Raw genomic sequence first — 144,179 nt, forward strand, 5'->3', positions numbered from 1 at the left:
GGATCAGCTATTAGGGCCCCAGGGTCCTGTGAAGTTGTTGGGTGAGATTTCTTATTCCCTGGGTGCCCCGAAGCTGTGTGGATGCCACTGCCACCATGTTTGTGTGCACCGGCTGCCGGCGCCATTTTGTTGTAGCCTGTGGCCGGCCAGAGTGAAGAAAGCCCAGAGTTTTTGCGGCTGTACCCGGTCTTTCTTTCCTACCCAGACCAATTTTCAGCTTTCAGTCACTCTTTGAATGACAATTGCGCGGTCATGCTACAGTGTACCCAAATGAGATTTTTATCATTTTTTTCACATGGATAGAGCTTTCTTTTGGGGGTATTTAATTGGTGCTAAGTTTTTTATTTTTTGCTAACTAAAACGAAAAACCGAATTTTTAAAAAAAAAAAAACAAAACTTCATAGTTTGTTATAAAAATTTTGAAAACAGGTAATTTTTCTCCACTGATGTGTGCTGATGAGGCTGCACTGATGGGCACTCTGATGGTTGGCACTGATGGGCACTGGTAGGTAGCACTGATCTGTGGCACTGATTTAGACACTGATGGGCATTGATTGGCAGCACTGGTGGACATTGGTAGGTGGTACAGATAGGTGGCACAGTGGGCACTGGCAGCTGACACTGATGGGCACAGAAAATGCAGCCGTGGCTTTCTGTGTGAGGGACCGATGTCCCTCTGACAGAAGCCGGTGATCGGCTTTTTTTTCCCCTCAAGCTGATAGCGTGAGGAAAAAAATATATAACCATTACCGAGCTTCTGTTTACATCACGTGGTAAGGGGTCGGGATCAACCCCTTACTTGGATCTGTGATCAGCTGAGTCTCACAGACTCGTGACTCGTGACTGACTTGATCACAGAGCGTGACTCGCAGGGAAGAGCAGACATCGCTTCCTCGGGAGAACGTCCATGGACGCCCTCCAAGCAATTAAGGCCCGCGCTGTAGCAGTCTTTCGGCTATAGCGCGGGCGGCAAGTAGTTCAAGTAAAAAGCAGCAAGCAGAAAAAGGGATGGCACAAAGAAAAAAAAGTAGCACTGATTCCTGCCCCAAATTACCTCTAGAAGGGTTTCTCCACCTTGTTTGTGCATTTTAGCAGCCTAAGATGTGGGACTGCACCAGGGAGAGACAACATAGGGCGGATGCCAACTTAATCAGTTGGTAAAGAACTTGAAGTCCACAGTCTACTACAAAAGGCACCCAGAGTAGTGGATGTTCGGGTTTGTAAAGATGGCTTCCAGGAGGAAATGCACCAATCCTGAACCGGAATTGTGTCACTGGCACATCCGGAACATGCACCATCTTGCAACACCCTAAACAAAGCACACCCGGAGGTGCATTGTTCAGGTGCCATCTTGGAACCTTGGAAGAAAGGCACACTGGAAACATTTCACAGGGCATTTCTGAAAGAGACCAGGCCGCTATTATGGGCCACCTAACCATACCTCCCAACTTTTGAACTTCAGAATGAGAGACACTTGAGGGAGGAAGCGGCGTGCTATGCGCACCGTGGCAAAAGTGAATGTGGCTAAATTAACCGTGGAAGGGGCTTAACAGGCATGGTTAAATGATACTCAGGTTTCCTTGTACCTATAAAATATGCTTTGATTGCTGTGCCACAAGCAAGTGTCCCAGGGACACATAGAAAACCCCAGCACAGTCATTTAAGAAAAAAAGCTTCCATTACAAATGGTTTTGCATAAACTATTAAAGTGTGCGTTACACAAAGTGTGGAAGGATTTAGGAATTCATTACGCACAGAGTGCAGGGTTCAAGAATACGTTTCGTATAGAGTGTAGGGTTCTGGAATGCGTTATTTACAGGAACGTGGGTTCTGGAGTGTACTACGTACAGGGTTCAGGAGAGTGCTAGGCACAGAGTGCAGGGTTCTGGAGTGCATTACGTACAGAGTGCCGGGTTCAGGAGTGTGATATGCACAGGCAGCAGGTTTTTTAGAGTTTTTTATGTACATAGTGTAGAGCTTAGGAAAGCACTAGGGACAGACCGCAGGTTTCTGGACTGTCTTTTGCACAAGGAGCAGGGTTCTGGAGTGTGTTACGCACAAAGTGCACAGTTCAGGACAGTCCTAGATACAGAATTCAGGGTTCTGGAGTGCGTTATGCGCAGGGTGCAGTAGAGTGCTAGGTACAGAGCGCAGGATTCTGGAATGCGTCATTTACAGGAAGGTGGGTTCTAGAGTGTACTACATACAAAGTGCAGGGTGGAGGAGAGTGCAGGGTTCTGGAGTGCACTATGTACAGGAAGGTGGGTTCTGGAGTGCATTTGGTACAGAAAGGTAGGTTCTGGAGTGCGTATGTACAGGAAGGTGGGTTGTGGAGTGCATTATGTACAGGAAGGCTGAAAAAAAACCTGGGTTTGTGAATCGACAATTGATCCTGACCCTTGGCAACTTTTTCCTGACCAGCAATGTATAAATGCAGACTGTTTCTCTATGCACTGGTTGCTTGACAAAGGAGGCAGGTATGGGTAGCAGTCCCACCCATCCCAGATATCACAGGTTGGATATGACAGCTGCACTTTTATCGTAGCTGCACACCGGGTGCTCTACTTAAATGCCACTCACTAGGTAGCCATGACCTCTTTAACAGAAAAGAAGGTCAATAATCGCCTGAATGATGAGTCTCCTTTAAGATCTTCAAACACCTGTCAGGGATCCTAAGGCCCCTTTCACACTTGTGCAACTGTGCAACTTCTCCTGCAACTTGGGACTGCAAAGTTGCATTATAAGTCGTACTCCATGATTTCCAATGAATACCATTCATATCTATGTGACTTCAAGTCGCAGTCACTTCAAAGTAGTCCCTGCACTACTTTGGGCTGACTTTGAGGTGACTTGAGGTCCCTAGACCTCAACATTACACAGGCATTGCATCAAGTCGCGGCAAAATCGCCTTTCAGGTTGCACAAGTGTGAAAGGGGCCTAAGCGACACTCCTCCACTGCTATGTCACTATAAATCAGAAAAAAGTAACTGATATAGTGCGATACCATCTATTATACACAAGTTAAAAACCAATTAGAAGCTGCTTACCTAATGTAGTGCCATCCCTGGCACTGGATATGTTCGCATGAGCTGGTAATAGGAATGCCGCTGCTCCACTCAAGCTCTGGAGCTGGCGTGCATTCCACTCACCGATTACCGGAAACTAGAAGTGATATACGTCTCATCATGTGACGTCATCAGAAAGCCCCCTCACCTTAGTACTATACAGTTTTTAGTGTTTTTTCACCCTTGGGGAGCAGCTTTACATTTTGATTTTGGTTTACTGTGTTAATTTTTATTAAGTGGCGCAAGGTTTATTTTATTAATAATTTTTGCACTGCCCCTGCTAGGAAGTTTGTGATGATCTTTAGGTTGGCCGCTAGTCCAAAATGGAGCTCCCTGAGCTGCCAATGGAACACCCCTTCCTGGGTTACTATCGCAAATCTCAGGAATTCCTGGGGCTCTGAGTGGATCAGAACATGTAAATGGGCAGCCTTGAGATCCAGTGTAGTCATAAATACTTCTTTCAGCAGTTTTTTGCACACTAAGTAAAAACTCTCCATGGAAGGCCTTTTATACTCTAGGAATCTGTTTAAATTCCTAATATCTATTATGGGGCAGTATTTCCCTGAGGGTTTGCGGACTACAAAGACATGGGAGTAGAAGCCTTGGTATAGTTGACTTTTTGGTACAGGTACTACCACCTATTGTTCCACCAGCTCCTGGGTCCCCTCTAGGAAGGCTTTCTTTTTTACGGCATCCTTGGGAGGATACATTAGCAGGGGCTTGGATGAGAATTCTAGGCAGTAGCCTTCTTGAATGAGCTGACAAATGTATGAGCTGTCTGATATTCCCTCCCATTAGGAGATGAATCAAATCAATACAGCCGGCCCCCTACCCTGATCCTGGCATCCTGTAGTATCTTTGGCACTTGTACCTAGAGAGATGAACAGCAAATTATTACTTTGCCTCCCTCTACCTTTAGCCCACTTCTTACAGTGTTCCATTTTCACTCTTTACTGGTTTTTCCCTGAGGGGCCACAAAAAACTTTTTATATTTTTCCTTCTTGGGCTTGATTGGGCTTCTTCCCTTTCTCAGAGTATCCAGGCCTGGGCCAAACAGCAAGGACCCTTCAAAAGGAAGAGCTCGCAGTTTAGCTTTGGACTTGTGGTCCCCTTCCCATGCTTTATCCCAAATAGCCCTCTTGGCCGAGATAATAAGTGTGCCTGTTTTGGCTGAGGCTTTGACTGATACAATTGTAGCGGCCGCCAGGTAAGCCAATACTTCTTGGGATTTGGCCCCCTGTGACAGATGTTTGGTAAGCCTCTCTATCCAGAAATCTTCATTCCTGGCAATGCAGGTTGCTGCTAGTGCTGGGGCCATGGTATTGGCCTCCTGTGCCTTTCTTAACAAGGACTCTGACTTGCAGCCCATTACATCCTTAAAACTCCCTGTATCCTCAAAGGAGAGATCAGACCTCTTAGCAACCTGAGAAAAGGCAGCATCCAACTTAAGACCTTCAGGAATTTTTCCACGTCCTCCACCTTAAGTCTGGGTTCACACTGCCAGTGCTCTACAGTGCCACATCAGTGCTCCATTTGTGTGAAAAAAAAGGATACAAATTTCATATGGGTACAGTGTTGCATGACCACGCAATTGTCATTCAAAATGTGACAGCACTGAAAATTGGCCCAGTTAGGAAGGGGGGTATAAGTGCCCAGTGGGCAAGTGGTAAAGCTGGCATAAAGATTCCATCTATTTCCTCTGGTAAGGTGTATTTTAAATTTTGCCACCCAGTTCTGAGAATACCTGCTTTATATTTGTTACATGTTCCCATTCACATAGCTTAACTTATAAAAAAAAATATTTAAAATTGCTGTTTACGTTTTTACTTAAAACCCTTCATAGCTTTCCCTTTCTATGTAATTTTGAAGATGGGGTTGTGGAGTTAGTTTTCCATAATTACCTAGTATACTGTGCTGGCAGATCTCATTATCAGTTGTTAACCAGATTTTAGCACTGTCTGTCCTAACAAATGGTTAAAGACGGCAAGGCTTGGGTGGCACATTATACATTAAAGTGGTTCTAAAGCCTAAACATTGTTTACATTAATGCATTCCCTGTATTAAGATAAAAAATGTTTAGATAACAGCATTACCCCCTGCCCCCCCCCCCCCCAATACTTATCTGAGCCCTCACTCAATCCAGCACAGTGCCCGTCTGTAGCAACTCTCTCCTTTTTCTGCGCTCTCAAAGGCTTTACTGAGGCAGTGGGAGCCATTGACTCTCAATGTCAGTCAAATCTGGGGACAAGGGGGTGGGGTGTCTGTGTCTATGAGCCTGAGGGTGGGCCACAATAGTAAGTGGCTTCCTATGGTGGCATAACAAGAAGAGGCGCAGCCATTCTGTGCACTTCTTGGCACGGAGCCAGTAACTAAATCATGTTGATTATTTAAAAACAATTTTTTGACTTTACAATCACATTCCCTCTGTTAAACAACTAGAAAGGTAAGTATATATATATATATATATATATATATATATATATATATATATATATATATATATATATATATATATATATATATAATTTTTTTTTTTTAGGTATGCTGAGTGAATAAGAACACATAGAAAACACAGTGGCGGGTTCTAAAATGTGACCGCAAAGGTGTAAATACACTGTAAGTAGCCTGTCCACATCTGTCTTCTAGGACTGGCCTTTTTTCTTTATTCCTATTGTATGATTCCATTTGACCTTCACTGCTGGAGGTAATCAGATCTGTAAATACCCACTTATGAAAAGTAACAGCATGTACCCTTCTTTAGTTACAAGCCTACGGCTCTTGTTCTTTCTCAGGACATCGATTAAGGCTGCCTACATTTCATCCAAACCTCCACCCTCATTTGCAGACATTCATACACACTTTGAAGCTGCTGAAGGTTGGAACTTTGATGCCCTAATTTCCTCCTTTGAATCACCAGCTTTGCATGCAGAGTCATGAACACAGTCTGAAGCAGTGGCGGCCCATGCATTGTGGGCACACAGTCTCTGCCCCCCCCCCCATCCATGCGCCTGGCCCCTTTCAGGGCGCTGGACGCATGGATTCCTATGGGGGTGGTAGATTTTGAAGCACCTGATTAGACCAGGGGCTCTAATAAGCTTCAAAATAGGGTGGGCTCCGGGTGCAGAGAGTGCGCCCTGATCCCACCTAATTGTGAGACAATAGCAAATTAATTTTCGCTATTTTCACACTAACCTTCCCCTCCGCCAATCAGGAGCCAGGGCGTCAGACCTGTTTCCTGATTGGTCAAAGCACCAGGCCAAGTACTGGGGGGGGTGTTTGAGCAAAAAACGCACGTGCGCGGGGGGGTTGGTTAAGAGTCGGTGGGCACAAGTGGCTGCATTTGACGGACCCAAATGAATGCATTTGATGGGCACAAGTGGCTGTATATACTGGGCACAAGTGACTGCGCATGATGGGCACAAGTGGCTGCGCATGATGGCCACAAGTGGCTGCATTTGATGGCCACAAGTGGCTGCATTTGATGGCCACAAGTGGCTGCATTTGATGGGCACAAGTGGCAATATTTAGTGGGCACAGTGGCTGCACATGGTGGGCACAGTGGGTGCACATGGTGGGCACAGTGGCTGCACATGCTGGGCATAGGGGCTGCATTTGATGGAACAGTGTCTGTATTTGCTGGGCACAGTGGCTGCAATTGATGGGCGAACTGGCTGAATTTGATAGGCACAGTGAGGCTGCAATTGATGTTTTTTTAAAAGAATTTTTCAGTTTGTTTGCGCCCCCCCAAAAATTTTGAGCACCAGCCGCCACTGGTCTGAAGTCACTAAAAGCTTGTCCTTCAATAACTCTGTTTACATCTCTGCCCTCTTTATCAATTTAGATTCAGTATAGAGTGCCCTAAAGAAAATACGAAATGAACATGGGCACTGCCATCATCTCTTCCTTAAAGAATAAGTTCACCTTTCATTACATGTTAGGCTGGGTTCACACTATTGCGAATTGGATGGGGGTACCCCCCATCCAGTTCGCATAGCAGGAGACTGTGACCGGCTCTCTATGGAGGCGGTTCACACATCTATGCAGCAGCTCCTGTGTGAATTGCATCTTTTGGTCTGTTTCATGTCCGAATTCAGCCCAAAATTTGGGCTGAAGTCGGACCTGAAATGGTGAATGGAGATGCACCGGACTGCTGCTGTGAGCCACTGCATTCTCCAGTGTAAACACAGCCTTACACCCATATTCAGGGTGTAACATGTAATGCGTGCACTGGGCCCTGTGCCCCCCCCCATCTGACATCTTCTCCCCGTGTCTCCTGCCACAATTCAAAAAAGATGCTCATTCACAGTGTTCTCTGAATGAGAAACTACAACTACTGGCAGCCTTTGCGGGTGTTGGGTTGTAGTACTTGATGAACTACCACGGCACTGTTGAGCGCTGTGGTAGTTCATTGAAAGTCCCTGTCAGTGTGTAACTGAATGTTTGTACGAGGTACTAGCACACAGTTTACGCAAAGAGTCTGCAAGAGCCCTGCTGAATCTGCTGAGTTTGAAGGCAAAACAATCCAAGGTCTCATCAACCCATGCTCCTTTCTGAGGAAAAGCATACCTAGTACATTCCCTTGAGTCTGGAAGCCATGGACCATCTTTAGCCCAAGTGGGAAGAATGCCTCCTGCACCTTACTTTCTCTATACACTCCCATTAAACTATTGCAGTCCACATTCTCTGTACTTTTAAAAATAATGTAAACCTGGACAAGCCTCTATATGTAGTGCTAAGGGAAAGTTTTAAATCGGGTTCTATGGAGGTCTAATGACTGCTGATATACAACAACGTAATAGTATTCATGAACGTCTGTTAGCTTGAACATGTTTTGCCATTCTCCTCTGACCTTTCAGGCTAACAATGTGTTTTAGCCCATTGCTTTGATGTTTTTCTTAACGCAAAATTTTCAACTTTTCACTGGTGTATATAAATACTTTCTGTGTCTTTGGCATGTGCTTTTTGCACAAAAACATACTTCGATAGCCATGTTCATGTATTCTGCTATGTTTTCCAACACAGCCAAATACTTAGGCAAATGAAAATCCTTTGTTTTTGGTGGGACCTGGTCACACTAGGGCTTTATGTACACTAGCTTTTTTTTTTTTTGTTTTTTTGGGGGTTTTTTTTGCCGAAGCTCCTAAATGCAACTCCATAAAAGTCTATGTGTCAAAGTACACATAGGCTTTTAGCAGAGTTTAGGAATTGCCATGGTTAGGCTGGGATTTTTGCCACAAATTGCATTTTCCCACAGCTGCAGTAAATGTAGGCAGGGTGTACATGAAATGTAAAAAGAAAAAGAATTGCACTAGGTGCTCAAAAAAGTGAAAAATTAATTAATAAAGAAAATTATTAATAAGAAGTGTCCGTGAGGGAGGTCCTGCTGCTGAACACTATAACCCCAATACGAGGGCACAAGAAACAGATGTAAAAAGAACAGTGCAGCGCTGGACAAATGTTATAAGTGGAAAATTATGATGAAATTATGATAAAAATATCAATAAATAAATTAAGCAATCAATGATGAATAACGCCTAATGGTGTTAATTCATGAAAAAAACGAATCCATAAGTGATGAAAACAAATATAGTGAATGCAGAAACAAGAAATAAAAGTTCTGAATTATGATGTGATTAAAGTCCAAAAGTTGTAAATGCAGAGTTCTGGATCAGTAATTCACCGCCAGTGCTGCCCACCACCTGGTGATAATGTAATGAAGGCTTACCAGGGAGCCAGCAACCGCCCTTACTCAGGGGGGTCAAAACAGGCTTAGTAGAGGGAGAAGTAGCGATGAACTTCGAGGGATGTCCTTTAAAAGAAATCTTGCCAATCCACTTCCTGAGCAGCTACTCAGCAACAGAGCACCAATTCTGAGGATGTGGCCCCAAAGGTGCTTCCTGTATGGTGATCAATGTTCATTCCCCGACAGACCAAAAGGAGATGAGCCACATAACCAAAAAAAGAAGGGGGGACCCCAGTAGTGCAGATAACCAATACTGCATTTATTCAAGTAAAAAACAAAAGATAAAAACAGGTTTTACATAAAAAACCAGCAGGGATATCATATAGACTCCTCCGCCGTTTAAAAGGAAATCGCGCATGCACAATGCGTGCTAGCTTTGTGACCCTACGGCCGTTTCGTCACAACTGACGTCATCTCCTGATGACGTCAGTTGTGACGAAACGGCCATAGGGTCACAACGCTAGCAATGACAGTTAATGTTTTATTCTAGTGGTGGAGAAAGGCTTAAATAGGGCAGCACAGTGGTTAAGTGGTTAGCATTCCTGCCTAGCAGCGGGTCATGGGTTCGAATCACAACCAGGACACTACCTGCCTGGAGTTTGCATGTTCTCCCTGTGCCTGTGTGGGTTTCCTCCAGGTAGTCTGGTTTCCTTCCACACTCCAAAGACATGCTGATAGGTTAATTGGTTCCTGTCAAAATTGGCCCTAGTCTGTGTATGTATGCTAGTTAGGGACCTTAGATTTATAAGTTCCTTGTGGGCAGGGACTGATGTGAATGTGCAATATATATGTGAAGCGCTGTGTAAATTGACAGTGTTATATAAGTACCTGTAATACAATAAATAAATCATTAAAAACTTAGAGGTTTGATGCTGTGCCTAAAAAAGCAAGCAGAGGACAAGGAACCAATGCCTATTATTGCCTGTGTTCTCCCTGTGTCTGGCTTTGCTTTCAAATTTCAATCCAATTCTCATGAGATTAGTTGTCTGAGGCAGCAGAGCAATAGATCCTACACAGCAGATACAGTATAAACCTATGAGGCTGTGACTTCAAGACCCAGGAGAGAAACATGCCAGGAGGTACACTGCTATTTTTCAGTAGGAATTCAGTACAAAGTATAAAACTGTCAGGCTGGTTTCACATATATGTGGTGCGGTGTGTGATTCAGGTAGGAATCGCACCACATTCCTATTTAAATGCAATGTCTGTGCATCTGTACCTTATTTTTTTTCCCGCACTGGAATCGGATCGCATAGCTGTTCACACCTATGGGATCTGATTCTGTCAATTATACTGCATTTTGCAAACCATTTTAGGGTGTTGGTAACTTAACATTGACACCCCCTGTGGTTCACATGAATGCCGTGCGATTTCAATGCGGTGCAGGAAACTCACAGGATTTGCTGCATTTCCCGCACCGCATATATGTTTTCCTATAAAATAGCAAATCTTTACATTTTTTTAAAATAAGATCTACTTTAACCTTTTCAAAACTAAAAAAAAAATAAAATGGCTTTAACAGCCTACATTTTATGTCTTCCTTTCCTACCTGCACATCTTTTATGGATTAACATTTTAGGAAAATGCATCCTGGAGGAAGTAAATTCTTCTGTTACAGGACTAGGTTTCTAACCAGGCACTATGGGGTTGATTTACTAAACACAGAGTACAAAATCTGGTGCGGCTCTGCATAGAAACCAATCAGCTTCCAGTTTTTTTTTTTTGCCAAAGTTTAATTGAACAAGCTGATGTTAGAAGATGATTGGCTATCATGCACAGTTGCACCAGATTTTGCACTCTTTAGATTTAGGCCTTGTTCACACTGATGCGACAATCGCTCTGACTTTGGAGCACTTGTCGCATCAGAAGTTAGACCCCGTTCTTTGCAATGGAACTGTTCTAATTGGTGTGACTTGAGTCGCTCCGACTTAGAAAAAGGTTCCTGCACTACTTTTGGTCCAACTTCGGTACGACTTGCATTGACTTCTGTTAAAGAAGTTGCATGCAAGTCGTGCTGAAGTCGCACAACTTTAAAGTGGGGTGCAGTGTGAACCCGGGCTAAGTAAATCACATGCACTGTGCCGAGAATGACTAGTGTGTGGAGGTTCTGGAATTCCTACCTCCAATCTTACACATTTTTTTTCATACATTTGGACCTGTGTAACCTTTACCCTGCGGCTCATAGGGTAGCTATCCAGTCACCTTTTATATTCTGCAGCAAAAAATTATGCCTAATATAATATAAACCACTCATTACTAGGAAAGTTATTCTTTTATAGTCCGTTTACGTGTAGCATCTACAGCATGTGGCTTAGGCACATGTGTTTGTGTATACATTTAATATGTTACAGACTAACAGCAAATAAATGAATATCCAAATATTCTTAAATTACTTAATTCAGTAAGCGGATAAACCATTTTATCTGAAAGCACAGCTGCTTGAGTTGCTGTAGCTCCATGAGTTTTCCTGACAGGGTCTTTTCTTTGCAACTTACGGAAATTAAAAAAAAGAGGGAGCTTTTCAAGTTCTACTTATATTAAAAAAAACAGTGCCAGAAGCCATTCATGATATCTTTCTCTTGCAGGCTGTGACTTTTTTTGTCACAAAATTATAAAGTACTATATATTTGGTCAAAAAGTGAACGAACGGCTACATTTGACATCCCTTTCTATTTGGTCTGCTCAATTTTGCTTCAGTATTACAATAAACTAAAACAATATATTTATTGTTAAAAAAACATAACTTTTTCCACTACATAAATAAAGTTATTGCAAATGATAAATATTTATTTAATAAATCGTTGCCTAAAAAGATCAGATACATATTGCTGCCTCTTAGATTGTACTGTCTGTCTCCTAATATTATGCTTGCCTCGTTTACATATATTTTTACTGGACACTAATGCCCCGTACACACGATGGGACATTGATCGGACATTCCGATAACAAAATCCATGGATTTTTTCCGACGGATGTTGGCTCAAACTTGTCTTGCATACACACGGTCACACAAAGTTGTCGGAAAATCCGATCGCTCTGAACGCGGTGACGTAAAACACGTACGTCAGGACTATAAACGGGGCAGTAGACAATAGCTTTCATCTCTTCATTTATTCTGAGCATGCGTGGCACTTTGTGTGTCGGATTTGTGTACACACAATCGGAAGTTCCGACAACGGATTTTGTTGTCGGAAAATTTTATAGCCTGCTCTCAAACTTTGTGTGTCGGAAAATCCGATGGAAAATGTGTGATGGGGCCTACACACGGTCAGAATTTTCGACAACAAGGTCCTATCACACATTTTCCGTCGGAAAATCCGACCGTGTGTACGGGGCATAAGGATGTAGAAGAAAAAGACTGCATAGATTTTAAAATAGAGTTGGGCTAATGGTTCAACCTGAGCATGAGTTCGGGCCAAACATTGGCTGTTCGCCCCGTTCGGGGGAACACCCAAATTTGCAGGGTGTTTGGAGGGTGTCCCCCCCCCCAAAAGCCCTGCAATGCACTGCGTGCTGCATAGTGCATTCTGCACCCTGATTGGGCAAAGCTTTGCCCAATCAGGGCGCAGTAAATGCTGGTTGTTAAGGAGTGGGGCTGGGAAGCCGGCTGTGACATTCTTAACAACTGATGAGTCATCAGCTGTCAATGGGCTTCCCCGCTGACAGCTGAATAAAAAAAAAAACATTTGCTGGTTAAAAAAAAAAATTGTAAAAAAACACAGCGTGGGGTCCCCCTTTGAATTTTAAGGGGAACCCCATGTCAAAATTAAAAAGAAAAAAAAAACAGTGTGGGGTCCCTCCTAAAATCTATACCAGACCCTTATCCGAGCATGCAGCCTGGCAGGTCAGGAAAGGGTGGGGACTAGCAAGCGACCAACCCCCCCCCCCCCCACTTGTACCATACCAAGCCACATGCCCTCAAGCTTGTGTCCTGCACCACACACACCGAGGTTCCTTCCTCCAACCTTTACATCACTACAGGACTCAGCTGCAAAGTAGGGGTCAGGTGATGGAACCACAGCTTACGATGTGGAAATCAGGCATCCAACATTCCCGAAAGTGTCAAATGGTGCAGAGGTAGAAGACCTGGGCTGAGGTAGAATACATGATACTACCTCTTCTACAGTGAAGTTTTGACTGCATTGTTTTAGAATATGACAAGGTCACTTTATCCTTTATTTTGTATATGATCCCTGAAAAAATAAACCAAATAAATGAAAAAAAAAAGTAATTTAATGGACATGGTCTCCTATTTATGCGCCTTTAAAACTCTTCTACACAATTCTTTTAAGGCTGACCTAAGACTGTCTACAGTAGGGGTAGGCAACCTCGGCCCTCCAGCTGTGGTGAAACTACAAATCCCATCATGCCTCTGCCTCTAGGAGTCATGCCTGTGATGGTCAGGGTCTTGCAATGTCTCTTGGGACTTGTAGTTTCAAAACAGCTGGAGGGCCGAGGTTGCCTACCCCTGGTCTACAGTATATTTTATATGATATTGGACTTTTTTTCATTCATGCACATTGAACTCTGATTTCCTTTGTGCTGCTACATTACCAAAAAACACAAACAATTCATATTTGACATAGAACATATTATCATAAACAATCTTTCAATGCAAAAATATACCGTACTTAATCAGAAAACAAAGTTAACCACTTGAGCCCCGGACCATTATGCTGCCTAAGGACCAGAGGTCTTTTTCCAATTTGGCACTGCGTCGCTTTAACTGCTAATTGCGCGGTCATGCAATGCTGTACCCAAACGAAATTTGCGTCCTTTTCTTCCCACAAATAGAGCTTTCTTTTGATGGTATTTGATCACCTCTGCAGTTTTTATTTTTTGCGCTATAAACGGAAAAAGACCGAAAATTTTGAAAAAAAAATGATATTTTCTACTATTTGTTATAAAAAAAATCCAATAAACTAAATTTTAGTCATACATTTAGGCCAAAATGTATTCGGCCACATGTCTTTGGTAAAAAAAATGTCAATAAGCGTATATTTATTGGTTTGCGCAAAAGTTATAGCGTCTACAAACTAGGGTACATTTTCTGTAATTTACACAGCTTTTAGTTTATGACTGCCTATGTCGTTTCTTGAGGTGCTAAAATGGCAGGGCAGTACAAAACCCCCCCAAATGACCCCATTTTGGAAAGTAGACACCCCAAGGAAATTGCTGAGAGGCATGTTGAACCCACTGAATATTTATTTTTTTTGTCCCAAGTGATTGAATAATGACAAAAAAAAAAAATATTTACAAAAAGTTGTCACTAAATGATATATTACTCACACAGGCCATGGGCATATGTGGAATTGCACCCCAAAATACATTCAGCTGCTTCTCCTGAGTATAGGGATACTACATGTGTGGGATCAGATATTGATCCGTTCAGATACTATACCACTAAGGGAGGCGTATGCTGTGTGCGTAGGTGTTAGCGGTACTGGCGCTAATCTGACGCTGCCTGGGGCGACGCATATCACCGCCGGGCGATCAGGGGGCTAAACCTTTATTCGGTAATAAACGGCGGGTGCCCTGACACTATAAAAAATAAACAAACTAACCAGCGTCACCCATAACAGTTATACGGTGATCAGTGGTGAAAGGGTTAACTAGGGGGCCATCAAGGGGTTAAAACATTTATTCGGTAGTATATGGGGGTCCCTGATGCTATAAAACGCTGACGGCGAACCTAAATATTTAGGTCCCTAACTAGCGTCACCAGCGACACTAATACAGCGATCAGAAAAATGATCGCTTAGCGACACTGGTGACAGGGGGTGATCAAGGGGTTAAAACTTTATTAGGGGGGGTTAGGGGGGTATCCTAGACCTAAAGGGGGGTAATACTAACTGTCCCAACACTGTAACTGTCACAAACTGACACCAATGCAGTAATCAGAAAAAGAAAAAAAAAAAAAACTGCTGGTGTCAGTTTGTGACAGGGGCGGGGGGGTGATTGGGGGGGGATCGGGGGGCGATCGGGGGGGGGATCGGGGTGTTTAGTGTGCCTGGCATGTTCTACTGTGTTGTGTAGTGTTGGTGCACTCACATACCTGTCTTCTCTCCTCGGGCCGGAACGGAAATTACCGAGCCGAGGAGAGATGACATCATTTCCTTTGCTGCTGTTTAGCATACAGCAGCAAAGGAATGATGTGATTGGCCGGCGGCGATCGCGGGGGGGGGCCACGAACGGATGGCCTCCCCCTCACCTCCGATCGCCGTGGGACAAAAGACGACCGCCTCGGGCACCGGGGTGGGGTCCGATCGGACCCCCCACCCGCGGAAGGCAAATCGCGTATATGTACGTGATTTTGCCTGTCCGTGCCACCTTGCCGACGTACATCGGCGTGAGGCGGTCGTCAAGTGGTTAGGGGACTTCATAAGAGCTTGTATGCAAATACTATCAAAAAGATATTAATATTAAATTGCATGCACACTGGTAAGTTGGATCACCATAAAACATTGAAATTAAAGGCTGTTAAACTATATATTCATATATAGTAATATACTGATAACTGTTGTTTATTCCAAAAAGGTAAGAATTAAAGTGTATGTTACTCTAAGTATTTGTTTTTTCTATGTGTGTTCACATTTTTATTGTATAAATCATAGTCTCTATCATTTTCATGCACTTCTTCCATCTGAAGTACCTGGTGGATCCTGCCAGTCACCTTTCTTCCGTGTTCTAAACTGACCACTTAAATACAGAAGATGATCTGTGTTTGTGTAGTCATTTTGTAACCTTTGGCTGGCCATTCAGGGGTACAGGACACTGTGCAGACACACAGCATGCCTGTATTAGATAGTTTGCTCAGCCACTACACCTCCCAACCAGTCACAGCCTGCCTCTTGAACATGTCCCCTGCTCAAGCACAACCTGAAACTCACCTCAGGCTGAACAGGCAATGGAATACAGGCTGTGACAATTTGGGGTAATTAGGTTCAAGTAGTGCATGCAGTTTTCCAGAAACGTGCCACTCCAGACTGCGTTTTTAGGGCATGACAGCACACTTTTATTTAAAGGTAACGAAAAAGTTCAAACAGTAATCTTCCCTCGCAGGGGGGTTCCACCATCACTGTATAAACAAACTATAGCCGCCTGGCTTACTCACTGTCAGCTTTGTGCTGTTTTGGTCGCGGGCCACATCTGCCTGCTACAGACGTGCACACACAGGCTGCCACCTGCAGCCTTAGACTCTGAGACCCCCTGTCTCTTCCTGTTGGAGCCGTCTCCTACTGGGACCCTCCCGACCTCCCAGGCCAGACTTTCTGTCTGCCGGGCAGAGCTGTCTCCAAGTCTGAGCCCTGAGCTCTCTTCTGGAGGGGAATATAAACCTATCCCACAGCTGTGCAATTTGGCAAGCCTACCAAAATCAGGCATACACTGCTCATATGCACCTGTGACATGGGGTCACATCTCTACAGGCCATACTGTATGTCTGCACAGTGTCCTGTAATCCCACTATCAGAAAGAAGGGATGCATGGTCACATGACAGAACTTTGAGAGAACGTTGAAAGTAAGAATAATGATTTCTGAAACTTAGCAAAAGCAGTTATGGTACCTGCAACTTTATAGCTGTAAAGTGTCTATAAATTGTATGTTCACAATTACTGTAAGCGGTAGAGGTTGATCTCAATTGGGCTTTCTCTAATCCCCCCCTTGCCAGCCTCCTTCCAATGTGTTATAAGCCTGTCTGTGGCTGTTTCTTTTGTTTTTGTGGTAGTGCCACTCTGATCAGAGAAGCCTTTTACATTCCAAGAAGGTCCATTGCAGTTCAAACATACCTGTAAATGAATTCTGAATGATGAAGGAAGCGTCTCAGACTGATGCCAACCAAAGCCCAAAAGTCCATCGACATAGGCCCTAAGAGGCATGCTGTAAAGATTAGGACTTGTATACAAAAGCAATACTGTCTCTGGGTGGATAATCTGAATCACTGATGTGACCTTGTCACCAAAGGGCGACTTGCATACAAGAGCATACCAATAAAAGAAGAAGCAATATATATACATTTCTGTCAGTCTGTTGTTTGAAATGCCAGACATTCACTGATCCTTTATATTAGGTAGTTGCGCTCACCCTTATACTGTATAAAATATCCACCAATTTTTTCAAATCAAAATTGTGCCATGAGTATTAAAAAATGCATATATATCATCTATTACTATCTAATACAGTGCTCCTATCTGTCTAGATCCAATAAAACAAAAAATTTAAATTCAAAAAACAGAAAAACATTTGCAAAATTGTGTGTTCTACAAGTCCTATGAATTGTGTTCTTTATATATTTATCTACCGTGCTGAATCAATTGTGCATCCAAAACAATCGTGGTACGTGATTCACCACCACCATCCAATTTAAACGCCTACCAGAAAGCAGAAACAAAAACACCTGTTTTTAACAGCCAGTATATCACGTTTCCACCAGAGACAGAGTTAGTTCCTTAAGTTTCTTTAGTGTGGCTTCTTGTGTACTCATAGAAAACAAAATGGCCATCATTGCGCAAAATTCCACATTTATTTTGGTTTTTAAAAGGTTTAAAATTTACACTCACATGTATATGTGCCTTGAACCGGCACTGAGTCTGTCCAGTGTCCCTGTAATGGCCACTCTGTGTTTGGGGAACCCTGCACACAGGACACGCTGGTTCCCTGCACACAGAGCATCCTTACTGCTGTGTAGCAGTGAAGCGGAGATGTTTCTACGTAAGGGCCACTGAAAAGGTAAGCATGTTTACCAAAAAATTAAAAATGGGAATCCCACTGGTAAAAAAAGAGTAGTGCTCACCCTATCAGTAAGGGGGGGGGGGGGGGGGGGGGGGTGTTGTCTAGGGATAACTACTGATGAACATAAAAAATAAACAAATAGACACTGCACACCAATATGAGTTAACTACAAATTTATTGAGCAGTAGGCTCAGATAATACAAGCATAATCACCCAAACTATCCCCATGGATCCTAACAACCACCTTACTCCCCCAAAGGACCTCTCCCAGACTAGGACCTAGGACCACCCTTACAGTCCCAGAGCAGAGCTGAGCCCACCCGCCCCTAAACAAAAACCTTCCCCCACACACCAAAGGACCCTAAACAACCCCACCAAAACTCAGAGGTAGCACTCATAAATACCAAGTGCTCTGCTCCACCTTAAAGCCACAGTGGGTGAATGAGGCACCTGCACTAGGTGGGACAGACATGCATACCTACCCAAATGAGGCTATCAACATGTAGCACATACCCACTAAACCAGTCAGTCCCAAGGGTCAGCCAATGGCAGGAAAGGTAACCCTACGGCTGCAAGAGAAACTCAGATTTCAAAAAAACGGTATCCAGCTACTATGTTGATAACATCAGGTGTATATAAGAGCCTTGCATATGACAGTCATTGGACTATAACTGATAAGATGATCCATGATGGTATGTGTGAGAGACCATATATTCAGCATTTGTATCAGCATTGAAGCATTACTGGGGAGCCTGCTGATAACAAAGAATGGAGGGCTGACAGAGGAAAGTGATACAGCAGGGAGATTCCCAACAAAAACCTGGTAACCTCAACCTGTCAATAGTACCATCAGGGAACACTTAATTCCACGTCTGGATGTCATAAGTACTCACGGTCCTCCATTAATGCTCCCCTGCTGGTGAGTAACAAACACATGGTGTGTGCTGTGCACTGATCGTGTCCTGATGAAGTTTTGGAGATGCAGACGCAGGGATTCTTGCATCCACATTGAATGTGCGGATGGGGGAATGGGCACAGATTTATTTTGTTTTTTTCCTTCAATTTGCTGGCTGAACCCACAAAAACTGTACAATGTGTGGTCAGCTTTCGAATGACAATGGGATGCTTCATTATAACAGTGGCTCTCTCTTTGTCATCTGGCAGGATGGTTATGCTTGGATCCTTTATAAATTATATAAGAACCTTCTTTTTTGGGGTAAAGCTGGAAGGAGATTTTTTGCATGTACAGGAAAACATCAGAGTAGCAGTCTATTGCTTGAAGCTTGATAAAAATTAGGTGATACAACCAGGGCTGGCCCAAGACATTGTTTGCTGACTGGGCCCAAGAATTAAATGCTGCCCCCCCCCCCCCCCAAAAAAAAAAATCACACCCACCAAAAGTCCCCGACATCCATTATTGTATAGCATGCTAATTAAAACTAAAATCAAATTTATCAGGAAGTCAGATTTACAGGACCTTGTCTGTCTATATGCAAAATTATATGACATACCTTTATGTTCAATTCCAAGGGGCCGGCTAGGGCAGTATAGGGGTGGGCTAGGGTAGTATTTAGACAGGCTAGGGTAGTATATGACAGTGGTATCAGTGGCAGTGCTGGGGGGATGGGACCAGTGGCAGTGCTGGGGAAGGTGTGATCAGTGGCAGTGCTGGGGGGATGGGACCAGTGGCAGTGCTGGGGAGGGTGTGATCAGTGGCAGTGCTGGGGAGGGATGGGATCAGTGGCAGTGCTGGGGAGGGTGTGATCAGTGGCAGTGCTGGGGAAGGTGTGATCAGTGGCAGTGCTGGGGAAGGTGTGATCAGTGGCAGTGCTGGGGGGATGGGATCAGTGGCAGTGCTGGGGAAGGTGTGATCAGTGGCAGTGCTGGGGGGATGGGACCAGTGGCAGTGCTGGGGAAGGTGTGATCAGTGGCAGTGCTGGGGGGATGGGACCAGTGGCAGTGCTGGGGAGGGTGTGATCAGTGGCAGTGCTGGGGAGGGATGGGATCAGTGACAGTGCTGGGGAAGGTGTGATCAGTGGCAGTGCTGGGGGGATGGGACCAGTGGCAGTGCTGGGGAAGGTGTGATCAGTGGCAGTGCTGGGGGGAAGGGACCAGTGGCAGTGCTGGGGAGGGTGTGATCAGTGGCAGTGCTGGGGAGGGTGTAATCAGTGGTAGTGCTGAGAAGATTGGTTTACAGGAAGTGGTACTCACTTGGTCTCTGGCTGAATGGTGTCTTTCAGCAGTGACACGTATGCCGAAATCAGGTGATGGGGTCTCCTCCAGCCCCTCCCACTTCAGTCCTCACAAGTCAACTGACCTCTAGTCTCCAACCCCTGGCCATTCTGTGAACTGAATGGGCGGTGTGGAGAGGCTGAGTGGGTGGCCGTGGGCTTCTGGGACAGCCCAGATGCTTTGTGCCCCATATGCAGCCTGGAGGCCCGCTCACTGGGATGCACCATCTGCCCGCCTGGATGGGAGGAGACACGGAGCTTCTCACGTCCAGTGGTCTTTCCTTCTGATGTCCCTGACCCACACAGCCAGCCAATGAGGAGGGGGCACCTCCGGCGCCCCTGACTGATGTGTACTAATAGCAACGACCCTGCACACTAAACTGCTGGAAAGAAATGTGGGCGTCAATTTACCGCCCCTTTCAAGATTCCACCTGGGACCAATGGACCCAGCAGGACCAATGGTGCGGCCGGCCCTGGATGCACCAAGCTCCTGGAATTCAGGTGTACATGATGCAGGGCATCAGGATCTTCTTTGACACCATATATAAAAAAGAGGAGAGACTGGGGAAGCATTGTGTACAAAACTTTACCACTGTGACTGCAAAGCTGTGAATGGCATAGTAATGTATCGCCATTGTGCCACCAATAAATTGAGAGGGGGTGTTGACAAGTGCTTTGTTTCCAAATATATCAGGAGGAGCTAAGGACCAAGCGTTTAAATACTGATGTATCTTGGTGATATTGCCATGTACAATGTCATATTAACAATCAATCACTGTCAACGATCCTGAGGTCTAATACTCAACTTAAAAAAAATAACATGGAATCCTTTACAAAAACAAGAATCCGACTGCATGCCATTATATAGCAGAAATGTCATTCTAGTTTACTGATTCTTTGATGTGGTGGCTACATTACTTTTCTTTTCTATTCTTTTTTGCCTTTATTTTCAGCAATTCTCTAACTAGTAAGTTTGTTATTTTTCAACTTTTTTCAACAGACCAAGCTGTCCAGCAAAACTGTAAGGAAGAGGGTTGAAATAAACTATTTAAAACTATCAGGGGTGCTTACAATGGTCAGCTTTTATTTATTTATGTAAAACCTTTATCCAAAAAAGGAAAAAAGACGCTGTTTCTGTAACTACTTAAAAGGGGTTAGCTGGGGTTCAGCTTTTACTTGTTACTCACTAATGTAAGGGCCATATAAATCTACTATTCCATCTAACAATACCTTATCCAGACACTCCTGCCATTGAAGGGTGTCTGTGTTGCTCCTCTATTAATATAGCAGCCACCCTAGGACAGGAAGTGTTTTGCTCTCCAGATCACTAAGTCAAAAAAAATAAGGAAAGCCTAAAAACAGAAAAATAATGCAGACACCACATGGAGGATTGGCAATCTACAATATTTAACATTTTTGTTTTGGGGTTTAGATACACATTAAAGTGGAAGTTAACGTCCATGCATAACTTTTACCTATAGGTAAGCCTATAACAAGGCTTACATATATGTAATGTAAATATCTCCTAAATGTGCACCATTTAGGAGATATTTACTGTACATACAGCCAGTGACATCACTGGAGCATGCGCTCTGAAGAAGCGGTCACCCGTGCGTTTTTTTCAGAGTTCCCTGCCTGACATCATCGCGGCTTCGGCCAGTCACAGAGCTGGAGTCCACGAACCCGGAAGCAAGATGAGTGAAAATGGAGGCGGCTTCCAGATCTAACATCTCGGCGCAGGAGGGCTTCATTTTAAGGTAAGTCTAACATGATGTGCTAGTATGCGATGCATATGCCTTTTACCTTGCAGTGTGAAAAAAAGGAATCATTATCATCTAGAAAATTAAGTACATTAATGAAGGTTATTTATTACACATTATGGAACTTACTGATCTACTGGTAAAATCTGGCAATAAATCTTAAGTTGTTTATCATCAACATGTTTATTATCAACATTTTTCTCTGCAAAAGTACTCCTTTCATAAATTTGTCTATAATATTAAAATGAGCAGAAAAATAAATTAGTGACTGTGTGATTTAAAGCACTTTTGATTAGCTGAGCAGCACAAAAAATATAAAACTACTGAGATAAAACTTTTATTATATGAAACCAAATGACATTAATTACAAAATCCTCAAAGACTGCGGTGTGTAATTTGATTTAGATGAACATTGTATTATTCACTTCTTCTAAAGCACTGCTCCACATTGTTTGGTAATTTGCTATCTTTTTTTTTTCCATAAAATTTGCTATCTTACCATTATGCAATTACATTAATCTTTTTTTTTTTTATACTACAGCTTCAAAAACGGAAGAAAGGTGCATGATCTTTTACTAACAAGTAAATATAAAGCATTATTATAAAGATAGTATGTACTTTCAGAAATATATATATTTTTTAAAAAGTTTTATTGTCTATTGTATAGTATTTCACCCATTTCATTTATTGTCCTGTATGCAGATATAAAATACACCGACCTAGCAGCCCATTTTCAAATAGATATTCACTAAAACTTAAACAATTCAATGGTTATGCTAACTTGGTATGCTAACTTGTGCGATAGGTCATTAAAATATATTTGTTTTTTATTATTGGCAATAAATGTTCTCCTTGTTATAACAGGACAGACTACACAGGTAAGATTTTTATATTGCATGGCTAGCTTCTGTAACAGGCCCACAGTCTTACCTATTTCCCAGGGTTGAGAGCAGTTCCAGTTTGATTATAGTTGTGTAACAGTTGGGTAACACTAGTTTGGTATCCATCTTCCTGAAGAGCTATCTGACATACTGTGATTTTCTTCAAAGATATGTTCAGCATGTCTACTCCCTGCCAAGCTGCAGCATCTCAGCAAAGACTTGAATAAGGATCCAGTTTGCTCTACCTTTGTCACTCCAGACTGATTGAGAAGTCATCTATTCCCAGTAAAATCAGAAATTCTACAGTCAAACCAGCATGGGGAGAGAATAATTTTTTGTTAAAATGTGGAGGAGTCACCAACAAGAAGAGCTTTCTAGTTTTCCTAAAAAATTCTCTTTAATACAATAGACCACAGTACCGTGTATCAAACCAAGGGGCGCACACAGTCAGTGTCACTTCCTACAGCAAATTTTATTAAGCAAACAACACATCTTGTTTGCTTTCACTTAAAGGGCCCCTTGTCTAACATGTTTAACCCTTCCAGGCTTAGTTATAGATATACAGTATCTCACAAATGTGAGTACACCCCTTACATTTTTGTAAACATTTTATTATATCTTTTCATGTGTCAAGATTCAAGAAATGACCCTTTGCTACAATGTAAAGTAGTGAGTGTACAGCTTGTATAACAGTGTAAATTTGCTGTCCCCTCAAAATAACTCAACACACAGCCATTAATGTCTAAACCGCTGGCAACAAAAGTGATTACACCCCTAAGTCAAAATGTCCACATTGGGCCCAAAGTGTCAATATTTTGTGTGGCCACCACTATTTTCCAGTACTGCCTTAACCCTCTTGGGCATAGAGTTCACCAGAGCTTCACAGGTTTCCACTGAAGTCCTCTGCCACTACTCCATGACAACATCACAGAGCTGGTGGATGTTAGAGACCTTGCACTCCTCCACCTTCTGTTTCAGGATGCCCCACAGATGCTCAATAGGGTTTTGGTCTGGAGACATGCTTGGCCAGTCCATCACCTTTACCTTAAGCTTCTTTAGCAAGGCAGTGGTCAGCTTGGAGGTATATTTGGGGTCGTTATCATGTTTGACACATGCTTGACACCATCTGAACCTAAGTTTATCTTGGTCTCATCAGACCACAGAATATAGTTCCAGTAATCCATGTTCTTAATTTGCTTGTCTTCAGCAAACTGTTTGCTGGCTTTCTTGTGCATCATCTTTAGAAGAGGCTTCCTTCTGGGATGACAGCCATGCAGATGAATTTAATGCAGTGTGCGTTGTATGGTCTGAGCACTGACAGGCTGACCCCACACCCCTTCAACCTCTGCAGCAATGCTGGCAGCACTCATACGTCTATTTTACAGAGACAACCTCTGGACAACCTCTGGATATGACGCTGAGAACGTGCACTCAACTGCCTTGGTCGACCATGATGAGGCCTGTTCTGAGTGGAACCTGTCCTGTTAAACTGCTGTATGGTCTTGGCCACGGTGCTGCAGCTCAGCTTCAGGGTCTTGGCAATCTTCTTATAGTCTAGGCCATCTTTATGTAAAGCAACAATTTTTTTTTCAGATCCTTAGAGAGTTCTTTGCCATGAGGTTGCCATGTGAATGAGCTGATCACATTGTCCTCTATACAATGTAGGAGACAGGCCGACTCCTATTGGAGCTCCTGCTATTGTGAGAAAATGTCCTGTGGTTGTACTTATGATAATTAACTCTGTTACTGTGGGAAGCTCGGTGACCACAAGTCTGGGCAAAAGGTCATGTCTCAGTCACCTAGGCTGTATAAAGGATTAGTTAACTAGCTCATGTTAATTAGGTTACAGTTGTATTGTTAGAGGAGGTTCCAACGGCATATAAAGTCTTGTAATTTTGATTCTAAATAAAATAGTCCATGTTAGCAGTGAAACAAGTGTCGCCTTGTTTTGTGCTTATGAGCAGTTGGAATATCTGATATCTGAGTCCAGACTGGGAGGAAGTGGTATACTGATGGAAACACTCAAGTGGAGTGTGGGATGTTCCGTGACATTGGTGGCAAGCAGCAGGACGCTTCCTGCAGTCTGGGACATCCAAACTTCCACCTGGATCCAAGGTCCGGATAGCAGGAGAGGAGAGGTACAGATACCAGCCGCCATGAAGGAGGAATTCAGAAGGAGGTTGCGAGAGATGCAGATACAGCACAGAGGACCAGTATCAGAGCAGGTCCTGTTGGGATGGTGTGATTCGATTCGCTGCAAACTCTGGAAAGAAGCGCTAGCCCGTGAGCAGCGACACCAGGGAAAATTTCTCCCCTCCATCCAGGAAAGGTACTGGTCGCAGTACGGATTGCGGGTGCGGTTTTTGGGAGAAAAACTGCACAAGGAGCAGACAGCTAAATTGAGCAGGCTGGTCTGGGCAGAGATGAAGCTGGATGAGAGCTACAGAGCCTTCCGGTGGCATGTATCCCAAGCATGTCCCTGGATAGCGGATGACAGCCCAACGGAAGGCTTAAGCTACGGCGGCTTGGGACTGTTTTATGTGAAGCTGACAGGGGACTCTAACTTTGGGAGTGATTTGGAGTGGCGGGTGGACGAAATCATGGATTTCAGAGAAGGGCTACTGAACATCTCAGAAGTGCACTGGGCACTGGAAGATATAGAGTTTCTGGCCGTTCAGGAATGGGAGCTGGAGATCGCCTACAGACGGCTGCTAGACATTGCTCAGTGCCAGGGCTGGGCTCCCTTTGCCTGGGACTATCAGGAATTACCAGTTGACAACTCTGAAATCCTGGCTGAAGAGTCAGCAATGTGGCAGAATAATAGTGTGCTTTGCCAACCTTCCCCAGCAGCTATGGAGGCGGAGGTCTTATGGTGAATGCAGCAAGTGCTGACTGACCTTGATGATCCTGTTTCTGCATGGGATGATCTTGAATGGAGGAATGTGCCTGTCCAGCAGCATGCCAGAGAATTGGCAGTGGAAAATCTGGAGATTGCCATCCCCAAAGCTGAAGTGCTGACAACAGGGCAGAGCTCTGCTAACCTCTGTCCAGCACTGATAGCATCTTCTGGGTTCCATGGACAGGAGATGGTGAACCTCTATCCCCAGACACAAGTTATAGAGGTAGGGGATTTAATAGACATTTCTGCTGAGGAAGAACAACCTGATGAGCCTCCAGCAGAAGAGCTGGTATTGGGGCCAAGCTTCACTGTGCTCTGTCCAGCACCAACAGTAGGATCTGTGGAGTTAAAAGGAACTTCCCCAGTTGAAGCACTGGCAACCGGGCAGAGTGCTACCAACCTCTGCCCAGCACCGGCAACAACTACAGAGTTCCAGGGAGGCGGGGCACTGGCCCTTCTCCCTGGAGTCCTTTCTGCCGCTGGAGAGAAGACAGGGTGACTGAGCTCACTCCGTCATGCTGTTGGGGATCTGGGCCAACTGCCCAGCATCCCTGGGGTATACAGGTGGAGACTGAAGCCCCACCCACCTTCACAGAAAATCCATCCTCTGTTAGTTGAGGGCAGAGTCCAGCAGTACTCGGCCCTGTTGCCAGCCCTAGGGCTGAGTACTGCTGGACTCTGCCCTCAACTAACAGAGAATGGATTTTCTGTGAAGGTGGATGGGGCTTCAGTCTCCACCTGTATACCCCAGGGATGCTGGGCAGTCGGCCCAGATCCCCAACAGCATGACGGAGTGAGCTCAGTCACCCTGTCTTCTCTCCAGCGGCAGAAAGGACTCCAGGGAGAAGGGCCAGTCCAGGCCTCTCCCCAGCGGCAGGTATGTTCTCTGAGAGAGGCAGAGGTTGGTTGGGTGAGTAATGCTTTGTTTGGAACAATTTGTTTGGGGAACTGTGTGGGTACAGGCATTAGAGGACTGGAACTACTGACTAACTTCGGAGTCAACCCGTCTGGGGTCTCCTCCTGTGTTAGTCTTCTGCCGAAAGGGGAGAGATGTGACGGGAGGGCCCGTGGAACTCAGAATCCCTTGGAAAGTAGGGGAAGTCCTTGTTTCAGTTCCCCATGCACCTCTTATGTCTAAGTCACCCTGTGCTATCCTGGCACAGGGTGAGTGAGAAAATATATCTTGGACTACTTAAAATGGGACAGTAATATTTGTCCACAATATCTCCCAGGATGTATGTAGAGACTATTCTTGGTTTGATTGATTCTGAACTCAACATGTTAATTGAATAAGCTGATCACATTGTCCTCTATACAATGTAGGAGACGGGCCGACTCCTATTGGAGCTCCTGCTATTGTGAGAAAATGTCCTGTGGTTGTACTTATGATAATTAACTCTGTTACTGTGTGAAGCTCGGTGACCACAAGTCTGGGCAAAAGGTCATGTCTCAGTCACCTAGTTGTATTGTTAGAGGAGGTTCCAACAGCATATAAAGTCTTGTAATTTTGATTCTAAATAAAATAGTCCATGTTAGCAGTGAAACAAGTGTCACCTTGTTTTGTGCTTATGAGTGGTTGGAATATCTGATATCTGAGTCCAGACTGGGAGGAAGTGGTATACTGATGGAAACACTCAAGTGGAGTGTGGGACGTTCCGTGACATATAATAAGAGAAAACTTAAAGGCATACAGTTTATGCTGTACCCTCTCTTTAGCATACCCAGCTAAGCTAACATTGGAGGTATCTGGGTAGTTTATCTCCCTATGTATTACCATGCACACTTGGACAGTTGGAAAATATATGTTCCTGCAGGAAAAACCTTTGTCCAGTGAGACTATGATTTAAAAAGCCCCTTTTCCAGTTATGCATTCATTAATAATGGTTGAATTCATTTTTATTTTCAAATTCTCCTAGGATAAATATATAAATTCTATATATCAGCACTAAACGTCTACAGCAGTACTAATGAAGAGGGGAGAGCCAGCCAACCAGGGCTCCGTTGTAGTTCTATTGATATATAGGGTGTGGCAGGGTGAGGCCATGCCACAATGTGAATTGGTAGTCTAGGCCAGGATTTGCAGAGAGCGGGCACACTTATGGTGCAGGTATGTTCTGGGTTTATAGTAGAATCAGAATTCAGAGCTCCACCCTACTGGGAGTCAGTGTGTGTGCACGGAAGAAGAGAGGTGCACGTCTACACCGTACTGTCCAGGATAGGACCTGCGTGGGCAACTGATGTCTTTTGTTGAACATTTTCTTTGATGTTTTAAATATAGGGTGGGCAGAAAAAGCCCTGAAAAAAGTTACTGAAGTGGTCTGGACTCATTGTTATGCACTATCATTGAGTTAAACAACCCTCAAATTGTCACAAGGGCTAATAAGCATTGAGGAGGGGGCACAAGGATGACATCATTGGTGTGCTTGCGCCTTCATTTTCAGCAGTTTGAAAAGGGAAAGGTGACTAAAGAAGCAGAACTTCAGTAGCCATTTTTTCTATTGCCCTGCATCAGGTGGGTAAATAGCATTATCACATTTTCAGAGGGGGAGGGTTATTGAACTATGCACATACTGTAACTGAGATCATATTTTTAACAGATGGATTACTTCTTATAGCATTGATTGTATAGTAACATAGTCCAAGTTATGTATTATCTTGTGTCATTAACACTTACATGCTTACAGTAGCATTTAACAATTAGTATGAGATATTCCACATTTGATTTGTAAGACCGTTACACTGCAGAATCAGACAAATTCAATTAAACTAATTATTTAAATGCAAAAATTAAATTGCAAATTATACTTTCATCCTCAAGAGAGTTGATGACATTACAATTGCTAGAAGGGATTGAATGTGACCTAGATATGTCTATTCTGAAACATGCTTTTGATTCTACGTGGAATTTAATTGAAGAAAGGGCAGTGTACAAAATGTGTTAGCATTCAACTTATGCAGCAGAGACCAATGTAAAATAAAAACATTACATTAACTCACTCTATTCTTTAGATTGTTTGTTAATAATATAGTGGAGATTTAGTTATAAATGTGCGCCTCTATCAAGCTATAATTCGACAGCAATACCAGACTTTCATCATTACAGTTTTTATTGCCAGATATCACAGATGCATATTCTTACATATGACTCAATTGATTAGGCGCTGTGTTGACTGTAATTCTTGGTTTTATCTGGTTCCTATTTTGAGATCATTTCATTTTAGCTTCCCCAAAGTGCCCCCCCCCCCCCACAACCCCCTAAATATAGATCATGTCTGTTTAGCTTCCCCTCTTCCTGTTAACACCACTGGTCTTAAGCTGGCCATACATGGATCGAAACTCAACAGTTGATCTACCAATACCCTGCAACGCTGATTTATGTATTCTGTTGGCAGGGAAGTCCCTCCGGTGTTAGAGTACAATGACTCAGTGGGGAGCATCCCCCCATCCATATCGAGTGTGAGGATGGGAGAATCAAGTTAGTATTTCATTCAACCTACTGGTTGAATGAAAAAAACGATCTTATCTATATATGCCTCCATAGAGATGCAAATCTTCACTTCAGGCACTAGATGGTGCTGTGCAAAATGCAAAGCTATATGGTATGATCTGCAGCAGGGAAAAACACCATAGGGATGTTGGGATCCTGAAAGTCATCTTCCCAGAGAGAAGCCAAGACTTAATTGCTGACACCAAATTATTATGGTTATCAGGTTAAGGGGGGATTTATTTGAATATTAGAAGATACCAATATGTTGTAGTAAACAATATTTGCATATATTTACAACATAATGTATATTTAGAGGTATTGTCACCATTTAGAAGTGCTGACATTTGCTTTCTTATCACAAAAACAGAAATATTACACCTACTGATGGTGAGATATTTTTTTTCTTGATTGTGACTCAGAATGCCTCCAAAACCTGGTCTGCCTCTTCTCCCCCTCCTTTAGGTTTTTGACGCTTTTTTTGGGGGGGGGGGTTGACAGGTACCCACTCCCAAACCTAGTTGGATCGCCGCGGTGATCCGAGCAAAATTACAGCCCCCTCATTCTCCCGCAGCCTTCTGTGATAAGTCATAGGTCCCAGAAAGCTGCGGGACCATTCATGAAGTGCAACACGGCCAGTGCATGCACAATGGGAAGCCAGCTGTGAAGCCGTAAGCAGTCACAGCTGGCTTCCCAAAGTAAACATGCTGGCTCCTGGACTCGAAGACGGCCAAAGAGCTGGCTCAGGTGAGGACTGCACTGGATCCCTGGTAAGTGTCCATTTATTAAAAGTCAGCAACGTGAGTATTTGTAGCTGCTGACTTAATTTTGTCTCTCTAAGGTGAAGAACTGCTTTAAAGGGTCAAATAAGGACATAAGAATGGTTTTACCTAAACTGACCTAATGCTAGAGAAATGTCATTACGAACTGACCAAATGCGCTTTTTTTAATTCTTTATATGTCATTTCTTAATTAAATGTTAGATACAGTTGGATTTTACCTGCACATATCGAAAAACCCCAAAAATGTAAACTAGTGACAGTTACTCTTTATGGAGTGATCTTGGGCCTATTAGACCCTAGATGTCTCCTCTTCCCTTAAAAAGCATTTGATCACACCACGATCAGTGTGATCACATGCTTTCCCTATTTCCCTATTACATCCAGGGAAACTGGAAGTGATGAATGCTCATCTCTTCCAGTTTCCTATAACAAAGAAGTGATCTGAGCCATTTTGGTCTCTGATTATCTCTATGGTCAGGCAGCGGAAGAGCCAGCTGGTCACTTGGGTCTCCTGGTGGGATGGGATGTCCCCTCCTGCTTGTAAAAACAGTTTAGGAAAAACCGTTTGCTATACAATACCAGGTTGAGGCAGCTGTAGGCCTCAACCCAGTAAAACCACGTAAAGTCCAGCGATGTACCCGTACGTCGCTAGAGCTGAAGTGGATATATTTTCAGTTACTGTATATCTGACCCTCAGTGATCCTTTTGGGCACCATGTTCAATACACTTGATTGAATTTTCATAAAATTTTCTTGGTGAACAAAGGTTTTTCATCAATCCTCCCCGATTGATTGGGTTTGGGACTGGCATGTAGAGTATGGTGACCCATATACATGGGTAGTTTGTATTCACATACTGGGGTCAGTGCACACAAGAGCCATTTAGCCCTCCAAAATGTCTTTAGAGTGTGGGAAGAGACCGGAGTACAAAGGGGAAATACTATCATTAAGTACTTCTTACCATATTTATGATCATGTACTATATGAATAGTGTACCTATGTTTGGTATTGTTATACCAATAAGTTGGGCCTATAGTTTGTGCCAGTTTAGATGTAGAATAGTATAGAGTTCAGGTGGCAGATGGGTAATGTAACCGTAACAATACTTCTGAGTTTCTTAGTTTTCTGAGTTTCTGAGTCATTAGGCCACTAGAGATCATTGATTTACCTTATCAGAAATCTCTAATAAGCTATATGGGCACTTCTTAATTATGAAATGTTGGACGGACAGTTTGAGTAACACCTGCCTTAATGTCAACCATAAGCAAGTTGGAGGAGGAGACAAACACTCTTGACATCAGCAACCATCTATAAAGACTTTACCCCTTATCAGCAGCTGAACTGTTTGTGCAAGTTCCATCTGCCTCGATGGTCAAGTACCTGCACATCTATGACTTGTGAATTGCAATAGTCCGGAGGATAAAATTGACTTATCTGCTGTCCATAAACGGATATAGGGGACTTTCATAAGCTTCTATGCTTCTGAACTCTTGAAAGGGAAAGTTTGGTGTTCATGTCTGCTCCTATGCTTCTGAACTCCTAAAAAGGAAAGTTTGATGTTCATATTTTGTTAGTCCAACATGTGTTTTTTTATATTTTTTTTATTTTGGATACATAGTTAAATGAGATTTTCTGTACATGTAAATCAAACAGGCAAAGTAGGTAGATACACTTTATATGGATAAGACAGGTTATGCCCTATTTCCCATTTTGAGATAAATTTAACTGGGGGTGGAATAATGTAAAACATTAATTACTGTTTTGTTTGCTATAACTAGGTGCTTTCCCTCCACCGTTGATGTTGCCTTTACGTACAGTTGAAGGTATTACTTTATGATATTTGTGAGCCAGGACTGGGGTGGTGGGGAACTTTTTTTTTTTATTATTGTGGCTCACTAATGTATAAGAATGCCTCCAAAACCTGGTTAAGGGGTCATAAAAGGATATAAAAATGGTTTTAGCATAATGCTATAGGAATGTCAGACCAAATGACCAAATCCTTTCAGGAATGTGTGCTATCTTCCTTGAAGGATAATAATTTCACTTTCCAAAGGGTTTACGATTGGGTTGTTACTTACCCACTAGTTCTGTATATAACACAGCAAAGATTGGAATAAACTAGTCTCGTACTGGGGCAAGTACATGCCTGGTTTGATCGTCGTGCCAGGCTGTAAAGACGAGGGACTCCTTGGCAAAAGGCAACTATAACTAAGTATTCTTGTTACATTTTCTAATATTATTACATTTGTTATCTTTATTCTTTATCTGTCATTTCTTAATTATATGTTATATACAGTTTGATTTTACCTGCAAGTAAATAGATTGAAGGAATGGGACTTTGAAGGTACAACTTATAGGAAACGACATGCATTTTAATGTAAAAATATACAAATCATTTATTTAGAAAAACAGTATAAAAATGAGGAGTACAGTAACAGTCACAGCCATAGGTGTACACACATTTCCTATCCCTGACAAATGAGAGTACTGTAATCACATACAGGGTAATCCCACGTCCAAAAATTTCAATATATTTCACCGGGATGGCTTCATCAGGAAAGAGGACGAGGGTATTTAATTAATAAATATAAAGAAGCATGATATGCTCAACCTTAGGTGTGTAGAGAAAAGAAAAAGAAAACAAAAACAAAAATTAATATATCACACTACAATAGATTGATATGGTAAATCTTGCACAAGCATGGCCACACACCGCTCACAGAGCAAAAGAATCACACCCACCCATAACCACCCACCCCCATCCCAAAAAAAAAAAAAGGCACAAACACCCCAAAAGCACAAACTCCCTACCTCATGGATGAGTCTTGGAGTGAATGCAATTGGGAGAATTCCGTATGGCCCCAAAGACCTGCATCCAAAACCAGTCCAGACCATGCCAGATCACCCGTAGGGAGGGATGTGGTTTAGACTACCATATAAAGATATATAGCAATACCTGCAATATATGTATCTATCTGAGTGTTAGGAAGACAGGCTGTCTCTCTGCCTTGTACCTTGATGGAATTCAAACAATGCTCTTTATTTTTTTCTTTTGCCTTGCTTTATATATAGATCCCTGCCAGCCACCCCTCCCTTTTGGGGTTTGACTTTTTGCTTCTCTGTTACTTTCCTACTCCCATGCATCTTTTTGTTTTGGCGTTTAAGGGAGGTTGGATGTGTCCTCCACACAATAGTAAGACACACTGAGTTTGGGATTTTCTTCATTCCATAGTATTTAACATATGTTGACATGTATCTTTAGAATTTTTCAGATGGGTGTGTCCATTGAACACACGCTAATGCCTTCCTCTGTGATTCCCCATCTGCATGAGCTCCCAGCATAGATATTTATATATCAACAAACTAATAGGATCCTGGGGAGTACAGTTCATTTATCAGTTTCTGTTATGGATTTGTGCTCTCTCCTTCCTCAAATGATACAATTTCATTTTAATACACAATATATATTGCAGGTATTGCTATATATCTTTATATGGTAGTCTAAACCACAAAAACCACATCCCTCCCTACGGGTGATCTGGCATGGTCTGGACTGGTTTTGGATGCAGGTCTTTGGGGCCATACAGAATTCTCCCAGCTGCATTTACTCCAAGACTCATCTATGAGGTAGGGAGTTTGTGCTTTTGGGGTGTTTGTGCCTTTTTTTTTTTTTTTTTGGGATGGGGGTGGGTGGTTATGTGTGGGTGTGATTCTTTTGGCTGTGAGCGGTGTGTGGCCATGCTTGTGCAAGATATACCATACCAATCTATTGTAGTGTGATATATTAATTTTTGTTTTTGTTTTCTTTTTCTTTTCTCTACTCACCTAAGGTTGAGCATATCATGCTTTTTTATATTTATTAATTAAATACCCTCGTCCTCTTTCCCGATGAAGCCGTCCCGGCGAAACATGTTGAAATTTTTGGACGTGGGATTACCCTGTATGTGATTACAGTACTCTCATTTGTCAGTGATAGGAAATGTGTGTACACCTATGACTGTGACTGTTACTGTACTCCTCATTTTTATACTGTTTTTCTAAATAAATTATTTGTATATTTTTATATTAAAATTTGTGTCGTTTCCTATACGTTGTACCTTCAAAGTCCCATTCCTTCAATTTATTTGCTTCATCAATTTCAGGGATGTTGGTACCATTTTGTTTTGGGTTTATTTTGAGCTGTCTTCTATCCATACTTTTGACTTTACCTGCAAGTGTTTGTGTGATCTCTCTTTCCATATCTCGAAAAACCATGAAAACATAAACTGTAACATAATCTTGTAACTGATAAAACACCTACTAAGTCATAATAAATCACCACAGTACTTGGTCATGTAAGTTTTATATTATTGTGGATGTAAACCCAATTCATGAAATTTGAGCTGGGCACATCTATCTGCAGTGTTTTGTTATCTCTCTTCAAAGCACTTAGTCTCATAGCTCTGTCCTGCCCCTTCCTCTGTTATCTGCCTGATAACTTTTGACAAGCTCTCCAAGGCCCAGAGATACTGTAGAAGTGTGTGTCAAAGGAGGTTGCTATAAATAGATTAGCAGCCAGCGAAACAATTCACAGGCACGCTCTGCATGTGTGGGGAGGGAGGTGTGTGCCTTTCCTCCAATCAGATTTCTCACAATGTCTAGCAATGATCTCCTCCTACACCTGAATAAGGAAGTGAAAAATCTAACAGGACATGCATGTAAGACTTGTATAGGGAGATTTGTTTTCATCTCTGTCTGTCATTTGAGGCTGTTCACTTCACTGGGTATATGTGAGGGTTTACATCCACTTTAAAGTGATCCTTGCTATTTCTTATGCTTCAAAATTAACTTTTGGTTAACTGCAATGCCAGTGAACAGAAAGTCGGCATTGATGCAATGGCATCATCCCTCCTTTCCTCATTGCATGAAAAGATTTTTTTTATTGCTCATGGCTGTTCAGTGGCATTTATAAAGGAGGAGCTAGCACACTGTGTAGGGAAGCAATGAATCAGAGGTTCTGATCTCCATATGTAGAGAGCAAAATGTCTTTCTATAAAAATGTTATAGAAGGAATTTGTAATAATAAAAAAATCTTACAACACTGGCTTTTCTATTGTGAGCTATAAATTGTAATGTGCGGAAAAATATTTTTATACAAAAAAGCTTTAAACCATACATGAATGTAATGTTAAAAAATATCTGCTGAAGTTTTCCAGACTATTCACAAAAAACATTAAAATTATACAACTTTAGCCTTTGAAAAGCCTACAATTCTTCAGCTACAATTCAAAGTCATAATCATAGCACAATGTTACAGTGTTCATTGTGACCTGTCGAAAAAGGAATGAGACCTTTTCCTACATAGTATTTTACTTTGGTATTATTAATAGGCAACACGACTATAAAAGCATAAAAATCATAATAATTGTACATCACATTATGTGAGTGTTATATTTTCTTTTTTTAAAGAGATTGTCCTAATTCTAAATTTTAAAATCTTTCTGTGAAAATGTGAGCTTGTGGTTTGTTTAGTCACTTGTTTTTATTTTTCTGTTAGGTTTATTACTGTTTGTCATTTAAAGAGTTGGGCAAAAGAATGTTTACCTGCAAACATGGTCAACGGGGAATGTGTTATATGCAGTTTGATTTTATCTACAAGTGTTTGTGTCTTGTCTTAGATTTAGCTTAGATAACAGTTATAGAGATATTTAGTGGTGTAGCAGTATATGTTATATCCTGCTGAATTAACATAGATTGCCTTGTGTGGATTCTTCCAGAACTGTGATGCTATGGTTCATGGGCACTAACGACTGTTGTTATGTAGAAAGTGTTAGTACAACACAATATTCGAATGAGTGAGGGCAGGTAAAGGAAGCTAAAACTAAAAGCTGAGCTCTATGTTTCCAAAAAAAGGTTTTGAGAAGCTGTACTATCACCTTCCATTAAATTTGGCACAAAGCAAAATGCATGGCCTTTAGAAAATATATTGGGACTAAAATTCTATTTCTGATGGGTTGTTAAATGTATGTGTCCCCACATTTATGAAGCTCTAGATGACTGTAACTAACTTGACATATCAGCTCGTGTATGAATGCCAGAAGCAGTTTTCCAGAATCTGCCAGCTAGGTAATAATGGTACAGATTTTGAAGCTGAGTTTGTATGCAGACTGGTTGCTTTTCAAGCAGAAGATTGCTAGCTATGCAGTAAGCAATGTGGTATACATTTATTAAGCGCAAATTGCTGTATTCTTTAGTCAGAAAACATACTTAAAGGCTAAGTTCACCTTTTTTTTTTTTCTAAATTTCAGCTCCCTGTTAGAAACCATGAAATCAGACCGAGACAGAAGTACAGTTAAATCACACTTGTTTAATAATAAAAGTAAAAAGAACAAACGTAGTGAAAACATAGCCAAAATTCAGTAACCGGAACGGATAGTCAGCCAAGCCATAAGTCTGGGATCAAAGTAGTGGAACAGCAAGCAGGTTCCGGTGCCAGAAGGGATGTCAGCACAGCTAGTCTTTAAACAGGAACACAGGAGATGTTTCTTGTGATGTTGACCAAGGTGAAGGCAGAGCTCCTCTGGACTGGACAGCTTAAGTAGGCAAGACACCAACAACAGCTGAGTAACTGTGGAGAGAGATGGGAGCTGGCAATTAGCCGACAGCTGAGTGGCCAACTCAGAGAAGGAAGGGCTGAGCCCAGCCCTGACACTCCCATGTGTACCAATAATACTATTCATGTACCTCTGTTGCAGAAAAACCAAAGCTTTCTTTGATTTTTAGAACAAGCCCTTACCTTTGCCCCTGTTGTATTTCGTAGAAAAGTTCATACCTTGCTGGTATGTAGATTTAGGACATAAAAATGATTTCCTGTACAATTTACTTTAGATTTACCAAAACTATGAAATAGAAGGACCCACCTATCTACCCGTTCACTCTGTATCCAATCAGACAGGCCCTTGCATACATCTGTGGGGTCCAACCCATGGCCCCTGAGAGTTTAACATGCAGCTCGGGCCTGTCCGGAGGGATGCTGACCATGCAGTCAAACATAGCAGCTGTGGCAGCTTACATTGACAAGCCAGGCAAACGCACACCCGGAGAGATGCCAAGGATGCCATGCAAACATAGTTGATGGGTGTAGGGTATGTGTCCAATGAGGTCTGCTGGTAAACTGCTTCCTGTGTCCTATTGGTTATTTTGTCATAAATCTACATAGCAGAAAGTCATAAACATTTTTATGGAACACACCAGGGGCTAAGGTAAGGCCTTGTCCTAAAAATCAAAGAAAGCTTTTAATTTTCTCCAACAAAGGTACATTCATGGTGTACTGGTACATAGCGGAGCTGGAATTTGCAAAAATAAAAAGTGAACGTAGCCTAGTGCTGACTGAAAGCAAAATGGAATAGTGAACACATGCATGCAAGGTAGCGAGGCAGTGACCTAACATTAGCTTTTTGCTTTCTAGCTGTATTTTTTGTTAAATGTGCATTTGACCACCACTGTGAAAGATTGTTGCTATGGCAGATATGATACTTTTTGAATGCTAAGTACACCACTCTGCTCGACCCTCACCATGTTCTGTCTGTATTGCAAAGAGAAGCATAAAGACCCAGTAATGACATGACTGGAAGGAAAGAGGAGGAGGAAGGATAGTTAATGAGCAGTGTCAGGTGGGAAATAATTGGGATGATGGAAAAGGGTTTGGGGGTGTTGTGAGGCATGGGTGGGGTAAAAATGGGCAAGGTTAGTTGGGACAGGATATTGAAGATGGGTGGGGTTAAATGGTAGTTGACCTGAAATAGATTTGGTTGAGATGGCTGGGAGGGGGTTCAGTATGGGAATATTGTTGAGGGGTGAAGCAGTTCATGGAAGGTTGGGCTAAAAGTTGGGGTTGGGAGTTACAAGTAACGAGTAGGCGGGGGAGTGTAAACATTGTTGCATTTCAATATATCAATTTTGAAGGTTTAGGGTCTTGTGAAGGTACTTGTTATCCATTCTCTTTGTGCTCTTGTAATGGTGTAATCTGAATAAGCACACCTATAGCTTGAAAAAAGCATCATGGAACAGGCTACATACTGCATATAAGTGAGCTGCATATTTTAAACAAATATTAAACAATCAAATATCAAAAATAGGTGTTCCACAGCTCTATAAAATACTGTTTCATTGTGAAAGTCACAATTGAGAGTTATTAGACAACACCATACACCTAACAACACAGACACTAGGTGGGCCTACTTCTCCTAAATTTCACAGATTATCCTACACACCCCATATGGTAACATCATAATTTTCTAGCTACATCCAGAGGACAATGATATAGCCAAATCTTCCCCCAAACTGATCAAGGACAGGTGGGAGTGTTTTGTCAATATTTGGGAGCTTTTAGCAGTTCAAGGATTTGGTTTGAGGAACTACGATATCATACCCAGCTGAGCACTGATGACAACACAGAAGTGTTTTTTTTTTATTTTGGGGTACAGATCCAGACTTAAAATTAATGTCAAGACAAATTGTTTAGTTGTCCTTTGAAGTAGAGTGATTAAGGATTCTAACTCCTTATTGCTAACAATGGACAACATTTCTCATCACTTTCTGTTGTGCTGTCTGGTTTCACCAGGCAGGACACAGGACATACAGCAATAAAAATCTTAGCAGGGGTTCTGGCTTTCCCCTACTTTGCTTAAACATGTTGTGTTTGTCTCTGCTTGTGTTGCTATTGGAAAGTTTCCATCTTTTTCCTGTGTGAAACAACATTGTCAAGTAGACCTGACAGTAATAAAGTCCCAGTGAGGAGAAAAACCGTTTTAAGCCTCCTGCACTCTATCTTAAAAAAAGGCAGACATACACTTTAGGAATGGTTTGGTTTGAACCTACGTTCTCAATTATGAGATCAGGGGTGGTGGCATTTGTACAGAAATTGAAAATTACCGTACACATTGCTTTAGTTTTAAGTATACAAGAGAAAGTTGAGGACAACGTTTTTGTGGACAAACAGTACTGAAACAGGAAATGCTTGTGTCTCGAAATGAGTGATAGATATCAGAAATCTGAAAGTAGAAAACAATTAAATTGTACAAAACTTTCAGGCAAGTCTACTTCAAGTGTTGTTGTTCATTGCAACTGTGGGCTACCTGAAGGCCCCTGGACAAAAAGACATTACAAAGAAGCCAAAAAGTCATGTATATCACAAACAAAGGAAATCTTTGTAATGTAAAATGAATATACATACTCCAACATTGGATGCAGAGGCACACCTGGCTGCAGGAGAGAAGATCCAGTGAGAGTTACCTTTTGCATATTTATAAGGAGTAAATTACCCAATTTGATAACATTTAGAAGAATCAAACACATCTTGATTAATATACCTATAGTCTCTTGCAGGCTTCTCTGCAGGGGGACAACTCTCTGCCTGATGTTGCGCTGTGAATCAAGGAAAAGCAATTGTGAGGAACTATTGTGCAGCAATATCAACTTAACTTACAAAATGCAAAAAAAAAAGAAGAAAATGATGCCCTTACCAGGAGGGCAACCAATCTCCTTGCGCATGTGCATTGGCACCACATCCACAGCAAATGTTACTCTGTCCAGGGTCCACCAGACTGCAAACACTCAGGGTAGACTAGGTACAAATAAAATTCAAATTAAATACATTTTGAAAAGAAAGACAATTTAAATGTTAATCTTATTCTAAAAAAAATAAGTATGTTTCAGTAGGACCATGATCAGCTACTGAACAAAAAAAATCAAGTGGATCAAAGTGGTTCTGTGTGTGATTTTTACTGGGTTACCAATCATTCATATCATCCTGATAATCAATACTGGAGACTGTTTCCACGCTAATGATTGGCAATACTGTTGGTTTGTACTCCCTGAGTCACTGCAGGCAGTAAGGTGAATAGTCTTCAGGGCCAAGCACCTCCATAACATGATGCACAATATCTGATGCATACTTCTTACGCTGGTCAGCAGTCCATGGACCCTATTGCATTGCTAGTTCTTCAACTTTCTCTTACAGCCTCTTCCTCACAACTGAAGAGGTCTGGGAGTAGGGAGTACAAGTCCCCTGGTTCTTGCCCAGTAGTGAACAAAGATCTTCATAAGCACCTTGTTATTCTCAAAAGAGAAGCATGGCTTTTGGTTTCTAGATCCCGAGGGCCCACTTGACATTTCCTACCTAGGGCTCCAAGGAGGCATATTTTAAGGGTCAGAGTTGTATTGTCAAATCCACCAGAAACCATCACTTGCTTGGAGGTGTCCTCCACTAGTTTAACTACTGGAGCATTCTTGGATAGAGATCTTGAGTGCCTCTGCCCTAAAGTCAGGGAACTATGGGGGTGCTCTTTCTGGATCTGCCACTACTAATCTTTTTTTTATGTTTTGCTTGTTTTTTAATAAGTTAATCAGTGTTATCTGTTCAGCTGCTATCAAGATAAAAAATGTAGTAAACAGTTTTTATTGGGACCATGCTAATTAATTAATTAGTTAGGGTCCAAGCTAACTTCCAGCATCCTTTGTATGTTAATAAGCTATGTTTGTTTAATGGTTTGAGATGATTACAATTTATTTAGTTATTGTAGATATAATAGATTATGCAGTCACAGAATATTCAAAAAATAAAACTGTGTAACTGTGCAAAAGAGGATTTAGCACTGTTTTTACAAATTAGGCATACCTGGAATTATTAAATGTGCTGTCATTTTCTTCTGAAAGCAAGGAAAAATTCATTTCTGTGCCACTTTTGTCAAATGTCTGCTGCTTACAAACAGTGTAGAAAAAAAAATATTATCTATATATAGTTAATCTAAAAACACAATCATTTTTTACAAAAATGAATACCGATTAGGCTCAGCATGTATGCCTTTTTTCAGTATTATATCTAATCTGTGTATCTACTGGACCTTATTCTGTTTCAGCATCGATTTTCTATCACCCCTCCCCCCCTCCTAGGTTTGGCTATGTGATGTCCATATATTTCAGCTGATCAACTAAATAGGAATATTCCAAAAAAAAGCCTAGCAACAGGTTTCTTGACTTTCATATACTCAGTGGAGTATTTGTGATGTGCTTTTTTCATTTTTTAAGTAGTTTCACCCACATACAATAAACCACATGGGCATTTTATAATATAAATTACATAAGGGGTCTGACGTGTGTAATATTCATTGATATTAATTAGATATTCCCCATGTGGTTGATTAAAGAGAGATCCTTTAATCATGTTCAGATAGTGAATATAATTTAAACAGTGGAAAGACTACTGTTTAAATTGTGTCTACCAAAAGAGATGTGGGAGTTTGCGGAGTTGGGAGGACTTATCAGAATCTGGGATCCCCATCATAGTAGGGGGACCCAAGATATTTGGTTAAACTCTTGGGGAATGAGTAAAGAGTACTTAGTACCCTTTATTACTCATTTTCCAATATATATAGTGGCATGAAAAACTGTGTGAACAGGATAAACTGGTTTTCCGCAGTAGGCTGCCATAAAATTCAATCTGATCCTAATCTAAAGTTGAGCAATGATGGGCCAAACACCCCCCAGTTGGGTTCGCGCAAGGATTCCCGAACATGGAAAAAGTTCGAACCCGAACCTATTAAAGTCTATGGGACCCAAACTTGAAAAATGAAAAGTCCCATTTTGAAGGCTTACATACAAGTTATTGGCCAGTAAAAGGGTATGGAGGCGCGGGTACTGCCCTGGGGACATGTATCAATGCAAAAAAATGTTTGTTTAAATATAATTTTTACCCCCCAGAATATTTACCCCCCTTCATGACCAGGCCATTATTTGTGATAGGCACTGCGTTATTTTAACTGAAAAATTGTGCGGTCGTGCGACGCTGTACCTAAACAAAATTTATGTTCTTTTTTTCCCCATAAATAGAGCTTTCTTTTGGTGGTGTCTGATCACCTCTGCAATTTTTATTTTTTGCGCTATAAACAAAAATAAAAAAAAACAATATTTTTTACACTCTACTATAAAACACATCCAATAAATACAATTGAAAAAAATCTAATTTCTTCATCAGGTTAGGCCAATATGTATTCTACTACATATTTCTGGTAAAAGAAATGCCAATAAACGTATATTGGTTGGTTTGTGCAAAAGGTATAGTGTCTACAAAATATGGGATATTCAAATTTATTTTTTTACTAGTAATGGCAGCGATCAGCGACTTATAGCAGGACTGCAATATTGTGGCAGACAGTCGAGACACTAACTGACACATGTCAGTGTTTGACACTTTTTGGGGACTAGTGACACTAATACAGTGATCAGTGCTAAACAATATACACTGTTCCTGTACTAATGACACTGGCAGGGAAGGGGTTAACATCAGGGGTTTATTAAGGGTTTAATGTGTGCCTGACTGGTGCTTCACTACTGTGGGGGAGTTGCTTGTACTAGGAGAAAGCATGGATCGGTGCCCCTGCTTAGCAGAGACACAGGATCCATGCCTTCTGTAGTGACAGAAGGGAGGTTCCGCTGACCTGTACCGCTGCAATCTCCAGTTCTAAGCCCCGGTATATCAGCGTCAGGAGCCCGGGGCTTAGAAATCCTCACAGCATGCATGCTGTGTCTTCATTGTTGACAGGACGAGCTATGCGGCTGCAGATATAACGGGGCTTAGAACTGGAGATTACCGCGGTCCAGGTCAGTGGGACCGGGGGGTGAGGAGGGGGACCTGTGTAAGTTCACCTTACAGAGTTATCTGTAAAGGCAAACTTACCCTTTAAAGTGGAACAATAAAAAAGAAAAATATATTGCCTGGGGCCCCCTTAGTCTACCTGTAAAATGGTGCATCTGTACCATGTATAGAACCTGCTGCAGCAAAACTGATATATATAAAGAAAAAAAATGGCATGTAAATTGATTTTTCCTGCAAGCCTTCTTTGCCAATTTGTATGATGAGGCCACATTTTAGTGCATGTGCTTGTGAATAGCTGGTTGTTAAGGAGCGGTCAGGGAATCTGGCCACTGCATCCTTAACAACGGATGGGTCATCAGCTGTCAGCGGACATCTGGTATGAATTTTGGGGGGATCCTATGCATTTTTTTTTTTTTAATTGGAGTGGGGATCCCCCAAAGGGTCTGCTTTGTAGTGGGGGGGGATCACCACGCCATTTTTTTTTTCACATTTTTGTGAAAGAAAATGTCAGCCCACTGACAGCTGATGAGTGACTCATCTGTTGTTAAGGACGTGGCTTAACAACCCGAACGGGTGCTGTTCGGGGCCAAACCAATGCTCGGCCCCAACAGTTCACCCATCTCTAAAGCTGAGTAAACACTAGCTGAAAATGCTGGTTCAGCAGGAACTGGACAACTTTCAGTCAGTGTGTAAAGCTGTCTTTAGAAGATAGAAGAATATCAGACATTTAAGGGATCTCCTCCATCACCATCTTTACAATATTGATAAGCGACATTCTACCAATTTCGCTCAACACTTTAATGAATACCATTCTGGGAGACTTTCTGTGGTGTCAATTCAGATTATGGGGAAGGTGCAATCTCCTAAAGAGGCGGAGATGTGTTTCAGCTCCTATGTTCAAGGGATGTTTATTGGATATTGGATATATTGTGTTTGTTTTTGTTTATTGTTTTTTTTTATGTATTCTTTTGTTTTCTTGTATTTGTTTTCCTGTCCAGTTTCTGCCCATAGGATTTGGATGTTTTTATATATCTTATGTGTCTTTTAATACAAATTGGTACACTGAAGGGGTTAACCTACTGATGGAGTCTGGTTGCACTTGTTGATATTTATTTTATTTGTATGTACTGCTTAGCTCTTGTGCTTAAATGATAACAGTAATATAGCTTATATTGCATAAAACATAATTGCTCCTGAGACCTTTGGAGGAGAATGGGAAACCTGAGCCAGTAGCATTTAATCAGTCTAGTAGCGAGACAGCCTTTACGGACACATGATCTCATAGGAGGATGAAAGAATCAGTGGAGAGGAACAATTGCTGATGTTAAAGACAAATAATTATTGTTATCATGTAATGCTTACATTTAACATCTAATCTATTGCTGTCTGTAAACTGCCAATTATCTATTGTATTATTTTTAACTACAAATGAAATGCTAATTGTATTTGTTATTTAACTTAAATGCAGCAGAGGCAACCTTTTTCTTTGGCTTATAATCGCATAACCAGACTTTTATTATTATTTTATGTATTATTATTTTCAAAATATACAGTCAGGCCCATAAATATTGGGACATCAACACAATTCTAATCTTTTTGGCTCTATACACCACCACAATGGATTTGAAATTAAATGAACAAGATGTGCTTTAACTGCAGACTTTCAGCTTTAATTTGAGGGTATTTACATCCAAATCAGGTGAACGGTGTAGGAATTACAACAATTTATATATGTGCCTCCCACTTTTTAAGGGACCAAAAGTAATGGGACAGATTAACAATCATCCATCAAACTTTAACTTTTTAATATTTCGTTGCAAATCCTTTGCAGTCAACTACAGCCTGAAGTCTGGAATGCATAGACATCACCGGACGCTGGGTTTCATCCCTGGTGATGCTCTGCCAGGCCTCTACTGCAACTGTCTTCAGTTCCTGCTTGGTCTTGGGGCATTTTTATGGACCTGACTGTATGTAACATTAATACATTTTGGTTTTATCATCTGACCCCTACGTCACTACCGGGCACAGCAGTGACGTAGGGGTCAGAGGATGGAACCACGGTGTGCAGTAAGGGTCACAGGCACCTGTCACTCCCAAAAACTTGAAAGTTGGAACGCGACTGCAGTGCTGATACAGAATAAATGTATGGGACACAGGCAACCATAAAGGTAGCTTTAGAAGTAATCAGGCAGGGGGGCAGGAAGCGGAGCCTAGCGGAGCAGACATGCATTGTTAGAGCTCCACACCGCTGAGGAGAGAAGAGAAGGACAAAGCGGAGCCTGCAGGCTCAAAAGGTATCCATTTGAACCTTTTTGCCCCAGGGAACAAACTGTGAAAGTTTGGGCAGGAAATATGGTACTTGGAGGAAACCGTGGCAGAAATAAAAATCACCTCACAAAGAGCTCACAGGCACTCACTGCAGCTGAAGCAGCTCCAGTCACCTCACAAGATACAGCATCAGGGCGCTCTCACAGACAGAAAATGTCACAGCAAGACTCTCCATTTGAGTCAGATACAGAACAAATCCTCTCACAAACTTCTCCACAAGCCTCCTCAGCATCCCCAGTAATATTGTAACAATTTGAAAAGATGCTTCATAAGGCTTTAAAACAAACCTCAGACCAAATAACAAAAAGCCTAACCAAAGAAATAAGAGAGCTGGGAAACCGCACCACAGCCTTAGAAATAAAAATGGATGAAATTGAAATTACAACCCTAGAAAATATAACAGAATTGGAACAATTAAAAAAAGAGAATTTAATACTTCAAACTAAGCTCGAAGATTACGAAAATAGAGCCAGATGTTCAAACTTGCGCATAAGGGGAATACCTGAAACTGTGACAGACCTGCAATCTACTATTACTGCTCTATTACAAGAACTAAAGCCAGATATCCCTATTGAACGTTTAGAACTGGACAGAGTACACAGAGCCCTCACAGCCAAAAAGAAAGATGGACCCCCACGTGATATAATCACAAAATTCCATTATTACAGAACGAAAGAACAAATACTAATTGCTGCAAGAGAAAAAAAGGAACTTAATTTTCAAGGACACAATTATCAAATTTTTGCTGACCTATCCCAACTTACTATTACTAAAAGACGATCCATGAAACCCCAACTAATGGAACTGCAATGCCACAACATTATGTATCAATGGGGCTTCCCCTTTTCAGTCAGATTTAACTACCGAGGTACAATTTACAGAAGCAGATCAGCAGATGAACTACAACAAACCCTTTTAAGATTAAATCTGACAGAACCCACAAGCAGCAACACTCCCACACGGAGAAGAATGGCATCATCTTCACCTTCAGGCAGCACCCAGAAAATTTCAGAACAAAATGGGAATCATCATTCTCACAAAAGAGGCCGTTATGCCACATCATCCATGGACCAAGAAGATTCAATGGACTGACATCCTAATTCCTGATATCTCTTCATTTATTATACTAAGAGATGGTTCTCTATAAAAAACCTATATTTATAGCTGAATGTAACTGCATTCTGATAGTCACACACTGTGTGGGATCATGTTACATTCCAGTTATATTTCTTATTACTTCTGATTCATATAGCCTTAGAATATATAAGTGAAATAAGGAAATTCTTGTTCAGTTATATATTATCAGGTAATAACAATAGATTTATTACTTTTTAGGACAAATATGTTCAATAATCCAGAAGTAATGGAAGCCTTTTCTTTCTTTTCTTAAAACAAATATATTATTACCTAACTAGTTCCTAGAATTATGTTTTTGTTTATTCTAATCTGAAGCAATTCAACCTCAATTTTATGAGTTAACATTTCTAAACAGTTGCATATGAATAAAATATGTAATTGTTTACTCTAAAAGGGTTAAAATCCCAAAATAATTCAAACTATCTTCATCAATACCAATGTTATTAACAGTACCTTTCTAACTGAATTATTTAGCCTAGGGCAAAACTAACCATATACAACCACCCTGGAATAAATAATTTCAACAAAAACTATATTCTGCACTCCAATTAATGAAACATCATTTTGATGTCTTTTGACATAGCACTTCTCTCCTGTAAGCGGAAGATCCGTGTACCCCCATTAGCCCTCCTCATTCTCCCAACCATATTATGTGGGAGTGTGACGAAGGCACTTATTCCCCTGAGAGAGATATTTATTCTCTTTCACGGGTAAATTGTGATTACTTGCAAAAAATAATTTATACAATGTATCATCTAATCTCATATGTTTTTTGTTTACTCTTTACTCCAGAATTCACTGGTTTCTTTTCTATCTTTTCATCTCTTCAGTCCACACAGGTTGATCTGCGCAGTCAGCTCTGCATAACAAAAAGTAAGTCAAAACTATTTGATCTGTTGCCATGGCACCACTGAATATACTCTCCCTGAATGTTCAGGGAATAAATGTCCCTCAAAAAAGGACCAAAGCCTTCCGTACTTTCCATAACAAGAAGGCTCACATAGTATGCCTCCAAGAAACACACTTCACCAAAGACTCTACTCCAAAATATATTTCTCATTTTTATCAACAAATTTACACGGCTTCTGCCTGTACCAAGCAAAGGGGAACTCTAATTGCATTTCACCGATCCACACCATTCACCTTATCATCTGAAATTAAAGACCCAGAAGGTAGATACCTGATACTCATGGGTTATATAATGGATACAGCAATCACGGTGATTTCCTACTACGCTCCTAACAAACAACCTACACCATTCCTCTCACATATATTACAAGTGATTAATACACACAAAATAGGAACAGTGATAATGTGTGGGGATTCGAACCAGGTCCTCCTCCCATTTCTAGATAAATCACCTTTTACACCATCCAAAATAACCTCTAGATTACCTTTTTCTCAACTTCTTTGCAAATACAATCTGGTAGATTCATGGAGAGAAAGTAAACCAATGAAAAAGAAATTCACTTTTTCTCGCACCCTCATCAAACCTTCACCAGAATAGATCATATTTTTCTAACAATAGGAATGATACCAGAAATTATTGCATCAGATATAATTCCGATTCCGTGGTCTGACCATAATGCAGTATACACTACTATAGCCTCAGCCATACCAAAAGCGCATGACCCAACGTGGTACTTACCGGACATAATGCTCAAACACCCACTACATCAGATGGCCATTGAACAAGCTTTAAAGGAATACATATCAATTAATAATACAACAGACATCTCCCCAATAACACTGTGGGAAGCTCATAAGCCTGTCTTGCGTGGTACAATACAAAGACAAATGGCACTATTTAAACAGGAACGCAAAAATCTAGCAAAAAAACTAGAACTCAATTTTAATGCAGCCTACATATCATTCCAAGATAATCCATCTCAGAGTACAAAATCTCATCTGGAAAAATCTAGATTGGAATACGATCTATTTCTCACTGAGTCAGTTGATAAATCCCTCAAACGCTCCAAACACAATTTCTACATGAATACAAACAAACCAGGTACATATTTGGCTCGGGCATTAAATTCAACTAACAAATCTTTCAAACCAATACGTTTGAAATTATCAAAAAATGTTTATACTTGTAATCCACTTAAAATAGTCCATAAATTTCACTCACATCTCGCAACTTTATACAAGACAAACAATGAATTTAATCCTACAGAGGCTGAATCCTTCTTCTCAAAAATAACCTTACCTGAGTTATCTCAAAATCAAAAAAGCAGTTTGGATGAGCCTATAACTATAGATGAAGTTGCTAACGCCATAAAAGACCTAAAACTTAACAAAAGACCAGGCCCAGACGGCTACTCAGCTTTATACTATAAAACATTCTCAGAAATACTCTCTCCCATTCTTACTGAAACTTTTAACAAACTTCTAGATGGACATTCTTTTCGGCAAGAAACACTAATGGCAATTGTTTGTATGATCCCAAAACCCCTTTCTGATGATACTTCCTGTGTGAATTATCGGCCTATCTCTCTGTTAAACCTCGATATTAAATTATTAGCAAAAATAATAGCAAAACGCCTCAATAGCATTATAGGAAAATTAATACATAGAGATCAAGTAGGCTTCATGCCAAATAGACAGGCAGGCGATAATATACGCAGGGCAGTGTTATTGGCACATATTGCTAAAAAACGGAAAATCCCTTTATGTTTTCTATCTCTCGATATTAAGAGGGCATTTGACACAGTATCCTGGCAATATATGCAATATTCATTACAAAAATGGGGTTTTGGACCCCACTTTTTAACATGGATCAAAGCATTATATAATAAACCCAAAGCCTATATAAAATATGCTGGATACAAATCTGATGCCTTTAATATCGAAAGAGGTACCCGACAGGGTTGCCCATTATCTCCCTTATTATTTGCCCTTATACTCGAACCCATGGCCCAATACATCAGAACAAACCAAACTATAACTGGCATTGAAGTAGGAGGTATCACACACAAATTATGTATATTTGCAGACGATATATTACTTTTTCTATCATCACCACAGGTCTCTGGTCCTAACTTAATACCAGCTCTTGATGGATTTGCAGCCCTATCCGGCCTTATGATTAATCCCAAGAAATGCCTAGTGCTTAATACTTCACTGGAGTTGATCCCGGCTAGGGCTGCACTCCCATTCACATGGGCAGAAAAATCAATCCCATATCTTGGAATTCATTTAACAGCATCTCATTCTGACTTATTCTCAACCAATTATCCTCCTGTATTAAGACAGATCACAAATCTAATAAAACAATGGTCGCAACTTCCTTTATCCTGGATAGGGAAGATTAATGCAATCAAAATGACTATTCTACCCAAATTGCTTTATCTATTCAGAGTCCTCCCTATTCCAATTCCTTCCTATTTTTTGAGAATAGTACAAAAAAGAGCAACTTCGTTTATATGGGGCTCTTCTAAACCACGTATACCTATACACACACTACATCTTCCCAAAAATAAAGGAGGCCTGGGATACCCTAATTTTACTAACTACTACAGAGCAGCACATTTGGCCAGTCTGTCCAAATACCATGCAAAACAGGAAATCCCATTATGGGTATTTATAGAGGCTTCAGAAAATGACCCTCTATTAATATCAAACTTATTATGGCTTGATCCTAAAGACCGCTTTAAAATTCATAATCCCATAACTAAACACTTCTTATCTCTCTGGGATAAACTAAAAACCAAATATCAGTTACAATCTCCACACAATCCTCTCCTTTCTTTTATCAGAAATCCGGCCTTTTATCCGGCATGGATCTACCCAAATTCTTTTAAAGCTTGGACAACATCAGGCATTCAGAGACTAAATGACTTCATAGCATCTAAATCATTCCTTTCATTCCCATCGCTTAGAGAAAAATATGATCTACCAAACTCTGAGATATTTAGATATCTCCAAATCAAAAATTTCTATACACCATTCCTAAAGGGAGATACACCATTATCCCAATTATCCATTTTTGAATCAATCTGTACAAAAGATCCATTTGCTAAAGGTACAATTTCATCACTTTATAATCAATTATATGGAGTACCAAATCTTAATAGACCCTCTTACGTTCAGAGGTGGGAGGAGGACCTGGGACGAACTTTAGAAGACATGGACTGGTCTAACATATGGCTCACATCTAAGTCATCTTCACCCAACATCTTAGCACTGGAGAAAAATTATAAAGTCCTAACTCGCTGGTACCTTGTACCCGATAGAGTGGCAAAATATTCACCTAATACCTCAGCTCTTTGTTTTTGAGGATGCCCAGAAATAGGCACATATTTACACATATGGTGGACGTGCCCAGTAATCCAAACCTTCTGGAAGGAAGTCTTCGTGATTGCATCTAAAATATTTAAAAAAATAATACAACCAGATCCTTATCTAACTTTACTTAATCTAAAACCGGAATGGTTAACACTCTCTCAATTCAAACTTATGATCCAACTAACAACGGCTGCAAAACAAACAGTGGCCAAGGCATGGAAATCTCCTACATTGGTACTAGCAGAAACAATTCACAGAATGAATAATACAATGTCCCATGCTAAGATGGTAGCCATCGATCAAAATCAAATTCCAAAATTTGAAAAACTTTGACATCCTTGGATAAAACAACAGTTCCTGTCAAACTTCAATGACTCTGTCCTGTTGCCATGGTAGCAGATTAAATGACTTACAGAGACACCCATTCTAAGGCTTCAAAGAGAACTAAAAAGAATAATAAACTGACGAGCGGGACAACCTTGTGGACCATACCTCTGCCTTTCTACCCTTTTTCTTCTTTCTCTTTCCTTTTCTCCACCGTACGATTAAAGCTCATTATCAGAATTTATTTGACCTATATACACTCTACCTGTAAACAATATGTATAGTAGGTATAAATCATTTAAATACCTACAAAAGTAACTAAGGAAATGATATATATCTTTAATTTAGGTTTATGTGAACCCAATATTTAATATTTGAAATTTCATGATATTTACCTATATAAACCCTACTGTAAAACAATGAGCTTACTTTATAGATCCTTGTAAACTTACTTTATGTATCTTTATAATATTGTATACTCAATAAACTTCTTTTGACAAGAAGTAATCAGGCAGATTTACAGGTTTCCAAATTAATTCTACCAAAAAGCACAAAGGCTGATGAAAAATCTTTAAACAAACTCACAGGTGCTATTGCTGCTATAAGCTTGTTTATAGCCATTTCCTGCCATTATTGCCTCTGCCTGTTATAGTTAACCCCTTTTTGGCAATTTTGTCATGTGTTAGTAAAACTGGCCCAGAACTGTAAAAAAAAAAAAAAAACTCTAAAACGTTTTTGTAAATTTAACTGTAATTGTCTTCACATAACCATGACCCACCACCAAAAAAATCCTAAATAAATTCTCATACTCCTAAGGTGTTGTTGTTTGTATCTATAGTAGAGCCAACAACAATCAGATGCATTTTTTTATCCTACCTACTGTACACGTTGTATACACACTGATACTAAACAAATAAAGTTTTGTATCCTACCTACACATTGTATACACACTGATACTAAATAAAAAATGTTGTTTTTTTTTAATCCTACCTAAAACCCTGATCTTTGGCCATAACGTTTGACCTTCAACATTTGACTCTAACTCTGACACTTACCTAGTTCAAGCCCTTATCTAATTATTTTTATTATTATTTTATTGTTATTATTATTATTATATGTTTTTGATTACATTCTTGGACTACCATGTATCTTTTTCTCCATTCAAGGAAGAGAGTCAGGACCAGGTTTTACTGTGGTAGCCAGTCATAGTAATCACATGATCAAGTGCCCGTCTTCCTGGTTCATTAGTACAAGACACAGAACTGTCAGTGTAGCTCAGTTTCCATGCCGGGAGCACACTATGAAGCATGCTTCAAGCACAAACACTAGTGCACATATATGCAGCATCTCAGATGAAGGCTTACTCCCACATTGCCACATATACAGTATGTGAAATGCCAGTAGCAATGGTATAAGGCCGCAGCATGGATTTATCTGAGTTCTGTGTGATGCCCCACAGAATAATTAAACACACCTCTATAGTCAGTAGGAGGCAGTAGAAAAGTATTTCATGAAGCCTGTGCCGTGTAATTTCCCCTCTCATTGCACCCTGCATCACCAATCACAGTCAGACTTCCAAACATGATTTAAAACTTATTGGTGGCTTAAAGAAACTTTTTAACACAAGCATTGTGTGATGGTCTTCCAGCATCACATTGGTGTGTTCCAGAATCACCAGATTACTGACAAAAAGGAGTGGAGTGGCCTGATATAGTCTGGGCCTTACTATGAGAATTGAGGATTTACTATGCAAATTATAATGGAACAAGTTTATCTTTGTACAATTGTAATGGTACAGTAGTTTTTACACAGATCAGATTTTGGTAAATATCAAAGGATTCCTTCTATTGGGTACTCCTGAACAGGCTTGGTTCTTATTGAAAAGATAGCGTGACTATCCAATGTGATTCTTCAAATTGTGTAACATGCTGAACATTGGCCCTTCTTGTCATGTACTGTGCAGTGACAGCTGCTGAATTCAATTAAGGTCATCATTGAGAGTGTGCAAAAAACCTATTGGCAAGCAGATCCTCTGATTTTCTACATGACATAGTAGATTTTGGCACTCTTTGGAAGGTAGTTGCTGTGGTACAAATCCTGTGCCTTCTACTCCAGCAGTTTTACTATTGAACTTGTAGTTCAAGTTTACAATCTTTATCTGGAAAATGTTTTGTGCCTGTTGGAATGATAATCAGCTGTGTATTACAACAATTATATATATGGTCCAAACACCACTGATGTTAGATTGCTGTCGTATATGTTGATGATGTAAGAATCTGCTTAACAACTTACTGTAAATTACTAATAATGAATTTACAGTGATTCAATCTAATAATCTTGATGAGGAAGTACAAAAGTATGTGTAGCAAAGGACTTTTTATCTTTCAAAACATTTTTATTAAGGTTTTAGAAATACAGAACAGAAGGTTAATGCATGGGTACAGTATAAAGTTGCCTTGTATTCCAACAAAGGAGAGGAGGGGGTAAACTAGGAAGGAAAACATATTAAAGCGTAAAGTACATTACAAACTGAAGATTGCTATAACAGAAAGTAATCAAGAAAAGAGAGTTAAGGTACCAATCAAACCAACAAGACCAGTCACGAATTGTAGGTGACCTTCACCTGAGGCTAACATGCATTCGTAAGAGCCATGCGTCTGCACCACGGTGACCACCTTATTCCTGGTCAATGGGTCATATGATTTCCAATGATGGACTACGACTAGCCTTGCAGCTAGTAGGATATATGTGGTTAGGCATTGAAAGTGGAGCAGAAGATTATCAATGACAATGTTCAATAGAGCAAGTTCTGGAGACAGGGTTAAGATGATCCCAGTTATCTCATATAGAAGTTTGAAGACATCTTTCCAGAAAGTAGACACCTTGCTGCACTCCCATAAGATGTGGTACAAACTTCCCACCCCTCCACAGTTCCTCCAGCAAGTGGGTGGTGCAATCGGGTTCATTTTATGAGTCATTGTTGGGGTAAAAAACGTAATTTTTAAATGAGCAGTGATTTTTTTATTTTTAAAGTGAAAGCATAAAAATAAAAAAATCCTTCCAATATAGTGCCTGGGGGGTCCCCTTAGTCTACCTGTAAAGTGGCAGATCTGTACCATGTCTAGAATCTGGTGCAGCAATAATTGCATTTATAAAGCCCAAAAAAATGACATTTTCCGTGCAAGCTGCCTTTATTTTGCTCAGCAACAGCTGGGGAGCCAGTGTGAATGATGAGGCCACAATGCAGTGCACTGGGAACAAGATTAGAGATTTTTTGGATACATTCTGGTGTCACTTTGATTTGGGAAAGAAGTAACGGGTGCATAAAAATTGGTCTTTGGGTGTCGGTGGCACCTTCCCACTATAACACTATAGAGGTACTCTTGATGAAAGCAAGAACTGGCCTTGCTGTAAAAAATTGCAATAATATGCACCTGTCAAACAGATGCAGAAAAATTGGTCTTTGGGTGTTAATTGTGCCCATGAAAACTATACCAAAAACATTCTTCCAGATGAAATTATTGAACACCCTCAAAGCTAGGCAGCCTCGAAGTCCTGCAGAGATTCCACATCCCAAAAAAACTTAATCAAAGACATTGGCATCAGGGGCTTCATAGCTGGTAATCCAGGACTGATTCATTTTTATAAAAGTAAAATGGTCCACGGAGTCTGTGGACAGACGCGTTCTATGATCAGTAACGAAACCTCCTGCAGCACTGAACACCCATTCTGAAAGCACACTGGATGCAGGGCAGCCCAACAACTCAATAGCATACTTCGCAAGTTATGGCCGTGGTCTATTCTCATAACCCAGTAAGTCAGTGGATCATCAGCGTGACGTTGGTGGGCGGCCCCGTGGCGGCGTTATATGGACGCTCTCCGGGGCGGCCTGGGCATTCGAGGATGTTCACAGCTCCTATTTCACACGTTTTGGGAACCTTCCTCCCTCTGGAACCCCAATCCTTTTTTTCAGGTACACTTATCACTAGCACTCTTCACCTTGGCTGGTCACTGCACTGTTATGCTTTCTCACTCTCCACCCACTCTGCACCCATTTCCAGGTCACTGTTTCTCCTCCCATGTCCTCCACTATGTTTCTCCCTTCACTCCATGTCCCCAGGGTTCTCTTTCCTCCCCTCCTCCCTCTCCCTTTGCTCACCTTTTTTCACCCACCTCTTGTTCACCTCCATAGATCATCCTCGGTCCCCATGCCTACCCTGGTTGGCGCCTGTTTCCGTTCCCGCGGGGCTCTCCGCCTCGGCTCCCGTTGGGGGTACCCTGGATGGCTTGCGGTATCCCCCCGCCATACTATCAGTGCCCAGTCTCTTAGTGAGTATTCCTTTATACTAGTTGCAGGGGGCTCTATTACCATACTCCCCCATGATCATTTCTTTTGTTTTCCTCCATTTATTTTATTCCTATATAATTTCAGATTACACGTGCTTGCTCCTGACGAGTGGCATGGAAGCCACGAAACGCGTTGAGCCACCAATTGCCGTGTCCTACTTTCTCACCAGTCCCTATCAATTATACCATATTTTAACCCCCCCACAGGTCCAGCGAGGCCCTAGGTCCAGCAGGCATTACCGTTTTTAACAACATTTTACCTAACTTTGTTTGTGGTGCACTAGGGAATTATTACAAGTGGTATCTTGTGTCATCAATTTCCATACCTTTTTTATGTTTTACCATTGTTACCTATCCATTGATTGTATGAACATTACAATGTATAGTATATTTCATTCAATTATGATTTTATCTATGTAACTATGCATGAATTGTTTTACTGTATGTATATTACGGTTGCAATATGTATGCTTTAGTATTACGGTAATAAATTCCTCTATGTTCACCCTATTACCTGTTTGCGGTCACATGTTTCATTTAAAGTCCCACCCTTCCCCTTAGTAATTCCCCTTGCTTGTGATATGTTTCTTCTGTATGTGATTGCAATACCGTATGGTTTTTATGATGTAGAGCTATTATGTAATATATCTATGTAACAGACCATTGATATACTCTTTCTTAATTCTGATAGTGTGATTCTTCTCCACCAATTGCCCCTGATGAAGGGACGCCTTGCATAAGTCCCGAAATGCGTAGGGCCGTGTGGAAGACTTCACAAGCATCATGACTACTTCACACCATTGTTTTTAGTGGTTCTATTGTCACATATTTTTCTATTTATATGTCTATATTCTCATTGTCATTTTGTATATCCTTTTTTTTGTATTCAATAAAATTGTTTTTTTTTTTTATTACTCAGTTGCCTTGAAAGTCCCATCAACCTTTTTTTGGGGGTATTTTTATTCTTAGTTACAGGGACATGTGGAATACTGCTTGATATAGCACGATCTGTGTACAATAGGTAGAAAAGAGAGCAGAAGCTTTTAGGCAACCAAATTTAACAACACTACTTAAAAGCAGGATAAAACAAAAAGAGGGCTTAATGCCCTAAAATACTTCCTGAGAAATAAGCACTGTCAGTGCCAACGAAGAAAAATCAGGGGGTAAGAATTCCAAAGAAGAAGGCCGATGGCGTTCACACACCAGACATGGTAACATGTGCTCTAGAGGACCCGAGGAGCTGGATTAGCAAGGTCTAAACCATTGGGTGCATTGTGGTAACTATTTTTCCTGATACTGTATGCTGCACTTATTCCCTGGTTTGTTAGCACAGAGGCAGAGGGGTCCACGATAATGCCCGAGCCGTGTAGTATACGCATGTCATCCTGTAAAGAGGATACTATGCGCTCGGTGCCATTATACATGATCACCAGTTTGGTAGGTGATATACAAAAATAGGAGGTTGGGACTTTAAATGAGGTGGGCAAATGAGACCAGAGGGACAATCACAATCACGTAAAACATTTATTGATACATAAAGACACAAATAAATTACAAAAAAGGTAATAATATCCAATCATATGAACAGTCCCATCTTGCCTGTTGAGTGGGGAACATAATGAGCAGCCCCCAAATGGTACAGGATAAAACAAATGAGAAAAATTGATTCATAGCAGTAGCATGAGATCACAAGGTAAACATTAAAGACTTGTGGATATATAAACCTAAAAAAGTCTATAATAAGTATGGTGCTTGTCGTAAGCCCGACGTGTTTCGTGTATCAAACACTCTTTAGGGGCAATATAGCACCAAAGTTTAAAGGGGAAGAAAAGGGGACAATATGATAAGAGACTGGGTAAGGTGCAAAAAATGCAACAGGAGCAAAATAAACGTATGAAGGAAACTAGCAGCCACTAAGCCCCCAAGGATACTCACATGTTACAGGAATGCGAACTCCAAGAGGTCCACAAGCAGCTGGCCACCCGAAAACTCAGGTCCGGGAACTGAGGGAGGAGCTTAAAGAGAGGAGCCGGGAAGTAAAAAGGGCCACTTACATAGGTGTTCAATGAATGAAGGATCCACACTGGTAACATGTAAGGTGAAGGTTCTGGGGTAAAAAGAGTAATGTATGTCAAGTATGACCCCATATAAAGCTGGAGCCCCTAATAGCAGAGAGGTGTATAATAATCTAAAGAATGTCCCCCTTACCTAAGGGTGGTATGGAGTAGCCAAGCATGTCTGACCCAGTGATGGACCTGTTGCGTAAGAGCAGGCTAAAACAAATGTATGGGTCCTATCTATACAGCCAATCCCCGCCCCAATCAGAGAAACTCCCCCCAGCATCACGTGGTGCAGACACAGGCTGGCGGGAAACTCATACCAGCGCAGCGGCCACCGCCGCTCACAGCTGCTGGAGAAGTCGCCCTCCACGTGTCCGCACGAGGAGGAAAACACAACGTCAGCGCCGGGACACTCACGCAGAGGTCACGCGCATGACGAGGGGGCGTGATGCCGACGCACAATGGGAAACCCGCCCCAGACACCCGCACCCGCCATAGCGGACGAGGGGGGAAAGGGGAGGGATCCCAGGTGTGCCTCGCAGCTCCCGGACACTGAACAGAAGGCAGCCAACCAAAAGCAGGCTCTATGGGGACACATACCACATGATCGCTCCAAAATGGAGGGAAGGAGCTGAAAAGAGTGGAAGAAAGAGTATAAAGAAACTACCAAACGAAAAAAAAAAAAAACACACATGGGAACAATATAAAATTATTGTGATGATCTTAAGCAAACCCCCTAACACGGGGGGGAAAAAACCTAAGGGTTCAAGGCAAATGCCTTGTAAGGTGAGTACCGTCGTAATAGAGCTTCCAGATGGACTCAAGCCCAACCTCCATCGCTATATCGAGTAAATAAATGAAGTGGGGACTTTAAATGAGACTATACGTCTCCATCCCTGCACTAACATCAAACAAGAAAATAGGGACTTTGAATGAGGGGGGCAAATGAGGCCAAAGGAACAATCTAAAAAGATGAATCATTAGGTAAAAATGAATATGAAATTAACACAATGACATAATCATGCAATAATAGTCCCATGAAGATTATAGGCAACACATATACAATTTAATGACTGCCCCCGGGTCTCAGAGCACACCTCCATCCCTATATCGGATAAATAAGATAAAAAATAATAAAGATTGGGACTTTAGATGAGACACTAAGTCTCCATCCCTGTGCGTATACAAAAATAGGAGGTTGGGACTTTAAATGAGGTGGGCAAATGAGACCAGAGGGACAATCACAATCACGTAAAACATTTATTGATACATAAAGACACAAATAAATTACAAAAAGGTAATAATATCCAATCATATGAACAGTCCCATCTTGCCTGTTGAGTGGGGAACATAATGAGCAGCCCCCAAATGGTACAGGATAAAACAAATGAGAAAAATTGATTCATAGCAGTAGCATGAGATCACAAGGTAAACATTAAAGACTTGTGGATATATAAACCTAAAAAAGTCTATAATAAGTATGGTGCTTGTCGTAAGCCCGACGCGTTTCGTGTATCAAACACTCTTCAGGGGCAATATAGCACCAAAGTCTAAAGGCTTAAAGAGTCTAAAGCTTAAAGAGAGGAGCCGGGAAGTAAAAAGGGCCACTTACATTCTTTAGATTATTATACACCTCTCTGCTATTAGGGGCTCCAGCTTTATATGGGGTCATACTTGACATACATTACTCTTTTTACCCCAGAACCTTCACCTTACATGTTACCAGTGTGGATCCTTCATTCATTGAACACCTATGTAAGTGGCCCTTTTTACTTCCCGACTCCTCTCTTTAAGCTCCTCCCTCAGCTCCCAGACCTGAGTTATTGGGTGGCCAGCTGCTTGTGGACCTCTTGGAGTTCGCATTCCTGTAACATGTGAGTATCCTTGGGGGCTTAGTGGCTGCTAGTTTCCTTCATACGTTTATTTTGCTCCTGTTGCATTTTTTGCACCTTACCCAGTCTCTTATCATATTGTCCCCTTTTCTTCCCCTTTAGACTTTGGTGCTATATTGCCCCTGAAGAGTGTTTGATACACGAAACGCATCGGTCTTACGACAAGCACCATACTTATTATAGACTTTTTTAGGTTTATATATCCACAAGTCTTTAATGTTTACCTTGTGATCTCATGCTACCTCTATGAATTAATTTTTCTCATTTGTTTTATCCTGTACCATTTGGGGGCTGCTCATTATGTTCCCCACTCAACAGGCAAGATGGGACTGTTCATATGATTGGATATTATTACCTTTTTTGTAATTTATTTGTGTCTTTATGTATCAATACATTTTTTACGTGATTGTGATTGTCCCTCTGGTCTCATTTGCCTACCTCATTTAAAGTCCCAACCTCCTATTTTTGTATACGCACAGGGATGGAGACTTAGTGTCTCATCTAAAGTCCCAATCTTTATTATTTTTTATCTTATTTATCCGATATAGGGATGGAGGTGTGCTCTGAGACCCGGGGGTAGTCATTAAATTGTATATGTGTTGCCTATAATCTTCATGGGACTATTATTGCATGATTATGTCATTGTGTTAATTTCATATTCATTTTTACCTAATGATTCATCTTTTTAGATTGTTCCTTTGGCCTCATTTGCCCCCCTCATTCAAAGTCCCTATTTTCTTGTTTGATGTTAGTGCAGGGATGGAGACGTATAGTCTCATTTAAAGTCCTCACTTCATTTATTTACTCGATATAGCGATGGAGGTTGGGCTTGAGTCCATCTGGAAGCTCTATTACGACGGTACTCACCTTACAAGGCATTTGCCTTGAACCCTTAGGTTTTTTCCCCCCCCGTGTTAGGGGGTTTGCTTAAGATCATCACAATAATTTTATATTGTTCCCATGTGTGTTTTTTTTTTTTTTTTTTTCGTTTGGTAGTTTCTTTATACTCTTTCTTCCACTCTTTTCAGCTCCTTCCCTCCATTTTGGAGCAATCATGTGGTATGTGTCCCCATAGAGCCTGCTTTTGGTTGGCTGCCTTCTGTTCAGTGTCCGGGAGCTGCGAGGCACACCTGGGATCCCTCCCCTTTTCCCCCTCGTCCGCTATGGCGGGTGCGGGTGTCTGGGGCGGGTTTCCCATTGTGCATCGGCATCACGCCCCCTCGTCATGCGCGTGACCTCTGCGTGAGTGTCCCGGCGCTGACGTTGTGTTTTCCTCCTCGTGCGGACACGTGGAGGGCGACTTCTCCAGCAGCTGTGAGCGGCGGTGGCCGCTGCGCTGGTATGAGTTTCCCGCCAGCCTGTGTCTGCACCACGTGATGCTGGGGGGAGTTTCTCTGATTGGGGCGGGAATTGGCTGTATAGATAGGACCCATACATTTGTTTTAGCCTGCTCTTACGCAACAGGTCCATCACTGGGTCAGACATGCTTGGCTACTCCATACCACCCTTAGGTAAGGGGGACATTCTTTAGATTATTATACACCTCTCTGCTATTAGGGGCTCCAGCTTTATATGGGGTCATACTTGACATACATTACTCTTTTTACCCCAGAACCTTCACCTTACATGTTACCAGTGTGGATCCTTCATTCATTGAACACCTATGTAAGTGGCCCTTTTTACTTCCCGGCTCCTCTCTTTAAGCTCCTCCCTCAGCTCCCGGACCTGAGTTATTGGGTGGCCAGCTGCTTGTGGACCTCTTGGAGTTCGAATTCCTGTAACATGTGAGTATCCTTGGGGGCTTAGTGGCTGCTAGTTTCCTTCATACGTTTATTTTGCTCCTGTTGCATTTTTTGCACCTTACCCAGTCTCTTATCATATTGTCCCCTTTTCTTCCCCTTTAGACTTTGGTGCTATATTGCCCCTGAAGAGTGTTTGATACACGAAACGCGTCGGGCTTACCACAAGCACCATACTTATTATAGACTTTTTTAGGTTTATATATCCACAAGTCTTTAATGTTTACCTTGTGATCTCATGCTACTGCTATGAATCAATTTTTCTCATTTGTTTTATCCTGTACCATTTGGGGGCTGCTCATTATGTTCCCCACTCAACAGGCAAGATGGGACTGTTCATATGATTGGATATTATTACCTTTTTGTAATTTATTTGTGTCTTTATGTATCAATAAATGTTTTACGTGATTGTGATTGTCCCTCTGGTCTCATTTGCCCACCTCATTTAAAGTCCCAACCTCCTATTTTTGTATACGCACAGGGATGGAGACTTAGTGTCTCATCTAAAGTCCCAATCTTTATTATTTTTTATCTTATTTATCCGAGTTTGGTAGGTGAGGCCCATTGATATTGAATGAAGTGATTCCACATGGCTTTCGTTATGGTGTTGAGTTGCTTGCGGCGATGAAGGGTATGTTGAGATAAATCAGCAAATAGTTGCAGGTGCACATAGAGGTCAGATAAGGTCTCCAAGGATCTCGCTTTTTGCATGAGTTGTTCACATGAAAAAAGTGGATGTGCATGATTACATCTCTAGGCACCGAGTCAGGCAGAAATGGAGGTTTGGGAAGCCTGTGGATGTGGTCAATAACCAATTCAATATTCTTCAGATCAGGTAATAGAGCTTTGATCATGCCACGGACATATGTAGTTTGTTCAGGAGCCTGCACCGATTCTGGTATGCCACGTATTTTCACCTATCTTCTAGGTCTGCCAGTTTATCCTTGCTCCATCCATGTTCCTCTATGTCAGTGGTTCTCAACCCTGTCCTCAGGTACCCACAACAGGCCATTTTTGGGAATTTCTCTTAGATAAAATAGCTGTCCAAAATACCAAGCCATTGACTCTGATTTAAAGCACCTGTGCAAGATAAAGGAAAACCTGCAAACATGGCCTGTTGGGGTACTTGAGGACAGGGTTGAGAACCACTGCTCTACGTTGTCATCGTGAACATTGATAAGGTTGTTTACAGTGGTTTTATTGTCCCCCATATTAGCTTCTATGTGTGTCCCTATGTCCCCCCAAGGTAATATCATGGCTGAACCTCTGTATAAGGGAGAGCATATCTGTCTGGAGGTAGCCCCTAAGGGACATTAGCATTTTCTGGAGTGTGGTGTCCATAACTGGTTGGCCCAGAGTGGGATAGGAGGCTATGGCATCAGGCTGTGTCCCCGGTTCCCATAGGGAGCAAGTGTCCGGCTCACCTTGTGGCTGTCAGGAAAGGGAAAATCAAGCTTCATCAAAGCCATTGCCAGGCTGCTGGAACCTGGAGTGCCCAGGGGATAAGTAGGAGAGCGAGCAGTGGCATCCATGAGCATTCATTGCTCATCCTGGGGAGCTGTGTTCAGGGCAGGCTGTATGAGAGGCAGAGGAGTGGGAATGGCTGTAGGAGTTGAAGTCATGGCACCATCTTGAAGGCAGGGCATTTCCGTGAATGCCTGTCCTCTTTTCTTTTTGGTGACATGCCACTGTGAGAGAATGGGTGTCAAATGTGTTTGAAGCGCATTGAGTTTGACCATGATGAGGAATGTTTTAAGAGGGGGAGTTTGTAGGAGCCATTTAAGTCAGGTCAGTTGTGTTTGGCAGAGTTTAAGGTATAGCTTCAAAAACAGTATACCTGTATTATTATGATCGGCATTAAGGGTTTTGTAGAACAATCAATCACAGCACAGCTTCCTAAACAGAAGAAAATCACATCATCACTTCAAACACAAAAAATAACTTTGTTTCTTATTTTAGGACAATTTACACAAAGGTAGGCAAGCTTAAAGAGGTGGAGAACTACCTGGACAACGTGGGAGAAGTCAAAGATCACCGGGTACAGTGTCGACTCATCACACCTGATCTAAACCTCTAATTACCCTACTACAACTTCACAATCACGTGCATTAGGGTTTAAATCAGGTGGTGAGGAGGCAACATATTGTCTCCTCACTACCCGTCAAACACACTCGGTTTGCTTTTCAGGGAAGCAGCAGTGCCTGCTGCACTTGTGACTAGGCCTTTAGTTGCATTTGGCAGCGGCACCTTTAGGGCTTGTTCACACGTAAAGTCGAGGGGTTGTAAAACCCTGCGGTTGAATTGCTGTTTTACTGAGGCAGCAGCCAAAGGAGTACAAATTAAGCCCCCTGTTGCTTTTGGTGGATGCTCCTGCCTGCCAATTGCGACCCATTCTAGTAAATGGGGCCACTCGGCTAGTGACCCGCAACTGTATGCTTCTGCAGAGCCCAGGGATAAAGCAGGTGGTGAGAAAACAACACAACACTGCCTGCTTTAATCCCTTGTTTGCTGTACTGCACAAGGTTGCAGGGCACTTCCTGAGTGGCCTCATTCACTTGAATGGGTCATGCTTGGCAGATGCTACATCCACCAACCATAACAGGGCATATAACACTTGCTGTGGCTGTGACATGTGTACACACCGGGCTACTTCAGCCAAAAAGAGTAGCATTGGGGTGTGGGTGATAAAAACACATCTTAACTATGGGGTTTTGCCACCCCCCAGACTGCAAATGTAAATTAACTCTTACTGGTCTGATCCCCCTATAAAGCTGCTTTGCAACTTTCCTGGGTTAGCTGCGCTTTGCCATAGACTTCTATTATATCCTGCAGGCGTGGTGCACTTTCAGAAAGTGCATGAAACCCACGGGATATAATACAGGTCTATGGCTAAGCGCAGCAAACCCACGGGAAAGCTGCAGGTACACTTCACTCCACTCATGGTGTGGGTAAACCACAGCACATCAGTGTGACAGCAGCTTTATACTATTATGCCCAGTGTATTGCTTCACACTGACCTGAAGATCTCTTCTTTTCTGCTGCTGACACCACTCTGGAGACTGCTAGAAGGGATAAGAGTTGGAGCGCAGTTGGTATCACTCCGCATGGGAGAGGAGACAGCACTACAGAGGAGGCATCAGCTTATGCCACTTTGCTCCCTACTACAGCTCCAGCTTTACAAGTAGTCCCTCTGCATTGCCCTCTGTTTGATGCTCTGGAATGGTGGGTCAGCATATCAGACCGTGATATACCAGTCATCTGTCCGCTATATACTGGTTGCTGATACCCGGTTTACAGGGTCAACCACAGATATAGCACAGATTTTACTATGTTTAAAGTAAAATAAATTGCACAGATAATCCCTTTTGCTCTCTACCTCCCTGTATACGTTTTATAATAAATTACTTCCCAAATACAGTTTTTCTTTAGTTTGTTGATGCAGTCATGTGATACTGTACAGCAGAAAGTGCAACAATGGTGTGGAATTCTCTGTAGGTGTGACATCATCCTATCAGTGGTTAAAGCCCCCAGGGCTGTCAAAGAGTTATTGGCTGGGAGAAGAGTTCCCACCCAGCATGCTGGTGGGGGGGAGAATGGAGCCCTGTGACTGTCAAAGGTCAATTTTGTCAGCAATTTAGTATGTGTATCTACAATTCTTTTTTTTTTTGTTCCAAAAATGTTTTATTGAAAATAAAATAAAGGAACAGTACAATGTATAAACACTTACAGTATAAGGTACCTTGATACAAAATAAATAGCATATGGTACGAAAAAGAAAGGATATTTACCAGTCATGCTGAATAACACATTGTAAACAAGCAATAACCTTTATGTTCAAAATGAACCTAATCATGACTTCTGATAGAGGGGCCCAGTTGTGGTATGGCCTGTCAAGGTGTGCAGGAAGATGGTGCATATTACTGGTGCTGAGTTGGGTCATGCTAGGGTAATGGGTCTATTTTATTATTGGGTTGTTATCTATAGGCTGGGTCCCATATGTGAAGTCTAACCATTTTACGAGTGGCTCTTTAGAAGCTACCTAATGGTGATAGTTATTGAAATACAGAGAAAGATGAAAATAAGTATTATAGGGTAGGTCAGGGGTAGTATGGAGGGGGGGGGGTACTAAGAAAGAGAATAAGGAGAAAGGGGTAAGGTTAGAGGGTATATGGGGGGGAATGGGGATGGCAATACTGCCTCAGCCTCTGCCAAAGACAATTATCATGTCTTCAGATCTGTAACAAAAACATGTATTCAATCATTAGTGGTCTAAAGTCACAGCATTTATTAACAAGTGGTATTATCCTTGATGAGGGTCTTCTTCTACTCATCCCTTGTTTAGGGAAGGGAAGTCCGTCATCACAGGTTGAAAACCAAATATAAGTATGGATGTAAACCGAATGGAATCAGAGTCTAGTTTGAGGGGTCAGCCTGACTTAATCCCATTAAACTACAATTCTGACTTGTTTTCTTTGTCAACTACTCTTTAGTTGGGACTATCAGTACTGCAGTCTATTTTAAAGTGTAAATTTATTAGTTTTGGATAGAGTGGAGAGGGATTAGAAAACCTGTCAGTTTTTATTGCTGTCTGTGTTCTCCTTAACGACATTCACCCTCTATTTGTCCAGTTTACCATTATCATTGGAAGTGAAAGTAAAAGAATATTCCAAATTTTGGGTTGACACCAGAACAGTAATACAGTGGAAAACTTCCAATGGGGACACTTAGGGATTTCCTTTCACTACTGTTTTGGCTATGGGACAGGAAGTGAAGATAAATCTCCTCAATGGGACACAGATGGCAAAAAAAAAATTGACAGTGCTTATAACCCTTCCTTACTCAATCCAAAATGAAAGAAAAAGTTTTGCTATTAGTTGCACTTTAAGCTGACAGAAGCATTCAAGCTCCACATTCCGAACAATTGAATAATAGTAATTTGAGGAGCTGGATCATAAAAAATGTAAATTTTAAATATTCGGGGTTGTTCTCATCATGTCTGTTAAATTGCAGTTTTCTAAACACTATCATACATATACTTTATGTAAATCAATTTTTTTCTAAGTGCACTGTTCACATCATACATGTGCAGAGAAACACAACTCAAGGTGTCAACAGCTGGAGCATCACAATGAAAGTCTATTGATTTATAAATACACTTTAGCCAACCTGGAGTTGAATTCTAGATGTTGGATTGAATTAGTCTTAGGGACTTGTTATTGAGGTTTAGTTCTTGTAGTCAATCAACAGCATCGGTGAGATTTTACATTAAAGTACCGGTGAGATTTTACATTAAAGTACTTACAAATATATGAAATAAGTACAAAAATGCTCTGGTGACACAAAGTCAGCAAAATCATTAATCAGTGTTGTGTTTTTCTATATCTCTAGAAATCTATATTGTCATTTGTATTTTTTATTTAGTGTGAACAACAGCATGCAAAATCATCCATGGTTTGTACAAAGTCAAACTGTATTAATGAGCCTGATTATCTTGAAACCAACATTTTGTGTTGATTGTACATTGTTTTCTTGGTTATTTTCAGTTGCAGGCAGCTGTAATTTAACATGCTTTCAAGCAGAGCACCTGGCGACTAAAAATGTAAAAGTCATTGCTTACATACAGAGAAACCAAACATCCAGTGCAAGATATGCCCATAGAAAATTTTTAAATGGTTTGATATGTTATGGCATATTAAGTCTAATAGGACATTAATAACCAATGACCTTATCATTAATTTACAAAAATAACCTATGGTTTATCTAAGAGAGAAATTATATTATTGACCTATAGCTTATCGAAGAGAGAAATTACATTTTTCTCTTACAGCTATTAACGGCTTACACAGAGTGTGCCCTTTTAACTGTGCTCTCCATGACAACCTGTACAAAAAATCCATACAGTACATCAATGGCATTGTTGCCATTACAGCCCTAGGGTAGGTCACTCCATTTATGTGCGTACATGTAATACAAGAGAATGAAAAAAAAATGTACAATTACTTTTTTGATGGGATTTAGATCTTCTGTAACGTTGCTCTTCTAAAGCTGCTTAATGCCTTAACAAAGTATTATATCTGTATTTGCCAGGCATGTTTTAATGCATGTCTCCAATGTGCTCCATTTTCCACATTGTGTGTGTCTCTAGCAAATGCCTTTGCCAATAAAAAGATACATATTGCCCATACTTCTTTTGCCTTGTGCTTCTGTGTGCACCTCTCGTGATTATGATCCTTCCTTCCAACACTTAACAACACTTCATTATTGCAGATTATTTTCCCCCTGGTGCACCATTATTCCACAACCTGAATGTTCCTTACTCTTTTCTATGTATCATGTTTCTTTATTTTTTTGTTGTACCAGTTCTTTTTTATATTACATGTGCTTCATGTTTCTGCTCATCTAAATGTTTTAGTGTCAGGGGGTATCATAACTAAGATATGTCATTGCATTCACAAAGCCACCAATTTAGATTCAAACCTAAAAAGAAGAAAATAAGAACACCATTACAAACATGGCTACTAGTAGACAACCTCCAATCAATCAATGTTTAATAAAAAAATAAATAGTTTTATGATAATATGGGTTACCTAAGGGGTGCTTAACCAGTTGCTGACTGCCCCACGTACATGTACTGTAGGGCGGCGACAGCTGTGTGCAGAATCACGTATCTGTACGTCGTTTGTCCCCCCAGCCCGGCAATGTCCTAATTTGATTCAGAACTGATGAATCTACAGGTCCAGACCAATGATTTATGGCCTGGACCTGCTGATCGGTTCTGACAAATGACAGAACCTCCTGTGCCTGTATAATGTAAACACAGGCAGAGGAAATTATGTCATCTTCTCTCCTGGAGTCCTTTTCGGGTCCAGCATCATTTAACATTTAACCCCTTGATTGCGCCCCCCCCCAGTTAACCCTTTCACGCTCTGTCATAGTGTCACTAGGTACAGTGTACAGATTTTTTACTGATCACTGTATTGGTGTCACTGGTGACGCTGTATAGCGTTAGTGGCAGTTAGCGGCAGTCCCAGATAGAGTCAGGGTACCCGCCATATATTCCCTAATAAAGTTTCAACCCCCTGATCACCCCCAGTTAACCTTTACACTCCCTGTCAGTGTCATTAGTACAGTGTAAAGATCTTTTTTCTGATCACTGTATTAGTGTCACGGGTGACGCCAGATAGCAATAGCGTCAGTTGGCATCAATCCCAGACAGCATCAGATTGCCTACCACATATTCACTAATACATTTTAACCCTTTGATTGCTAGTAACACTAATACACTCACACTATACACCTCCATTACTAGTATAGTCTGAACGGATCAATATCTTTGATCAGATCAGAACTATACTAGCGTCCTCAATAGTATAGTGTTCCCAAAAACACAGCGTTAGCAGGATCAGCCCCGACACCTGCCAGCACCTGCATTTAGCCAATTCTCCCCCCTCCCCAACAAGTGCACTGTCAGTAGATCACTGCCAATTTTGCACACAAAACCGCAGCATTAACAGAGTCAGGCCTGATCTCTGCTGGCGCTAGCAGTTAAATCTTTTTGTAGTGGTTCAAACAGTCTTTGACAACCAGGTACTTTTTTACCTGTGAGTCACACTAGGTACCTATAAATTTATTGCCCAAAATGTCCAAAGAAAGATACACTAGTGAAGAGGCCTACAGAATCCTGAGCATGACAGATGAGAGCAATGGGGAGTCCTCATTGTCAGAATCAGGCTAACTATTTGAACCTCTAGAGAGCGGCGGCACAGATAACTCTGACGATGGAGTAGAGGGTTCTGCTAAGGTCAGGCATACCCAACCCCATTCCCAGGTTGCTGAGGTGCTACAATCACATGATTCCCGTATGCAGCATTACTAGTGCTGTTCTACCTTCTGGTGAACTGGCGAGCACCAGCGGCCTAGTATATCCTGGTTGTAGACAAACCAGCACTGCAGTAACACTTGGTGATGTGGCAAGTCTCATAAGTGCAGTTCAAGCTGGTGTGGTGGCTAGCACAAGTAGTGTCCAAGAATTCAAAGACAGGCGTGTAGAGCCCAATATGTGTTTCCCACTGTGTTTAGAAATTCTGATTGGGAGCCCACTGATTCTCCAGTGCCCGTACTTCCCCCATTCACTGGCCAACCTGAAATTCAGGTGGAAACAGCTCCCTTGGTATTTGTGAGCTGTTTTTCACAAAAATCTGTACGGATCTATTGTGGACCAAAGCAATTTATATGTCAATCAATTTATCGTCGCAAACCCAAATTCGAACCTTGCCAGACAATTTGCATGGAAATGTATCACTGTTTCCAAATTCAAGACTTTTCTGAGCCTATCCCTCAACATGGGCATTACTAAAAAGAATGAGTTGTGGTCATATTGCTGCACTGACCCAATTCATCAAATGTCCATGTTCTCTGCTACCATGACCAGGGCTATATATGAGCAAATCATGCAGTTTATGCACTTCAACGACAATGAACTGTCTGGTCCTCAGGGTGACTCTGGATATGATTGGTTTCACAAAATGCAGCCCCTCGTAAATCACTTGAACCAAAAATTTGCAGCCTTGTAGACCCCAGCCTTGTATGTATGCCCCAATAGCTGTCTGCATAGATGAGTCTCTGATTAAGTTTTCTGGCCGCCTTTTTTTTAAACAGTTTCTCCCCAGCAAGCGTGCCAGATATGGAGTCAAAATGTATAAGCTCTGTGATAGGGCAACAGGCTATACATGGAGTTTCCTGGTTTACAAGGGAAAAGATAGCAGCGTGGAGCCCCGCAACTGCCCAGACTACATAGGGAGCAGCGGCAAGATTGTTTGGGAATTGGTGTCATCCTTATTCAGAAAGGAGTACCACTTGTACGTGGACAATTATTACACGAGTGTGCCACTTTTTAGACACCTTTTTGAATTTGGAATTGGTGCATGGGGCACTACGCGACCTAATCGCAGGTCTTCCCCCAACGGCTTATAAATGCCCCACTAAGACGGGGACAGAGCCTGCTTGAAATGTAATGAATTGCTTGCAGTGAAGTGGAAGGACAAACGGAACATTTTTGTTCTGTCTTCCATTCATGCAGCTATGACAATCCAAACTGCAACGGGACTGGTGTTGTTGTGAAGCCCCTCTATGTCCACGGCTACAACCTTAACATAGGTGGGTGGACTTCAACGACCAGATGATGGGGCCGTACTTAATTTCCCATAAGGCAAGATGCTGGTGCAAGAAAGTGTCTGTATATTTATTCCAATTGGCCCTGTTCAACGCTTATGTACTATACAAAGCATCATGAAGAAGTGGATCCTTCCTAAAATTCCAGGAAGAGATCATCACAGCCCTTCTGTTTCCAAAAGGTGCTGCTGCCCAATTTCCCAATCCAGATTCAGTGGGCCGGCTGCATGAGAGGGATTTTCTGGATGTCTTCCCTGGTACCCCTACCCAAAGAGCACCCCAAAGAAGATCCCGTGTCTGTAGTAAACATGAATATAGACGTGACAACCGCTATTTTTGTCCCTCCTGTCCTTGCCAACCTGGTATCTGCATCCAGGACTGTTTTTGTCATTACCACACACTAGTGGACTATTAGAATAGGGTACAGCATGGCACAGTCTAGGGCACACATTCACACAGGGTCTCGAAAGATGTTAGATAGTTAGCAAAAAAAAAAAAAAAAATAAGCCCAAAATAATTGTCATTTTATCTTTATCTGTTCTTACTATTTTACTGTACTGTATACTATTCTGCTATACTCTAATGTTTTATTGTTTTGCTTTCAGCATACATAAATCAGTGACTACAGTGCTGTAGGAGGTGATTTCACCACTGCAGTTAAAAAAAAAGAGCATATATGCATAGGGGCTGGGATGGACAGAGGGTGGATCACTCCTATGCTTCATAGCAAGAGATATGACCTATTATCGCCACCGTGACATGCCTCCATCTCTAAATTACTTTATATGTAAAAGGAAACAGTGGTCATGGGACTTTAAATGAGGCATTTTACTACCCAGAGTCAAAATAACATGAAGTAAATGGTATAGAAAGTTTATTACAATCCAAGAATAAATCTATATAATCGCAGAAAAACACAGTACATGGCAATGAATCACAAAAAAGTCATAAAAACCAGCTGACATATAAAAAGCACATATTTGAACACATAAATAGCTATTGTATTGATGCATGATGGTATATGCACAATAATGAGACAACCAAAAATAGGTATAAATTACAAGAACCAGACTGTCTTGGTACCCTTGAAAAATCACAATGGAACATGACACGTTTCGTGGAACATGTCCACTCATCAGGAGGGAATGTCTATAAAAGTGAAAAAATATATAATATAATAGTATACGGTCAAAATTATTGAACACTTTCTTATAACAGGAATGAAAGACATGATCTAGGAAAGACAAGCAGTCTGGTACTTACTAGCCAGCGGGAAATTGGCCCGGTTCCCAAAGGGAGGGAGAGAAAGGGGTTGACAGCAATGTCTGATCCGGGGCTGAGGCAGGTATGACCCATCCATACCAAAGGGGCAGGTCAGAAAACAGCAGAAAAGTCCATGGAATAGTGGGATGCAGGAACAGCTCGCGTACACACTAATCTAAAAATAAATGTATATATACATGTGTGATGTATAAAGTAAAAATATAAATATGTGTATGTATCTAAAATATATCAATTGTATGTATATATGCAAAAAAGTGTGCAAGTGTCTAAAAACTATATCTAACAAAAAAAATTAAATATAATAAATTGAGTTGACAAACCAACCATACAAATATGCAAGAGAGGAGTAGGTGCATGACATGTAATAAGATCAGGTTGCTAAACTGTAAAAAATTGCTGAAAAGGCCTGAAAAGAGTGCCTAGTGAAAAAAAAAGAAAAACAAGTGTATAGGTGGGGTCACCTAGGATCCCAAAGTGAATCTTACAGGTGTGGTTCCATGGCATACACTGACCTGCTCAGGCTATATGCCAGAGATACAGGGCGGGGCCCCGCCAGTGCTATGCTATTGGCCAATGAGCACAATAGGTGATATGTGGACAAACCAACCATACAAAAATGTATGGAAGGAGCAGGTGCATGAGGTGGGATGAAATCAGGTGGCTGGGACAATAAAAAATATACCGAATCTGATAAGTACTTAAAAAATAAAAATGAAGAAATAAAAAATTTTCCTAGTGCGTATTGGTGGAGTATAGTCACCTAGGGTCCCAAAGTAAATCTTTCAGGTGTGGTTCCACCTGAAGGACTGCAGTTGTAATGCCCCTCAGGTATAGAGAGGCATATACTGACCAGCTCAGGCTGTGTACCCAAGATACAGGGCGGGTTCCCACCAGTGCTATGCCGTTAGCCAATGAGCGCAAGGGAGGGGGGACAGGACCACTTTTGGCACATGCGCTGGACGTAAATCCTCACACACCCACCGCTCGGCATGAGATGGACAAAGACGGTGCCACATTCTGGCGTCAATAGACCTCATGAGCAGGCAGCGTGTGCATAGCACCGATGTGTGGGATAGAACTCTCCGCCCACACCCTGACGGGGATGAGTGAGGAGGGGAGACAGTGCCGCACATATGTTTTTTACTCTTTTATGGTACAGGTTGCAATAATAAAAAATTTGTTTTATTGAGTTAATGTTTTATTGTTACTGGGTTTTATTGTTAACCGTTGTTTACTTTGCAGATACGCTATTCAGCTGCAGCACTGATCTATGTATTCTGACAGCAAAAGGGGTTTGCTTTCAGCATATATTAATCAGCGACTACAGCGCTGTAGGAGGTGATTTCACCACCGTCGTTAAAAAAAAGAGCATATATGCCAAAGAATTGGGGCTGGGGTGGACAGAGGGCGGATCTCCCCTATGCTTCAGCATATATGTTTTTTCACTTTTCTTGGCAGAGATTTCTTCATCCACATCGATCGAAGTGAATAGAGGAATCTGTTAGGTTCTCTTTTTTCGTTCAGCCCACAGACTGCATGAAAAAAAAGAACATTACAATATATGCCCAACAAGGACCAGTAACGTACTGGTACATCGCTGGACTTTGAGTGGTTATACCGGGATGATGCCTTCCAATTTAGGCATCATCTTTGTATCATTCTTTTCAGCTGGCGGTTGGCTAATTAGCTTCTAGACTGTTTTTACAAGCAGTGGGAGGGGACATCCCCTCCCCCTCCTGCCACCTTTCAAGGTTTTCATGGGCTCTCCTGTCCCCCCGTGTTTGTGTGCAAAGGCATCGGCAAGCATCGGTCTCGTGTCGTATGTAAACAGCAATTGCACCATGCCTGTAGTTTGTTGCCGCTGCATGGGCATGTGCAATTTTAAAGCATGTCATGTTTGGTATCTATGTACTCAGCATAAGATCATCTTTTATCATTTACCAAACAATTGGCCAATATATTGTGTTTTTGTGTATTAAAATTCATTAAAACCCCCCAAAAAATGCTGCACAAATGCTGTGTGACAAAAAAAAATGCACCCACCATTTTATCCTGTAGGGCATCTGTTTAAAATAATATATAATGTTTGGGGGTTCAAAGTAATTTTCTAGCAACAAAAAAAAACATTTTTTTATGTAAACAAAGTTTCAGAAAAGGCTTGGTCTTCAAGTAGTTAGAAGAGTGGGTGATGTGTAGCATAAGCTTCTTATGTTGGGCATAAAATGCCAGGACAGTTCAAACACCCCCCCAAATGACCCCTTTTTGGAAAGTAGACACCCCCAGCTAATTTCTGAGAGGCATGTTGAGTCCATGGAATAGTTTATGTTTTGCCACAAGTTTCTGTAAAATGACATAAATATATATATATATTTTTTTTTACATAAAGGTGTCACTTAAATGATTTATTGCTCACACATGCCATGGGTATATGTGGAATTACACCCCAAAATACATTCTGCTGCTTCTCCTGAGTACGGGGACTGCACATGTTAGAGACTTTTTGGCAGTCTAGTTGTGTACAGGACCCCGAAAACCAATCACCGCATTCAGGCTTTCTAAGGGCGTAAATTGCTCATTTCATTTCCTCACTACCTATCACAGTTTCAGAGGCCATGAAATGTCAAGATAGCACAACCCCCCCCCATGACCCTCTTTGAAAAGTAGACACCCCATAATATTTGCTAAGAAGCATGATGAGTATTTTGCATATCTCATTTGTTGCCACACTTTTTTGTAAAATGAAGAATGAAAAGGAAAATGTATTTTTTTTTCTTTTTTCAATTTTCAAAATCTTGTGACAAAAGCGAGATCTGCAAAATACTCAACATGCCTCTCAGCAAATAGCTTGGGTGTCTGTAGTGTGTGTGTGTAGGAGGGGTTGTGCTATCTTGGCATTTCATGGCTGTGATACTGTGATAGGTAGTGAGGAAGTGAAATGAGCAATTTACGCCCTTTGAAATCCTCAAGGTGGTGATTGGTTTTTGGCACCTGTACGTGGCTAGGCTCCCAAAAAGTCTCACACACGTGGTATCCCCATACTCAGGAGAAGCAGCAAGAATGTATTTTGTGGAGCAATTCCACATATACCCATGGAACGTGTGAGCAATATATGATTTAAGTGACAACTTTGTCATTTTTCAAACACTTGTGGCAAAAAAATATATTCAATGGGCTCAACATGCCTCTCAGCAAATTCTACTTTCCAAAAAGGGGTAATTTGGGGGGGGGGGTGCTGCCCTGCCATTTTAGCACCTCAAGAAATTAGATAGGCAGTCAGAAAGCAAAAGCTGCTTAAATTCCAGTATATATACCATAGTTTGTAGACACTATTCCTTTTGCGCAAACTAAATAATATACCCTTATTGGGATTTTTTTATGAAAGACATGTAACTGAATACATTTTGACCTAAATGTATGACAAAAATTGAGTTTATTGGATATTTTTATAACAAAAAGTAGAAAATATCATTTGTTTTCAAAATTTTCGGTCCTTTTTAGTTTATATCACAGAAAATCACAGTGGTGATCAAATACCACCAAAAGAAAGCTCTATTTGTGGGGAAAAAGTCACAAATTTAGTTTGGGTACAGCGTTGCATGACCGCGCAATTACCAGCTAAAGTAGCGCAGTGCCAAATTGCAAAAAATCTGGTCAGAAAAGGGGGTGAAACCTTTCAGAGGTCAAGTGGTTAGTTTATGCACTTCCAGGCTTGTGACACCAGTTTGGGGAAAGCATGAGTGTGCTTCTGTTTACAAAGCCAGCTACATAAAGACATGGTTTAATGGGATTAGTATTGAGGAACTTGATGGAGAAATCCCTCCCACTGAGCTCTCCCTGCTGGGAGGACACAGTGATTATTGCTAGCGGCTCTAGCCTCTGACAATAATTGCATGTAAAAATTTAACATGCTGGTTGTACCCAAGGCAATTGATGAATCTACTTGGGTATAATCAGCCTGCCCATAGATGGTTTGAATCCAGCCAGGCCCTGCTGAAGCAATGGCGACCCTAGGGGGGGGGCCAGAGGGGGCCCTGACCCCCCCAACATTATGCTGTGCCCCACCATGTGCACCCCAAAAAAAAAAAAAATTTTTTTTTTTTTTACAAAAAATCAATGTCTAAGAGGGAGAGAGTCCCCAGTCAGCTCCTGCAGGTGATTCCTCCCCCCTCCCCTGCTCGCTGACACTGCATAATGCGAGCGTTCACACAACCACGGCCGCCTGGTCTGCTCCTTCACCTGCATCCTCATTGGCAGGGAGAAGAGCGAGTTGCAGGAAGGACTCCACCAGGACGTTCAGTTACTGAAAAAACAGACTGATTTCTCCCGTCCTTAGGACAGGAGGACCAGCCTGTAAATTCCAAGAGATGCCAGACCAGAGCTGTCAATAGCAGGGGCAGGACAGCAAGAGGAGGCTGGGGAAACCCACAGTGGCAGAACACCAGGGCCCGGAGGCAAGACAACCTTTGCAACCCTGATAGTTCTCCCACTGCTTTGGATCCTTATATTTTCTTGATATGCTGGTGACATATATCTCTTGTTTTCTGCCACCCTGGGGGACCCCAATACAGTAGGAAGGGAGCTCACTGCAGAACATGTGAAAGGGCCCGTTGTGGGGTCGTAGTAAAGGGCCCCAGGATATATATATATATATGTATATATATATGCATTTTATAGTTGCCCCCCTACTTTTGTCCCTGTCCCCCCATGTGCCCCCCCTAAATTTGAAAGCTGGAGACGCCACTGAAGCACTCAAGATTTAAACCATCTATGGCCGGCTTTAAGTGGCCTACACAGAGCCCTGGCATTAAAACTTTTTGGATCAGTTGCCAGGTCTTTTTTTCAACATCAATGCCTGACCTTCATTTTGGCTAGAGCAAGGGAGGGATAAACACTGTCATTTATTTAATTATTTATTTTTTTATTTATTGCAATCTGTGACCCATTGGGGGGATTTACCTGCACTTCCTGTCCTGTAGCCAAAACAGAAAAGGAGAGAAAAATCCCTTCAAAATGAGAGAATCCCAGGGTGTCACCAGGGTCACCAGAAATAGTGTCCCCATTAGAAGATTTTCATTCCAGTTTTGTTCTTATGTCAACCCAAAATTTGGGTTTTTCTCTTACTTTCACTTCCAATGATAACTGTAAATAGGACAAATAGGTAGGGTGAATCTTTCTAATAGGGGCACAGACAGCAATAACAATTGACAGGCGTTCTAATCCCTCTCCACTCTATCCAGAATCTAAGAAAAAAAGTTTTGCGTTTAGCTACACTTTAACCACTTTAGCCCCTGACCAGAGCACTTTTTACAATTTGGCACTGCATTGCTTTAACTGACAATCGCGCTGTCATGCAATGCTGCACCCAAACGAAATTTGCGTCCTTTTTTTCCCACAAATAGAGCTTTCATTTGGTGGTATTTGATCACCTCTGCAGTTTTTATTTTTTGCGCTATAAACAAAAAAAGAGTGACAATTTAAAAAAAAAAAAGCAATATTTTTTACTTTTTGCTATAATGAATATCCCCAAAAGTGTTTTTAACCGGTTCCCAACCATGTCACATAGATATACTGCAGCACAATGGCTCTTCTGGGCAAAATCCCATACGGGTACAACCTACCCTTTCTTGGCCACCAGAGGGCGCGCGCGTACGCTTGCTGCATGGCTGGGGTCCCAATGCGCGTGGCTGGCAGGCACGATCATCACAGGCCACACGCAATCGCGTGCACAAGCACCAGCACAGGGATTTGTGTGTGTAAACACACAAATCCCTGTGCTGTCAGAGGAGAGGAGCCATATCGTTTGTTCCTACTAAGTAGGAAAAATGATATGTCTCCTCTCCTAGTCACCCACATCCCCATACAGAACACACTGAGGGAACACACAATTAACCCCTTGATTGCCCCCTAGTGTTAACCCCTTCCCTGACAGTGACATTTACACTGTAATCAGTGCATTTCTATAGCACTAATCTTTGTATAAATGCCAATGGTCCCAAAAAAGTGTCAAAAGTCTCCCATCTGTCCGTCGCAATGTCGCAGTATCGCTAAAAAATGCAGATCAGCGCCATTACTAGGAAAAAAAAAATAAAAAAATGACAAAAATATCATAAATCTTAGTTTGCAGATGCTATAACTTTTGCGCAAACCAATCAATATACGCTTATTGCGATTTTTTTTACCAAAAATATGTAGAAGAATATATATTGGCCTAAACTGATGAAGAAATTTGTTTTTTAAAAAAAACTTTGGGGGATGTTTATTATAGCAAAAAGTAAAAAATATTGGGTTTTTTTCACAATTGACGCTTTTTTTGTTTATAGCGCAAGAAATAAAAACTGCAGAAGTGATCAAATACCATTAAAAGAATGCTCTATTTGTGGGAAAAAAGGATGCAAATTTTGCTTGGGTACAGCGTCGAACGACCACGCAATTGTCAGTTAAAGTGACGCAATGCCAAATTGTAAAAAGTGCTCTGGTCAGGAAGGGGGTAAAATCTTCCGGGGGTTAAAGTGGTAAAAAAACAAATTTCTTCATCAGTTTAGGCCAATATATATTCTTCTACATATTTTTGGTAAAAAAATCGCAACAAGCGTATATTGATTGGTAGTCTACAAACTATGGCATTTTTATAGCATTTTTTTTTACTAGTGATGGCAGTGATCAGCGATTTTTAGCAGTACTGCGACAGACAGATCGGACACTTTTGACACATTTTTGGGACCATTGACATTTATACAGCGATCAGTGCTGCTATAACAATGCACTGATTACTGTGTAAATGTCACTGGCAGGGAAGAGGTTAACACTCGGGGGCGATCAAGGAATCAAATGTGTCTTCTCTGGATGTGTTCTAACTGTATGGGGATAGGACTGACTAGGGAAGGAGACATATTGTTGTTCCTACTTAATAGGAACTAACAATATGTTTCCTCTCCCCTGACAGACCAGGGATTTGTGTGTTTACACACACACAAATCCCCATGCTGTCTCTTGTGCCCGTGATTGCGGGTGGCCAGCAGGGATCGCGTCCGCCGGCCACGTGCATCGGGTCCCCCCGCAGTGCGGTGCACGCTCCGAGCGACTCTTAAAGGGAACAACGTGCCCATACGTTGTTTTTCCCAACCGTGCCATTCTGCCGACCTATAGCGCCATGAGCTGGTCGGCAAATGGTTAATACATGGCTGAAAAATGGGTTCACCTCATTTTCTAAGGTCACTGAAGTAATGAGAATTCTTACCTTGTTAACATATTAGGGGAGCTCATGAAACATTTAATTGCCATGGTATCATGAGGAAAGGATGCCCATAACACCCATCTCTGGTGTTGCTTAGTGATGACTCTCAAACTTTTAGCAGCCTCTTTGGAAGCAGACAGAGGGTGACTATATTTATGTTTCACATCTTAACATAATTTTAAAAAATTCTTATTGCTTCTTTTCTCTTTGTTTTATGACATATTGTAACTGTATATAGTATGTTGTTTGATTTTATAACTTGCGTGTGTTCCTTGCAACAGAGATTTTTTTAAAGCGAATATGGAGTGATTGTATATATTATTTTCTATCATTATTTTTTAAGTCAGGTAAATGTGATTTTTTTTTGTTAAAAAAATATTCCGCCCTGTACTGCGATGCAGCACATGAATACACTACATTACAATACAGTACCAATCACACAATAAATACATTCACCCTGCGGTATGATGCCTAATGCGTTGTGCGAAGCAAAGTTCCCCGAACCATCACGTTATGCATGAACACCACGTGCCCAAAAAAAGCATTGACTAATACACATTACCGAACTATTGGCGCAATGTTTGGTGTGCAGTGAACTCCTGCCCCACACATCCTACATGACATCGCAACTAAAACAAGCATGCTACATTCTAAACATTTCAAAAACAATCCAATAAGCAACAGGTGTGATGGGGGGTAGGAAAGAGCAATGAGGGAGGGGAAAAGAGTTCACAGACCTGAAGCTTTAGTAAAAGGACAAAGACACACAGGACCAGTGTGGGAGAAGGGGAAATCTTCAGACGTCCTCGTCCTCCTTGAAGTCCATCAAGTTATAGTCTCTGAGCAGACTGTGGACCAGTCTGCGACAGTCCTCAGTGGACATCCTCTCCTGCTGGTGGATGAGGCGCTTTATGGCGCACCGTACAGTGTCCTTAAAGTGGTTGTAAACCCATTTAAAACATAAAAAAAAAACCTGCAAGACAAAGGCATAATGAGCTAGTATGTATAGCATACTAGCTCATTATGAATTACTTACCTGAGATCAAAGCCCCCGCAACTGTCTCCTCGTTCACCACTCCGGCGGCCGACTTCTCCCCGGGGGGTTACTTCCGGATATCATGGCTCCGGCACTGTGATTGCTTCAGTTTGCTTAAGTGCACATGTGCCGATGACGTCGGCACATGCAAATACAGGGATATCTCCTAAACCGTGCAGGTTTAGGAGATATCCAGTGTAGCTACAAGGAAGCCTAATTATAGGCTTGTCTGCAGCATAAAGTGGTTGTAAAGGGTTTAAAACCACTTTAAAGCAACACATCACCTGTCAGGTGCCATCAATGTCCTCCTAAGCAAAAGCTACTGAGGATAGTCCATTCAGCACACCAAAGTGTCTGTGGCACAAAGTCCTTGAGTTCTGGTTCCAAGACCCTCAACAGGTCCTGTGTAAAGGGGCTCTTCCAGAAAACATACAGTGCAGTTTCCTCCTTGATAATGCAGAAGGGGCAGTTCCTGTATCTGCGCAGGTTTCTGGCATGCATAAATGTCCTACATGGCAACCCCCCTTGGATTTCCATCAATGCCAGTTCATTGTGCCTGTTGATAAGTCTCTTTAAAGAAACATTCCTCCTCCTTGGCTCTTGTAGATAGTCTTTGGCTTCCTCAAGTCGGACTTGACTCTATGTACCCCCTGCTCCTTGATAAATGTAAAAGTTTCCAAGTAATACTAAGGAGTGTCCCAGTTGTAGGGAGTGAAACTGCCCCATTTGTCCCATCCAAGGGGCCTCCAGAGAGGCAGGAGATAGAAACGGGGCATTAAGTTTCTACCAGAGTCCAATGTTCTATCCACCAAAGTTTTGCAGGTGCAGTTGCAAGCAAAGAACATCCTCAGTTGAGTAGTGATGTCGGGCATGCCCTTACTGCTATTGAGGAGCTCCTTGAATATGACTGCCCACTTGCCTCTGGCCTTCTTGGAGCCCCAGATGAAGTAAAACACTGCCCTGGTGATGGTCTTGCAGGTGTCGACTCAGGGGGCCAGGCTTGGATGAGGTACTGTAACACAGGGAAAATCTTGCTGTGGAATGCCAGTGTCTTTCCCTCGATAAGTTCCCTGAGGCTCCATAGTCCAAGCTTCTGGTTCATCTTGTACAGTCTCTCCTCTCAAGAGTTCAGGGCTGCATCCTCAACTCCAAAGAATTTCGATGAAGTCTGTCTTGACACTGAATGGGATGGACGCAGAGGGAAGCAGGAACCACTTTACGCAGCGCATGACTTCAGCTGATTTTTGTCCCTGAAGCTTTGCCGAAGTCTTCGCAGGTCTGGACGTGTGAGTCAATGGAGCGCTGGTCAGCACAGAACAACATCATGTCAGCCATGTAGAGTGAGCACTTGACTTCCCTTCTGTCCAGACCAGGTGCGGTGATCCCTCTGATCTCTGGATTCCAGCTGATGCTTTCGGCGAAGAGCTCTATACAACAAACAAAAAGCAGATGTAAGAGAGGGCAGTCTGCCTGACCCTGGAGAGAACAGGGAAGGGGTCAGTTTTCCATCCACTCACCAACACCATGCTGCAAATATCATGATACACAAGGTCGAAATGGGAACAAAACATTTCCCCAAGACCAAACCTGCACAGGGCTCTGCACATAAATCCATGGGATACACGGCCAAAGGCCTTTTCCTGGTCAATGAAATATTGTATATGATGTTTTGTATTTTCATATAGAGCCAGCAGGTGAAGCTGCTGGCTCTTTTTCACATTTCACAATTTCTTCTTACTGCTTACATCATAGCAAAAGCCTACCCATCACAATGTAGACTTCACATAAGTATACAGTAAGTATAAAGAAAAACAACGCAACTCACACCTGTTCCAGGATCCATCTTTTTCTTCCTAATTGTGACACAGTTGTCCAAGTTCTTGACTGGTGGCTTACAGCATATAATGACATATTTTAGTAATGACATCAATAAAAAAAGCTCTTTGAAAAATGGTATCAACACCATAATCTTGCCTAGTGTACTTCATTATGTTTAAGGTACAGAAATGGTTTTCTGTATGTCCAATGTAGGTCTTGGCCTAAGGCATTAAAATCTAAACCCATAAACAAAAATGTAATATATTGCAGCTTACCAATCCTTCAATATGGTGGCTGTCTTAGTTTTCTTTTTTTAGGCTTTTTTCCTTATTTTCACTAGTGATCTGGCCAGTAGGTCTGTTATTTTTTTCAACTTTCTTTAATAGAAAAAGCTGTCCAGCAAAAGTGGCAGTTAGAAGGTTGAGACAAACCATTTAACACTGACGGGGAACTTGCAAAGATCTTTCATCTTACACAATTATTCTTTTTCACTAACGTTTGATGATGAAGCTGCACTGATGTGCACAGATGAACACTAATAAGGCTGCACTGATAAGCTACACTGCTGGGCACTGATGAGAAAGCACTGACGAGGCTGCACTGGTAGGCAGCACTGATGGGCACTGATGGGCACTGAAAAGTTGCACCGATGGGGCTGCACTGATGATCAGTGCCCTGATTAGCAGTGTAAATGCTGTACTTGCTGTGCCCCAATAGATCGGCTCTCCTTTCCTCACACACTGCCTCTGTGTGAGAAAAGGAGAGCCAATAACTGGCAAGTTTGTTTACATGTGATCAGCTGTGATTGGACACAGCTGATTACATGGTAAAAGGCAGCTGTGATTGGCCCTTTACCCTGATCTGTGATTCACTGTGTCTAAGGGACACAGCGATCATAGACACTTCCAGAAGCACATTCTCAGGAGGACGTCCAGGGACACCCTCCCAGAACTGAGCCGTACTGTAGGCGAATATCAGCTATAACGCGTTGTTAAAGTGGTTAAAAAGTGTTAGCTGGAGTCAGAGGAGTCGTCAGGGGGTGGCTATTGAGGCTACAGCCCAGAGCCTGGGGCTAATAGCCCCAAGTCTCTTGTCCCGGTCCTAGAATGCAGGGGACAGGGGCGGACTGAGCACTGGTAGCGTTGGCTCCGGCTCCAGCTCCAGATCCGCCCCCACCTGACTCTACTCTTGGTCACTGCCCACTGTGCCTACACTGCCCAGCATTCAAAGCGGAGGAGGCTTGCACTTCTTCCTCCTCCGCGCTAGTGCTCATGGGGCCTGCCATTTCTGGACTGGAGCGTCCCTCCGGTGGAGTGCAGAGCAGCAGGGATGGGGATACCTGGGCAGCCGGGAAGAGCCCAGGAGGGAGAGAGAGAAGACACCGCCATCCTGAGCAGCATCCCCAGCGCCTCCCAGAGCCTGCACTCCACCTAACAGTCCTCTCCTAGCACGGAAGAGCAAGAAGGTGGGAATTACAATTCGGCCGCCTTGCGACATCGATCGTAGCTCGGGCGGGCAGCTCTCCTCCTCTCCTCTGGCTGCCTCACACACCAGCACCACTGCTGAGCTGCTGCTACAGGACCTGGACACATGAAGTCTGTCTCCTTCTGGTCAGGTAGATCAGTCAGTGTGTGTATAGCAGGTACCAGGTCAGTGTATGTATATCAGGTAGGTCAGTGTATGTAGGTCAATGTGGGTCAGGTAGGTCAGTGTAGGTCAGTGTGTGTCAGGTAGGTCAGTGTGGATCAGGTAGGTCAGTGTATGTAGGTCAGTGTGGGTCAGGTAGGTCAGTGTATGTAGGTCAGTGTATGTAGGTCAGTGTAGGTCAGTGTGGGTCAGGAAGGTCAGTGTATGTAGGTCAGTGTAGGTCAGTGTGGGTCAGGTAGGTCAGTGTGTATCAGGTAGGTCAGTGTAAGTAGGTCTGTGTGGGTCAGGTAGGTCAGTGTATGTAGGTCAGTGTATGTCAGGTAGGTCAGTGTATGTAGGCCAGTGTATGTCAGGTAGGTCAGTGCATGTCAGGTAGGTCAGTGTATGTAGGTCAGTGTGGGTCAGGTAGGTCAGTGTATGTCAGGTAGGTAGGTCAGTTTAGTGGTCAGCATTGATGGGCACTGGTAAGCCAGGCAGCAACCAGCAAGTCAGCCTACCCCCCACCACACAACCACACAACCCTTCCACCCAACCAAAAAAACCCAGCACCACTAGAGGCCCCCCCGCCGTGCCGGCCTTGGACTTCGGGCTGAAGCCCCTGGTCTTTTTGCCACCTAGCAACGCCCCTGGCTGGAGTTAAGGAACTAACAAATGTAAACTTATGTAAAGTCCATCTAAATCTGCTAGTCCATCTAATAAAACCCTCAACACAGGTTGACAATGCAGCTGTCCATGGGTTACTATGTTGCTCCTCCACAGATAGAGTGAAAGAGTGAATGTAGCCAAGCTAAGATAAGACTTGTGTTACTGGCAGGATGAACAGGTGAAATTAAGAGCCGGTTCACACGGGGGCGACTTGTCAGGCGACCTAGCCGCCTGACAAGTCGCCTCCCGTTCTGTACAATGGAACCGTTCTAATCGGAGCGACGCAAGTCGCTCCGACTTAGAAGAAAGGTTCCTGTACTACTTTGGGGGCGACTTGCATAGACTTCTATACAGAAGTCGTCTTGCAAGTCGCCACGGCAGTCGTGTGCAGGTCGCCTCGGTGAGGCGACCTGCAAGTCGTGCCGCTTCTAGTGTGAACCGGCACTAAAAGGCAAAAAAGCCTCAAAAGCCCCAGAAAGTGAATGCAGTCACCACATATAGGAATTGACAAGCTGCAATACATTTCATTTTTTGTTTTTGGGTTTAGATATGCTTTAGAGCAGCCATCATTCAATGGCGGCCCTTGGTCCAAACACGGACCGAGCGATGGTCCTGTTGAGACCGTCAGGCCGCCAGTATAGCGCCATATCTCTGCTGCTCAGCAGTCAATGATTGCGTGTGTTCCTTGCCCCCTGCTGCTGACTATCTCGCGCCTCCCGACTCTCACTCCCTGCCACCCACAAGTTAAGGTGTGATTTCAGGTGCGTGCCCGGCCCTCTGCTGCTCGCTATCTCGCGGCACACAGCTCTCACTCCTTGCAGGCCATGAGGTATGGTATCTCACAGCTCCTGTCCCCTGCAGGTTGCTACCTTTGCCGTCTCCTGCCCTCAAAGTATGTGGGGTGTGATATCTACGGGGTAACACTTTCTGTTAAGTGGCACACTTCCTGTTAAGGAAAAATTGAGGAGAAGGTAGGTGTATAATGTACCTTGTCTGTCCAATCCGATTGCAATTGCAAATTCTCGATTCCATGATACTTGGAAAACTTGGTTCATTTCAAACCGATCAATACTGAGATCTCATGAACAAATAGAGCAACTTTTATTTTAACTCACGCTATGGGTATTCCTTCCATCCTTTTGCCCACCTTTACATTGTACTTACAATCTCGATTGATCAAATAAAATCCCTCTTTTTTGACCAACCCTTGTCCTCAGAGTCCACTGCCTCTCCCCTTCTTACCCTTCTTCATCCATTCAATCTCTATCTATCCTTTCTTTCTTCTCTTGTTCCCATATGGGACACTTTATTTTTATGTTGAGATAACAGAAGAGTTTCATTTCAGCTCCTCTTGCAATATTATGACACTTTAAAGATAACCTCTCTATATATGCTATAGATTGATTAAAGGTTAATACCTAGTAGATGTATGATAATTAATACATCCGAAGTTCAGTTTTACATTATCTGTTCGCTAATAATACTTACTACATTGGTGTCAACTTCTGTAACTTTAGCAAAAAAAAATGCTTTTTTGACTTTCTGCATGTCATAACAGCTTACAAGATGGATGTACCATATACTTTTTCAATAAACCTTATTGTTACAAAAAAAAAATGACTTTCAAAGAGAGACCAAGTAAATAAGTAAAATAGATCACGTTTATTACAAAAGATTCATAAAAATAGTAGCATCATAAAAATACAGTACATCCATACAAAGATATTATTCTAAATATGATTTGAAACCCAAATAGATACGTCTGTATGTGCAGCAAGCTGCCCCTAGAGGTGGGTGGGCTAGCAGAGATGCATACTGGCAGATACACCACAACAAAATGTGCCCATCAGCGTGACCCTTAACATAAAATAAGGGGCACACATATGGGCACATTTTATGTTAAGGTGCACACTGATGGGCACATTTTATTTTAAGGGGCACACTTATGGGAACAATTTATATTAAGGGGGACACTGACGGGGACATCTGATGTAAGGGCGCACTCTGATAGGAATGCCTGATGTAAGGTGGCACTGTGATGGGGACACATGATGTAAAGGAGCACTCTGATGGGGACACCTGATGTAAAGGAGCACTGTAATGGGGACACCTGATGTAAAGGAGCACTCTGATGGGCACACCTAATCTAAAGGGCACTCTGATGGGCACATCTGATGTGATGGGGACACCAGATGTAAGAAGGCACTCTGCTGGTGACACCTAAAGTAAGGGAACTCTGATGAGGATACCCCATGTAAGGGGGCACTGTGATGGGGGACACATGATGTAAAGGAGCACTCTGATGGGGACACCTGATGTAAAGGAGCACTGTAATGGGGACACCTGATGTAAAGGAGCACTCTGATGGGCACACCTAATCTAAAGGGCACTCTGATGGGCACACCTGATGTGATGGGGACACCAGATGTAAGGAGGCGCTCTGTTGGTGACACCTAAAGTAAGGGAACTCTGATGAGGATACCCCATGTAAGGGGGCACTGTGATGAGGGATCCTGATATAATAGGGCACTCTGATGGGGACAGATGATGTAAGTGGGTACACTGATGGGAGACACCAGATGTAAGGGGTCCTTCCGTTGCAGAAACCTGATGTAAATGGGCACTGTGATGAAAATACCTGATGTAAGGTGGCACTCTGATGGGAATACATTACTTAAGGGGGCACTCTGATGGGAACACATTACTTAAGGGGGACTCTGATGAGGACACCTGAAATAAGGGGTACTCTGACGGTGGCAACTGATTTATGGGGATAGTCTGATAGGGGCACCCAATGTAATGAATTACTCTGGTGCACACTATGAACCAAATGTGAATTGCACAGGAACTGCACCGCATTCATTTTTAAAAGGCTCAAATCTCACCTTGGCACACCATGTTCGTGTATGCAATTTTGGAACTGCACTGCCACCGGATCACATGGTCCTTTTGTACCATGTGATCTGGTGCTGGGAAACGCACTGCGTTTGAGACCTACATTGAGGGTGTTTTTAAGATTGCACTGATACGTGCAGCGGATCTCAAGGTCAGTGCAATTTGAATGCAGTGCAGGAAATGCACACGGATCACTGCTCTTCCCACACAGCATTAATGTGAACCCAGACTTTGTCAATTCTAGGTGTACTAAAACAGACTGAAAACTTGTCTCTGTCAGTCTCTCCTTTCCAGCCATGGCTCGTGTGGCTAAGATATCTGATTTTGTAAGCTTAATACTAAGGCTAGTTAGAGGGCATTAGCAATCAGGATACCCAATGACATATTTTGACAGCTCTGATGCCACACAAAAAACACTGTAAACTGTGATGCATGCACATAGATAAAAGGGCCACTAATTGCTAGTGATTGTTATTTCCATAGAATTTGCAGCCATTATATCTTTTTTCTATATCGTGCAACATTTCATGCCCTTGACCTAAAAAATAATTAATCATTTGAATCATTTGGAGGTATGTCTGCACACCTTTATATGACATTAGCGAGTAATTATTCTGACTTAATAATTATTCTGACTTTTATTTCAGCAATTAATTAGTGAAAATCTTAAATGTTTTTCAAAGTCTAAAATTAACCAATATTCCTAAATAAAGCTCAGAAGAGAAGCTGTGAATTTGAATCAGCTTGCGGCTTGGTGTCATTTCACGGCTGTGAGATTAAAAAAAAAGCAAGTATACCTGTGTCTTTTTATGAAAAATAAATGTATCACTAAGGCATCTTCAAATTAATGGGCTTCATAAGTCAAAAGAGTCTTTGTTGCTTGAATCAACCAAATTCATTCTTCCAGCCTGCCCCCGGAAAGCTAAATCTTGGGCATTGTAGACACCTAATGCAGATTTCCAGGGAAAGTAAAAATCCTCCCTTGTAGTGGAGCCGTCTTGGCAGTGTAATGGTTAAAATAGTTATAATAGGCCTCTCTGGAGAATACACTGAATCTTAGAGGATTTTAGGTGTTACATAAAACTAAGTGGTTTGAAAAACATCTTTAAATAGAATGTTCCATTCTTTCTTATTAATGACCTTGTTAGCCTTAGCTTTGCCTAATAAGGATGTTAACTCTAATCTATATTGATCCAAGGGGTCTTAGGGGAGTCTCTGGTAAGTTTGTTGTCTGTGCAAACTTCTCACCATACGTACCGTCAGAGTCAGGAGGCTGACCGAGGAGAGTGATATGGACCATAGTGTCCCAGGACACTTCACTCTGCACCACAGTCAGTTTACCAAGAGTCTTGGATTCTGGGTCACTAAGAAGATTCCCAGTGGTCTCCTGTTTGCAGAGAGCTTTCAAAAGCTCCATTTGCGTGAGACCGTTTGGATCTTTACGTTCAACACCTTGGCCCCTAAGAGGCTCAATGAGGAGCTGGTAAGCCACACTATACTACAGTCCAGTAGTATAGTGTGCTAGGGGAGCTTTGCCTTCCAGATGAAGCCACGTGGATAGTGGCGTAACGCATAGAGGTAGGGCCTGGCAGTGACATACATGAGACCTGTTGGATTTTAAATACAGTAATACCTTGGTTTGAGAGCATAATTCATTCCAGAAACATGCTTGTAATCCAAATCACTGTATAAATGTATATCAAAGCATTTTTTTTACAGGGTATAAAAGAGAAGAAAGGCACCTCTAAGTGTAGCAATACGTTGTTAAATGTTGTACCTTATTATCATTAAATGTAACCATATTGCTACACTTAGAGGCTCCTCTCTTCTTTTTTATACTCAGTTGTGAAATTACGCTACTCTTATATCAAGACATCGCTTGTATATCATGGCAAAATTTATTAAAACATTTTGCTTGTCTTGCAAAACGCTCTCAAACCAAGTTACTCTCAAACCAAGGTTCTACTGTATGTTATATGCTGTTTTTTATTGAAATAAGTGGGAGTTCAATAAATGAAGCTGGGTGGTTGAGGTTTATTCCATTTAACACCTGGTACTGCACTATTGGAGGCACTTTATATTTTTGCATGTCGGTCTGGTGTCGCTGGTGACCATCACGGAGGCAACCTTTAAAGGAGAAGTATACGAGGTGCAAAGCATGTTTGATCCCTACAGGACCTTAGTGGGAACCATTAAAGATCAGTGTGGAGCCTTTTTTCCTGATGGGAATCATCATTAGTTGTGAGCGAGTTTGACCTCTTCAGGGTCTAAGAAGGAGATGAGCAGCCATTTCACCTGGTGAAGGGAACACTAGTCACAGATTGTTGATTTATCTGAGAATCACTTTTTTCTCACAGTGAAATTTGAAGTACATTCTATATAAGAAGATTTTGTGCTCCAATTAACTTTCATATATATATTTGATATTGGACTTTTAATTTTTTTCAGTACATGCATTTATTGCACATTATCTACTTTCCAACTGGCACATGTACATATATGTCGGCAGGTTGGCAGCCCTATGCAAAATGATGTACAGGTACGTCGGCTCCTTTAAAAGTCTTAGTAGGCGCCTCTGGTGGCGCGTGCCCGCTGCACGACGGAGGACCCGATGCGCGTGGCCAGTGGTCGCGATGACAGCCAGCCACCTGCGATCGCGGCGACGAGAGACAGAACGGGTATCTGTGTGTGTAAACACACAAATCCCGGTTCTGTCAGGAGAGGAGATACAGATCGTGTGTTTCTATTAATTAGGAACAGCAATATGTCTCTTCCTCTAGTCACTCCCATCCCCCCACAGTTAGAACACACACTGAGGGAACACATTTAACCCCTTGAGCACCCCCTAGTGTTAACCCCTTCCCTGCCAGTGACATTTATACAGTAATCAGTGGCTATTTTTATACATAGCTCTGATTGCTGTATAAATGTCAATGATCCCAAAAAAAGTGTCAAAAGTGTCCGATCTGTCCTCTGCAATGTCGCAGTCCAGATAAAAATCACTGATCGCCGCCATTACTAGTAAAAAAAAAGAAATAAAAAATGCCATAAATCTATCCCCTATTTTGTAGATGCTATAACTTTTGCGCAAACCAATCAATATACGCTTATTGCAATTTTTTTTACCAAAAATATGTAGAAGAATATATATCGGCTTAAACTGATAAAGAAATTTTTTTTTTTTTAAATTGGGGATATTTATTAAAGAAAAAACTAAAAAATATAGTTTTTTTTTTAACTGTCGCTTTTTTTGTTTATAGCGCAAAAAATAAAAACCGCAGAGGTGACCAAATACCACCAAAAGAAAGCTCTATTTGTGGCAAAAAAAGGACGTCAATTTTGTTTGGGTACCACGTCCTACGACCGCAGTTAAAGCGACGCAGTGCCAAATCGCAAAAAATGGCCTGGTCAGGAAGGGGGCAAATCCTTCCGGGGCTGAAGTAGTTAATATTAGATTTATTTAAATTTTTTACTTGAGAAGCATTTTTTTTTCTCACAGTGTAATTTGAAACACATTCTATATAAGGAGATTTTCTGTTTCAATCAACTTTTTTTATACATTTACTATTGGATTGTATTGCATATGTATTCAGCACATGCGTTTATTGCTTATTATTGTATTTATGTATTAGTTGTCAGATTTCAGCAGCGCTAGCACATTTTTTAGATACACTACAGTCCAATTAGCTCATTTCTGGTCTTTGGCCCTCCCAGGGATTTCTCGATTTGATCCCTATCCACCACGTACAGTAATAAATACAAAAAAAATCATCTATTTAAAATTCATTATTTATCTACACACTGTTAACAATGAAATAGATGACACAAACCACTATTCTTAATATTTAATTTATTTATTACTTTTAAAAATAATTCCTCTTGTCTAGTCTACAAATGAGTCAGTAAGTTTACATATAAATATATACTGGTAATTGATGTTATATTGTTTTTAAACATCTTTTAAAGTCATAGTCTTTTAACTTATATTCATGGATATCCTTTTCCTATAATTAACTGTATGTATAAGATATCTATACTCATAAATTAGTATGTTTATTATTATATGAGTTTTATCATACACTTTTTTTATACTGTATGAATTGATTTGTTTTCAAAATATCCTGTACAAATCGTTTGAGATATTAATCCTGTTCATAAGGTAAAATGGCTACTGATATTGATCAGTAAAGTTCACTAAAAAAAGTAAAGCGTACAGGGATTGACATTTAGCCATTTTAGCAGGGACTGGCTGAATTTTGATCCATGTATGGCCACTGTGGTTGAACAGAAGTTGATCTACTTGCCGACTTATGTTCAATCGTCCTGTTGGAAAAAACTTGAATCAGGGCTGCATTCTGATGGCAGGGAAGCCTCTCCGCTGTCTGAATACAAAGACATAGATGCCCTGGTAGCTAGTGTAACAGAAAAAATAAGAGAAGAAACAGTTCATCCTGATACATGAAAAGCCACATACAAAGAGCACTGAGCAAAATCTGAACTAGCGTTGACTGGCTATGAAGTGGTCTGGTGGTTTAAATTATTGACAGTAGAAAAGCAACTCCAAAAGTGGCAGCATAGCCACCATGGTAATGTGGTACACTACAGACCAGACAAGTAGGGGCTATTTAAAGGTTGTGCAGCCACCAAAACAAATATGGAAAGGAATGTCATATTGAGAAAATTAACTATGCATCACAAATTTTGTTCTACTTAAAGAGGAAATTCACCCCCAGGTTCTTTTCGTTTTAATTAGGGATGAGCCGAACACCCCCCAGTTCGGTTTGCACCAGAACATGCGAACAGGCAAAAAAAAATGTGCGAACACTGTTAAAGTCTATGGGACACGAACATGAAAAATCAAAAGTGCTCATTTTAAAGGCTTATATGCAAGTTATTGCCATAAAAAGTTATTGCCATAAAAAGTGCATGGGGACATGTATCAATGCAAAAAAAAGTTTCAAAAACAACCGTTTTTTCAGGAGCAGTGATTTTAAGAATGCTAAAATTAAAACAATAAAAATTAAATATTCCTTTAAATATCGTACCTGGGGGTCCCCTTAGTCGGCCTGTAAAATAGCACATCTGTCTGATGTGTTTTACAGTCCTGCAGCAAAATTTAATTTCTAAAGGAAAAAATGTAATTCAAACTTGTTAGCAACTGTAGTGTATTGCCACTTCCCAGTAATATAGATAAAAATCTAGAGAAAAAACGGCCTGGGTTCACCCCCTCAGTCCATACCAGGCCCTTTGGGTCTGGTATGGATATTAAGGGGAACTCCACACCAATTTGTTTTTAAAAAAACAGCGCGGGGGGGGGCCCTCAAAATCCATACCAGGCCCTTCGGGTCTGGTATGGATTTTAAGGGGAACTCCATGCCAAAATGTAAAAAAGAATTGGCGTGGGGTCCCCCAAAAAAATCCATACCAGACCCTTATCAGAGCATGCAGCCTGGAGGACAGAATAGGGGGTTGAGCGAGCACTCCCCCTCCTGAACCATACCAGGCCACATGCCCTCAACATAGGGAGGGTACTTTGGGGTCCCCCCCAAAGCACCTTGTCCTCATGTTGATGGGGACAAGGGCCTCATCCCCACAACCCTTTCCCGGTGATTGTGGGGGACTGCGGGTGAGGGGCTTATCGGAATCTGGAAGCTGCTTTACAAGGGGGCCCCCAGGTCCCGGCCCCCCCTATGTGAATGGGTATCGGGTACATTGTACCCCTACCCATTCACCAAAAAAAAGTAAAAAACACAAAAGACAGTTTTTGACAATTCCTTTATTAAAAAATAAGAATAAAAAGTGTCCCGCGATGTCCATCCTTCTTCGATCATGGTGGACGGACCCAAAAAATACAAAAAAAAAGCTCCGCCTCAATGGGAGGCGTTCCACCGACTGCTGTCTTTTCGCGGTGACCGCTGTTATAAAGGCAAGATCGAGGCAGAGCTTTTTTTTTTTTGGGTCCATTGGCGCCGTGATTGAAGAAGGATGGACATTGCAGGACACTTTTTTTTTTTTATAAAGGACTTGTCAAAAACTTTTTTTTTCTTTTCTTTTGTGGTTTTTACTTTTTGACACTTTTTTTGGTGAATGGGTAGGGGTACAATGTACCCAATACCCAATCACATAGTGGGGCCGGGATCTGGGGGTCCCCTTGTTGAAGGGGGCTTCCAGATTCTGATAAGCACCCACACGCAGACCCCCACAACTACTGAGCAAGGGTTGTGGGGATGAGGTCCTTGTCCCCATCAACATCACGCTTCCCATGTTGAGAGCTAGCAGCCTGGTATGGTTCAAGGGGAAGGGGGGCGCTCGTCCCCTCCTATCCTGGCCTGCCAGGTTGCTTGCTTGGATAAGGGTTTGGTATGGATTTTGGGAGGACCCCCACGCCATTTTTGTACATTTTGGCACAAGGTTCCCCTTAAAATCCATACCAGACCTGAAGGGCCTGGTATGGATTTTGGGGGGACTCCCACACCATATATTTTATTTCGGCACGGGGTTCCCCTTAACCACTTCAATACACAGTTTTATATATACTACACTACCTGCACTGACTGAACATAGAGTCTACACTGAACATATATACACACACACATATATATATATATATATATATATATATATACATACATACACTGTGTATATATATTAAATACACTGCCTGCACGCTACTAACTAACCTGCCTGCCTACTCTAGCTCAATCTATCTCCGTCCACACACTACACATGGCCGCTATGTAAGCAACCTTGTCATTTCAGCATCAAATCCAATCGTTGTCAAAAGTTTGTAGAATTCACCTCCGTAACATCTCTAAAATTTGCCCTTTTTTAACAAATGAAACCACCAAGCTCCTCATTCACTCCCTTGTTATCTCTCGCCTTGACTAATGCAACTCCCTTCTCATTGGCTTACCTCTCCATAGGCTATCCCCTCTTCAGTCTATCATGAATGCTGCTGCCAGACTTATCCACCTTACCAACCGCTCAGTGTCTGCCAACCCTCTACTTCAATCCCTACACTGGCTCCCAATCACCCAGCGAATTAAATTCAAAATTCTAACCACAACATACAAAGCCATTCACAACTCTGCCCCAAGCTACATCACTAATCTTGTCTCCAAATATCACCCAAATCGACCTCTCCGCTCTTCTCAAGACCTCCTGCTTTCAAGCTCTCTCATCTCCTCCTCCCATGCTCATCTCCAGGATTTCTCCAGAGCCTCTCCCATCCTCTGGAACTCGCTACCTCCATCTATCCGGCTATCCCCTACTCTTGCTACCATCAGGCAATCCCTGAAAACTAATCTCTTCAGGAAAGCCTATCACGTCTCCAACTAATCTCCTACCACTTCCACCAGCTCATTCCCCACAGTTACAACCTTTTGTACCACCTGCCCCACCCTATTAGATTGTAAGCTCTTCTGAGCAGGGCCCTCTTAATCCTATTGTATTGTATTATAACTGTATTGTCTCCCTTTTATATTGTAAAGCGCTGCGTAAACTGTTGTCGCTATATAAATCCTGAATAATAATAATAATAAAAAATAATAATAGTGTGGGGCGTGGACTTAGTCCCCCTGAGCCATGATTGGCTAAAGGCACCCTGCCTTTGGCCAATTATGGCTCTCTCAGCAGAGCGCGCTGTGATTGGCCAAGGCATACAGGTCAAGTGCATGCTTTGGCCAATCATCAGACGTCAATGCAATGTGATCTCACAGTGCATTATGGGGCGTTCCGCGGCACGCAAATTTCCCGCGAATGCCCCATATGTTCGGTTCATTTGCGAGCAAACACCCAATGTTCAAGTCCAACTTAGGTTCAACTCGAACTGCGGGCTCATCCCTAGTTTTAATCTCCCTTACTTTTTTTCTGGGGTTGACATTTTGAACATACAGAACGAGTGAGTCCAGCATTGATCTGTTGTGATTCCCTACTTCAGTTGCAGCAAGACAGGTAAAGCGCCACCATCACCACTTCTTACATTATCTGGGACAAGCTGATTTAGGTAGCTGGCCACCTATTGCTAGGCCCACCCTACTTCAGGTGCTGGATGTACGTTGACACCTCCTGGCATATCTGACGTGCATATCCCAGGAGGCTGCTGGAGCTGGGAACACATCATTCTTGCCTAGGTGAGAAAGAAGGCGCGGATGGGTTGAAGTGTGCACAAAAAAAAGGTCATTAAACTAAAATTGGATAGATTGGTGAAGGGAAGGGGTTTTAATAGAGCAATGTAATTTTTTGGAGTGTGGGTCTGCTTTAAATAATATAAATATATACTGTTTGAGCTTATCATTGTGGGTTTGCTTAGTAACAACACTATTATACACTAGAATATGGCTGTTTAATCTTTCATTTTCTGGGGACAGCCCATTTGGATAAGAATAATTCATTTACACAGCAAAAATCTATCCATCAGCATATTTGGTAAACACCAGTGCTGAAAAGTTGTCTCTAAGTAGCTTCAGTGAAGATAATTGTTAATCTTCCCTGATCCTACCTGAATATATATACTGGTTGGAGTCTGAAATGCTTAATTTTCATAAAGCCATGCATACAAACTGCCTGGATGCAAACGAATGACCTTGTTAGGCAGGATTTGCATAGTTTTGCCGAAACTGATTGACAAGATAAAGTTTTAGGAAGAAAGTTTAGACTCTATGCTTTTGTAAGAGATTATGTTTTATTTAATCTATAAATAGGGTTATAGATTTAAAGTTAAACAACTTCTTTAAGAGAAAAAATAGAACTCTTTGCCACATGATCTTACCATTGATGTAAATAATATATATATTGTAATTTAAATTTACCTCACACTATTATACTTTTAATTTGAATTTCTATTTATCATTCTCTGTCAGATGTTACATGCAAGAATAAAAATCAAGCAGAACGGTATTACTACTCTTCTACGGCTACTGTAAACTACATTATGCAGTAATGAAGGTACATCTGGGTATAGTTATTAGAAATTTCAGCAAAAATAACTATATAAATACTGTGTGTGTGTGTATATATATATATATATATATATATATATATATATATACACAGTATCTCACAAAAGTGAGTACACCCCTCATCACATTTTTGTAAATATTTTATTATATATTTTCATGTGACAACACTGAAGAAATTACACTTTGCTACAATGTAAAGTAGTGAGTGTACAGCCTGTATAACAGTGTAAATTTGCTGTCCCCTCAAAATAACTCAACACACAGCCATTAATGTCTAAACCGCTGGCAACAAAAATGAGTACACCCCTAAGTAAAAATGTCCAAATTGGCCCAAAGTGTCAATATTTTGTGTGCCCACCATTATTTTCCAGCACTGCCTTAACCCTCTTGGGTATGTGGGTCACCAGAGCTTTACAGGTTACCACTGGAGTCCTCTTCCACTCCTCCATGACGACATCATGGAACTGGTAGATGTTAGAGACCTTGCGCTCCTCCACCTTCCATTTGAGGATGCCCCACAGATGCTCAATAGGGTTTAGGTCTGGAGACATGCTTGGCCAGTTCATCACATTTACCTTCGGCTTCTTCAACAAGGCAGTGGTCGTCTTGGAGGTGTGTTTGGGGTCGTAATCATGTTGGAATACTGCCCTGTGGCCCAGTCTCTGAAGGGAGGGGATCATGCTCTGCTTCAGTATGTCACAGTACATGTTGGCATTTATGGTTCCCTCAGTGAACTGTATCTCTCCAGTGCCGGCAGCACTCATGCAGCCCCAGACCATGACACTCCCACCACTATGCTTGACTGTAGGCAAGACACACTTGTCTTTGTACTCCTCACCTGGTTGCTGCCACACATGCTTGACACCATCTAAGCCAAATAAGTTTATCTTGGTCTCATCAGACCACAGGACATGGTTCCAGTAATCCATGTCCTTAGTCTGCTTGTCTTCAGCAAACTGTTTGCGGGCTTTCTTGTGCATCATCTTTAAAAAAGGCTTCCTTCTGGGATGACAGCCATGCAGACCAATTTGCATGCAGTGTGCGGCGTATGGTCTGAGCACTGACAGGCTGACCCCCCTCCTCTTCAACCTCTGCAGCAATGCTGGCAGCACTCTTATGTCTATTTCCCAAAGACAACCTCTGGATATGACGCTGAGCATGTGCACTCAACTTCTTTGGTGAGGCCTGTCCTTAGTGAAACCTGTCCTGGTAAACCGCTGTATGGTCTTGGCCACCGTGCTGCAGCTCAGTTTCAGGGTCTTGGAAATCTTCTTATAGCCTAGGTCATCTTTATGTAGAGCAACAATTCTTTTTTTCAGATCCTCAGAGTGTTCTTTGCCATGAGGTGCCATGTTGAACTTCCAGTGACCAGTATGAGAGAGTGAATATTCACACCTGAGACCTTGTAACACTAATGAGCCACATGACACCGGGGAGAGAAAATGGCTAATTGACCCCAATTTGGACATTTTCACTTAGGGCTGTACTCACTTTTGCTGACAGCGGTTTAGACATTAATAGCTGTGTGTTGAGTTATTTTGAGGGGACATCAAATTTACTCTGTTATACAAGCTGTACACTCACTACTTTACATTGTAGCCAAGTGTCATTTCTTCAGTGTTGTCACATGAAAAGATATAACATATTTTCAAAAATGTGAGGGGTGTACTCACTTTTGTGAGATACTGTATATTATATTGTCAAGAGTATTGGGACATCTGCCTTTACACGCACATGAACTTTAATGGCATCCCAGTCTTAGTCTGTAGGGTTCAATATTGAGTTGGCCCGCCCTTTGCAGCTGTAACACCTTCAACTCTTCTTGGAAGTCTGTCCACAAGGTTTAGGACGGTGTCTATGGGAATGTTTGACCATTCTTCCAGAAGCGCATTTGTGAGGTTGGGCACTTATAGTTGGACAAGAAGGCCTGGCTCACAGTCTCTGCTCTAATTCATCTCAAAGGTTTTCTGTCGGGTTGAGGTCAGGATTCTGTGCAGGCCAGTCAAGTTCCTCCACTTCAAATTTGCTCATCTATGTCTTTATGGACCTTGCTTTGTGTGCTGGTGCGCAGTCATGTTGGAACAGGAAGGGGCTCACCCCAAACTGTTCCTACAAAGTTGGGAGCATGAAATTGTCCAAAATGTCTTGGTATGCTGACGCCTTAAGAGTTCCCTTTACTGAAACTAAGGGGCCAAGCCCAACCCCTGAAGAACATCCCCACAATCCTCCCTCCACCAAATGATTTGGACCGGTTCACAAATCAAGGTCCATAAAGACATGGATGAGTAAGTTTTGGGTGGAGGAACTTGACTGGCCTGTACAGAGTCCTGACCTCAACTTGATAGAACACCTTTGGGATGAATTAGAGCGGAGACTGCGATCCAGTCCTTCTCATCCAACATCAGTGCCTGACCTCAAAAACGCGCTTCTGGAGGAGTGGTCAAACATTCCCATAGATACAATCCTAAACCTTGTGGACAGCCTTCCCAGAAGAGTTGAAGCTGTTTCAGCTGCAAAGGGTGGGCCAACTCAATATTGAACCCTACCGACTAAGCCTGGGATGCCAATAAAGTTCATGTGCGTGTAAAGGCAGGCATTCCAATACTTTTGACAATATATATATATATATAATATATATATATATATATATATATATATATATATATATATATATATATATCACACTGTATATGTTCCAGTGTTATGACTGCCAGTTAACCATGCTATGAAATTATTAAAGGGGAAAATTGGAGCACTAGTTTTTAAAGGCTGTCTGTACACCTGCTGGGAGTACTTCCCCTTGCTTTCTATAGACACAAGAAGTATTGGGTTGTATGTACAGGGGGTCCCCGACTTACGAACATCCGACTTACGAACGACCCCTACTTACGAACGGGGCCCGAGTGACGTCACCGCGGCCTTGTCCGGCCTAGTGAAGCCTCTAGGATCCCCGGTCTTTCCTACAAGCGCTGCCCCGCGGAGGTGCACCACGGCCGGCCTGCCTGGACACACCATCTATCCATCTCCCTGCTGTGCCATCAGGTGAGCAGTCCGGCAGTACTGTAATATGCTTAATATATGCACAATATGCAGTGTACTGTACCTGTTCCTCCTGTCCCTGCCCCCATGTAGAGTGAGAGGGGAGAGCTGTGCTCCTCCCCTCTCAGCTATGACAGAAAATCTAGCAGTGCTAGGAGGTGACAGGGTCAATAAAGGGAACCTGTCACCTCCAATTGCTATCACACAGGGAATTGTTTTCTCCTGTGTGATAGCAATAAAGTTAAGTGAAAAAAAATTGATAAAAAAATAAAATTAAAAAAAATAAGAAATACAGTATTAAATTAAATTTAAAAAAAATAACAAAGTAATTAAAAAAAGTAAAGAATAATTAAAATAAAAAAAATTATACTGTCTGTATCCTCATTAGATGGATTTAATCTCACTTCCTGACTCTGAGACTGGATTTGCACTTAAAAAAGGTACTGTTCCGACTTACAAACAAATTCGACTTAAGAACAAACCTACAGTCCCTATCTCGTTCGTAACCCGGGGACCCCCTGTACACCCCATTCACACTCAGCATACCATAAGAGCTTACCCAAATATTAAATAAGACATGTGGATAGAGTATTGGGTGACATTTTAATCGGAGACCCCTTTATTTGGCTTAAATAAAATGACCAAGATTTATCCTTTGGCTATTAAAACCTAATAATACCACTATTAACAGTCCACAATGCTTTGTCTTTAAAGAAGAACTATCACCAGAAGTAAGAAAGACTTGTAAACCCCCCCCCCCCCCCCCCTTGGAGAACCACACTGCATAGAACTTGTCCTCCTTAAAACAGGTACTATGGTTTGGAAATAAAATGCTGTTCTTTTTTTTATGCTGTCAGTGCTCACTGTAGCTCTACCCCAGGTGGAAGCCCAAATTATGAGCATTCCTGTGGGGGATGTACAGGCAACACTGAACCACAGCCGAATCGTAAATCTGCAGCCCTCCATGCTATATATCCTCTGCCTCCTCTGCTCCATTTGTACAAATAAGAGTCCACAACCTCCCACCAGTGACCACCACCAGTCACTTCAGAGGGGATTACCGCAGTAGTAGCTGGCAGTTTGTTGTGTGAATGAAAGTGTCTGTGGAGCAGCGCAGGACATTCACAAAAACACAAGCCCAAAGCAGCATACACCAGCAGCTACTACACTACTCTATCTTGGACAGCTTCCTGCGTGTACTAACTCTAGTCTTTGAGAGCCTCCATGTCAGAGCATATGTATATATAGGAATAGATAGTTTAAGGTCAGGTATGCCTGGAAGGAACCCATACCTCCTTAAAGGTGCAGGGGGATACCAGAGGTCCAGCAAAGCTAAATGGCAGCTGAAGAAATCCAGTGTGTTCAGTTATGGTCTTTCCTTACTTTATCTAAAACTAAAACAAAATCACTGACTGGAGTTAGGCCTTAAAGGGGTTGTATGGGTTCAATTTTTTTTTGTTAAAATAACAAACATGTTATACTTACCTCCACTGTGCAGTTCGTTTTGCACAGAGTGGCCCCGATCCTGCTGTTCTGGGGTCCCACGGCGGCTGTCTCGGCTCTTCCCTGCTAAATCTAACCCCCTCTGGGAAGCTCTTTGCCTAGGGGGTTAGATTGTGGACGCACTCCCTGTCATACACTTGGCGTCCATAGATCATAGATGCGTCCATAGACGCCAAGTGTATGAGTCGGTCCCACCCCCCCCCTGGCGGCCGCATCATTGGATGTAATTGACAGCAGCGCGAGCCAATGGCTGTGCTGCTATCAATCTATCCAATCCACGGCCAGACACAGTGGAGAAGAGGACGCCGGGGGACGCGCACAGCAGGTGAACGGGCTCAGGTAAGTAAACCGGGGGGGCTGGGGGGCCCATGACAGCGAGGTGTTTTTTCACCTTAATGCATAGGATGCATTAAGGTGAAAAAGCACAAACCTTTACAGCCCCTTTAAACATTTATGTATATTTATGGAAAATGACAGAAGATGTACAAAAAGTGATTTTACTGTTTCAGTAAGTTACATAGCATGTTGCCAAATAAAGGTTAAAGCCCAAAACATGCCATTCATTGTACTATATGGTTATATCCTCTGCCATTTAAAAAAAAAAAAAGTCTATAAAACACACAACGCCAACACAGTGCCATGGTAAATATTTAAAGCCAATCTCTGATACTTTTGAAATATCTCTGCTCTTTCACAGGTAAATGTTTGCTGCCATATCCACTTGTACTTTCCCCTTGCTATGTATGACTGATAGATGACACTGCTTATGCTAAATGTCTGCTTGCCATATCCTTTTAAACGTGTCTATATAATTGGTGATTGATTCTTACCTCCTTTTGCCTTTAATGATCAAAGATTCAATTACTTTTTAAGACTTTGGCCTGTGTCTGTGGCTCCCCTCTCTTTCAAGTGTCATAAATCAGATGCTTATTTGATCAATTGACAAATGCTTGCCTGCTTCATCTCCCTATAAATTTAGTTCAGCTTATGGTGAAATCGCAGATGGGGGTCAGTCTTGGACACCATGTTTCTTTCCTGAGTGATTCTTTAATGAGTGTTTTAGCAGTTTCAACACAGAAAGGATAACTAAAGCTGTATGAATATACAACAAGAACTCTGCTCCACTCTGGAAAGACAGCAAGCAAACCAACATTTGATATTTCATTCCCTGTGATGTCTGATTCCCACCCTCCTCCCATTAATATGCACCGTCTACTCTTCCTTCTCACATTAGTGTTCTCTGTCCTCAAACTGTCCTTACTTTACGCTTCCTCTCTATCCCACAGCTTACACATATCACCCTCACTCCTAGGGGCGTTGCTAGGTGGCAAAAAGACCAGGGGCTTCAGCCCAAAGTCAGAGCCTGGCACCGGGGGGGGGGGTGGGGATGGGGCAGTGGGGTTGTATGGAGGGGGGGGTGGGGGGCTGTTACCTACCTGACATGCACTGACCTACCTGACACGCACTGACCTACCTGACACACACTGACCTACCTGGCTGACACACACTGACCTATCTGACATGCACTGACCTACCTGGCTGACATACATTGACCTACATAACCTACCAGACACACACTGACCTACCTGAGACACACTGACCTACCTATCTGACATACACTGACCTACCTGACCCACACTGACCTACCTGGCTGACATACACTGACCTACCTATCTGACATACACTGACCTACCTGACATACACTGACCTACCTGACTCGCACTGACCTACCTGGCACGCACTGACCTACCTGACACACACTGACCTACCTGGCTGACACACACTGACCTATCTGACATGCACTGACCTACCTGGCTGACATACACTGACCTTCATGACCTACCTGACATACACTGACCTACCAGACACACACTGACCTACCTGAGACACACTGACCTACCTATCTGACATACACTGACCTACCTGACCCACGCTGACCTACCTGGCTGACATACACTGACCTACCTACCTGACATACACTGACCTACCTGGCTGACTCACACTGACCTACCTGGCTGACACACACTGACCTACCTGACACACACTGACCTACCTATCTGACATACACTGACCCACACTGACCTACCTGACATGCACTGACCTACCTGCCCTTGCCCCCTTAAAGCCTAAGTTTATTTATTTAAAATTAGTCAAGGGGCAGTCAAATGAAGCCACTGTGCCATCATTTGCAGCCACTGTGCCCCCTCAAATGCAGCCACTGTGCCCCGTCAAATGAAGCCACTGTGCCCGCCAATTGCAGCCACTGTGCCCGTCAATTGCAGCCACTGTGCCCATCAATTGCAGCCACTGTGCCTGTCAATTTCAGCCACTGTGCCCCGTCAAATGCAGCCACTGTGCCATCAATTGCAGCCACTGTGCCCGTCAAATGAAGCCACTGTGCCCCTCAATTGCAGCCACTGTGCCCGTCAAATGAAGCAACTGTGGCCGTCAATTGAAGCCACTGTGCCCATCAATTGCAGCCACTGTGCCCATTAAATGCAGCCACTGTGCCCGTCAATTGAAGCCACTATGCCCATCAAAAGAGAGAGAGAGAAGAGAGAGAATAGAGAGAGAGAAGGAGAGAGAAGAGAGAGACAGAGAGAGAGTGACACCTTTTTTTTTCTTTAATCTGCGTTCTGTCCCACTCCCAGTCACAGCCACCATGGCCGTTATTCAGCGTGACTCTGGAGGTTGAAGGAAAAGGGGGTGTCACCGCGCCGGCGTTCTCCTGCTGCTTTCCTCAGGCTTTGCCCGTCGATACAAATACTGCCCCCAGCACTGCCCATCATTGAAATATCCTCCCCCTTCATGTAAATATCCGTCCCTCACCTACATGAATGTGCCCCTGCAACGCAAGACAACAGCTGATCATAAACTCAGCTGTTCTGAGGCTCCGTGCGGCGCATGCGCAGTTACACCCGGACACTATTCGATAGCCGGCACTTCTCGACAGAACAACTTAGACACTCGGGGCTATTGGCCCCACATTCGGGGCTCCAGCCTCAATAGCCCCACCTTAACAATGCCTATGCTCACTCTCCCCTCTCCCTATTACTGCACCCATCACCTCCTGCAAATACTGAACCCACATGCTGACCTAAACTCCAGGACAGTGATTATGTGCACTCATATACATCCCACTCCCATCTTACTTTCCTCACCCTCTTTCTTCTCATAATCTCTGGGAATATTTCCCCCAATCCTGTCCCTCCATTTTCTAATTGCAACCCCCCAAATCCAGCACCCTTCCTCCTCTGGCAACAGCTGCAATCCATGTGCCTGCTCTGTCTGTAACAACTCACATCTGTGCATGACTGTTTTATTGTCCATTGCTTTAACATACTCACCATTACTGAAACCTGGCTTCAAGAATCTGACTCTGCTTCTCCTGCTGCCCTCTGCCATGGTGGCCTTCACTGGACTCACTCACCCAGACCCAGTGGAGGGAAAGGAGGTGGAGTTGGATTCCTTCTACCTTCCAAGTCCTTCCTAACCCTCCTTCTCTATCCCGTTCTTCTTTCAAGACGCACTATATTTGTCGGTTTTCTCCAATTTCTCTGAGGATTGCAGTGATTTATTGGCCTTCTGGACTAATATCTCACTTTTTTTGATGATTTCTCTGCCTGGCTACCTACTTTCTCTCCTCTGAAATACCCACTAACATTCTTGGTGACTTTAATATCCCCATTATTAACAGCCTGCCTAACTTAACCTCATCTTTTTGACCTAACACAATGGACTCACACTTCCACTCACTCTGATGGTAATACTATTGACCTTGTATTCTCCCATCTCTGCACTCCTGGCAAACTCACCAACACCCCCTTTCCTCTCTCTGATCACAACCTTATCAGTTTCACAGTATACTCATCTTTAACCACCTATTTTTACAATCGATTACTTGTAGTAACCTTTGCTACTTTAAACTTTCTTTTCTCTATTTTGCTACTGACCACCTCTTTGACAACTCCCTTCCTGTCCTAACCTGGCCACCTCTGTCTACAACAGTTCACTTTCATTTTTTGCTCACTGGACAGACTTGCTCTTCAAACTCTCTTAAAGAAGTTGTTTCACTTTAAATCTTTAACCCTATTTATAGTTTAAATAAAACATAATCTCTTACAAAAGCATAGGGTCTAAACTTTCTTCCTAAAACTTTATCTTGTCAATCAATTTCGGCAAAACTATGCAAATCCTGCCTAACAAGGTCATTCGTTTGCATCCAGGCAGGTTGTATGCATAGCTTTATGAAAATTAAGCATTTCAGACTCCAACCAGTATATATATTCAGGTAGGATCAGGGAAGATTAACAATTATCTTCACTGAAGCTACTTAGAGACAACTTTTCAGCACTGGTGTTTACCAAATATGCTGATGGATAGATTTTTGCTGTGTAAATGAATTATTCTTATCCAAATGGGCTGTCCCCAGAAAATGAAAGATTAAACAGCCACATTCTAGTGTATAATAATGTTGTTACTAAGCAAACCCACAATGATAAGCTCAAACAGTATATAATTATATTATTTAAAGCAGACCCACACTCCAAAAAATTACTTTGCTCTATTAAAACCCTTTCCCCTCACCAATCTGTACAATTTTAGTTTAATTACCTTTTTTGTGCACACTCCAACCCATCCCCGCCTTCATTCTCACCTAGGCAAGAATGATGTGTTCCCAGCTCCAGCAGCCTCCTGGGATATACACGTCAGATATGCCAGGAGGTGTCGACGTCCATCCAGCACCCGAAGTAGGGTGGGCCTAGCAATGGGTGGCCAGCTACCTAAATCAGCTTGTCTCAGATGATGTAGGAAGTGGTGATGGTGGTGCTTTACCTGTCTTGCTGCAACTGAAGTAGGGAATCACAGCAGATCAGTGCTGGACTCAGTCGTTCTGTGAGTATGTTCAAAAAGTCAACCTCAGAAAAAAAGTAAGGAAGATTAAAACTAGGGATAAGCCCACCGTTCAAGTCGAACGTAAGTTCGACTCGAACATTGGCTGTTAGTTTGCTCGCAAATGAACCGAGCATATGGGGCATTCGCGGGAAATTCACGTGCTGCAGAACGCCCCATAATGCACTGTGAGATCGCATTGCATTGACGTCTGATGATTAGCCAAAGCATGCACTTGACCTGCATGCTTTGGCCAATCACAGCGTGCTCTGCTGAGCGAGCTATGATTGGCCAAAGGCAGGGTGCCTTTAGCCAATCATGGCTCAGGGGGAGCCATGATTGGCTAAAGGCACCCTGCCTTTGGCCAATCTTTGTGCCTGCCTTTGGTCCACATCCCACACTATATAAGGCTGCTTACACAGTGGCCATGTATAGTGTGTGGACGGAGATAGATTGAGCTAGATTAGGGATGCAGGTTAGTTAGTGGTGTGCAGGCAGTGTATTTCATAAAAAATGGTGTGGTGGTCCCCCCAAAATCCATACCAGACCCTTATCCAAGCATGCAACCTGACAGGCCAGGATAGGTAGGGATGAGCAAGCGCCCCCCCTCCTCCTGAACCATACCAGGCCGCTTGCCCTCAACATGGGGAGCGTGCTTTGGGGTCCCCCCAAAGCACCTTGTCCTCATGTTGATGGGGACAAGGGCCTCATCCCCACAACCCTTGCCCAGTGGTTTTGGGGGTCTGTGATGGGGGGCTTATCGGAATCTGGAAGCCCCTTTTAACAGAGGAGGTCTAGGGCTAGAATTATTGCTCTCGCTCTACCGATCGCGGCAATACCTCACATGTGTGGTTTGAACACTGGTTTCATATGCGGGCGCTACTCACGTATGCGTTCACTTCTGCACGCGAGCTCGGCGGGACGGGGCACGTTTAAAAAAAGTTTTTTTTTATTTATTTTTAAAAAAAAGTGTCACTTTTATTCCTATTACAATTAATGTAAACATCCCTTGTAATAAAAGAAAAACATGACAGGACCTCCTAAATATGAGTTCTGGGGTCAAAAAGACCTCAGATCTCATATTGACACTTAATTGCAATTAAAAAAAAAAAAGTTGTCATTTAAAAAAATAATTTAAAAAATTGGCCCTTTAAGAGCTGTGGGCGGAAGGGACGTTTTGACTTCGCTTCCGCCCTGCATCGTTATGGAGTTGGATGGGAGCCATCTTCCCCTCACTTGTCTCCATGCCCAGTCAGGGTGAGGCGCCGCCGATAAAAGTGATCTTCCGGGGAATCAGCGGCAAAGACCACTCGTATCAGAAACCTGAACGCCGGTCGAGCACGAGGATACCGGGGTTATGGCAGCCAGCTGCTGCCATAACAACATATGCCCTGTCAAAGTTAGGACATATATCGGCGTGTGGCAGTCCGGAAGTGGTTAACAAAAAAAATAGCATTGTTTAGAGCTAGCAAATACACTGACCCCTTCTGGTGTTTGTAAGCGTATATTATAAGCTTGTGATTTCTGATCTTTTTGGAACTGTCATGGTGTCTATAAATGTATAATGCAACCGTCCTTTTCTTAGAAAAATATAAAGCAAAAGTGCCACTGGTGTATCCCAACAGTGACTGCTGCAAATAGAAAACCCCTGGAATATGAGCTAGGATTGCTAGGCTTTTATTGTCTTTAGAACTGATGGCAAACTCTCTACTTGCCTTGCCTTGAGTCAACCTGTAAACATAGGCATTCTATTGATTCTAGCTTATTATCACTTTTATTTTTTTCACCTATGATGGTCATACTGATATCAGAGTGTTCAATTTAGAGTACTGTAAATATGACCGTAAACAATATATGCTTCTCAGAGAACTATGAGAGACAGATGATATTAAGTAAAAACTCTTATTTAAAGTCTCTCAAAGAAAAACATCCTTTCACTTCCTCTCTGACAGGAATGTTGAAAATCAATTACATTTTTACCACTAAGTACAAAGCAAGTCACAAGAGGCTGGTTTCTGCTTCATCTGTTTAATGAAATTCAAATTATCATCCCTTTGGAGTGGTTTATTTTATGTGCATAAATCCATTTTAAGTAAAACATTAGTTCTTGAACTTAATACGAACAGTAACAATTAAAAATCTGTATTCAAAGAGATTGTAGGGAAAATACATGCAAATATTACAGTTTATGTGTGCATGATTTGTCTTCCGCTTCTCTATTATCTGTATTATAAAGTTAAAGCCCAATTGAAGTAGAATGAATTGAAAGTCAGTGAGATAGACATTTTGCAAACAACCTTCATATTAATTAACTTGCCTTTACTCTTCTGTTTTAGGAGTTGTGCAGCATAGTCTAAATATGTTTGAACAGTGTAATAGGCAACACAGTTTGACCCCACTGCCCAGGGCACTGTGCAATCTAACAGACATGGTCAACTCTTTCCCTCAGTGCCACATACAGTATCTGTGTGAGGTCAACCATGATAAGTTTGTTTTTCATCTATGCCAGCATAGAGCACTGGAGTTTGAGGGCAGGAAACATATTTCCACTTTGAGAAAAATGTATTTTAATGCAATGCTAAGAGAAGTAAAGTGTGACACTTCAAGGCTTTATTGTAGCTAGGAAACAGATTTATTAGAAGAGGTCGGTTAACCCCACACTCAATCACCATATTTGAGAAAACCTGAAGTACATGTAAAAGCTTGCAAAAAGACATTTAGTTTGCCAAAGCATGGTGTAATGTACATAACAAACCACAACATAATGCCTGTAAGAGGGAGGGCCACATCCTAAAAAGGAGGAGGGGACCTCAACAACCACAGGGGAAGGGACTTTAATTGTGCCAACACATGAGGAAGAATAGAACCTTGACCTTCAATAGTATAAAAACATAATTTTATTGTCTCACTTAAAAAAGATGAAGTGCCATCAAAAGTAAAATCATTAAGAGACGTATGGACTCCAGAGAGAGCGATGTCATTTTGCCCCAGTACAAACCATCAGTAATACCTCATCTGGAATATGCAGTTCAGTTTTGGACACCAGTTCTTAAAAAAGATATCGGGGAGCTGGAGACAGTGCAGAGAAGGGAAACCAAACTAATAAGAGGCATGGAGGAGATCAGCTATGAGCAAAGATTAGAGGAATTGAATTTATTCTCTCTTGAGAAGAGGAGATTAAGGGGGGGATATGATCAACATGTACAAATACATAAGTGGTCCATATAGTGAACTTGGTGTTGAATTATTCACTTTAAAGTCATCACAGAGGACAAGCGGGCACTCTTTACGTCTAGAGGAAAAAAGATTTCATCTCCAAATACAGAAAGGTTTCCTCACAGTAAGAGCTATGAAAATATGGAATAGACTCCCTCCAGAGGTGGTTCTGGCAAGCTCAGCAGATTTCTTTAAAAAAGACCTGGATTATTTTTCTCAATGTACATAATATAACTGGGTATTATCATTTATAGGTAAAGTTGATCCAGGGAAAATCTGATTGCCCCCCGGGGGATCAGGAAGGAATTTTTTCCCCTGCTATAGCAAATTGGAGTATGCTTTGCTAGAGTTTTTTGCCTTCCTCTGGATCAACTGTGGGACTTGTTGACAGGAATGGCTGCTTGACATTTCTCAGGGCGGGTTTCCTGAGGGTGACAGCAGTAGACCATATCTGCTACTATGGGAAGTCTGTATGACAGGGTGATGATGCGCAACTGGGAGGCGGGGACAAGACCATTATTACTATATAACAGTTGCCCAAACAAGGACCTACTGTACAGGGCAGTATTACTAGATAAAAATGTAATGAAAGTTGTATATCTAAAAGTTATTAAAAATTAAATTTAAAGTTGAAGTTTAATATGTTAAAGCTTATACAGGATTTTTAGTGTTTGAGTTTACATAGTACAGCATGAACTTTAAAGCTGTGTTTCTCAACCTTTTATGGTGAAGTACCCCTGCAGGTCTAAATAAATTTCCTAAGTACCCCTGTCTCGAGAAAGACACTGATAAGGCTGCACTGATAGGAGGCACTGATAGGAGGCACTGATGGGCACTACTGATAGGTGGCACGCAGACACAGGGCGATGGGAAAGTGACAGGCAAGACTCTCCTTTTTTTTCTGTCTGCAGTGTGTTGGCTATGTGCAGGATTGCAGAGTGGAGAGGAGATCAGGGAGCTGCAGCAGGCATCAGCCTGATGGGTTCTTCACACATGGCAAGAGATCTGTGGTGCACTGGAGAGGGGGAGGACATGGGAGGACATGGGCCCACCTACTGAACCTGGTCAGTCAGCCCTGGTCAGGGAAACCTCTTGTGGGCAACATGATGGGCTCCATTACACTGACAGGACCCCAGGCAGTTACCGCCAGCCTGACACCCCACCCCTCCCCCCGCACATGGAGTGAACCGCTTCCCCCATTGGTACCACAGTGCCATGATGCAGCAAGCCACCAGGAACTGTATGTGTGCGGGAGGCAGGACTCGGGAGACACAGCACTGGGTGTACCCCCTGTCCTTGGTGTATGTACCGCCAGGATTACACGTACCATGGGTTGAGAAACCCTTCTTTAAACTACTTTTTGCTTGAAGGGATAAAACCTCTGTCAAGATTTTATTGCTGTCTTTCCACACTAGGTAGGTTCACGCTCTCTTTTTGTCCTAGTGACTATTTTTACATCCAACTGAAATTTATGATCATATTTGGGATGAATTTCTCTTGTCACTTCTTTGCTGCTGTTGTTTTGTTTATTTTTTTATTTATTTTTTTTATCTAGGTTTTGGGTTGTGATCTAAATCATCACAAAAAGGGGACCAATTATAGGAACAATTTTCTGGATGCCTGCTCTAAAATACTGGGAAAAAATGATTTTGTTTGAAATGATCCATTGAGCCGAGTTTTCTCTAGCAGAAATGGTCATAGATGGATCGAAATTTGTCTAGTCCCTGCTGAAACTGGATGAATTTTGGTCCATCTATGGCCAAGGTTACTTAATGTCCTTTATGTAGAAAAATGCTAGGTATTTTGGTGAACTAAGGGGTGGGGTAGGTAAGGGTTTTAACATCTTAATGATATCTAATGATATCCTGCAGCTTCTTACTGGCCTGTCCCTGGCCACATGCACTAAAGTCAAAGCAGGCTACATGTGTTTTTTTACGGGACATATTTTCTCATTTTTTTCTGGTTGCAATTGTTTTTTTTTAAACCTGTTCTTTTCTACATGCACTGCACTGATAACTGGCTGCATGTGTTTTTGTAGTACTAGGGTACATTTTGCCCCACTTGTATGCACAGTTCTGTACACCCAAACATATAAGTACCAATATCTGTCCACAACAACTAATTGATAGCTCTTCACCAGTCCCTATCCATTTTTAATAATTAGGGTTCCCCCCCCCCTTTTTTTCATTATTTGAAGGAAAAAAATGTGCAAGAACAGTTTGCACCTAAACCCCTTTATTTTACACCTACAAATTCACCCTGCCAGCGATTACATGAAGGAACCCCAGCGGGGGGTCCCTCAACTAGATCTACTGAAAAAAAATGGGAGGCTGCTGTCCTTCAGCTAATCATGCCCACTCGCATGTAATCTATCATCGGTCACCACATGCGAATAATCGACCATGGACACAGCCAACAGACAGGGACTGGCCAAGATTCAAACCATGTATGGGCAAGCTGATTTTACGCAAGTTGATTGATTGAGCAACTTGGGTACAACCAGCATGTTGGATTTTTCACATGATTATTGCCAGTGGCTATGGCCCTTAGCAATAATCGGTGTTCTCCCAGCATGGATGGCTCCCCACTCACCCTGGCCAGGAGAAGACAATCGCTCCACGGGAGGGATTCTCCCATCAACACTTATTGTAGCAGCATCTATGGCCAGATGCACATTACATCTAATTTGAAATGAACCCCAAAAATCTGATGCAAATAAGGCTGGCCATAAATGGAGCGATTTTCTTTCCTGCAACCACAGGTTGCAGGAAAGAAAATCGCTTGATTCCCCCATCAACACAGTCAGTATTGATAGGGCAATCCCTCTCACAGAGCTATTGTGTTATCCTGGTGAGGGGGCATGTGGAGACGTCCCGCCAGAAGAACAGAGTGATTATTGATGACAGCTATAGCAGCTTGCAATAATTGCATGAAAAACCAGACACGCTGGTTGTACCCAAGTTGATCAATTAAACCCAGCCTGAAAAGTTGATCACTCATGCCTGGCCTGAACCGGCCGAGATTTGAACCCTCTATGGCCGGCTTAACACATTGAGCTTCTCTTTAATCTTTCCCCACAGTCTACCTAATTGGGAATTTCTTCCTACTATCAATAGTGTCCCTCCTGTGTTTTCCTGTTTTTTCAGTTTTTTTTCCAGCTATGACTTAAACTACCCAATGGATACCTAATGGTATGAACAGTATTGTTGGATATGTGCTGTTACTAGTCATAATACATTGACTGCACTACAAGCTTTCAGGGTGCCAACCATCCACAGTGGTAAACCAATTTAACCGAACTCCAGGAAAACTGTTATATATACAGTTGGAATGCATACTGTGTGTGAACTATTTGACATCCTAAAACAGCACAGTTAGATGTTTGACCTATTACAGGAACAACATAGCAAATTTGCTCAAACACACTCCAAATTTAACTCGTATGCCGCGTACACACGTTCAGACATTCCAACAACAAAACCGTTGATTTTCTTCCGACGGATGTTAGCTCAAACTTGTCTTGCATACACACAGTCACACAAATGTCGGAAATTCCGATCGCTAAGAACGCGCTGACGTACAACACGTACAACGGGACTATAAAAAGGAAGTTCAATAGCCAGTGCGCCACCCCTTGGGCTCCTTCTGCTAATCTCGTGTTTATCTCATGTTATTAGAAGTTTGGTAAGAGACGATTCGCACTTTTCAGCCTCGTGCTTTTCAGATCGTTACTGCTCTTCAGTTTGTGCTTGTGGGTTCGTATCTGTTTTTCAGTGCGTGTAGTTAGCTCGTATCTGTTTTTCAGCACGTTTTTGGCCGCTCGTTTCTGATTTTCAGCTTGCTCTTCTCAGGCCTTTCTGATTTTCAGTGCTTTCTGTTAGTTTGTTCTGACCAGCTGACCGTTTTCAAGCCATGTTGCGGGTACATGCTCATCGTAGAGTTCATGCTATGCAGGGGCTTGGTGTTGGGGTTCTTACTTTGACCCAAGCCCAGTCCATGAACAGGGCGGGGAGGAGTTCATGGATGAAGAATTGGTTACTCCAGCATGACCAATTCTCTCATATGCCTTTGTTGCGGGAGATCCAGGAGAATAATCCTGATGATTTCAGGAATTATCTCTGGATGACGGACCCCGTTTTTCACCGTATGTTGGCTTTGCTGTCCCCCTATATTACCAAGCAGGACACCTGCATGCAGGAAAGCCATCACTCAGGAACGAAGGCTAGTCGCCACCTTGTGGTACTTGGTGACGGGGAGAAGTCTGCAGGACATCAAGTTCTCGACAGGCATCTCCCCCCAGGCTCTGGGGATCATTATTCAAGAGACCTGTATTGCCATCATTCAGGTCCTACAGAAGGACTATATTAAGGTAAGTTTTATCCTTTAACATCACATTCTATGTATTTAATGTTTGCTAATGTATTGTATTTCTTTCATTATTCCCTAATTACCATGATTGTAATATGCTGTGAATGTCCCCTTTGTCCTCATGCATGCTGGAAGTTTTTAAACTTCCTTTTTTGTTCTTCATGCATATTTGCCTTCACTAACCTCCCCAGCATGCTATCTTGGACCCATACACACCTAGCCTAGTCACTTAACAATGTATTTTGTCAGCTCCATAGTAGTACTTTACCCTAAACACCCCCTAAAATGTGTCCAAATGTTATTTGTGTCCTTAAATTCAGGCAGAGTGCAAGAGACTCATTTGGAACCCTCCCTCCCCCCCAACCGCTAAGTCAACCGATACCAATCCTTTATCTGCTGACTTTGCCAAACCCATACACACTATACCTACCTCTTTTGTGTTCATATTTATGGATACATTCACCAAAGCATATAGTGCCAGGGCCTGCCTGAATACTTTCAAATGGTACTGTTTCAAGTTTTGTCCTCCTATTATCTTGATAGGTAATTGCAGAATGTAAAAATGTGCTTCAATTTGTACAGTGTGAATTCATATTTTTGGATTATGACACTTTTTACCTGTCCAGTGGGCTGCCAATAGTGTAAATAAGGAGTGGCTGGCCAAAGTAACACACATTATTTATGCATTCAGCTCTCAATGAAGTGGAAAGGGTTACCTGTCCAAAACATCTCCCCCCCTAAAATTTTTACAATGGGCCATCAGAGGGGGTGAGGAATCTGATAAGTGGACCTTATATATTTTTGTCTTTAAATACGCCTTAAAATAAATGTTATACTGATGTTGGCCAAGAATGTTTGTGTCTAATCTGCTTGCCACCTTCGGAAGACAACGTCGCTGATGAAGCGTTTGGGCTGGGAGACCATCTGATGAGGCCATTTCCCATGAGGACCCTCACCCCGGACCAGAGGGTTTTTAACTACTGGCTGGCCAGAGCCAGAAGAGTGGTGGAGAATGCTTTTCGGCATAATGGCCAGCCGGTTCCCCCTATTTCTAACACCCATACATATGGCGGAATATAAACTCAACCATATTGTGCTTGTCTGCTGCATTTTGCACAATTTCTATGTAAAAATGCTATGAACTATGTGGCCTCAGTTGGGCCTGAGGCCTGATTTCCTGATCAGTCAACCCTGACGGCACTTGAAGCTGGCCGTCCTGGCTTGCCCCCCAAAGTGCCCGCGAAGTCAGACAAAAATATCTGGAGTACTTTGTGGGTAGGGGGGCCATTGATATGCCAGAAAATGTGTAAAACATTTTTTAAATACATTTTTATTTTAAAATGAACTAATATTTCATGTGATTTACTGCTTGTGTTTCTTTTAGCTGTCTCCCAGGTTCTCCAATGGGCTTTTATTTTTGGCTATTTTCTTCAATAGTGCAAATGTAATTTATTTGATACATGGGGTGACAATCTCTTCTTCAGCTAACTATTATGTTGTGGGTCTGCTACACACAAACATTGTTTTTGTTGTTAATGTATGTAATGCATCCCCCATTATCACTGTCAACATGTGCTAGCTCCCATCATGGGGGATCAATGGACGTGTTTCGGGGGTGCAACCCCTTCCTCTCACCTACTTCATTTGCGAGGAAGGGGTTGCACCCACAAAACATGTACATTAATATCCCGTGATGGCAGATAGCACATGTTGACACACTGTGTGCATCTTCAAAATTTGGCTTTTATGATATTTTAAAACTTGATTTAAAAGAAAAAATTCCACTCAAAAAATGGTACAATTTTTGTGTGTTTTAGATTCTGCTTAAAACATCATGATGTTCTTCATTTTTTGTTGAACATCATTGATGTTTTCCTTTATATTTTCTAAATCCCGATTGCACACCATTATCTCCCCGATGAGGATCTGTGCACTTGCACTGGTGAAAATAGTTTCTTCTTCCACAACATCCACATCACCTAAAATAAAAAAAACACACCATGTATTATAAATATACAGGCATACATCTATTAACTGAAGCTGTGGTCTCAGACAATGACCTGTTATGGTCACTATTTCGCCAAATTCATGTATCTCGGAATCTGCATCCTCAGGTTGTTTTGTGGGGATTTCCCCTTCTTTAGGAGGTGTGGTGTTCCTGGTGTCTTCAGATGTCCCGAGTCTCCCCTATGTGATTAAAAAAAAAAAAGGTATACTTAGCACACAGATATTTGAGGCAAGAAATAGAAATATGAGAAATTGCTTGGAAGTGTCGTACTATTGTCTGTTCCAAGCTGAAGACATGATTTTTCCCCTTTCTTAAAGCTGGAATACTTACCTTTTTTGGTAAAGTTTCACACCTGGAGATACCCCTAGTATCCACTGGAGCACCTGTGTGGGACACCCTAAAAAGGGTGTTCTGGTGTCCCACACTAGTGCTCCTGTGTCCACATGTGTAAACAGCTGCTGAGTATCCTCTCCTTACACTGAATCAAGTTTGCATTTCATTCTAGTTACAAACCCATCTAGACAACAATGTACTAAACTTCTTTAATACAAATAGGCATGAACAAATGTAGTTAATCTGTATCTGCCAAAAACATTGTATTAGTGGGAGAATGAACGATGTTTACTACGAACGATTACTGTGCCCACAAACTTGAAACTTGCCCTTTTAAACTGTACAACAGTAAAGAAAAGCACATGGAGCAGCAGGAAAGTAATAATAATAATAATAATAGCAACACACAACAAAAACTTACTTTTTACCAGCACTTTCCTGATCCTTCTGTACTGATTGTGCTCCCTCAATTTCAGGTCTGACCAGCGTTTCCTCAATTAATCCTTGGAACTTCGTACCCTAAAATTCCTGTGCAGACTTCTCACAACTTTAGTCATGATCTTGGCCTTTCTCACATTTGGGTTTGGGTACGGTCCATACTTCCCATCATAGTCAGCCCTCTTCAAGATGTCCACCATCTCCACCATCTCTACAAAGCCATATTTGACACCTTAAAACTCCTCCTGGATCGGGACGTTTCTTGCTCTGGGCTTTCGTCGTTGCTGCTAGTATCATGCACCTACTCTGTCTCCGCCATGTGCTCTCCCACTGCGCCAAAAGAGAAGGGGCAGGGAATATACTAGAAAGAAGGTCAGGGGCGGGTGGAGTTTCACGCATGCGCAGTGTATATAAAGCGTAACACGCGTGCGTCATACATACGATCTGTGAGTGGAGGAAGGAGTAGCGGAAGCGCTGATCATGCTAACGAAGGTACAGTTTTAACTTGGGGCATCAGTGGCCTATACTGCTTATAGACTGAGGCCTATATTGGGACAAGATTATGAGATTTTAGCCTGACATTAGGGTTTGTCTTGTGTTGTGTCTTGCAGATAAAATGGATAGATTCAATGATCACGACTTCCTCCCTAGCTTCATTGATACATACAGAGAGCTGCCCTGTCTTTGGCAGGTGAAACACCCTTTTTATAATTATATAATAAAGAGGAAGGCAGCGCTGGATCAATTGCTGGAATTGGTGAAGCCGGTGATTCCCACGGCAGAAATCAACTATTTGAAGGCCAAAATTGGTGGCCTGAGGAGCACGTATAAAAGGGAGCGCAAAAAGGTCCAGGATTCCATGAGATGAGGAGCAGCAGCAGATGACATTTATGTCCCCAGGCTCTGGTACTATGACAGACTGCGGTTTTTGTCAGACCAGACTGAAATCAGGCCATCACTCTCAACCCTTCCTTCCACTCTTCCTTCCACTCTTCCTTCCACCTCAGCTGAGGCTTCTGAAGTCCAAACTGGACCTTCCACCCAGGAAGAAGTGGAGGAGCCCAGCTTGAGCCAGGTATAGCATTGTTGAACATATTTCTTGTCAAAAAATTAATGATGTTAACTAGATGTTATTATTGATCACTAATTTCTGATTTAACAAAGTGGTTTACATATCAATAGACAATAGTAGCCAAAAATGATTGGGACAAGAATGAAAAATGCTAGGGTCAGAATGCTAGACTTTTCTATTTGTTAACATTCAATTTGCAACAGTCATGAGCTCAAAATTGTGTGTGATTGATGACCAAAAAAACTAAAACTATGTCCCATTTTCATACCCAGGAAAGTCTCAGCCAGGAGGAGGCAGTGGAAAATCTCAGCCAGGAGGAGGCCATGGAAAGTGGCAGCCAGGAGGTGGCGGGGGAAAGTGGCAGCCAGGAGGTGGCGGGGGAAAGTGGCAGCCAGGAGGTGGCAGGGCCCAGTAGCCTGACTGAATTGCAGGTTCCTCCCCTCCGCCTTCCAACAAAAATGCCCAGGAAGGGGATGAACATGGAGGAGTCAGCACTTTCTTTGATTCGGCAGGCTACTGTGGCCCTCAGAACCACCCCCAATCTTCAAGAGGCCTATGCCCGCATGGGCAGCCAGCAAAATGCAGGAAATGGAGGTGGGCCAATGCCTCGTTTGTTAGGAAGTCATCTATCAGGCCCTAAATAAGGGGGTGAGGGGCGAACTCACAAAAAAATTCATGTATGTGAGTTGGACCATACTCCTCCTCCTGCCACAACTCCAACACCACAGCCACAGTCTGGAAGGAAGCGTGCAAGGAAGTCTTGAGAGTGATGGCCTGGGTTCAGTCTGGTCTGGCAAAAGACACAGGCTGTGGTAAGACCACAGCCTCGGGACATATATGTCATCTGCTGCTGCTCCCGATCGCTCGGAGTCCGGGACTGGATTGTGCTCCCTATTAAATGGACTGCTCAAGCTACCAATTTTGCCTGTCAAATAACTGATGTCTGCCCTGGGGTACAAAGGCTTTGCCAATTTCAACAGTTTATACAGTGTTGCCTTGTGTTTTACTTCAAAAAGCACAGTTTGTTTGTGAGTAGGCAGGTACATTTCAAAAATACAATGTCAAATTAACAAGGGACACCAACACCAACCAATCTCTTTGAGGTTAAAAAATATAAGATAATAATGGAGTTGTGGTAACTTGACACACAAAATGACAAAAAATATTATGGAGATCACTAGATAAAAAACATTTTTAAAAAATCAGGAGATCTTGATAAAAAAAAGGAGATCACTATAAAAAAAATTTTGAAACATTATTCTGAAGATCTGGCGAAAAAAAAAATAAAGATTATTCAGGAGATCACGAGAAGTAATATAGAAATCAGTTTGTCAGAACTCTGTGTGAATATGAGCAGCAAACAACTTCATTATTCTAGCATTATAAAGAAGAAGAGAATGCTCTGCATTAAAAGATTTAAAAATTTGCAGCGTGACAAATGTGCTATCTCCATTACGAACGCTAGTTTTACCAGACCGAGCGCTTCCGTCTCGTACTTGATTCAGAGCATGCGTGGAATTTTGTGTGTTGGAATTGTCTACACACGCTCTGAATTGTTGGCGGAAAATTTGAGATCCAACTCTCAAACATTTGTTGTCAGAAATTCCGACAGCAAATGTCCGATGGAGCCTACACATAGTCGGAATTTCTGACAACAAGCTCACATCGAACATTTGTTGTCAGAAATGTCGTGTGTACACGGCATTACAGTGTCTTTTGATTAAGAGTTTTCATTTTACATTATTGATTGAAAGGTTGAAGTAAGCCAGGGAGTGTATTTTTATTGTAATTCCAGTTTTCAGAGAGTGGCTCAACCTGTCCCCTTCTTCATGAAACACTAATTCACACATACAGTATCTCACAAAAGTGAGTACGTCCCTCACATTTTTGTAAATATATTATTATATCTTTTCATGTGACAACACTGAAGAAATGACACTTTGCTACAATGTAAATTAGTGAGTGTACACTGTAACTGTAAATTTGCTGTCCCCTAAAAATAACTCAACAGACAGCCATTAATATCTAAACCGCTGGCAACGAAAGTGAGTACACCCCTAAGTGAAAATGTCCAAATTGGGCCCAAAGTGTCAATATTTTGTGTGGCCACCATTATTTTCAGGCGCTGCCTTAACCCTCTTGGGCATGGAGTTTCCAGAGCTTCACAGGTTGCCACTGGAGTCCTCCTTCCACTCCTCCATGATGACATCACAGAGCTAGTGGATGTTAGAGACCTTGCGCTCCTCCACCTTCTGTTTGAGGATGCCCCACAGATGCTCAGTAGAGTTTAGATCTGGAGACATGTTTGGCCAGTCCATCACCTTTACCCTCAGCTTCTATAGCAAGGTAGTGGTCATCTTGTAGGTGTGTTTGGGGTCGTTATCATGTTGGAATACTACCCTACGGCCCAGTCTCTGAAGAGAGGGGATAATGGTCTGCTTCAGTATGTCACAGTACATGTTGGCATTCATGGTTCCTCAATGAGCTGTAGCTCCCCAGTTCCGGCAGCACTCATGCAGCCCCAGACCATGACACTCCCACCACCATGCTTGACTGTAGGCAAGACACACTTGTCTTTGTACTCCTCACCTGGTTTCCGCCACACACGCTTAACACCATCTGAAACAAATGAATTTATCTTGGTCTCATCAGAACACAGGACATGGTTCCAGTAATCCATGTCCTTAGTCTGCTTGTCTTTAGCAAACTGTTTGGCTTTCTTGTGCATCATCTTTAGAAGAGGCTTTCTTTTGGGACGACAGCCATGCAGACCAATTTGATTCAGTGTGCGGCATATGGTCTGATCACTGACAGGCTGACCCTCCACCCCTACAACCTCTGCAGCAATGCTGGCAGCACTCATATGTCTATTTCCCAAAGACAACCTCTGGGTATGATGCTGAGCATGTGCAGTCAACTCCTTTGGTCGACCATAGCGAGGCCCGATCTGAGTGGAACCTGTCCTGTTAAACCACTGTATGGTCTTGGCCACCATGCTGCAGCTCAGTTTCAGGGTCTTGGCAATCTTCTTATAGCCTAGGCCATCTTTATGTAGAGCAACAATACTTTTTTTCAGATCCTCAGAGAATTCTTTGCCATGAGGTGCCATGTTGAAGTTCCAGTGACCAGTATGAAAGAGTGAGAGCGATAACACCAAATTTAACACATTTGCTCCCCATTCACACCTGAGACCTTGTAATACTGACGACTCACATGACACTGGGGAGGGAAATTGGCTAATTGGGCCCAATTCGGACATTTTCACTTAGGGGTGTACTCACTTTTGTTTCCAGTGGTTTAGACATTAATGGCTGTGTGTTGAGTTATTTTGAGGGGACAGCAAATTTACACTGTTATACAAGCTGTAAACTCACTACTTTATATGGTAGTAAACTGTCATTTCTTCAGTGTTATCACATGAAAAGATATTATAAAATATTTAGAAAACTGTGAGGGGTGTACTCACTTTTGTGAGATACTGTACAAGCTAGTATCTGCATTGCAGGGATTCTGCATGCTCTCCGGCCTTCTTAAAGTGGGGGTACCAGTTTTATATCTTGTACACTGGGCTAATATCACTTTGGGGGATTACATTTATTTTTTTAAGAATTTGTATAAACCTACATTTCTTAACTTGTCTCTTGCATACGTCAATGACTTTCTATATTGCAATAAAAAAGCCAAAATTGGAAACAGAAATCAGTCACTGAATCAAAATTTGCTTTTATGGCCAAAGTTGCATTAGGTCAGTTTGTCTGCCTAAATCTTCGGCTTCTGTTTGTAAAAAAACAACCTGAACAAATTTAGGCGAAAGGAAAAAAAAACAATTAAACAAAAAAAAGCAGTACGTTAAATCATAAGTATTGATGCCAAAGCTTCACAGCTGCCATTTAGCTGAGTAAATCAGCTGGTCAAGAGGTTTTCCAGCTGCAGGGAGTAGAGTGACCTCTGTTTGACAGAAAGTATAGCTTATTTCCTTCTGTGAACAGTCAGCAGTTAGCGCATTTCTAGTAAATACTTTAATTTGCTGTAGTGTACTAAGCATGCATTATTTTTATTTTGGTGCAGGTAATCCAGTGCAACTAATGCCCCCATTTCCGCAGCAGTGTCGTTGTCCCACCTCAAGGCTTACTGTCCCAATCTTCCCTTGTATAATAATCAGTGTAACATAGTTACATAGTAGGCGAGGTTGAAAAAAGACACAAGTCCATTAAGTCCAACCTATGTGTGTGATTGTATGTCAGTATTACACTGTATATCCCTGTATGTTGTGGTCGTTCAGGTGCTTATCTAAAAGTTTTTTGAAACTATCGATGCTTCCTGCTGAAACCACCACCTGTGGAAGGGAATTTCACATCCTTGGTGCTCTTACAGTAAAGACCCCTCTACGCTGTCTAAAGTTAAACCTCTTTTCTTCTTAATGAGTGGCCATGTGTCTTATTAAACTCTCTTCCATGGAAAAGTTTTATCCCTATTGTGGGGTCACCAGTATGGTATTTGTAAATTGAAATCATATCCCCTCTCAAGCGTCTCTTCTCCAGAGAAAATAAGTTCAGTGCTCGTAACGTTTCTTCATAACCAATATCCTCCAGTCCCTTTATTACTTTGTTGCCCTTCTCTGTACTTGCTCCATCTCCAGTAAATCCTTACTGAGGACTGGTCCCCAGAACTGGACAGCATACTCCAGGTGAGACCAGCCCAGAGTCTTGTAGAGTGGGAGAATTATCGCTTTATCTCTTGATAAATGTATGCCAATATTCTGTTTGCATATTCTTTGTTAGCAGCAGCTTGGCATTGCATGCCATTGCTGAGCCTATCATCTACTAGGACCCCCAGGTCCTTTTCCATCCTTGATTCCCCCAGAGGTTCTCGCCCCAGTGAGTAGACTGCATTCATATTTTTGCCACCCAAATGCTTTATTTTACATTTTTCCACATTAAACCTCATTTGCCATGCAGTTGCCCACCCTATTAATTTGTTCAGATCTTCTTTCAAGGTTTCAACATTTTGCGAAGAAGTTATTGCCCTGCTTAACTTAGTATCGTCCGCAAATACAGACATTGAACTGTTTACCCCATCCTCCAGGTCGTTTATGAATGAATTAAATAGGATTGGTCCCAGCACAGAACCCTGGGAGACCCTACTTTCCATCCCTGACCATTCCGAGTACTTCCCATTTATCACCACCCGCTGAACTCGCCCTTGTAGCCAGATTTCAATCCATGTACTCACCCTATAATCCATGCCAACGGACCTTACTTGAATCCATGCTGATTACTGCTAATGATACCGTTTTCATTACTAAAATCTTGTATATAGTCCCTTATCATCCCCTCCAAGAGCTTGCATACTATTGATGTTAGGCTAACTGGTCTGTAACTCCCAGAGATGTATTTTGGCCTTTTTTTAAATATTGGTGCTACATTGGCTTTTCTCCAATCCGCTGGTACCATTCCAGTCAGTAGACTGTCAGTAAAAATTAGGAACAATGGTCTGGCAATTACTTGACTGAGTCCTTAAGGACCTTCGGGTGAAAGCCATCTGGTCCCGGTGACTTATTAATGTTACGTTTTCCAAGTCTATTTCTAATTCTAAATAAAAAATTGTGCTGCGCTTGATAATATACCATAAGGGGTAATACCCAAAATCACTTGAAAAATAAAAAATGAACCATCAAGAACATATTTATACGCACTACTTCTCACATGCAATGTGCATACAATATACATATATATGAACAATTTTAAGTGCAATGTGCATACATGTAACTAAAATAGTGTTAAAACATATATAATTGTGCATATACTGAATATCAAAATCCAGTGACAGACTGAAACTATGCAATAACTCAAAGTGCAACATGCAAGTATCAATTTAAATATTAAACCAAATTGTATATAAGTGCACAGTGCGTCTTAAAACACAATTGATGAGATCTCTATTTGGTGAGATCCTTATAATAGTGTCCAAAATATCCAAATTAAATGTGCGTCCGTATCCGTAGAAACCAATAAATGTCCAAATTCCTCCAGTGTGCTGAATTCCAGTGTCACAGACAACCGTGATGTGCCTCAGTGGCCCCCAAAGTGATTGCGCCCACCTTAGAGCGTGTGACACAGTGATTAACTTGTGTCAAATCACGCTGTGTAGCCACCCCTTGGGCTATGCATGGTAAGCTAGATACGATCTCCACTTTAGGTCAATGAGGCTCCATAGACATCTAGGGCTATGGGAGATTTCCAATAGCTGCAATAGAGATGTCCTTGTAGACGATACTGTATATCTGCCAACAAATTTTCTGATTTCACACAGGCTGACTCAGATTAAGAAGGGGTAGTCATTATACAGCTGTTGATAGGATCCAAATGAGTCTCACCACCTTCCCTCCTGCAAACACACCCAATTCTCCACCAGCTCAGCATACAATACACTAATATTGCAATCTGAGGCTGGGGCTGGGAATGGGGTGTTGGCAGAGCAATCACAGCTGCCACAGCCACTGCATATGTGACAGGGCAGGAGGCAGGACTAGTGGGCAATGTTACTGTCACTCCTAAAAAATGTATGTTTGCTGACTGGGGATTTCTAACCTAACGTCTATGCCTGCATTGATGGATGCTTTATTTTTCAAGTGATTTTGGGTATTACCCCTTATGGTATATTATCAAGCGCAGCACAATTTTTTACTTATATTCTTTGCATGGTTATGAGTACGTGAACTGCGATTGCTGCTAGATATTTATCTCTACTAGTATTATTCTTTAACTGTCTGCACACTGAGCATTGGGTTATTGTGGCTCGCAAGATTTCTACCTTTTGTTTCTATTTCTAATTCTGTCCTCTGTTAGCCATGAGGGTGCTTCCTGTGATGTGTCATGAGGATAAACACTGCAATTTTGGTTACTGAAGCCCCCGATTCCCTCGTGAAGACAGAGGAGAAGAATAAATTCAATACCTTCACCATCTACCCAACCTTTGTAACCAGATTTCCTTCTTCATTCTTTATGGAGCCAATATGGTCTGTCCTCCCTTTTTTACTGTTTATATACTCAAAGAATTTCTTGGGATTTTTTTGCTCTCCTCCGCTGTGTGTCTTTCGTGTTCTATCTTAGCCACCCTGATTGCACCGTTACATTTCTTGTTGCCTTCTTTGTAAAGTCTGAATGTTGATGATCCCTCAGCCTATTTTTGAAGGCCTTCTCCTTTGCTTGTATATGCATTTTTACATTGGAGTTAGGCCATCCAGGACTTTTTTCACTCTTTTAAATGTATTTCTCAATGGGGTGCACTGGCTAATGCCCTTGTTTAATATGCTCTTAAAGCAAACTCATCTCTCCTCCGTGTTCTTTGTTCCTAAAATTTTATCCCACTTTATATCTTCTAGCAAGGTTCGTAGTTTAGGGAAGTTTGCACTTTTGAAATTCAATGTCTTTGTATTCCCCTTATGTTTCCTATTTGCGCGATTTATAATGAAGCTAATTGACCTGTGAGCGCTGTTTCCTAAATTGCCCCTTATTTCCACATTTGTGATCAGGTCTGTATTGTTAGTAATCAGTAGGTCTAGTAACGCTTTGTTTCTAGTTGGTGAATCTACCATCTGACCCATGAAATTGTCCTGCAAGACATTTAAGAACTGGCGAGCCTTAGACGAATGCACGATTCCTTCCGCCCAGTCTATGTCTGAATAATTAAATTTTTAATTTAATTTCCCAACAATTTCCCAACAATACAATTTTACTGCAGCCCAGCAAACGCAAATGGGTTGATTTACTAAAGAAGCTGAGAATTTTCACACAATAAATTGTGGGAATATTCACTTCTATGATTCAGTCAAGTGCAGATAAAAATAATAAAACAGGATATTGATTTTTATATGATTAGAAAAAAGTAAATATCAATACTATGAAGATGCTCAACTTCAGCCTCAAAGACTATATGACATTGCAGCCCCTTGCACACTGGGCTTAAAAAAACTCCAATTCCCTTGGCAGAAAAAAACAACCCTCATATAGAGCATTTTTTGTACAAAGTTTAGACGAGTTTAGGAGAGTTTTGCGTTTTCTGCCAGTAAGCGCCAATCAGAAATGCAGACCAGAAAGGGTTTTTTTTTTTCTACCTCTAAACAATGAGCTCAAAATGCTGTAATCGCCTGCCTCTAATCGTCCTAATGTGCATGGACACATAAGATAAGACTGAGCTGCTTCTATAGGCAGAACACAAAACTCCTGTGGAAGCAGTGATTTTTAAGCCAGTATGCATGGAGCCTGCAAGTGAATCTATCACTAAAATTTCAAACACATGAACAATGAAGATACACCTGTAATGTGTTCTTTATAAATATACTCCTAAGTATGTGACGTAAAAGCAGGTTCTGAGGGGCAGTAAAAAAATTATTTCTAGCCTCTAACGCAAATATATCTGCTACTGAATATACAGAAATAATGTACTAAAGAACAAAAATGTGTTATTTCGAGCTTTAAAACAGGCTGACTTTCTTGTATGATATGCTGGCTCTTGGAAATTTGTTTTATATTGACAAGAGTTATGAAATTAAATTTATAAACTTTTCATTCATAGATCAGGCGACTCCACTTATCGAATACAAACATATATTCAATCTCTTTAGCAGAAAGAAACATAATTTTAAATGGTAGAATTATGTCATTTGCAATTCAGTTACTCAGTATGCATATATTTCGACTGCCTGAATACATTCTCTGCTTAAGTGCTCAAGTGTCTATGCAGGAAAACTTGAGTTGAAAATAAAACTTGATTTTTATATGTTATATGAATAGTTTAGAGTACTGCTTTATGACATGTTTAACTCTTTTTTTTGTTTTTGTTTTTTTTGTTTTTTATTTGCACTTACTTTTACCTATAAATAATAGAAGACCTATTATTAGTTAATATCCAAGTCTAAGCAGTTTAAAAAGGTTTTTCTCCTTCTCCAAGGCGTGGTCTATAAATTCTCATGGCTTTTTGTACCTAAACAGAAAGTTTTTAACCTTTGTACCCTGTTTTAGACTCTTTTAACCACTTCAATACAGGGCACTTATACACCTTCCTGCCCAGACCAATTTTCAGCTTTCATCGCTGTCGCAGTTTGAATGACAATTGCGCGGTCATCCAACACTGTACCCAAACTAAATTTTTATTATTTTGTTCCCACAAATAGAGCTTTCTTTTGGTGGTATTTGATCACCTCTGCGGTTTTTATTTTTTGCTAAACAAATAAAAAAAGACCGAAAAAAATAAAAGTTTTGCTTTTGTTTCTGTTAAAAAATTTTGTAAATAAGTACGTTTTCTCTTTTACTGATGGGCACTGATAAGGCGGCATCGACAGGCACTGATAAGGCAGCACCGATGAGGTGGCACCAATGAGCAGGCACTGACGGGCACTGATATGCGGCACTGATGGGCACTGGTAGGCGGCACTGATGGGTGGCACTGATATGCAGCACTGATGGGCATTGATAGGCGGCACTGATGGGCACTCATGGGTGGCACTTCTGGGCACTGATGGGCACTGATACCTGGCACTGATGGGCACTGATACGTGGCACTGATGGGCACTGATACGCGGCACTGATAGGCATCCCTGGTGGCACTGGTAGTGGTAGCCATTGGGAGTGGGCACTGATTGGCAGCTGCCTGGGCATTGATTGGCAGCTGCCTGGGCACAGATTAGTATTTCCCTGGGGGGTCTAGGGGGCATACCTGGTGGTCCAGTGTGGATGGCTTCCCTGGTGGTCCTGGGTGGCTTCCCTGGTGGTCCTGGGCAGCTTCCCTGGTGGTCCTGGGCGGGATCCGAGGGGGGACTGTGCTGAAAAAACAATCAGCACAGACCCCCCCTGTCAGGAGAGCAGCCGATCGGCTCTCCTCTACTCACGTCTGTCAGACGCGAATGAGGAAAAGCCAATCACCGGTTCTTCCTATTTACATCGTGATCAGCCGTGATTGGACTCTGACGGAGACTCTTTACCTAGATCGGTGTTGCGGGGTGTCAGACTGACACCCCGCAACAACGATCGCTGCAATGCGCGCCCCTGGGGGCGAGCAGCTGCTCAATATCCTGCGGACATCATATGACGCCCAGTCAGAATATTGAAACCACTTTGCCGCCGTCATTCTGCTATATGGGGGATGGCAAGTGGTTAATAAGGATGCCATTTTGGTATGATATCTCTGCAGTGATAGGTAACTCTTTTAAGCTTTGTAGTGTTTATCAAAAGATGACAACTGCAAATGATTTTTGATGGGTGACTTATTTGAATAAATTGACTTTTATTTTGTATTTGTGTCATAAAAACTCCAAGGCCCAATGCACACTTGGTGTTTAGCCCCCAGTGCATGGCTGTCCGGCGTTTAGCCACAAATGGAGAGCACAGGTGCCTCATCCAGCCCCACTGCCAGGAACCTGTCAAAAGCTATGAGAGACTGACAGCTGCTGTGGCTGGACAGGGTGGGCTGTGCACCTAGCGGTACTGCTCCCAGAAATAAATGCCTATATAACAAAAAGTCTGCATTCTGGTTATTTGTTCCTCGGAACATACTATCCTAAACAGAAGTTATGGATTCAGCCTATCATAGTCCTTTTGTAGTTGAATTCTGGTCATAAAAACACAGTCCTTGCTGAATACATTAACCACTTAAAGACCAGCCACCGCAGTTATACTGCGGCAGGTTGGCACCCCTGGGCGAATTGCTGTAACTGTACATTGGCTGCTTTAAGAGCTTTAGGGGGTGCACGTGTGTGGCACTGAAGCCAATGCGCGTGGCCGGCCTATTTGATGCCCACCGGACACCCATGATCACTCCTGACAAAGGCAGAATGGAGATCTGTCAATGTAAATAGACAGATCTCCATTCCGTCAAGGGAGGAGAGACAGATCTATTGTTCCTACTGTTTAGGAACAGCGATCAGTCTCCTCCCCCAGGCAGTAAGAAGCACTCCCTAGGTAACACACTTAACCCCTTGAGTGCCCCCTAGTGTTCCCTGCCAGTCACATTTATACAGTAATCAGTGGCTATTTTTAGCTCTGATCGCTGTATAAATGTCAATGGTCCCAAAAAAATGTTAAAAGTCTGCTGCAATGTCGCAGTCCCGCTAAAAATCACAGATCACCGCCATTACTAGTAAAAAAAAAAAATAATAAAAATGCCATACATCTATTCCCTATTTTGTAGATGCTACAACTTTTACACAAACCAATCAATATACGCTTATTGCAATTTTTTTTTACCAAAAATATGTAGAAGAATATATATCGACCTAAACTGAGGAGGAAATTTTTTTTAAATATTTTTTGGGGGGGATATTTATTATAGCAAAAGGTAAAAAATATTGCTTTTTTTTTTCAAAATGATCACTCTTTTTTTTGTTTATAGCGCAACAAATAAAAACTGCAGAGGTGATCAAATACCACCAAAAGAAAGCTCTATTTGTGGGAAAAAAAGGACATACATTTTGTTTGGGTACAGCGGTGCACGACCGCGCAATTGTCAGTTAAAGCAACGTAGTGCTGTATCGCAAAAAATGGCCTGGTTATTAAGGGGGCAAATCCTTACGGTCCTTAAAGTGGAGTTCCACCCTGAAATTTTTTTTTACATTTTCCCAGTCCTTCATTTGGAGTGAAAAAAAGGTTTTTACTTACCCGAAGTGCCCTGTTGCTAGGTGGTGGCTCCTAATCTGTCACTTCCAGCTCTGCGGCGCTCCGCACCACTTCCTCCCTCGCCTGTGCTCTTGAGAAATGTGAGTCATCATTTCCCAGGAGTCAGTGGGCAGGAGTGTGCCAAAAAAATCACGTTATTTCCCGACAGGCAATTATGCGATTTAAGGCGTATCTATCTATCTATCTATCTATCTATCTATCTATCTATCTATCTATCTATCTATCTATCTAGGTTGCCATAACAATGGAGCACGACCTTCCTCCGTCGCCGCCCATTATTATGGCAACTTGATAAACAATCGGCGCTATGGCCGCCGCAGCATTTCGCATGCACGAGTTTGAGAGGTGCATGCTGGTTACCCAGCATGCACCTCTCGTTATGTTATCCAGGAGTTTGCGAGTGGGCTTCATATGCCACACTCATCATGGCAATGGCCAGAAGAGGATCAGATAAATCGTAAGTAAAAAAAAAAAAAAATAGGATTACTATCCACTAGCATATACACATATAGTTTATGTGTATTATTAATGCAGTGGGAGGGGATGCCTGTAAAAAAAAAAAAAATTAGGTGGCTGGAACTCCACTTTAAGTGGTTAAAATAGTGTTATATGCAACTAGTGTACATACCCAATTCTTTCTTGGTAGATTGGTCTGTACAATAGGGCTAAATGTTAATGACCTAAAATGGCCATGTGGCCATGATAGGTTAATAATGACAAGAACATGGCCATCCCTCTTTTACATGCAGCTAAGGGTTGGGGAATCTCCTGCCTGCAGCTCATTGACCCAACAATAACAGTTAACATATAGGATTGGACTAATTCTGAGATCTAATCCCAATATAGGTGTCCGTTGCTGAGTACTCTGGCTTATGAAGCGGTGTAGATTGCTTCTCCTTTTGAGGAGTGAAGTGATCTACAAATGCTTCAAACTGTGTAGAACACCCCCTGTTACTGTAAACTCGCGAGACATGGCGAGACTACAGTACCAGAAATTCACTGAAACACTCTGGTGTCCATTTATTAACCACTTCCCGCCCGGACTACAGCAGATTAAAGGCCGAGTGGTGGTTCAGTTATCCTGACTGGGCGTCATATGACGTCCTTCAGGATAACATGCCGCCACGCGCCCATGGGGGTGCGCATCGTGACGATCGGTGGAGCGGCGTGTCAGTCTGACACACCGCTACACCAATCTTGGTAAAGAGTCTCCGGCAAAGGCTCTTTACCACGTGATCGTCCATGTCCAATCACGGCTGATCATGATATCAATAGGAAGAGCCATTGATCGGCTTTTCCTCACTCGTGTCTGACAGACGCGAGTAGAGGAGAGCCGATCTGCGGCTCTCCTGACAGTTTATCATCGTAGCCCCCCCTCGGATTCCCGCACTAGATCACCAGGGAAGCCGCCAGGACCACCAGGGAAGCGGGCAACATGTGGATGGCCAGGTATGTACCCCCTGGCCATCCACATGTGCCCAATGTGCCCAGTCTGTGCCCAATCTGTGCCAATCAGGGCCCACAAATGGGCACTGACTGGCACCATTATAAAGCAGTGATGCCCAGCAATGCCACCCATCAATGTCATCAGTGCCACCAATCAGTGTCAACAGTGCCACCCATCAGTGTCCATCTGTACCACACATCAGTGCCCATCTGTGCCCATCAGTGCCCACCTATCAGTGCCCATCAGTGCCCATCCGTGCCACCTATCAGTGCCACCCATAAGTACCTATCAGTGCCACCCATAAGTACCCATCAGTGCCACCCATAAGTACCCATCAGTGCCTCAGTGCCACCTATGAGTGCCCATCAGTACCACCTATGAGTGCCCATCAGTGCCACCTATGAGTGCCCATCAGTGCCTCATACCAGTGCCACATATCAGTGCTGCATACCAGTGCCACCTATCAGTGCCCATCAGTGCCACCTATCAGTGCCCATCATCAGTGCCCATCAGTGCCACCTCATCAGTGCCAACTCATTGGTGCCACCTCATTGGTGCCGCCTTATCAGTGCCCGTCAGTGCAGTCATATCAGTGCCTGTCATTGAAGAAGAAAACCTACTTATTTACAAAAAATTTTAACAGAAACAAAGAAAAACTTGTTTTTTTTTCAAAGTTTTCGGTCTTTTTTTATTTGTTGTGCAAATAAAAACTGCAGAGGTGATCAAATACCACCAAACGAAAGCTCTATTTGTGGGAACAAAATGATAAAAAATTTGTTTGGGTACAGTGTTGTATGACCGAGTCATTCAAATTGTCATTCAAATTGCAACAGCACTAAAGCTGAAAATTGGCTAGGGCAGGAAGGTGTCTAAGTGCCTGGTATTGAAGTGGTGAAGCAGCGGTAAATTACCGATGCTGAGTACACAGGTATTCTCAGAGGAGACCTCCCACCTCATGTTAGTAAAATAACTAGTCCCCCTGCACAAAATATATATATATATATATATATATATATATATATATATATATATATATATATATACACACACATTTTATACAAGGTATCTCACAAGGAGAGTACATCACTCACATTTTTGTAAATATTTTATTATATCTTTTTCATGTATAACAGTGTAAATTTGCTGTCTCCTCAAAATAACTCAAAACACACAACAAACAACAAATCTACATTGTTATACAAGCTGTACACTCACTACTTTACATTGTAGCAAAGAGTAATTTCTTCAGTGTTGTCACATGAAAAGATATAATAAAATATTTACAAAAATGTGAGGGGTGTACTCACTTTTGTGATATATATATATATATATATATATATATATATATATATATATATTTATGGTCGGAGCCCTCTGTCCAGAGAAATATGAACCACATAAACACGTCACAAGACAAACAACATAAAGTAGACCTGAAGTGTGCCCTGGTCTGCTAGACGGTATGCCAAGAGAAGGGTGCAAAAGACTTGGTTAGGGAGGTAATTATTTATTTAAGTTTAATAACACACTACAGGGCAAGCTTGCTGAAGGCTCGTGACATTTCTGCTTGTGGATTGGGGATGTATCGAGTGAAGCAAGTGGATTTCCACCTGCCCATCTTCTTGATGACGTGGTCCAGGACCCCGTTTCGTGAGGCTGCTGATGCTGCTCCAATGCGAAAGAATGTCCAGAAAATCGTACTGACGTGTCTAGTGAACTGGTTGCTACTTAGAGGGCTAGTAGGGAACGGTAGTAATGGCTGTCCTCCGAGAGGTCGGACAGATGAGCTAATAACTGGTCTAGAATGGCCATGGGGCACCAGGCGTTGCAAGTCTGGAAAAGTTTGATATCTACCCCCGGACTGTTGTGTTTTGGACACCATGAGGTGCAGGATGAAGTAACTCTGGTGGTGTGTCAGGTGGTGTCTACATAACATCTTACAACTGGGGCCGGTGACTGTGAATTCACTGGGGCGTAAGAAGCCGTAGAAAGCCAGGTAGATGGTTGCTTGAATGACCAGGTTGGATAATAACCCAAAGGGGAAAGTGACAGGATGGTAGACATGTCTCGGAATATGGTGCTGGTCACAGGTAGGCATTTACTACTGATTTGGGGCTGTTGCCTGTGAATGGGCATGGGCGGCAAACAAAGGTGGTTTGGTAGGATCTTGTAAGGAGATGAAATGCTGGATGCCAGCTAAGTAGAGTCTAATGGTATTGTGTGACAATGACAACTGTGTGTGGCAGTATGATATGATGGCCAGGATGTAATGGAGATCTACTGATACTGCCCCGGGGTTTGAGGCTAAGAACCTGTCATAGATCCTCCAGGCAGTACGGTAGGCCCTCAGGGTGTTGTGAGATAATGATAGATTAATAAGGCAGGTAGCATTGTGAAGGTGTTGTTTCAATCCAAGGTTAGCTGGGACCAATGTGGGATAAGAGACATTGGGTGGGTTCCAGGTTCCAGGAAAAGAATGACGCAAAGTTAAAACGGGGTAGTGTGTCGACCGGATTATTGCATTTTGCCTGGGATGTAGACGCAGAGGACATTAAATAGGTGCTGTGGGGATAGTAGCACCAGCCTGCTTAGGAAGGCCATGATGGCCAGCGACTTGGACCTGCTTTTATTTACAATACTGGCTGTGGCTTGGTTGTCTGTGGCAAACGTCACTGTTTGTTCTGCCCCAGGTGCTGCCCCAGACTTGAGCTGCTGCAACAATGGGGTAAAGCTCGAACAAAGAGGAGGACTGACTGAACCTGGGAATCAAGAGGATTTCTGGTGGCCATGGCCCTGCAAACCAAAGATGGGCAAAAATTGCTGCGAAGCCTGTGGAGGCTGCGGCGTCCGTGACTACCTGAGGTGAAGAGGGAGATGCTGATGGAACGAACATTGATATGCCATTCCAGTTTGTGAGAAATCTGTCCCACGTGGGCAGATCCACTATTGCTAATTGAAGGATTTAGTCAGGGTCTTGTACCAGGGAGAGAAACACTAAGAGGCCTGAGATAAAGGATCATCCTGAGTCTGGCTGCTGCCTTAGCTGAAAATGACCGATGACAGTCATAGAATGGGCATCCTGCGTACTTGTGACCTAGATCCACAACTGCATGCAGATACAGGTCCAGTTCTTCCCTCCTGTTGGCGTTGACCGTGCATAGCACGTCTCTGACCATCCCCAAGGCCAGCACAAACTCTGTGACAGTGAGCTTGCAATTAAGTCTAGGGTCTTTGGCCTTCAGGACGGCGGAGACATCTCCCCACGAATATTATTTGTTTTCGGCCAAGTCGTGTACTGATATGAGGAGGGATGCTAAGTTAACGTCATTGCCATCCAAGATGTCCTTCCTGATGCCCTGCTGGGACAAGGTGTGCAGGGAAGACAGTGGTGCAGATGTCAGGCGTACCTGTAAGTGAAGGCACGGGGATGACGGTGGTGACTGGAGCTGGTAGGGGCGCAGCTGGGCATACCTCCAGGGCTCCTACTCTGGCCTGGACGTCGATGACTGCTGTTGACAGTGTGTTCACCAAGGAGTGCAGCTGAGTAGTCGCTAAGAAAATAGACTGCAGTGATGACTGGGTGCCTGATAGGGCTGCCTCTGGCGGTGGAAACAGTAATCTAAAAAGCTTGGCTTTCCTAGCTGTGGCAGGGTAGGAAATACTCCTGCGACGCAGTTCTGCTGTGAGCTTGGGAAATGGTCCAAGCTCTGTGAGATTGCAAGCCGCCGCTTGCTGGGCCCGCAAAGTGTGACGGCAGGGCGGAGGCAAAGTCATCACTGTCGGCCTGCGACATGGCGTCAGCTAAAAACAAGAAGGGGAAATACATATGTTTAAGGTAAGTTGCAAAGGTAGAAGGGAATAGATGCGTTTGGGTAGATAAGATGGTAAGGCCGAAGGAAACGATAAAGGACAGGACAAGGAACGACAGGCATAGTGACAGCTAGTTTGCGTGCGAGCGCTGTTGAGTGTGACTTTAGAAAACTCAAAAGAATGCGTGACAACCGAGGTGGGCCAGGAGGTGACTGGCTAGGTAACCGATAGCTCAGGTGCCCGTCTGTGCTCGGCACAGACTAATGAACCAGAGCCCCCCCAGGGCAGACTGGGGCGGGTATCTGAAGTCTGGTATTCTAAGTGGGAATGTTGCGATCTGTAGTTTATTGATGTATGTTCGGTCTGCTAACACTTGCACTGCCAGCAAGCTGGACGTTAGGCGACCTTGTCTGCGTGGTGAAGGATCTCGCTTCGAAAACAGAGCGAAGTGCACAGAAGAATGTGACAGTTACTAACGTCTCAGGAGCAAGTTGAATTGTGTATGTGAAGTAAAAATATGTTGTGAAAAGAGTGTTTAAGAGAAAGGGGGGATCCCTTTGAACTACACACCGGACTTGATGCCCTAGTGGTGAAGTCTTGGTTGGGGTCGAGAACTGGGTTGACCGGGAACCTGTAGTAAGGTGACTTAAGAAGTTTGTTTTGAGAAGGGGGGTTGCAAAGAGCTGTTCGGGGCAGTAGCTTGCCCCTGGGGAAGATGCAAGCCCTCGACAATGTTTTTTTTTTTTTTTTGTGAGTGAAATGATGTCCAAACCTGGTGCAGGATGGACCAACTGGAGCTCTACTGACCTAAAAGGGGAAAGCAACAGAGAATAGGTGAGCAGCTGAGTTGCTACTGGAGATGATGAGTAGCCGATCTGAGCCACTTGCAGAAATGCTTGCAGCGATTGCAATTAAGCGGCCTAATTAGAAAGGCGAAAACAAAGTTTGCGTAATTTTGAGTATGTAGGAATGACCGTGCGCAAGATTGTACCAATAGATGGAGTGAGATGTGTATGTTTATGCTTGATAAAGAACATAAGGCCGGGAATCTGAATTGTAAGTACCACTGTATTCGTATCAGCGATTACAAGCAGTTCGGACCAGGCTGGGGTGTGAGCACAGGTGGGGTTTGTTTTGTGAAGGATCCGAATTGTTGAGCCGGTGATGTGACTGGACTCGGATCGGTTGGTGAAGTTTATATTGCCGAAGATTCGAATCGTTGCACCAATGATGCGACTAGACTCGGATTGGCTGTTGGCGTTTTGTAGTGCCGAGGATCCGAATTGTTGTGCCGATGATGCGACAAGACTCGGATCGGCTGTATGGTGTGAGTATGTTTGTAGGAGGTGTCATAGGAGGTGTGGTATTTTAGGGCGAAAGGATTTGGGACATACGCCACTGATGCAATTTGATTCGGAAGTGGCTGTAGTGTGAGTGGGTTACGTGATTCGTAACGTTCATGCCTTCTAGGCAGCTAGAAATGAATGGTCCCAAGCAGAGGGCTGCCTTGAGTCGTGACTGGGCTCGAATTAGGTAAAATCCCAATGAACGTGTACGAATACATACGAATGATATGGTGCAGTTACTACAAAGCAGTGAGGGAAAATCAAACAAATAGCGCAGTTTACATGGTTCATATTTCATTCTAATGTTATTATAAAAATGTCCTTTTGAGCAATGCGCTCTCTGTGAGTTGAAAACAGTCTATGGATAGGGCAGCCTTTAGATGGGAGGTGAAGCCACTCCAAGTATGCAAAGGAAAAACAACAAGAAAGGCGCCTCTTAGTAAACTGTATATTTAATGTTGTATTATCATTAAAAACACTCACATTTAAAACTTAGATAGTCCGGCATGGGGAGCTCAGTATAGGCATACAGGATTGCGTCCTCCTCTGTCCCACTGTCTTATTCCTCCATTGCTAACGGCTGGTCCGTGTGGCAGAAGCTTCCGGTATCAGTGATTCCCAGAACGAGGCTTGGATACCGCCGAACAGTCTATTGGGAGGCAGGGAAGCTGGAACGCACATCCAGAGTATGTGCTGTACTGCCGTAAGGCCTTACGGCAGTACAGCACATACTCTGGATGTGCGTTCCAGCTTCCCTGCCTCCCAATAGACTGTTCGGCGGTATCCAAGCCTCGTTCTGGGAATCACTGATACCGGAAGCTTCTGCCACACGGACCAGCCATCAGCAATGGAGGAATAAGACAGTGGGACAGAGGAGGACGCAATCCTGTATGCCTATACTGAGCTCCCCATGCCGGACTATCTAAGTTTTAAATGTGAGTGTTTTTAATGATAATACAACATTAAATATACAGTTTACTAAGAGGCGCCTTTCTTGTTGTTTTTCCACTACAAAGCAGTGAGAATGAGGCAAGGGACTTACAACATGAGGTGACAACGAAATGGGGAACATGATAGACAATGGTTTGAACGTAGGTGTCTGCTATGAATCGGTTTGTAAAGAGAGATGACTCTGATACGAATTGGTTATAAATGTATAAAACAAATCCGGTACAAACCGGTAGTAAGTAGTGTTAAATGTATCTGATACTTTGAAGTTTGTATTGCTGAGGATCCGAATCATTGCGCCAATCATGCGACTAGACTTGGATTGGCTGTGGATGTAAGGTGACCAGAGGGCTTGTGTACCGGATCCGAATATTTGCGCGGATGATATGACTAGACTCGGATCGACTGACGGTGATGTGGTTGAAGGGGCTTGTTTTGCCGAGGATCCGAATCATAGAGCCGATGCTGAGACTTGATTTGGATCGGCTGTTTGGTGAGTGCTTGGTATCCAGTAAGAGGTGTGGGGCGTCATTTAGGTGAAGGGAGTGCTCCGTAGGAGGTGTAGGGGGTCAGTAAGTGGAGGGGCGGTTTACGAAGGGGAACGTGATAACCAACAATTCTGTAGGAACGGTAACAACAAGTCCTACGAACGGTCGATGAAACCCTACGAACGGGGAACTGCAACACCCTGGATCTCAAAAGCACCAACTCATGGACAAGCAGTGAGTTGGCAGAGTCGGCCTGGTGACGTAATACCGCGCACTGGAACCGACACAGACCATCATGGGTGGTCTGCTTAAATACCCCTCGGACTCCTCCTCCAATAATTTCAGGCCACCATACTGGCCTTCCTATATATATATATATATATATATATATATATATATATATATATATATATATATATATATATATAGTTATATTTATTTATACACACATAAACATGGCAGGGGGACATGTTAACTGTCTTGGGGGGTCTGATCGAGGAAGAAGGAAGTCAATAATCTTCCTCCTTCCTCCTCAGTTCTCCGGGGATTCTCTTTTCTCTCCCCAATTCTGCAGCTCTGGGCTGGAGAATCTGGGAGGGAGAATTCTAACAAGGATCGTCAGTGAGGTACCGAGATCGCACCTTCATAAAATGACTATTTCTGTCAATAAAAGATTCTCTGTGTGCGGAGATGATCAGCGGAGAACATGTTCTTCCCCATCATCTCTGTTTCATAAACTGATAATGATCTGAGATGAGCTGCGATCAGCAGGATCACATCTCATCTCGGTTTCATAAACGGACAGAATTCAAAGGCTTTTTTAGTATTTGTAAACCTGCAGTTTTTATATAAAAAAAATATACCTGGTACTCCTGCCATGAAAGTCCTTGCTCAGGCATTTCCTGTAATAAGGTGATAATGCTCTATCCCTGTATTTCAGTTGTGCTCTTGTGTTGTCACCATCTCACACAGGCTCTTGATGGTGGCTACACATGGTCATTTTAACACACAGTGCACAGACATGGTCCACTGTTGTCACCACCAGGAATCCTGTCCTAGAAAATGGCATGCAGAAATTGCTGGACACCAGGGATGAGCGCAATGTTCAAGTTGAACATAAGTTCGACTCGTACATCGGGTGTTCGCCCGTTCACCGAATACTGAAAATTATGGAGCGTTCACGGGAAATTTGAGAGCCCGTGGAATGCCCCATAATGAACAGCGAGACTGTCAATGCACTGCAAGATCGCAGTGCATTGACGGCTGCACCTTACCTGCATGCTTTGACCAATTACAGCGGGCTCCGCTGTGAGAGCCATGATTGGCCAAAGGCATGGTGCCTTTGGCCAATCATGGCACAGGGGGACTGAGTCCACGCCCCACACTATCTAAGGCTGCTTATACGGCAACCTTACATAGTTTTATAAATGAGAGCAGCAAAATTACATTTGTAAAGGAAAGAATGTCATTTAAAATTGCTCGCGGCTGTAATGTATTGCCGGATCCCGGCAATATACATAAAAATCATTGAAAAAAATGGCATGGGTTTCCCCCCCCCCCAGTCCATTACCAGGCCCTTTGGGTCTGGTACGAATATTAGGGGGAACCCTGCGCCAACATTAAAAAAAAAATTGAGTGGGGGTTCCCCTCCAAAATCCATACCAGGCCCTTCAGGTCTGATATGGTTTTTAAGGGAAACACCGCGGCAAAATTAAAAAAAAAATTTTGTGGGGGTCCCCCTCAAAATCCATACCAGGCCCTTCAGTTCTGGTATGGATTTTAAGAAAAACCCTGTGCCTAAATAAAAAAAATGGCGTGGGGTCCCCCCAAAATCAATACCAGACCCTTATCCAAGCACGCAACCTGGCAGGCCGCAGGAAAAGGAGGGGATGAGAGAGTGCCCCCCCTCCTGAACCGTACCACATGCCCTCAACATGGGGAGGGTGTTTTGGGGTCCCCTCAAAACACCCTGTCCCCATGTTAATGGGGACAAGGGCCTCTTCCCCACAACCCTTGCCCGGTGGTTGTGGGGGTCTGTGGGTGGGGGGGGCTAATGGGAATCTAGAAGCCATCTTTTACAAGGGGACCCCCAGATCCTGCCCCCCATGTGAATGTGTATCGGGTACATTATACGCCTACACATTCACAAAAAAAAGTGTCAAAATGGTAAAAATGACAGGAGACCATTTGGGATAAGTCCTTTATTTAAAAAAAAAGAAAAAAAAGTGTCCCACGATGTCCATCCATCTTCAATGACAGCGCCGTTGACCCGAGAAAAAAACAAAAAACAGAAAAACTCTGCCTCGATGGGAGGCGTCCCAAGACTGCAGGCTTTTTGCAATGACAGCTGTTATATAGCTGAGGGGGGGACCACCTGGTGATGTAAATGGGTGACCCCGCCCCCTCTGACATTACATGATGTTACATGACGTCAGAAGGGGGCAGGGTGCCTGGTTTTCTCCAGACATGACGCTTCCTATTCAGGCCAAAGAGCTCAATCTTTGTTTCATCAGACCAGAGGATTTTGTTTCTCATGGTCTGAGAGTCATTCAGGTGCCTTTTGGCAAACTCCAGGTGGGCTGTCATGTGCCTTTTACTGAGGAGTAGCTTCCGGCTGGCCACTCTACCATACAGGCCTGATTGGTAGAGTGCTGCAAAGATGGTTGTTCTTCTGGAAGATTTTCCTCTCTCCACAGAGAAATGCTGGAGCTCTGTCAGAGTGACCATCGGGTTTTGGTCACCTCCCTAACTATGGCCCTTCTCCCCCAATTGCTCAATTTGGCTGGGTGGCCCACTCTAGGAAAAGTCCTGGTGGTTACAAACTTTTTGCATTTACGGATGATGGAGACCACTGTGCTCATTAGTATCTTCAATTCTGTAGAAATGTTTCTGTACCCTTCCTCAGATCTGGAAAAATACGAACATTGCATGTACGTGCAACAAAAAACATCCCTCTGGGACTTTCAGGCAGTTTAAAGATCAGAGTAAATAGGCTTTAAAAGGCTGACATCAATTTATTTGTATACAATAGTAAAATAGGCAATGGTCCATAAAAAAACCATAACATACAAGAATACAAAAACACAGAGACTACAAAGCATCTATGAAAAAGTATCCTAGACTATAAGATACAACCTACAGTAGCTGCCTACATATAGTGGACCGGCTGAGGGGATCTCAGAGTACAACCCTAGCCCCCAGCTGGTCCCCTATATGTAGGTGTAGCCAACTCCCAGGCCTCTCCAGGCCTAATGGTGACCTCTAGAGTTAGGGACAGCTGACACCCTTCTGTGGAGAGAGGGTTACGAGGCATGGTGGGTGCGATGTAAGGTAGATTAATGGGCTCCAGACACTTCTTGAATGCAAAGAGATTTATTATCTCTTAAACAGAACTGTGGGAGAGAGGGTTTAGGGCCACAACACCCTTTAGTAGTTGCAATGTTAATTAGCAGACTCCGAGACTTCTATAGGTAGACAGCCATGCAGGGAAAGGCACTCAGCCAGACAGCACATCTGCATGTGTAGACGCGCTGTCTCCTAAGGCAACAATCTTGAACAGTTTCTAACACAATTTTTAATGAACTCTTTCACTTCCTCCGCAATCTCCTTTTTCGATCTTCACTCAACTGAGCACCCAGTCTATCACTTAGACCCACTGATCCACTGCCACTAGATCTCCTGAGCTCTTCCAATCTTCTCACTGAGTATCTTCCTCAAGCGTCACCCTGCGTCAATGCTGGGTCCCTAGTTTGGCACTCACAGATACTCCTCAAGCGTCACCCCACTGGCCTGCTCGGTCTCTGGCTTGGCACACAAGACTGCTCTGCAAGTGCTACCTCTGCTGGCTGAGTCCCAGGCTTGACACCTGTTGAAGTTTCCCAATTCTTCACCGTCCCCCCGTTGGTGAGAATACTGCTTTGGTACTTGCTTAAGCTACTCACAGTGGTCCCTGGTAATAAGGTGGATGGTCCCTTAGTGGCGACAGCTTCCCCTCTATCTCCAACCACAACGGGTTCTTCGGCCGGCAGAACCCATACTTTTGATTGGAATGCAAGCCGCAGTCCCAACCCTGCGCTGCTTTTGCTTCTGGATAGGCCATCAGACAGCCTAGCAGCCAGACGTCCCCAGGATAGGCCTCAGTATCTGGCCTTGCAGCCCGGAGCAATACAACACAGGTCCACCCAGACAGCCGTCCAGGTGGCACAGAACCCCGATCACCTGACCTCACTCAAATCTGTCCTTGCAATGCCCTTGTCTTATCTAGTGCCACCAGATACCCGGCCATCTAGTGACAGAAGAGAGAAGTAAAGCAATTCCAGAATTTGGGTGGAATCAATTCATCTCCTATCAATTTGGCAACTTTAACTGGCAGGTAAATTTACTAGCAACCCTGCCCAAACATCAGGGTGCTACATCTACAACTGCTGTGGGTTGTATCTCATAGTCTAGGGTACTTTTTCATAGATGCTGTATAGTCTCTGTATTTTTGTATTCTTGTATGTTATGGTTTTTATGGACCATTGTCCATTTTACTGTTGTATACAAATAAATTGGCATCAGCCTTTTAAACCCTATCTTTAAACTGCCTGAAAGTCCCTGAGGGGTGTTTTTTTATTGCATGTACATGTATTTTTCCTGTAATTGGGATGCTGGCAGTCTCTAAGATACTCCACTTGGCTTCTCTTCTCTTCCCCAGATCTATGCCTCAATACAATCCTGTCTCGGAGGTCTACAGACAATTTCTTAGACTTCATGGCTTTGTTTGTGCTCTGACATGCACTGTTAACTGTGGGACCTTATATTGACAAGTGTGTGCCTTTGCAAATCATGTCCAATCAACCGAATTTACCACAGGTGGACTCCAATCAAGTTGTAGAAACATCTCAAGGATGATCAGTGGAAACAGGAAGCACCTGAGCTCAGTTTTAAGTGTCATAGCAAAGGCTGTGAATACTTATGTACTTTTTTACTTATGGATTTTTTTGTTTTTTATTTTTAATAAATTTGCAAAGATTTCAAACAAACTTTTTTCACATTGTCATTATGGGGTATTAGTAGATTTTTTTAGGAAAATATTGAATTTAATCCATTTTGGAATCAGACTGTAACAAAACAAAATGTGGAAAAAGTGAAGTGCTGTTAATATTTCCTGGATTCACTATAGGAAGAAACTAGATTGCATACATGAATGGAGCTAAACATACCATCTTATCCCTGCATCTTTTCACAAAATACAATATAATCCTACATGTTTGCGAACATTTTTATATATATCTTATAATAGTGGATCAAATGGGAGGATTAAGACCTGACAATTTTGCAGCATGTGAAAGCAATGTAGATCCTGATATGTTCCGATATCTTTGGTGATAACACTGCATTTACTATATATTATTACATTCTATTCTCCTTGAAAAACATATTTGCATTTCATACAGTGAACATTATTTCTTCTATTATTATGTGCAAATTATTAGTTTGCCCAGCAAAGAAAAAAGTTCCCTTATCGCTAGGAGCAAAGAAGGAACAGATTAAATAAAATATGGAATATAATATAAATTATAATAGCAGCAGTGCGAAAGCCTGTTTTAATAAGTAGACACCCCCTGTCATTGTCAGTATAATTTATCAGGCTAATGTCTAAGCAATGTGAATCAGTGCTGAGTTTCAAATTTACCTGGAGCTAGAGCCAAATTATTATATCTAGCAGTTTCAGAAACATTGGATTAATTAAGCAAGTTGCTACTTCTTTTGCAGAGGCAAAAAAGTAAGGTCAGGTAGGAATACCAGAGGTGTGGTTGCACATGCTGCCATTCAGATTACTGACTAAATTGTGCTTTCTGTCTGACATATCAACTGCTCCTCGTATCGTGAAAATGATCTATATCAAGGTTGTACATGTTATACAGCAACTATGAGTTCAGCATGCCACTGCATACTTTGATATGGATGAGGAATAAATATTCACAAAAAGTCCATCAAGGTTTTCGCCACCAAAATACATGCTAATGCATGTGTAGCAATGACCACCGAAGGAGCTGCTGGATTTATGCAGGCTCTTCTAGCCATCTTACTAATGTCCTGCCTTGTAGCTCCACCCAGGTACACACTGACCTGCTAACAGCGACAGGCAGACTTCTTTAAAGTGGTATTAAAGGTTCGGCTTTAGAAAACAAAACAATCATGTTATACTTACCTGTTCTGTGCAGTGGTCTTCAACAGAGCAGCCCCAATCCTCCACTTCCTGGGTTCCCCATTGGAGCTCCTGGCTACTCCCCCTTGACCAGTGACTCCAAAAGCAAGCCGCCTGCTATATGGGCACTGCTCTATGTATCCATAAGCCTCAGAGCTGTGGCTCGGCCCCACCCCCACTCTTTCCTCATTGGCTCACTGGCTGTGATTGACAGCAGTGGGAGCCAATGGCGCCCGCTGCTGTCTCATCCAATGAGGAGAGGGAGTCCTGGGACAGCAAAGGCTCTTGTGCACCTTGCTGGATTGAGAGGGGGCTCTGGTGACTATTAGGGGGGTCTGTAGGAGGAGCAGCACAGCCTTTACAAACACGTTAATGTTTTTCTTGCAAATTTATTGACTCATTTGTCTTGGAGAGAGAGGGTAAGGGGCGCAGAAGCTCAAAAACAGCAGAAAAAAATCTCTCTACTCTGTAGACCAGTGTTTCTCAACTCCAGTCCTCAAGGCACACCAACAGGTCATGTTTTCAGGATTTCCACTATTTTGCACAGGTGATTTGATCAGTTTTCACTGCCTTAGTAATTACCACAGCCATTTCATCTGAGGGAAATCCTGAAAACATGACCTGTTGGTGCGCCTTGAGGACTGGAGTTGAGAAACACTGCTGTAGACTTCTCAATGGACTCTTTAAGGCCCGAACAGACTACTATCTTCCAGTAATTTTGACCTCTTCCACAGGTCAGCTGTAGAACTCTTTATGCCTCTGCTACAGGCTAATGTAGATTTTATAGGCTTGGGTGAGCAGCTACCTTTCAGTTTCTTCAGCATCTTTACAGGCCAGTTTAGGACACTCTTGATTCAGACAAGCATCCAGAAGAGGAAAACACCATCTCTTGGCTCTGGTTTCCGCCTCCAGGTCTGTCCACTGATCAACTTCCGTACAATTTTCCCCGTCAGATTTTCCCTACTCAATCAAGCCAGCAGTGCTGATCAGTGTAGTCAACATGCTGGTTAAATGAAAAAACAGACTGATCTGTTGCCTTACTGTATATTTGTAAATAGAAATCTTGTGTGAAATGGCCAGCTCAGAGTTCTATGGTGTAAATATGATGTTTTGGGCTGGAAGAACAGATGTCAATATTTTGCTTCCAATTCCCCTAAAGATTCTGTTTGGTAGCTCAGTTCACTTCTGTTAAAGCCCAACTAAAGTTTCATACCGTTTTCTCTTTTTATAGCCCTGTATCCCTGTATGATCTGTGATTGATTGGTGCTCAGAAATACCTTAAAGCAGAAGTTCAGGCAAATTCCAACTAACGCTAAACCTACTCCCACCCCCATTTTAAGTTTTTTCTATCTAACCCTGTAAAGAAAAGATTTGTATACTTGCCTATTCTGAAGCCTCCTTGGTCCAGTCACATGATCCCTCCAGCAGTGGCTTCTGTGTAATGGAGAGATCGCCAACAATGGCTGCAAATGTCTGAGCAGTGACTTCACCCATAGGCCTACTATGGGGCATCCATTGTTGGCTGTCCCTCCTCTACACTGAAGCTGACGCTGGGACCCAATCATGTGCCTGGACCAGAGCAGTTTCAGAATAGGCAAGTATACAGATCTTTTCTTTACAAGGTAAATAGAATATTCTTAGAATGGGAGTGGGAGTAGATTTAGCCTCAGTTAGAATTTGCTTGAACTTCCATCTCTCTTAGTGCCTGTGACCATAATCTCATAAATTCCTAAGGAGCACCTAAAAGATTTTTTACAGATATGTTTTAAATCAACTTATTTTAATCGGAGACACACCAGCCATATTATAATCAGGGCATTTATTGAGGTCTGGTATCTCTTGGGGTATAGGGATGACCGTCAGAGAAATCATATGCACAGTCAGTGACAAAGACATGCGTAAAGATGTGCACATGCTAATAATAATTCTCGAGTGACAGACAGACATTCCCTTACTTGCACAAATGCGTATAATTATTCTTAAGTGACAAATAGGCATGCCCTAACTCACGCGTGAGTCCATGTGAGTCACAGCGACTCTTAAACTGTAACATCATATTGCAAGCACTTCTAGCTATCTGGTGTTTTGGAGTATTGCAGTAACAAATGTTCACATGTGTCAACAGATCTTTGAGTACCAGTGGCCACTTGGACCACAAAGCTCACATTGGGATGTTTTCTCTACATCAACGCGTTTACTTTCATTTGGTTTGTAGTTCTACCCCGTTAAGGGATGCTGGCTGAGAGTGGTCAAAGGCACAGTCACTGTACACTTCCAGAAAAGATGATGATGATGCCCAGAGTTCTTCTGCACTATGGCAGAGGCTGCCAGC

Source organism: Aquarana catesbeiana, linkage group LG04, assembly GCF_042186555.1.
Source record: "Aquarana catesbeiana isolate 2022-GZ linkage group LG04, ASM4218655v1, whole genome shotgun sequence".
NCBI classification, from domain to species: domain Eukaryota; kingdom Metazoa; phylum Chordata; class Amphibia; order Anura; family Ranidae; genus Aquarana; species Aquarana catesbeiana.